The 144,179-nt window shown below is 35.9% G+C and overlaps 1 protein-coding gene and 1 long non-coding RNA gene across 2 annotated transcripts; one reads left to right on the top strand and one right to left on the bottom strand.

The window, feature by feature from the left end:
* Nucleotides 1-17,135: 17,135 nt before the first annotated feature.
* Nucleotides 17,136-82,366, bottom strand: VEGFC (vascular endothelial growth factor C). Its single transcript, XM_085222488.1, has 7 exons — nucleotides 81,706-82,366; nucleotides 34,899-35,112; nucleotides 33,640-33,830; nucleotides 23,520-23,671; nucleotides 19,764-19,873; nucleotides 19,192-19,522; nucleotides 17,136-17,659 (listed from the first exon to the last, which is right to left on the bottom strand). Exons 1-7 carry the CDS (start codon nucleotides 82,141-82,143, stop codon nucleotides 17,545-17,547), a joined length of 1,551 nt encoding a protein of 516 aa, XP_085078614.1. The 5' UTR covers nucleotides 82,144-82,366; the 3' UTR covers nucleotides 17,136-17,544.
* LOC146544447 (uncharacterized) lies at nucleotides 36,136-51,969 on the top strand. The gene is made up of 4 exons (XR_014882925.1): nucleotides 36,136-36,263; nucleotides 37,076-37,186; nucleotides 40,857-45,471; nucleotides 45,954-51,969. It is a non-coding gene; the product is annotated as an uncharacterized LOC146544447 (long non-coding RNA).
* Nucleotides 82,367-144,179: the final 61,813 nt, after the last annotated feature.

Below are 144,179 nucleotides of genomic sequence, written 5' to 3' on the forward strand. Positions count from 1 at the left end.
TGTAACACCTTAGAAATGAAAAACATAAACGGTATGGACAGATTTTCAAATTGTTTTGCCTAGTGTGTACTGTGAGAGTTTTGTGCATTTATTTGATGCCTAGTAATTAAGAAAATTATTTCAGTCCAAGTCACTGAAAAGTATTCTAGTTGTGTATGTATTTCCTGAGAGATTTTGATTATATTAATGGCGATGTACTTAACTCCTTGCTTACACTAACTTTGTGATAAGAGAAAGCAAATTAAAACTAAGCTTGCAATCTCCAGAACACCCAGCAGCCTGCTGTGTAATTTTTTATGTCATGCTTCCATTGTTGTAACTTGATATCCTTCATGAAATTTTTAAAGCAAATGTGATCCTCAAATACATGCATTGAAATTGAAATAGAGTTCAATAGTTAGAAAGCATGAATGCATTACCTGAAATTTGTAAAGATGCTAGTCTAGCTAAATAGATGCTGGAGGAGGTATTTGTTGAGAAAAATACATGTGCATAAAGCTGTAGCGTGGAGCTGGGAGAAATGAAGTACATTTGCTAAAATACTGTATGAGGTTGCTGATCTTTGGAAGCAGGTCGTGTGTTCTTCAAGATGGATTTATGATTTTTTGCTCTTGTTCCACAGAAACAATTTCAAAGAGATTTAAAAGTTGAAATTCCAGTTTTGAAAACTATATATTTTAACATTCTGGAGCCTAAGTATCATTAAAAACGGAAGGCAGCACTCAAACTTGGGTGCACTGAAGTATGATGCTGTCAGTTAAGCCCTGGTGAACAATGGACAGTTGATACAGCTTTCCAAAGACAATACCAGGAAATGCCTTTAAGGGTGCTGTTAAAGAAAAGCCTTTTAAAATAGCCACTAAGTCATTTTTGACTCTGTCTTCAGTTCTGCAACAAGATGACAATATCTCAGGATATGGTGGCGTTGAGGGTGTTTGTAAGCGAATGCTCTATAAAGTAGTTCTGTTGTGCAACCTTAGATAAAAGATGTGAATTAAGAACAACAGTATTTTGCAGGGGAACATGCAGAATTATTTCTTCATGAAATCTTAAAAGAGACGAGGGCAATTATAATTCATTCTCCTATAAGTCATATTAAGAGTAAAGAGAAAATCAAATATTTTCCTTGAGGCTTCATGTATATGGAAGTCAGCTGTGGGGTGAGAAATATGCCTGGACAGAACAAGAGAGGGGTAGTGGGTATCTGCTCCTGTTAACTCCATTTTGCAGTTGGCACAGGGCTGTATAACTTGTGAATAATTTCTCCATATTGCTTTTTACTAACACTGTCTTGATGTCATGGCAGTGTTCTAGTGAATCTGCAAATAAATATGGAGTCCTTCTTTTTGGCCAATTCAATGAGAGTAGTGGGATTTCTGAAGGGGAGGCTAAATAAATTCTTAGAGGGTCTCAGTATTGAAGGTTTGTGGAATGTCTTGTTGTAAGCACAATGCTAGTATAGCTAACTGAACAACATAATTTGTCATATAATAAAGAGAAAAAAAGTAATTGTAGTGGGGGTCAGGTGAGGAGACAATGGTTTTGCTGACTTCTAAGAGACTGGAAGAAGGAGTCTCGGTAGTGAAAACTTTTCATGTGCATTTCAGATGGACACTGGTTATAATTAGAATTAGTGGAAGAGTTGGCATGGGTGTTATCTTGAGTAGTTTTATGGTATGAAAATTGGAGGAGAAGGTATGTCTCTAATGGCATATGCAAGACTTTCAGATTCTGGCCTGTGCAACTTGCTTTCAGGCTTGCTTCCGGATATTCATTTGAAACAATCATTTACATGAAAGCAATGAATATCAAGTACTCATAGTTTGATTATGATGGTAGTTTGGATGCTTAATTTCATTAATTTTTAATTTCATTAAAATTTCATTTTAGACCCTATTAATTACTTGTTGCTTAATCTGAAAAATCTGGTGGTTTCTCCAGAAGGATGCGTGTCTTCCCAATTCCTATCTTCCTCATAAAATAAATTTCAGCTTAAATATAAATTAAATTCTAAGGGTAAGATATTTCCTCAGAGGAGGTCTGTTAAAAGAGTTATGTTAGTGATTTGGTGCTGTAGTTGACTTCAGAAAACTTTCAGTGAAGCAAGTGTTCATTAGCTTATCCGTATAGTTTAGGAGATGTCAGAATACATCATTTTAAAGGTCTGCACTTAGGTAGACAACTTCTAAATACTGAGGGGCTGGAGCAGCAGAAGGACAAAGATCACAGCTTTGGGCACTTTGCCTTGCAGTGAATGGAAAGAAAAACTCAAACTGATTGCTTTGCTTTCATCATGTTTTAAAAAGTTTGTGTAAAACTTTCCTCCGTTATGAAGTGAAGGAGGATTTGTCCCCTTATGATGACCTTCTTAGAGCAGTTAAAATGTAAGAAAATGAGTTTAGCAGATGTCAAAATTAGTGTAACTCAGGGGACTAATAACAACTGTACTGTTGACACATCAAATAACATCCTTGGGATGTGGGACAACACCTAATGTGCGTTTTGTCTGACCTACTACATACATGTGTGGCAGACCTTTGAGTAAGCTAATCAACTTGGAAAGAGGCATTCTGCTTGGGTTTCAAATTATGTATACTACTTAAAAGAGATTAAATGTTTGACTAAGCCTGGGGGATCAAAATATCATCTGAATTTGTGAAGAGCTGTATTTTAGTATTAATATTTCCAGATATTAAAACAAACAATAAAAATACGTGTAGAAAATACGATTTTTTTTTTTTTCCAATGTAGAATTCAGTGCCTTTTGAAGTCAGCATAAATGAATAAATAAATAGATCCTCAAGCATTCCCTGTTAGGGAAGGTCACTAGGCTTATCTGGATGACTGGTGACCTAAGAAAAAAATTCTTCCCTTTGCTGTCTCCTCTCTGCCCAAACCTCCCCTCTGTAAGACAGCATAAAAGAGAGGCATATCTTGTAGGTCAGATGAAGTAGGAAAAGGTTAGAATTGCCAGAAGTTGATCTGAAACAGACTTTGTATGGAAATACAAACAAACAAAAAGATTATTTAGATAAATAAGGAAAAAGTCCATTTGCATTGATCCTAAAACAAGAGCAGTATTTTGGTTTAGTTTTAAATGATGGAGCAAAAAGTCTGCAAAACTTGATATTTAGTCATTATAAACCTGCAATAATAGGAATCACCTTCTTATTGATCAAAACAAAGCTCAGAACGTGAAGTGCTCCAAAATGGATTGTTGGTGGAAAGGGGGTAAGTGCTCTCAAGACTTTTGACATTTCAGATCTGCTAGCAAGCATTAAGAAAATAAATAAGTTTATTTAACATTATTTTAACAAATATTCTCATTTAATAAGGAAGAAGCTGAAAGAGTAAGCTACAATTTAAGTTTATAAATTATATATCTTTCTGAACTAGCTTTTAACCTTTAAGATAATTTCTAATTCTGATCATGCGTATAGTTATTTTCTAATTCCCTTAACTAAATGTTGTTCAAGCTTTTGACATTCTGTGTTCCGTAGTCATTGTGGATTGTGCTTTGTATTAAAATGTTCAACACTTGCTGTGGAGCAGTGGAATGTTTTATGGCTTGTTTTGTGCTGGCATGGAGTACATTATTTCTATGAACTCTATAGGTTCCCTCTGCCTGATCACTTGAATTCTGAGGGTTGGTGACTTAAACCGCATGAAATTTTCCTCCAGGGAACTTCTCTTCCCGTATGCAGGGTGCCACATAAATTCTTGCCTTGTCTCTCATTATAAGATGTATTCTGTGCAAATATATGTAAGGGTGATGCCAGCTGGTCATAAATAAAACCCAGTGCTTCCTGAATGAACTTCTTGCGATAGAAAGGTTCCTGGCGACAGATCTAGGGGCAGTAGGTACAAGCTGGTACGTAGGAATTTGCATGCAAACATAAGGAAAAACTTTGCTATGAGGGTGACGGAGCATTGGAATAGGCTGCCCAGAGAGGCTGTGTATTCTCCTTCTCTGGAGATATTCAAAACCCATCTGGATGGTTTTCCTGTGTAACCTAATGTAGGGTATAGCAGAGGAGGGTTGGACTGATGATCTCCAGTGGTCCCTTCCAACTCATACTATTCTGTGATTATGTGATTATGTGAAAATAATAGTAAATGGTTGTCTGCTTACCTACTGTCGCAACCTGTCTATATGCGTTACTGTTCACAAGGCAGGAAACAGATCTCCAGCCTTCAAAATATAGGATTGTGCAGTTCTACCATTTTTAAAGAAGGAATTAATTATAAGGTCTGGAGAGGGATTAAAGGCTACATTATGAATGCATTATAAACACTGGTTATTAATGGAAGTTAATGCCCTGACTGCAGTGAGAAACTCTTGCTCTTCAGTGACCTTGCAGAAAATCTGCTTTCCAAAGGCACAATTCACCTATTTCAAGTGGCGTTGTGGAAAAAAGCCAAGAGCTTTGAACCACAATTTCTTTTTCACAAGCAACTGAAGACAAATTTTATTAGATTTTTTTTTTTTTTTTTTTTTTTTTCTCTCTCTCTAAAGAGACAGTAGCTACTATTCACAAGACTGCTCAGAGAAATGAGTGTAGGGGCCTGGCCAACAAAATCTTAACTTTTAACTAAGGAGAGGGATGCCTACTGTGTAATTTTTTTTTTTTTAACTTTTTTAATTTGCGTTGCCTGGGGCAATTTGTATTGGACACTGCCAGCTCTGAAAATCAATCACTTGTCTATCATACGAGTACCTATGAAATTACTTGCTCTTAAGTACTAAATAGGAAGTATATGGATTTTAAAATGACCAGAGCACATAACTGTAAATTCAGATGCTTTCTTTGCTCATTTAAAGTGTGTTCAGCTCAGTATAGTTGATTGGCACTTTAGTTTTTCCCACAAAAGTCCTGTGTCATCTTGATAACTAAAAGCCACCACTGGGTAATAATTTAGCCTCTTTCCTTTTTAAAAGGGATCTGTGTTGACACTATAGTCATTATTTTAAAATCTGTTCTAAATCTAATTGCTCTTTGGAATTCAGACCTCCATAATGTGTGTTATTTTTATGTGGATTATTTGAAGAATGGATAACAAATAAAGCCACTGTCAGTGGGATGTGGTAAAATTTTCCTTTAATATGTGGTGGCAGAGAAGGAAACCAGGAAGAGACAAAAGAAAATGGGGAATTTGTGTAGACCGAGAACAAAGTGTAAAGAGAACTTGCAACTCCACTGGTGCTATACTTGGGTAGAAAGTTGTTTGCATAAATCCCATAGTCGCTGTCAAGTTTTCAGTAGAAGAGGTTGGGTTGGTTTCCACTTAAAAAAATAAATAAATAAAATAAAAAGGAAAAAGGAAGAAAAAAAAAAAACACAAAAACAATGCACTGACTATAGTGAAAGCTCTGGGTTGCAGGAATTGCACTATTCAATCTGTTCCAACACTGACGCAATCCTGAGGCAGTTACCTTCTTGCCAATATGAAAGTATAAAGGAGAAGAATGGAAATCAATTCCTGCATGCAACTATCAGTCAACTTCTTCCCTAGTATCAAGTTGTATCTGTTGCCGTGGTAGGTACATTTATGTACTTTATCCATCTCAAGTAATATATCTAGCAAATACGTTGAGTTTTTTAATGTACTGGTGCTCCCTACTGATGGTGATTCATATACGTCCTAGTCTTAAGAGCTCCTCTGTTGCCTACTGACTCTTTATCAAGCCATTTCAGTAAGAGGAAGAGCACTTAACTTATTAAATCTCTCTGCTCTGCTGATTAAGTCAACCTTTTTCTAAATTCTGCAAAAGGCAGTTCTGGAGGCTGCTCTGTGAATGACTGTGGATACAGAAATATGCCCATTATGACATTTCAGGTGTGACTCTGCAGAGCCCTTCATCTGTAGTGCCTCACAGACACATTGACTTTCATGACTTCAGTAGCGTCTTGTGGCATGCTCTTTCTCATTCCTTTTATAGAAGAAATTAGTTCAGGACAGCTCTGGCTAGACAAACAGCAATAACTGATGGGTGGAGCAGGTGTTAGAACTGGTGAGACCCTCCAGGCAGTTTCAACAAGGCTTTGAAAATCCATCCTAAATTACAATGCCTTGAATTCTAGTTTGTATCTATGTGTCTGTGGTAATTGCACAGTAGATGAAAAGATTTTTATTTTTTCTCTTTAAAGTGTAACTCTCCAAAATTATCCCTGATTTTATTAAACATGGTGGAAACATAGCCTAAAGTTTGATGTGCTGTATTCAGGGATGCATTCGGGGGAAAAAAAAGTATCCAGAACTTTAGAAAATAAAATTCCTACTGATATACAGAAAATGTTCTATATTCATACACTCCTTACAGGTTTAGGGAAATTAAATTGCATTCATGTTTGGCATATCAGGTGCATAACCCAAGAGAGTTTAATGTCTTGTTTTACACATCAGCGCTGGGAATCGGGATTTCCCAACAAAACGCGGTCGCGAAAAATGAATTAGCACTGACGCAGAGCTCATGACCTCCTTGGCGCCGAGGGGCTACATTTAGCCAATTTCCTGCAAGGATATAGTTCAAGGAAAGTTTCTCACTGATTCCTAATGTAATTCATATGATCACATTTGCTTCTTTCTTTTTTAACTTCTATAGGAGAGATTTGAAGAAAAAAAAAAAATCCATTTTTAATATCTACATGAATACCGTTCCCTGTCTGAAAATAAGATTTAATTCCATTGCTTTTGTATATGCCCCGTTTGACAGTTAAGTCCAACTTTTTGTTATTTCAGCAGACTTCAAACGTGCAATAAATAAATTTCCACTGGGTTGGCACTTCCTTTTTGCTTCCTGATGTAGGGATTGATTGTTCTTTGCATGTCTCTTGGGATTTTATGATCTTTCTCAGAATGACTGACTTGACCACAAATTCAACCATCATAATTTTCAGAAATGGTTCACACAGAAAATGCATTAGAGGCCATTTTTAGAACAATAGCAACAGCTTCATATTGTATGAGATCAAATGCCTTCTCAGGTGTAGCAGGAGATACGAACAATGATGGAATTGACTCAAAATGTTCTTAGTTCATGAGGTTAGAGTGAGTCATAGGGGAGGTTGTAACTGAAAATTTTTATGGAACAGTGTAATTGGAATAAGAACTTCTTACAAGGAGAGTCCTTATGTATATGCATGAAAATACTAACATTGATTTAGTGTAGTTAGCAGAATGTTAGCAGGTATTACAGAGATGATTACAGAGATATACAGAGAAAGACAGTATTAAATTTGAATGCATCTTAGGTTAAAAAATAGTAAAATTTTATTCTTAAGTCTGAATTAGCTAAAAACCGAACTGAAAAATTAAATATCTCAAAGAGGAATAAGGAGAGAAACCAAAGCATTATAATGGTTAACTGAGAAAGTAAATATATCTGCTGGCATTTTAGATGTTCAAGTATATCATGGTCTTTCTAGGCCTTGCATTTATATCTCCCAGCTCTGACTGATGTATTAGATATACTTGGAGTCTATAATGGAAAGAAATACCTATATTCAGTCACAGAAATCATCTTCTTATATTCTACTAATTAATGAATAGTATTAGTGTATACAGATAGACATGCTTAACTAGTCAGTAATGAAATATTCATTCTTATTTAATAAAACACGATGAATAAAATCAATTATTCTAGATTGTTCAAAATTGTTTCTAATATCTGAGTTTTCATATTTCCTTCTTTCTTGGGTTCTTCTGGCTACAGCTTTGTCTAATTTCTTTGTCATGCAAAATGTTTGGAAAAAAAAGTCAATTTCCAATGGAAAAACTTTGAAGGGAAAATATTTCTAAGTAGTGACCAGTTAAACCAGTTTATCCCTGAATCATATGGTTTGGAAAAGAAATTCAGGGTTATGAAGTCCAAGCATTAACCTGCTCTACCAAGTCCTATCACTAAACCATGCCCCTTAGTGCTGTATCCCCAGGTCTCTTAAATACCTCCAGGGATGAGAGATTTTCTAAACTAAAAAAATGCTTAAGGAAATTCAAATTTCACTTTATGAAGTTATTGCTCATTATCTGTCTCTGTTGGCCTGATAGTTTATCCAATATACTATTTTAAATAAAACTCTATTCCAAATAGAGGGTGAAACTATTTAAAGTATTAAATGCATTAAATGTTTTTAATTGTGAATGGTGTGTAATTATAATTCCTAGACAAGCTATTAAAAATACAACTGGAAATAATTTCAAATGACCCAAAAGTAAGCATCAAATGTGCATTTTATTTTTTTAACGATATTAAAGAAAAAACTGCATTTTTTTTGTGTGTGTGTGTGTCATACACACAATGTTTAACACTGTTTTTTTAGCCTTAATAGGATTATTATTATTGCTTAGTATACAAGTGGTCATTCTACTTGCGGAGAATGCACACTCTACTTTCTTTGCTGTGACTTCTGTTAAAAGGAATAATGAAGTCTAATATCTGTTCAAAGTCAAGTAAGTATAAATTTAATTTATATTGGAATCGGCTAGGGGTGAAATGGTACATATGTGTCTCTTGGGTGCCTTGGATTTTAGGGGAAGCTCTCCTACTCATAGTACGACAAGTGATTGATGCTGGCAGAAGGTGGTGGCATGGGCTGCTTGAGGCAGGGGTTACCCTATGGACTTGATGTATACTGGGACCTGTTGCCTGGAGGCACTCAAAGAGCAGTTGCCCCCTACAGCTTTTACTGTGAAGGCTTTGCCTTCTCTCAGCATTTTGAGAAACATAGTGACCTGCAAGCAGCTTTGGGTATGTGACTCATGCATTAGTGCTGTGTTTGAAAAATTCAGATACGGGTTTCTGCTGCTTAAATGTTTAAGAAAAAAAAAAAGGAGAGAGAGAGGCTGTTGCCACAGTCATTCACTTGGGAATAGGTGGATACCTGACTACTGTGCAGATGTTGTGCTAATGAACTAATGAGCCTAACATCGTATAATTTTCCTACTGGAGAAAAAAACCTCAACGGCTTTGATCCAAAGCAATCATGCTTCCTGTTTTTCATTCACCAATTTTGCTACACTGTGTAAAAAGACATAGCTGGAATTATACATTCACTATAAACAACTGCTGTACAAGTTTATACTTGGGGAATAAATGAGCACAGAAATATTTTTATAGGCTGCTATTTGCTGAGAAGCACTGAAGTAACTTAACTTGCTAATGCATCTGTTCCCTTTATAATCAAGACAGTTCAACCATGATAATTTTATGCCCAATGGAATAGCTTTGGTTGTAACTAAAATGTAACTAGTATTCTAGACTTAAAGTGAAATTAGAAAAAGTAAATTCAGCAGAGCTTTTTTTTTCCCCCATCAATTTGTATGAACTTAGAAAATCATTAAGAGAACTCAGTTTGATCTCTGTACTTCAATAATGGAAGTAGGAGATGATGTAAGTATAGTTGCATGAAGGTTGATATTTTCATATCTGCTTATCAAAGAAGGTAATTAACAGAGATGTTATGTATCAGCTTTGCAATGTAAATATCTAAAATTCTGAATCATTGAGTAAAATTTTGAGACTGTATGGCTCTACTATGAGAGGAAACTAAGCATAGGTCCAATCCAAGCCATTCTATGATTCTTCCAATATCAGCATATTACTAGGGAAGATGTAATCAGATTGTACGACACAGCACTGGCCATGGTGTGAGCAAATAATGATACAGCAAACGACTAAATACCCAAGAGTGGGATTTCAATGGCTATTCAAGGATTGTCTGTGAAATTAAGTGTAGCAGGTAAAAAGACAGAGAAAGTCAAAGAGACATAACCTAATATTTGACATGGAATTACATTTCATAAGTACTACATAATATGTACTTTCTTAGAAAAACTAAACATATATATAGATCTCTTACGGATTATACAGTAGTAGGCAAATAAACATACCTTGGAATTCTTCCATAACATTTACTGGCAGGAGATGGTGAATTAAGGGAAAATGGAGACATTCAATTTTTAAGAATTGCTGTGGTAATGGATAATCTCAAAGATCTAGTTTCTTTGCTCATCCATAAACATATTTTGTCTAATAAAATAAGAAGCAGTTCAAACCAATAGTTTTTCCCCAATTTTCAATTTGTTTTGAAACTCAAATCTCTGATATACGTTGACCTTGCTTACTTATATGTAAACGTGGACACATATATGCATGTATTTGCATTTTGTTTATATATATATATATATATATATACACACGTTTAATTATGCCATACTTTCATCTGTAAACATGGGGAATCTGTTGTAGTGGGGGCTTGAACTTGATGATCTCCAGAGGTTCCTTCCAACCCTGGTAAGTTTGTGACACAATACATTCCTTATCTAAACGTACGCCTTGAGGAATTTACAGGTACTAGCCAAAATAGTAGAAAAATAGTTTAACTGTACACTTTAAAAGTTCCTTTTACTCTATTTGCTTAGTAAGCATGAACAAGAAATACAGGAATTACTTTTTGGAGAGCACTCTTAACTTAAGTATCTGTTTGTTTGACTTGGATGCTGGTACCTAAATTCTGCCTATGAAGTATTTCCCATTAATCTGAGATCTACTTCTGTGTGAATGTTCACTGAATTAATTGATTTAGGCAAAGTAGAGAAGTAGAGGGAAGTTGTGGTGGTTTTGTGGGTTTTTTTTTTGTTTGTTTTTTTTTGTTTTTTTTTTTAAGGTTTTCTGAGTTACTGATTATCACACTCTGGTGGGAAGAGGAAAATATTTTCTTAATGACTATTCTGGGGCTGTAGTGCATTACTTTTCTCACAGTCCTCCCTGCTGTTTTTCAGATGCAGCCATTCCCCCTTCCTCAAAACCGGACCGTGATGTGAATTCTTTTTTGGATGGCGGCAGCTTCCTGCAGTCAGCTGGGATTGAACCAGGAGTTAGGCACTGAAGGTAAACTTTCTGTAAAATTTTGTAGTAAATTAGGGACTTGATGATTGCATGTAGTTCTCCCCTCCTTGAACACTTAGTGCTGCTGGAACAACTTGTAAAGAATAGGAGTGCTTGATGACATTTACCAGGCCTTGCTACTGTGAAGACTGATCACAGTCATGCCATTAAAATGAATAATACCATTTAAATCAGAGGAAAGAATCAGTGATGTCAGCGGCAAGCTGTCTCCTGCAAGCTGTCTCCTGCAGATGTAATGGTTTTGACTTGCTTTTGGCTAAACTCTTCTTGATGATCTTCTCGGAGGTCAGTAGATTTTATTATTTTCTTTTAGATATTTTTTTTCTTTCTATATTATCTCAACACAGCATAGATCTCAAGTTTTTGGGGAGTATGATCTTAAAGTTACCTTATTTGCTCCTGAGCCCTGACTTGTTTCCATGCAGTGTGTATGAGAGGTGACCATCAACTCAATTACAAGGCTAAGTGTAGTTCCAAGCTGCTGTGTTGGGCATCAGTGAGGACTGTATGAGTGCAGCATTAGATTGGAGAAGGCTTACAGCAGAACTATAAGTTGTATTTTGTACAGAGGTATTGTAAATTTATGATGAAAATCTCCTTTTATGTTTTGAGAATAATTTACTAGTGTTTTCTGTCTGTGTTGTTTTTATTTGCAAGCTTGCTTTAGGAAGGTCTCAACTGTGTAATCATTTTTATTATTATTTCCCTCTTAGAGGGCATTTACAGCGTTTGAAGCTTCAATTCATTCACTTTCAGACTTCTTTTTAACACTACTTTCATACATGTATAGCTAAAAGTATCCCTAGACATTCAGACACATTTAATTCCCTTGTTTGGATGATTATCTGAAAGGGGTCTTAATAGTAATATATAGGAAAACAATTATGTTTTCAGTGGGAGATAATTGCCTTTTATATCTTTGGAGGAGAGAGAGTTAACTGTGATAGGTTAATAATAGAACTTCCCTTCTAGCCTTTCTTAGGGGGAGACTGAGATATGGTCCAGAAATCTAAGAGAAGTAATTTAAGTTGAGAAAGGGGGCAAAGGGGAAGAGTTCAATGACCACAATTGCCTGATACAAATGTAAAGAATGGATACAGTTTGCTGAAACTGGGATGAAAGGTCAGTGAACAGTTTTAGACCCCTTACCAGGAAAAATGTCTGAAGCTACCCAATGTGACCTTCATGATGGTGTTTTGCGTAGTAGAATAGAGAATAAATTGTAATATACAATTTCCATACAAGCAGAGATTTCCAGACAAGTTTGCCAACAAATGGCAATGCTCATGTAAAACAGCAAAGTATTGTGGTTGAAGATTTTTTTTTCTGTAATGTGATTTTTTTTTTTTGTGATGCACCGCATTCCTGACCTTAAGGTTTCCTGATTCATAGCTGCTGACTATAGATAAAATGTACATTTTTATAATGATAAGTTATTTAAATGTTAGAAACTATGCTACTATGAATTCGGTGCTTGTTACTGTTCAGATTCCATTACAATATTTGTATGTGAAAATATAGATGAATCCAGATATGCTACTGTTTAGATATTGTATAATGTTTTCATCTATCTAGAGCTATTTAATGACTCTAGAGTAGTCTGGAGTGTTTAGCCTGTATTAAACTGACCTAATTTTCTTAGACCTTTGTTCAGATTTATTACATTAAAAAAAATAATAATTAAATACTTAGTCTACTTCATCACTCGGTCAGAAGGTTGTCTTGTATTTTTTGTTTTCAAGTTTTATCTGAAATTGGAAAGTGAACAGAAGTAATCTATGCAATACATTATCAAATATAATTTTCTCTTTTTTCAATTAAGTAGTAATTCTCTGATGTTATAAATTATGACTGTACTATATTGACTAAATTAGAAAAGTTGAGAATTCTGATTTGTCTGCCTTGAAACTATTTGAGCACAATGTTCTATACCTCCAAATAAGTTCAAATTTTTTTAGTCTGAGTAATAGAATATATTCATTTAATCTGTTTGTGAGCTTACTTATGACTGCATACATTATTCTCACCTCAAGTACAGCGTTCAGTTTTGGGCCCCTCACTACAGGAAAGTCATTGAGGCCCTGGGGCATGTCCAGAGAAGGGTAATGAAACTGTGAAACATTGTTTGGAACACATGTCTTCTGAGGAGCAGCAGAGAGAACTGGGATTGTTCAATCTGCAGAAGAGGAGGCTCGGGGGGAGACATTGCCTTCTACTACTACTACCATCTGAAAGAAGGTTATGGTGTACTGCGGGTCGGTCTTGTCTCATCAGGTAACAGAGATAGAATGAGAAGTAATAACCTCAAGCATCACCAGGGACGTTCAGGTTGGATGTTAGGAAATACTTCTCCAAGAGTAATGTGGTAATGTATTGGAACAGGCTGCCCAGGGAGGTGGTGGATTCACCATTCCTGGAGGTTTTTCAAGAAATGTGTAGATGTTTTATTGAGGGATGTGGTTTAGTGGATAATTTTGGTGGTGTCTGGATGGATGGACTAGACAATCTTAGAGGTCTTTTCCAACCTTAATGATTCTATGAGTCTATTTCTAGCTTTTGGCACAGACGATAGCTATGTATCACACCAGGAAATTACAGAGAATAATGTTAAAATTCATTAAAATTCAAAGGCATCTGGAGTTATCATTGGGATTTGAAGACTGAAAAATGAAAATATTAAAAGCAATACTAATGTTAAGCCTTTCAAAATGATTCAGAAGGCATCCAAGATTTCATACTGGTCCTGTAAACGGATCTAAGAGAATTGATTTAACATCAGCATGTTGAACATGAATTAAACAAACACGGCAGGGCACTAACAATGCTCATGTTGTAAATCGTATGTCCTTCTGTTAATAAAGGTAGAGAGGTGCTGCTTTTTATGGTCTCTATATAATATAATAATTGAAAGAATCAGGAACAGCTGTAAACTCCTGATGCAGTGTAAGCATAAACCTGTTTACTATTAAGCATGAATGACTGCAGTCTTTTTTCTTTTCCCTGTATTTTTTTCGAGATGGTAGATGGTTTTTTACAAAAATGGCAATATAATGTTTTTATTGCAGAGTTAGTGCAAAATAAATTGTATATATGATTATAACACATATTTTTAGGTATTTTTAGGGTACATCTTCTAATGTTTTTATATATTTAATGAATAGGGAATTAAGAACTAAATTGAAGCTGAAAATTTTAAGGAGATTAAAATGAAATACCTCAAGCTGGAAATACTATAAATCTATCAGCTTTTCTATATGTTTGATGTAAGGAAGGAGAGCATGATTACCCAAAAATGCCCTCAATTGCTTTCATGTCTTATTCTGCGTATCTATATATCTTCAAGAATTCCTGGCCAGTCCACTGCTCAAACATAAATCTGATTTGTAACATATTTCAAAAGCTAACTCTTTGCTTTATTCATATCTTAGTTTTTCTTAGTGATTTACACCATTAATGTTCAAAAGTCCTCCAGATTATAAATTTTTTAAAAATGCATTCAAGAAAGTAACTTTCATTTGAGAGAGTAGCTTTAGAATATATACCTTCTTCAATAGAAATCCAAATATTTGCTGAAATAGAATGATTTTTATTAGCTCTTCTGTTTTACTGAATGCATTTCAAATTATTTGAAGTGAGCATTGCTCTGTTCGGTGGTTGGTTATAGGTTTGTTTTGCTTTTTTTTATACAGTATTATAACATTCTGTTTTTATAATCTATATACTTGTTGGAATGCAGTTTTGCTCTGCTGTTGCTTGTGCTCTCCTTTTTAATCTCAAGTATGTATTATCTAACTTGTTCGATACTGGATTACTTGGCTTTTGTTCCTGGTTTCAGATTTGGATTCTTTCTTCTCTTCTGTATTGGACATTAGTAGAAATTAGGAAGCTTACTCCAGGAGTTTCACCTACAGTTTGTTCACTTAAATCTTCATAACAATTGCTTTTGAATTGATTTCTTACAGTATTCTTTCACTTTTAAGCTGCTAAGACATAGAAGTAGATGCCTTATCTTTAGTAACACTGGATGAAGTTTTGGCTATTGGTCTCTTGCTATTAGGCTGTTATTGCCAATTTAGTCACTACTAATTTGCATGACTAACAATCTAACTGAAGGAAGTTGAGTCTGGTTGTACTACCATAAAGTTGTCAGCTGGAATTCAACTTGCATTTGATTGCTGAGGCAATAAGTAATAAAGATATGCCTCAGTATTTGTATGCCTAAACTTCACGCTGTTCAAATAATAAATAGCTGGTCTTTTATTTAAAACAATTTAAAGAGCTGTGTTATGAGTGTGCAATTATCCAGAAAAGTAAACTTAAACATTCTAGGAAATAACTGGAAATATTAGTTACCATCTTATTAAAAAAAAAAAGAGCTGCTGCTTGGAACCAGCACTTGAAAATAATGATGTCTAAATATATCTTAGTAGATCTTCCCACTACTACAAAAATCTTGCTTTGCTTGATTTCTACACACAACAAATTTTGTGTAATTTAACAAATCCCTTCCAATTTCTGAAACATTTTAATTTTAAGTGGACTTTTCTATATGCGTTGCTATTACCATGCAAATTAAAAGTCTTACCTTTTTCCCCAGAGTTATAGATGCTTGATTTTGCACTCACTTTAACGAAGAGAAGTCCTGACAACTTAGGTAGACAAGATGTTGATCCATACTGGACAGGTGGAAGCCCTTTCACGTCCCCAGTGAAGTGTAAAATGTGCTGTTTTCCTTCAAATTATTTTTGTACACACAGATTTTTGACCAGGATATCTGACTGACTCTATGATAGAATAAAACTACATCAAGGCATTTTGAATTATTTTAGTAGTATACAGCCTGTAACACAGAAAGCATGATGGCATTTTAACTTTCATAGTAATAACTTTCAATAGATCATTATTTTATATTTATTTTATATTATCTTTATTATTTCTGGCACCATGCCAACTTGCTCTTATTAGGTTAAAAGAAAAGAAGAGACTGACTTTATTCCTTTTAATACAACTTGCTAAGGGGTTACATTCTATCACGTTTCAGAGTTTAGTACTTAGAATGTTCTGGATCTTTTTTAAGTTTGTCACTCTGCTCTTTATGGCTGCTAGCGTGCATAAAAAATTAGAATCACTTGGTGGAAACACATATCTGGTGCCTATATACAATGTGGTATGATTTTAACACTGGAAGTTATCCCCAGTGGGAGTTAATAAGTATTTTATAGAATATGCGACTTTTAACCAAGCTCCCACTTTCTCCTTCAACTCCTTTACACATTTTTTGAAATTTTTGGTCAGTAATCATGCTGTAAAACTCCCTGAATCATTTCACATCATTTTACTCAGTATTTGTATTTACAGTATCTGGAAAAAGCCTCTCCCAAATCCAGAGAGCACTGAATGGCAGAGAGTGGGGATGGACTTGGGAGAGACCTTAGAGAAATGGGCACCCCTGATGCGTTAAAGTTTCACTCCTGAACACCTACAGAACCCTGAAATTTTAGGCAGCTTTAAGACAGCATGGTTGCAGCCTCAGCAAATCTAAGGAGGAACAAATTATTTGGGGCCTGGCTCACATCTACAGAGCAATGTTCAACACTATTACAGAGAGAGAGACGGAGTCCAAGTTCTTGTAGGCAGATACTCACAACTGGCCTCCTGGAAGGGAAGAGCGATCTGCCCATCACCCAGAATTGGAAATCACGTGAGTACTGGAAAACTGTAGTCTGGGCAGCGTAGTCTCTCTCTTCTCAGTGTATCTTCCTCTCAGAAGGCCAGAACTCATGTGATAATATTTGAGACTGATAGGAGCACAGGACCCAGGAATCGTAGCGCTCCAGCACCAAACGGCTTGCTGCATGATGTCACGATACGGAATGCTGATAAAACCAGGACAAGAAGAAATTAAAGAATGTGCATTTTGGAACACAACTAGTTGCTGCGGACCTTATGGTTGCACAAGGTACATGCAAGATCTGCAATGTTTTCATTAGTTACTAACTGTCCTTGCTTTGCTGATTTTATTCAAAAGGCAGAAGTATCACTGGATTATGAAATATTAACTCTTTGTATTATTGTTGCTATATACAACAGCTCCAAGGAAACATCTGAATTTTTTTTCCTCTTATACAAGTGCTTTCTCTTAACCTCTTTCTTTCCTTTTTTAGGGCTCTGGTAACGTAGCTGAGTTGTAGTTCCCTTCCATAGGCAGATGGATCAAACATTCTCATCATTATATAATACAATTTCCATTTTATTTTAAACATACTTTGCATGATATAAAAATATTGATCACAGTGAGCTTTAACAATTGTTACTGCTATAAACAAATGCTGCACAATGGTTTTAGTGGAAATAAATTATATAGTCATTATCTCTTTAAAAAAATCACAAGAAGTAGAACCTAGGCTGTTTGGTCATTGGCAGAAAATAAGTCCTTACTGAGTTCTTTATAAAACATGAACCCCCGTTATTTTCTACATTGGCTTTCCACATCTTGAGAAAAGCACAATGTGTTTGTCTGTGAAAGCCCCACAGGGTCTCTGGTGAACATTAAATTCCAAGTATTTGCAAAGTTTCTGTTGTTCTTTCATTCTAATGGAAAAAATGTACACCAAAATAGGAAGTAGCTTTCTTCACTAATTCATAAGTGGTCTTTTCCAATATGTGGGTACACAGCGGCACACTTCTTCACTAAAATAAAATCCAGCATCACAGCGTTTCGTTCGGACTGTACATGGCGGTCTGTAACAACTGAAAAAACAAAGAGTGAGCATTAATACACATCTTTCGTATTTTTGCAACCACTTTTAATTGGTCTATTCTTCACAAAATACAATGCTATATTATTGTAGATAAACAGGTTTATTTCAAGAGATTCTCAGGAATATTTTTTAAAGCCTGGTTGTAGCTCCATTCAAACCTTGTTTTTTTCCCTCTAATTTTGAAGATAGAGTAATATTTTTCTGCTTTTAAATCAGCTTACCATACTCTATCCTATCAAGCTTGAGGTGGCAATCTAGACTCGGTTGATAGTTGAGTCTGCCATTTTCCTACCCAGAACTGTTTCTTACCTTCTTTACTAATGCAGTGGGCCTGCATTACCCTGTTTATGGTATGTATGTTTATATCACATCATAACTACGATCTTGAAAATGAGAACATACTTCCTTCAGGTAGCAAACTCCTCCAATTACTTTCTGATTTCACTAGCGCTACATCTGTACTTCATATTACATACATGTGCATTCTGAAGTAAGATCAGAGACTACATGCTTAAGTCAAACTTCAAAGAAAAGAAGCAGAAAAGCCTCTTTTAGATTAAAATAAGTTCAATGACAAAAAGCATTAAAGCACACATACCTAAAAAGGGGGAGAATTTCTCCTTGACTGAAGAATAGAACTTATACAAAGATAGTTATCTGTGGCTGTCCCTGAACTCCTCTTCCTTTTCCTTTTTTATTCTTTTATTCTATTAAAAGGAGAATGTGACCTAAAGTAACCTTACAATAACAATGCTAAGTACTTTCTAGTATATAATGGAGACAAAGTGCAAGTCTGGTTGCTTTTTTTTTTTTGTCCAGACACTGGCAATGAGTCAAATGAGAAAAGTATAAGCTTCAAATTTCAACACAGTTAGTTATACTTGAAACCTGTATTTAAATGGGTGCCTGTTTATGAAAGACAGACGTTATGATCTATTGCTATCTTCAGTTCAAAACCACTACAGTATAATCTAAGGCCATTTCAGAATCCTTTTTTTCCCCCAGGCAATTTTTTTTCAGGCTTGAGGCTAATCTTGTCAGTCCTGCAGGTAAGTTAACATGCTGCATGCTTGGTTTGGATACCAAGTTACCACTTTGCAATATGATAAGAGGTCTGGATTACAGTTATGTTACTACTTGGTGAGTTCAATCAATGAACTATGAAGAAAGCAACAAGGAATGAGGAAGGCTGCAAATACGGTATTTATTAACTACTCACATCTTGCTCAGTGTTTTCAGCTAATAATCCTGGATTATTTCACGAGCGTGGTCTTTGAAACTAAGAGAGTAACATTACTTTGCGCTGCTTCACTCTATGTAAGTAACACACATACACCTGGGATCAGTTTAACAGCTTATTTTTGGGACAATGAAAGATAGGGAAGATAAAGATGGACTTAAGAGAGGCTTAAAATTTATTTATGGCTATAAAAGAATTCAATAAAATAGCTAACAACGCAACCACAAATTTTATACCTTAGATACATTTACATTAAAAGGGCTAAAAAACTGAATTTTTACCTGCACGTCTGGTGATGAAATCTTTTTCCTTTTAAGAAACATTTATTGGGAGATTCTGTACATTCGCAGATGCATTTTGCGGGATTCAGTGGCTGATGTTTGGGACAGGTCTTTTTACATACACATTGGCACTTTTCTTCATCAAATTCTTTGTTGGGCCCACAGGAAGCGGGGAGCAGTTTGTTTTTGCACATGCATTGACATGATGCCCTGTCTAATTCTTTGTGAGGGCCACAGGTTGAGGGCCGCACACCTCCTTTACAGACGCATTGACAGGTTTCTTCATCCAGCTCTTTGTTGGGCCCACAAATATGGAATCCTTCATATGTGTCTGGAAACGCACCAGAGAAGTTGCATAATTATCAGAATTTTGTCCTCCTACTCTTGTTTTTTACGTGAAAAAAATAACATCAAATTCATACATGGAGGTATTTTAGGAACAAATATAAATCAAAACACAAATGCTACAAATAAAAATAATCAACCACTTAAATAAACTCTTATAATTTCTTCTTTACGCAAATCAAAATATGGAGCTACAATTAATCCTCTAAGCAAAACTAGAATCTTACCAGAATCTCCAAGGTGAGAAGAGAAACCAAAATCTTGCTGTGCCAAACATCTGCAAATTTGATTATTCCAGACATGATTTTTTGGACAGGTCCTGTTTGCCACGTGGCACCTATTGAATGACATATACTGCTGGTTTATTGCCATAATAACAAAATAATTGATTTTGGGTGCTGTTTCCATTTGTTTCCCTCCATTACAAAAACCTTTCATAATCTTACTTTCAACTCCTATCACATCAGTAACTGGTCAAGGTTCTCCCCCAGTACAGAAACATTCAACCATTTGCTGAAGATATCAACTCACCTTTCAAGTTTTAGCTCTGGCTTCCAAAAACCACTAAGTGCTTTCTAACCCTTCAGTGTAAACCTTACATATCAATGGATCAGTATAAAGATATTTGTACATGAGATACCACGGAGGTGGTACCAGACAAAATTTTCTATGTTGCTTTTGGCGGTACAAAAGTGTGCTCTTACCTATAAGCATAAGATAAGTGACAGTAATTTCTGAATTAATGTTGTAGACCAAACTCAAATCTTCAAAATGTAATCCAATTATTAACGTCCCTTCTTTACACAAAAATTGTCATTAACTGATTATTCCTTATCAAGCACTCAAATCTCAGACATCTTTCTCGACTCTAAAAATCTAGACTTCAGCAGTCATGAAGTCACTTTAGACATGAGAGAAAATAAACCATTTAACATTTAGTTTTCTGTATGTGCTAGAGTACAGTAAAACATCCTAACAGCAGCTGTTAAAGGATACGACACTCAATAGGTAAGTTCACCACACAAGGAATATGTGATTAAGTATTATCTGATCTTCCTTGCTTATGATTTCTTCATCACTACACTTGCCATTACAACTTCTAATGAGTCATGCCTAACTTCATGCATTCAGGCTGTGTAATCTATTCATTATTTCTGTAGTATTTCTAAAATTCTCATCTGTTAAACCAACACACACATAATCCATATTAGGCACTTTCTCCTTTCCATGAGAGAAGCGCCATTACTCACTCACTGAAAAATGCAGGTGCTAAGACATTCTTCCACGATTATCATTCAAGGATACCACTCCCCTTCACCACATTAAACAGCTCTTTTCCTGTAGTTTAACATCACCCTGCACCACCTCATGCTTTATCAAGCTGGTGTTTCCTGATTTCACTCCACTAATGAGATCATCCTTGCTCCCTTGCTTGGCACACATGTCCTTTTGCCTGTGTCCTGTTTCAGCTTGGAAAATGGCATAGAGAATTTACAGGCCTATTATGGTATTTTGTTTAAAAGCTGAATACACAAATAACTTACACCTGGAGCAGCTTGGTCATACCAAGCATGTTTAAAACTTACTAAAGAAGGCAACCAGAGTGACAGTGTGAGAAAACACTATGCCCATATGAACTACACTTAGGCAACGTTGATATGAAAGCCAAGAAGTTGAACATCAGAACTGGAGATCAACAGCAAAAAGGACGAAATTGCTTGTTTACAAGCTCTTCTCTGGCTGCTACGAAAGAAAGTTACTACAGAATATGGCTGAAACATTAAAAGGACTTATTTTAGGAAAGTTCAAGAGGGCTTAAAAAAAAAAAATCAGACAAAAAACTTTCAAAAAAATTTCAATACTTCTTTTCACATTTTCAACATAAAATAGCATGCTAAGCCATTGCCTGACACACGAGAGAAATTATGTAGCACCTACAATATACATCTAAAATGAACATGAACTCTCTAAGCACCTACTTTACTTACTTACACTACCATGGAAAAAAAGAGAATAGGATCTTTATGACATGTACTAAAGACCAGGCACTGCTCTCCTGCTTCACTTCTAGTCCCTACTCCCTGTACAATCACCAAATTTCTAAAACAAAGCATCTGTTTTCTGAGTTGCAAATCTTGATGAAATTTTACATAAGCAGAGAGGGATACAGCTTAAGAAGCCATTAATCCGGAAGGTATTCTAAAACACTAGTTAGCATGAACTGACATGCCTCAGCTGTACAAATATGTAGAGTAGCTACCCACTTACTTATTAAAAGGAAATAAATAGAATAAAGTAGAACAGGTAAAGACATGGGCCTTAATTCAAATGATCAAGTTGTGCAGAAAACACATTTCATAAAAAAGGTCAACTAGTTATATTCAGTCTTACAAGAAATTTTTCTCTTCTTTCTAACGTGGATCACGACACAGTCCAGACTACTAGATCCTAAGTGTTACAACCCTAAAAACAAAGTTTATATTCTTAGGATTTTCTTTTCAATAATTCATGAGATCGTCACATCTCTGTTAAAAAGAGCACATACAGACCTGCCCCTGTAACATGAGTGGTACACATGAGGCTAAAACCTCCACCTCCATTAAAATACGCAGTGGGATTCTGAAAAGCATTCAGACACCCATCAGCAACACGATCAATTTCTTTTAGTTTAAAAGCTATGACTTCTTTTAAAAAGAACATATTCAAAACAAACAAACAAAAACCATCTTAACTGTTTCGAGATTCTGGAAACGAAAGTAAAAACAGTGCTTAAGAATAAAACCTATACAGACTTTGTTCAATCTAGCATTATAGGACAGTCAGAAGTCTGGCATCTCCATGCTTCTCTTTAACAGGTAGCTGTTTCCTGGCTAGAACAAAGCCTTACCGTGATAATTACAGCTGCTCTAAGCATGGAAGTGCTGAGAAGCTGCCAACAGTCAGCATAATTTGATTTTATTATTGACTCTTAGGTTTGAGTTTTTGTAATCTGTTTATTATCCACTTAATTAAACCACCACTAGATTTATTCCCTAATGCTCTTTAATCCACTATTCATGATCCACATTTTGATGAACCAATTCAACAATCTGAATTCAAACAGAATATAATCCGTGCTTAGCTTGAACACATCAGAGAACATCCCAACTTAAACTGAATGAAAACATGCAAAGAAGACGACCTAGTTTGTTTCTGTGGGTGGTTTAAACTGTTCATTCACCATATTAAAAATGCATATAATTAATTCCAGGTTAGCTTTTATTCATGGGTCTTCTATAAAGACCCATTAGACTGCTATCTACACATCATCTACTTAATATTTATACATCACGAAATCAAACACTCAGTCCTCTAAAAAGATGGAAATGAGTGTTTAAAGTGCTGAAATACTCCCGTCAAAATCACCAAGCCTATGAACTAACTGAACAAATCTATCTGTCAGTTCAGTGGACTACTCATTAACACTTTACTTCCTCTTTCCCCTCTGTTCTGTTTTCATCTCTGGCAGGATTTTTCTTTTAAAAGTGTAGGACTTTTTGGCTGTTTCTGTTTTATTTTAAAAGGAAAATACAGTTTGAGGGAGAAATGTCAAACTCCTTAACTGTAAAAAAAAAAAAAAAAAAAAAAAAAAAAACCTGTTTTTGGATAGTTTTCCTTTATTATTACTATTACAAGTGATTCTTGCTATTTACTTTAAAACTTTAATTTCACTTTAGCTGTTTCCATTGAGAAACCAACTCACTATTTTTCATTTTCTACTGATCTATTCCTAGTTGGCGCACTTTTCAGAAAGGTACTGAGCTAATTACTTCAGTAACAGTCTTTTGTTGTAAAACAATATCAGCTCCTTTGCAAATTGTGTTCTGCTACTACTGATATATACGAGTTTACCCATCCTAAATGTGAAAGCTTCCAGCAATATTTTATATTTAATTACGTAGGCTTTCTTATAATGTGAAAGGAAAGACAAGTCTCATACTTACTGGGTTTGTGTTGCTGGCAAGGAACGTCTTATGATAGAATGAACTTGTCTGTAAACATCCAACTTAGACATGCATCGGCAGGACGTGTGATTGGCAAAACTGACAGTTACAGGTTTGGGGCCATGAGAGAGAGGCACTGTAATCTCAAACAACTACAGAAGGGAAAGCAAAGAGAATAAAAGAACTTGTTTATAATCTAGTAACAGTACAACTGAAGATAATACAGAGATATGTATACAGACAGCCATTGGGAATTTAATCTTTGTTTTTTCTTCTCTAGTATAATTCAGTGAAATATTTAATTAAACTGCTAAATTATTATTACATAAAATAATAAAATTTAATATTTTTAATGTTAACTCCTATTACATGCCTGTTTGCATACTACTGCATTCAAATCAGTTACCAAAGGTATTAAGAAAAATGTCTGAAGAGCTCATTCTTCTAGAGGAAATAACTTCAAATTGGCAGTCTTTTTAATATTCAAAACATAGTACTTGGAATACGCATTGGAAAGTTGGAAAACAAGAATAATTTTTAAAAGGGAAAAACTAAAACATAATACATTGATTGCAAAATTTACAGAGCTTGTTTATAACAGCACTATGTTGGATTTAGATAAACTATTTTTGGATGAAGAAGTGTTGACATACATCATAAAGTATAGTTTTTCTTTCTGGTATTCATATAAATGAAAACTAGATGGTCATCTAATGAAATGTATATTGAATATTTTCCCAGGAAATTAAGAAATAAGTTTTTAAATATTCATGTATGCTAATTTATGCTAATTAATAAAATGCCAACTTTAGTGGGAAATGTAGTTTAACAAGTGAAAAAAGATGACTTCAATGGTATCTTGCTAAAAAAAAAAAAAAGAAAAAACAGAAAAACTTTGAGACTCATTTCAATATTTAATTCAGAACACCTAATTTAAGAAATTGAAGAGATTTCACTTCAAGACTCAAATCTCAATACTCTACTGAAAAGTTAGGACATGCTTTTAGGTCCAAGCCGTGTTTATAATCCATAACTTCTATAGTATGGCAGACAGACTGCCTGCTAAAGTAACTGGGAAAAAAAAAAAAAAAAAAAAAAACAACTATAATTTTAAATGATTCAAAAAGCAAAGCACATCTACAGGATATCTCGAACACAAAATCTTACACAGAATTACACAAGTGAGCCTGCGTGCTGAAAGGCATGCAGGTGCAGCAGCATGGTGTGTACTCATCAAGTACCCGCAAGGTATGAGTGTGCTTGTACAGCTTATATAAAGACCATATTATTGCCATATCTAAATTATACAGCTTAAACCTAAACTTTGTAAAGCGTTGTCTACTATGACAAATATCTATTTAACAAAATGAATTCTGGCAGTACTTAGTAACTGAATTTTTTTAAAAGTTTAAAATTGGGAGTGTCACCATAAAATAACTGAGTTGGTAGAAATATTTGCATTATACTCCGTTACAGAGGATTACAATGCAATTAGTTTTAATGCAGAAACTAGTACATCCATTATATTAATTTAAAATTTTTTTTCCAATAACATCTCAAAATGAAAATTAATCTGTCTTTGGTTCTGTAGAAGGGAAAACCAAACAAAAAAAACAGTTTCCCACATCCTCACTGTGCCAGTAGAGAAAAACAACCCTTCTATGGTGTTACCATTAAAAGAATTCCACTTTTTAGAGAGACATTACAAAGAATATTAACATTTGGATTCCTGCTGCAACTGTAAAATACTGGATCCTTTACTTTTTGGGCTTGTTTAGCTTGGAAAAGACAAGGCTCCAGGGAGACATCACTGTGGCCTTCCAGTACTCAAGTGGGGATTGCAAGCAGGAGAGGGACAGACGTTTTACAGTCTGATAATAATAGAAGGAGGGGGGATGGATTTAATATAAGAGAAGGGAGATTTAGATTAGAAGTTAGGAAGAAATTTTTTACTCAGAAGGTGGTGAGGGCACTGTAACATGCTGTCTGGAGACTCTGTGGATGAATATGCCCGGAGGCATAGTCAAGGCCAGGTTGGATGGGATCCTAGGTAGCCTGATATAGTGGGTGGCAACCCTGTCCATGGCAGGGAGTTCAAACTAGGCGATTTTTGAGATTCCCTCCAACCTAAGCCATTCTATGTTTCTATACTCTTGTGTGTCATAAAAGTTCTTCTAAATTAATCACAAAAAGCATTCTTATCAACATGTTTCATCCAAAAAGAGCAATAGTCGTAACATAGAGCTAACATTTTAATATGAAAATAAATTGATGTACCTATTCATTTCTCTTAAAGATACTCACCTATTTGAGGGCCATTACAGGTTTGGCTATAATGCCCAAGTTTACTAGGAAAATCAGAGAGAAGGGGTAGTTGCTGTTGTACAAGAGATGGAAAGGACCATGTTTATGAAAAAAATAGTTTTCACTTCTGAGTACAGTACACATTTGAGAAAGCAGATGCTGAGGTCTTTGGCTATCTCCGTTTTAAAATCTTGATCTCCAATCAGATGGCAAAAGTCACCTTTCCAAGAATTTCATCTTTTCTCCTTTTCCTTTTTTTTTTTTTTTCCAATTTTTTTTTTCTTTCAAAAAGATGTGTTTTTAGAAGGATATTACAACTGTTAAGTCCTCTTGGCCATCTATGAAACTACAGATGAAGAAGACTTAATATTATATTAAGTCTCTCATAAAAAAAACTGATTCTTCTTCATATGAACTAAAGTGCGGGACAATGAGTGTGCATCTCTCTCTGCCCTCATAACATTATGAATTTGCTACTCCAAAGCAGAAGTAAAAGCCCACTATAGAGATAACTAATAAAAATAGCTGAAAAGAAGCATGATTATTTGCATGAAACAATCTACAGCTATTTGAAATAAAAGGGCATGCTTTGTTTTCCTCTGTTCTTGGAGCATGTTGGTTTGCCATGCTGCAAAATCTAACAGATTCCCGACCACTGGAGTGGGCTGTGTAGGATGCCAGTTACAATCCCTAAGCACTTGCTGGCCTTCAGGAATACGCTAACATAAATTTCACTAAAAATTCTAACACTGCCAGAGTGTGAGCTGAAGATGTGAATTCACGTTTATCATTGTTTCATCTACATTTATCCACCCATTTAAAATGAGAAAGGTATCACTTTAGAGATGAATGTTGCTAACAAGTATTACCATTTATTGGTACACCACAAAAAAATCTCGCTAAGTAACGGAAACGTAAACTTCTTATTCTCATTGATCACTCCCAATTTATTCTACTAAATTTTGTTGAAAGCAGAAAATGTATTATAAACACAGAATAATTCTGCTTAAATAATCTTTGGTATTTTGAAATCACATTCATACTGAAAAATAACCAATGCTCTGGTCTGAGCGGCATCTCTAAATCCAATGAAGCTGTTTAAGTGAAAGTGAATATACATAAGTTGGGTTTGAATCACCATCTCAAGAAATCATTTCAGGTTAGGTAAGGTCTGACCTTCTGTGATGCTTTCTGGTTTTGTCAGCATCTCTAATTTATTTCTTGCTATTCTTCTTCAGAACAGTAATTTCAAAATCTTTTGTCACTACAGGACATATTTGGTAACATCTGACAAACAAATATCAAGATCTAGAAAGAACTTTGAGAAAGGCACTATAATATCTGCGTATGAAGCCAGTTTAGCCTGCCTTCTTTTCTGGCACTATTGCTGGTTGTCTACTGTTCCTTTGGGTACCTCCTCCTGGAGAGCAGTTCTCTGGTGTTTTGATCTGATGCCCCCATTCAGTAAAGGACTGATTTTACCTGTATGCTCAAAGGCCCAAATCTTTCCCTCCTTCTCAGCTTCAAATAAAAAATTGGACTATTTCATGCTACAGGCAATAAGGTGAAAGACATTTCTACCAAGTCTGTTCTTAGGGAGCCATTAATAAAGACAGACATTCAGGATGAAAGACTGCAAAGAGTGAGACTCTATCTCCAAAAGAACAAGAGATCTAATAGTAGTAGGTACTAGGTCAGGTTATTTCAAGGTGGAGAGTTTTTATTGCTCACAGTTTTGAGAAAAATAATAATTATATATATGAAACAGCGAATTAAAGTATATGAAATGATCCTAATAGGCTCAACTTGCCCACACTGTTCTGTACTTGTGTGCTACCAACACTGCAGTAAGGTCAGAAAACAAATGGAAAACAACCACCGCAGTAACACATAGTGATAACTAAAGATTACTGTATTTACAGCTTCTAGAACCAAAAAACTCGATAGCTCATATTGAGAAATCTTGACATTTTAAAACAAAGAAGAATCTTTAAATTTTGACTACAAAAATGAGGTCAGCTGAATTCACTAGTGTTGACTAAAAGGCATTTTAGTATTTTAGTTATCACTTCACACTTAAATTTATAGGAAAGTAAAATGCTTACGTACTATATTAATGCTAATTTCTATTGCCTTTCTGACTTTTATGGATATCATTTTGTACTAATAAAAACAGAATCTAAAGATCACTTTACAAGAGTAATTTTTTGTCCAATTTTTTTCTGAGTACAACAAAAAATGAAGAAGAGGAACAGAAAGAAAATGAAAACCTCTACCATAAATGAGCATACACATCACAAATCTACAGGTAATACTTTGAATATATTTATCCCACCATAAATCTTTCAATCCAGCCAAAACTGAAATGCTCATCTTCAGAAATGAAGAAAGGTTCATTTTTCTTCATATATTTGGATTACAGACTTTAAGATCTATTGTTATAGTCCATAGATATTTTTATAAAGCTCTGGGCATTTAATCGCTTTTTATTTTCCATAGTACTCATTTTTAGCAAAAAAACAAAACAAAAAAAAAAAAAAACAAACAAAAAAAACAATCAAGTAGATATTTCACTATCCAATATATTTCATAAACCCTTCAATGTCAGCAAAAGATATCTATTCATCTTCAACTCATATCTTAACTTTAGAATATGTATAATATTAAAATGCATACTGTTCGCAAGGCACAACACTGAAATACAAACACAATTTGTACTTTAAAAGTCTTGAAAAGTCTGATTTTATTTTTTTGTTGTTGTTGTTCAGAGGAGTTGAGGAGACCTGTAATTTCTCTGCCTCAAACACAGCCTGTAATCAGGTGTATTTTTGGCTTAATTAATACTTAACCTTCATACCACTGCACCAGCCAAAACTGAAAGGCAGCATATCCTACAGACCTCAATGTCAGCTTCTCTTACTGGTATTTTCTGCCTCTTGGTACAAAGAGGTATGCAATTACACAACTTTTCAGACCAACACAGAGGTAAGAGAATAATTAGATCCCTTCTAGAAGCATGAATGCTATTAAAACCCTTTTTTTTTTCCTGAATTCTTTTGTATGTACATTAGTTTTTAAATCCTCAGAGATCTATGCTCTATGCTGTACTTCTTAGGTGAGAAACAGCCAGAGGAGACAAGGCAAAGGTAGCTCTGACTTGTTCCATCCAAGCCATCTTGACCTTTAGCACTCCACAATCTGCAATTACTGTGATGCCAAGTGCAACGGTCACTCTCTTTGCCTGAAGGGTGCTCCTTCAGCTACTCTTCCAAGATCTTCCTGGCTAGAACTGTGTCCCACACATACTGCCATGTGGCTGGCTGCTTCCAGTTCCCACACTGGCGGAATTCATCCTTCACTCATTTACAGAGCTGGAGTTACAGAAATAAGGGTGGGGCAAACTAGAACTCAGAGTGATTTTAACTATAAAAAAATAAATAAATAAATCCAGCAGTGTAGAGGACTCTCCTACTCTTGATCAAAAAACCTATCAGCATTCCAGTCAAAGAAAAATTCACATATAGTAATGCTCACCGATTCTTAGTAAGGCATGTATTTTTGATTCACTGCATTGATAATTCCCTTCAGATTAACAGGAGCTCATGCCATACTTTCCAGAAGAAAAATAGTTCTTGATTTCTATACAAAGTATATTTCATTGCTTCAGTAGCTAAACTGATTTATTCATTGTTATCATCATACGTGCAATTGTATCAGCACACATGAATTTTTCAGTAATTTATGAAATATAAAATAATAAAAACTTTTCATATTAAGATGAAATAGGTTTATCAGTCTAGATTACAGAATTGGAAGGGATCTTAAAGCCCACCCAATCCCAACCCCGCTGCCATGGATAGGGCTGCCACCCACCAGCTCAGGCTGCCCAGGGCCCCATCCATCCTGGCCTTGAACACCTCCAAGGATGGGGCTCTTACAGCTTCTGTGAGTGTCCTGTTCCTGTGCCTCACCACACACACTGAGTAAAAAATGTCCTCCACATCCAACCTAAATTTCCTCTCTTTTAGTTTAAAGCCATTCCCCTTGGTCTATCACTATTAGACCATATAAAAAGTCATTCTCCCTCCTGTTTGTAAGCCCCCTTCAAGTACTGGAAAGCTTCAATGAAGTCTCCAGGCTGAACACCCCCAGCTACCCCAGCCTTTCTCTGTAGGAAAGGTACTACTTTTTTCCCCAGATTTACATTAACTACATTATGTTTTCTGATGGGCTGCAGTTTGGTTTGGCAGATTTCCCTTAAATTGATTGACACAGTTTCCATCACTTGTGATCTTTGCATTTCCTAAAGAATCAGTAAGGCCAGCCAAACATAGCCTGCCTAAGAAAGCGCAATGTGTCTACAGCGATTTTCAAGCTAAGGATACAGGGCTGTTTAATTTAAAAACACTAAACATTACTGTACTGGAAAGAATGAAAATAGGTTATGTGAAAAATCTTGTATGATCATTATATATTTTACTATCTTCTTTGGAAAAAAATACCAACAACTGTATTTCAAACCTTATGTCTGGTATCAGGTTGCTTACCTAAAATCTTATATTTCCAGTATGTTACTGTTCTATTACCCCTTATTCTACCTTCTTGTATTTGAATCAGTTCAGATTTTTTTCAAGAAATTTTAACAGAGAAGATTAGAGATCGATATCAATCTATCTTCCACTATTAATAGTAGTTACTCCATCATGATGATCATTAGTCTAACACAGAAAAATGCATGGGAAAATACATAAATGGTAAAGTTCAAAACAACTGAAAATTCTTGTGTCACATACATCTCCAAGTTGTATAAAAGAACGCAATGTATATTTCAAATATGGCAAACAATTTCAAGCTGCTAGCTTGTTTCCTGTGAGAAAAGCTCCTCTAAATCTCATTTCAAACTCTTTGGAAAGATGTTTTCCCTTGTGGAACTATTACTCTAACCATGAAAAAAGACAATTTAGGACCTTTACATGACATGATCTGTAAGAAGCCAAAAAACTTCCATTCTGCCAGCCAAGAAGAATGTAATGAGATGGCTTTTTGACATCTGCTCATTGCTTCCCTTCACTCCACAAAGAAAGAACTTATAGGTGGGGCATACTAAATGTATAGCTGAGGGACAGGCTGCATTTGCACCAAGTATTCAGCAATTACAAAGATTGGAACTTACTCACTTGCCATGTAAAAAGAGAATGAATATTTGATCAATAAGAATTTAGAAAAACAATCAAAATCCCAAAATGACTCATCCAGCCACCTTCCCCACAGACCTTTATTAGAAAAGCCAAGACATACAACAAACCTGTGCTAACTTGTGCTATTTCAGTGTCACGGATAAAGGAGAAGAAAAAGATCTACATTTTTTGAATTTGACTAGGATGATCCCCAAATGTTGTCATAGATCTTATACCTTAGCAACGTAGGCGATTTAAGAAATTGTTTCAGAACCCAGTCAAGATTGTATAAACTCTCCTTAGCAACTAAAAAATCCATAGATTTTGTTGAAACAATCTGTATTAGAACAAAGCTGAATATTTTTCTATTTTTTCTCCTAAGAAAGCTAAGTAGCTAGAAAGGAGAAACATTAGAACTACCATCAGATCTAAAGAATTGTTGACCTCTCTCTGGACTACCACAGGGTTTCACAAGCCAATCTGGGAACATCTGATCTAGTCCATTTTCCTGCCAATCAACCATTTGCTCTCCATAAAAGTATTTTCTGTAACGAGCTCTATTCTTTATGACTAATTCTGATGAAAGCTGATATTAACTTTATTTAGATTTTAATGTCTGGAACCAATGCTATGGTTTGCCTTCACAGTAAGACCTCCAGCTGAAAAGTTTGCTTCACATTAAATTATTTTTCAGCAGGGTGAACAGTGTGAGGCTTGTCTTCAGGAGTTTACACGCCAAAAATAAGGGTACAAAAAATGATGACTTATGAATAAACAGAAAATGCCTGGCTACTAAGCATTTATTCTCCTTTCATTCAGGAAACAGAAGGAAATAATAGTGAAAATAGGTTTGCAGGGCACTTAAATTCCATAGAAGAGCCTTGAATCCAGTACTTTTTTCTTCCTAATGCTCATCTGACATAGTACCCAGTGTCTGTGGTCATATAACTTTAACAAATTTGAGATGCCAACAGGTGAAGAGATATAGCTATAGCTCTCTTCCTTTATAAGACTACTGGTTTTTTTTTTTGTTTGGTTGTTTTTTTAAATTCCTTCTGTCAAGAACCAGATAAAACTGGAAAACAGAAGATAGAAAACGCAGAGATTATTATTATTTTGCAGAATAGGCAAGAAAACAAAATACTATTGCCTCTTTCTTCTGATAAGTTCTGTAACATTTTCCTTTACAGTGCTTTCAATACTTTAATTACTGCTGTATCATAATGACATCAAGAACTTAAAAAAAGAAACTCAGTACTAGTCTAAACATTTTACTCTAGGCAACAAAATGACTAATGACTTCACTCAAAAGATATGAAAAGAAAGATAAATAGAAAAGGATTATTTACCCAAAAACTTACACTGTACTCCAAGACCAGAAAACCTTTGCTAAATGAAACGACTTTCTCTAACTAGGATCATCCTTTCTTGCCATAAGCTAAACATTATATAAACCAAATAATAATAGAGGGTCATATTTGTTCGTTCTTAATGTGAAAAAATATATTTGCATCTTTCAAGCAACTAGAATTAGGACAGCATTAGGGGAAATAACTCCAGAGCTGAAAGTTATCAGTATTGTAACTTTTCTTGTTCAAGCTATTTGGAGTTGCATTATCCCTGTGCTATGTGGTTCTTCAGCCCTAGCTCACACTTGGGATTTAAAAGTTTTTAAATGCTGAAATAGAGCATTTCAGATTTGGTGAGAAGTGAATACAGGAGATTTATTTAAAATGAATAATATTTTCTTCCCGTAATTTTCTTTTTTTAATCCCCTTTCAAGAAGGTTCAGAGCACGAAGAATTTTCATGATAGGAACAAGACATTTCCAATCTAGTAGTTGTCTATGCAGTTGTATAAATGTTTTATAAATACATACTATGATATTCAGTTTTAAATATCTGGTTTGAAAATGAAACAAGATTTACAATAAATGAGCTTTCTTCCAAAAAAAAAAAAAAATCAGAAGAGGAAAAAACTCTCAACCACCACTACAAAACCTTACTGAATATTGTAACAAGAGCAAAATACCCTCACAAACATTGTGAAGTGATTATTTTTACATGACTTAAGATGACGTCTTTCCTTTAACAGAAGTTCAGGGCATAATCCCCACATTCCTACCTGCTCACTAGCCCTGATCTAGTCCAAGGAAGTTACATGAAAGCAAAACAGAAAGCTACATTACACTAATATCTCATAATATATAGCAAAGTTTGGCTCTAAAAAGGCTCTCTTTGCAACATGAATCCTGTCTGCACATGTCCTAATACACTCTTCACTAACAAAACTGCAGGCTAGTTTTCCAGACATTACATGCCTCACACAGCAGTCAAATAGTAAATGCAAAACAAAAGAAAAAAAAAGAATAAAAAAAGGGCAGAATTAACTTTCATGGATAATCTCATAAATGAGAACTGGACATAATAATTTTTTTTATTTTTAAACAAAGTATATTTGGGGAAAGAGAATGTTAAGTACTTTTTTTTAAGCCAGTAGTATTTCCAGCTCTTTTTCCTAAGTATTCTAGCATTTATTTATTTACATTCTTCATAGTGGCAATAAGAGGGATGTAAATATGCATGATCATAAATGGATTTGCAAGGTGCAAGTGGACTATAGTAAGAATGAGAACTTACTGTCTTGCTGATGTAATTTGTGCTGATATTCATACACTGGAGTCCTTCACTATTGCAGCAACCTCCACATCTGTAGATGGATACACACGGGGGTTTAAAGAAGGTGTTTGTAGTTGCTCCAAACTCTTTCCCCACATCCACACACACTTCACGTGGCATGCACTGAGTTTTTCTCCATTCAGTATCAATACCTGCCAAGTTACAGGGAATTGTGTATGTTATAAAGCAGCTGTTTAAAAACAATACTCTCTTACAGTAAATCAATAGGAGGCTTTTCATGCTTAGAATCAGAATATGTGTTGCAAGAGTCTCATCCTTTGCATGTTGTTCAGCGTTAACTTTGGGCTAATTTCTTCTTCACAGGAATGCACCACGGAGCAGATGCAAAGTCACAGTGATGCTCAGAGGGAACCTAACAAATTTGGGCAGATACACAGAAACCACAGCTGAAGCTGATACTTGTCCTTTCTTTTTTTGCTTCGGCTGAGTTCCACCTTGAATGAACTCTAGGGAAGTATTGTACACCTCTATAAATTAACATGAGTTAAGCTGAAAGGCGAAATTTATGCCCAGATTATCAATGCAAATTTAGGGAAACATTTCATGAAGTTTTATACAGCCTTTGCCAAATATAACCTTATGCTAAATAGCCATGAGAATTGCAGTTATACGATCCCTTTATTCTCTCATGAAGCCAGTTGTTGGTAGGTAATTCACAGAAAATGGGCTCTGCAAAGGTCCATGATTTCCAATATCAAGTCAAAAACGATTGCAATAAATCCTGTGTTCCCTTCTCCTCTCAATTGTGAGCTAATTATATTTATAATCAGGCCATGTGAAATATCAAGGGGCTATAGAAGTATTTATTACAAGTGAATTATTTCATCTCCTTACTGATAACGCGTCAGAGAAGAAAATGTTATCAGCCATGATTTTGCAGGAAGTGAGCTCTTCGCAGAAGGTGAGCAAAATCATTTCACTGAATTGAACTGTTAGTGCTCCCTTTGCTTTTTCCAAAAATCTTCACAGCTTCTACAAATTAGGATCTCTAATATCTAAAGACAAAAATGTTTACTGAGCTGATAAAGCAATCTATACCTTCCTGGGAATGAAGTACCAAAAGTACTTCTGTGGAAAAGTATTGCATTTGAGGGTGGTTTATTCATGATGATTAGCTTTAGCATATCGTTGACATAACTGACACTCCTTTGGATTTTAATTTATTGCATATTATAACCTATTTTATATCTTGCACTTACTTTTCAGGATCTCTGCATTATAATGTGCTGCGGCAAATTTCAATGAATCATCTGATCTCGTGTCAGAGCTGGAGTGTTCCCTGTTGTGTTGCCAACCTCCTTTCCTCAACTGACATTTGAACATTTTCCAGTATTCTGGGTAAAGTACTGTCATGAGTTCATCCACACTGGACACAGATCGCAACTGCTCTTCCAGGTCTTTGCTTGCATGAGCCTGTCAAAGTAACATGCAAGATTAATTACTTTCTCTATTACACAAGGTTTGCTGGAAACTAGCCTGAAAAACAACTCATATATTGTAAAAATAGATTTTGCTCAAAGGGGTCCACATTACAACAACTACTTCAGTCTCTCGATGTCGACACAGCACTCTATCAGAAAATACTGAAGCCTTATCATACCTGTAGTTTAAAACATCTGTGTGAGAAAGGAGCTATGGAATTAAGCCTACAGAAGTACTGTTTTCAGATTAAAAACAAACAAAAAGCAGCATTCTTTTTTCCTGGAAACAAAAGTTTTCCTAATAAAATTTTGAATGCTTAAACTCATGCTATTTAATATTTAACATCAATTTTTCGACAATTTTCCAAAAGTCTCGAAAAATGGAAATGCAGAAATACAAAAAGGATGAAAGCAAAGTTAGGAAAAAAATAGTTCATCTGATTTTGTATCATTTTAAGGATAACCATGGTGAATAATTTCTCATTATACGTACTAATCTTTACATTATTGTGAGTCAAGGACTTTGGTACCTTTGAGATTCTGAATTGCACACTCCTGCACAGTTAAGAGTTTCAGCTGAAATTCGTCAGGACTAAGGACAAGGTACAGTGGCTTTAAACTAAAAGATGGTAGGCTTAGGCTAGACATCAGGAAGAAATTCTTCACATTGAGAGTGGTGAGGCACTGGAACAGATTGCTTAGAGAAGTTGTGGATGCCCCATCCCTAGAGGTGTTGAATGTCAGATGGATGGGGCTTTGAGCAACCTGATCTATCTACTGCAAGATGCCCCTATCCTTAGCAGAGTGGTTGGAACTACATGTTCCTTAAGGTCTCTTCTAACCCAAACCATTCTATGATCATACAAGCGTTATCCTTGTTAATGTTATTTGAAGAGAAATCTAAAAGCCAATGAATTTCACTTTCTTATTTACTCACTTTTACACAGACTCATTGCAATAACATTTTCCTAAAAGACTACAACTCAGATTTACATTCTGATTTTTCATTTACTCCAGATTCCTAGAAGATTCATCTGTGCCCTCAGTTGAAACAATACTTAGCTCCAAGAGTCTGCTGTGATTGCTATGATTCCTTGCTCAGCCTTTCACCCGTGAATTGTTGACTTTCCAAAGAGAAGAGGGGTAAGCAGAAAATGTTAAAGAAATTTTAGTCACCTTCTCAGCCTTTGTGGCCCTTAGATGGCAGTATGAGACATGAAATATAGAGGTACGCTCTATAAAAGTCCAGCTGCTAACTGACCTTATGTATATACTAGAAAACTATTGCTTTGTTGACACAAGAAACACAGTTTAAATAGAATGTACATGCAAGACCAGAAACATGAAACTAGAGAATTTCAAGTTGAAGATTCTTTATCAAAGTTCATTATTAAGAAAATAAAAAATTATCTCAACTCAGTGATTCTACCAGTTTTTCAGTGATTAAACACCCAATTAGCTTTTATAAGCTATCAAATAAATGCACCCAAGTAAAGTAAATAGTTCTGAACTAGCCCATCCAAACCAAAACTGTTCCTTGTCTCACAAACATCAAGAAGAGTAAAAAATGGTTCAGGGTAGCACGCGCTTCCTTTCCAAGTACCAAATCCAGGAGAAATGCCTTGGTAAGACAGACTCAGAGAACTCATTCTCATAAGTACAGACACAAGAGAAAATGCAGATTCCAAACTCATTTTACAGCTGCAAGTGTTGTGGGTTAGAAAAGTAGTTTTCACTTAAGCCTACCCATATGACAGACCACTTCAACCTTAGATATTTTCAGTCAAGCTCTCAGCCTCAGAAATATACATTCAAGACTTCATTCCTTTCCTTGACCTCCCTGGCAAGAGTCATCTCTGATCCAAGACATGCAGTAAGTAGGATCTTGAGCATTGTTTTCAACAAGCTGGCACTCTAGAACATCTCGTATTCTATCACTCCTGCTCTCCTTGCAGGATGCAACATAGGTTCTCAACAAGTGGGTCACAAACCTCCCTGCTGAACAAACAACTACTTCAGCCATTGCCTGCCTGCTATCATCTCCCTCAAGATGTGAAAAGAGAATGGTGAGTAGCCTCATTCCTGCCAGGCTGTTTCCTAAGAGCCCTTGAGTGGAAGTATACTGGTGAAACAATGTAGGAAATAACAAGTGATGGGAATATGTCACACAGGAGGTCACAGCTAGGAGGATCCTTGTATATCCAGTCACAAAGCTGGATGCCAGTCCAATATATAAAGTGTGCAGAGAGGGAGACTGTTTGCTCATCTAGTATCTAATAGCTACATCCAGCAGATGGAGGGCTGATATAGAATAGGAAAGGGAACTGGTACCTAACACCTTCCAATGACTTCCTAAAACCTGTTATCTGTAGACAAAATGTTGGTTGTTTTAGTTATCTGAATTACAGGCCTAGATCAGTAGAAAAATAAGTACTAAAGTTCAAAATGACTTGGTTGAAGCCATTGTATGTTGAAGAGAGATGATATATGATTGAAATAATTTGTGCTTATGAAATCCCTCTCTGGTGAGGAAGTATATATAAATATATATGTATATATATATATAAATATATATGTATATATACACACATATATATATTCCTCAAAAAGAAATATATACACATACATACAGTATGCCAGCTCTATGATCTCTTCTTGGTATATTCACTGTAAGACTACAAAAGGCATGTATTTTTGAATTAAAGCAGATTAGTCTGTGTCAAATTGCTTAGAATATCATAACTGTACACAGCTTGTAGAATGACTTGATTTTTGCACTACAGTCAAAATTTATTGTTGCCATGAACACCAAAGTAAATCTTAAATTCTCGTTGGTTAGAAGAGTGAGTATTACATATAGTAAAAACACTAGATCATTTAGAACTGTTAAAAAGAGTTTATAAGTTTTTAAGAATTGAATGCAACTGCTTTTGTAAACATAACAGTTGTCTGGCAACATTTCCTATTTTGTCCAAATTTTGTCTAATTTCACAAAATTTGCTGACTCTGTCCCTACTTTCTGTCCCAAATTACTTCCTCTTTCTCAAAATGTGAATTGGCTTTTAGTGCAGGACACACTTTAAAAAATTATTTCAAACCTAGAAAGACAATGGAAATCCAGAATTCAACACCTACTTATAATTTATGACAAGATATAGAGAAAGTAACAAGATAAAAAAAAAAGCGCTCCAGAGGAGCTCTTTCTTTTTTTTAGTAACTTCATTTGAGATTACAGTTACTGCCACCAAGCTTGTTATTCCCAAATGTAATCTCATATTAACAACAACAACAAAAAGATATTAAATAATTCTCTGTTGTCTGAAAGTAACATGTCTTTCACAAGTGCAGTTTAATGCTTTTAGAAGTGATCATGCTTTCAAGCCAGATGACAACAGCTCACTGATTTTCACATAAATTAGTTCTAGTACACTCCACATTTAGTCTTGGACCAATTGCTTAGATGTTTCACTGGAAAGACGTTCTGTGTTCTATGTCCAACATTGAGAAGGAAGCTGGAAACCAGTGGCTCCTGAGGTTGGAGTTTTTTCTGTCCTATGATTTTTATTTCTTTTGCTCTTTACAAGTCAGTTGAGAGGTTGTTAGTCTCCATTCCTTTTCCTTCTCCATTCCCCTATCCTTTTTCCATTCCTTGCCAAGTAGAACCACTGAAGTTGTAAGTGCCTATTGCTGTCCCTTACACCTTTCTACTATTTTTATTGTGGTTTTTTTGTTTGTTTGTTTGTTTACATCTGACCGATTTTTTGTCCTGAGAGGTTGCTTAAAAATACCTGAAGCTAGGATTTAGCCAAACTTTTGACTACACAGTCTCTACGTGATGACAGAAAATACTGCATAAAACAACAATTTAAAAATACAGTTCATGGAGAACACAGTAAAGACAAGTCTTGCTTCATTCCACTTCTTCCACATTATTACTAAGGATCAGAGGAAAACGGGAAATACATGTATAAATGTAGTAAAGCTTGCTGATAAGATCTTCCATTATAAATTATTTGAGAACATATTATTCTGAAAAAGCACGCACTTTACAATGTGTGTTTTCACTACATGGAATGTCCAGTTTTCCATAAACTTATAGCTCAGGAAGAGAGAGGAGAAAGTAGGCTCCACATCCATTAACAAAATCACATCTCCAGTAGATTTTCCACGCATTACATTGACTGTCTCTCGCATACCCAGTGTCTGCCTCTATTTACTAATAACAAAGCTCAGAACACTTAATATCTGGCAGAATGCATGACATGTAATTGATGGTGCAATGTGCTATAACGGTACTTTACATATCTGCTCCAATTATAGTTGTCAGCTCATTTTATTTTCAAGGATTTTGTTGACAAACTTTAATAAGAAAATTCTGTCTATAAACTCCTCAACTCTAATATGTATATATTCTATATTTACTGGCTGATTGAAATGCATTAAAAATCAAGCAGTTAAACTAGAATGTTGAAACAAATCTTGCAAACAAATGGAAATATTTCAACAGTACGTATAAACATTTTATTTGCATAATACTTCATTGTTATTTTCATGTGTTTCAGCATTATTTTTACGAGTTCTTATCAGTAAAAAGAGAAAATATCATAATTAGAGAAAATATATTAGCCAGACTTCAAAATTAAAATCTTTTTTTTTTTTTTTTTTTTTTTTTTTTTTTTTTCTCCTCACAACCATCATATAATGCCTTAGGTTGAAGGGAACCTTAAAGTTCATGCAGTTCCAATCCCACTGCTCCGGGCAGATTGCTACCCACTTGATCTGGCTGCTCAGATTCCACCCCACCTGGCCTTGAATATCTCCAGGGATGGGGCATCCACAGCTCCTCTGGGCAGCCTGTTCCAGTGCCTCATCACCCTCTCTGAGTAAAAAGAAAAAATTATTAGCATCTAAACTAAACCCACCCTCTTTCAGAGTAAAGCCATTCCCTTGGTTATATCTCTATCAGATCATGTAAAAATAAAAAAGAAAAAAATTGGTCTCCCTCTACTTGTTAAGCTCTCTTCAAATACTGGATGGCCATGATGAGGTCTCCCCAGAGCCATCCCTTCTCCAAGCTAAACAAGCCCAACTCCATAAACGTTTCTTCATAGCAGAAGTAGTCCAGCCCTCTGATCATTTTTGAGGCCCTCCTCTGGACCCACTTCAACATCTCTACATTCTTCCTGTACTGGGGACCCCAGGCAAGGACACTGTCCTCCAGGTGGGGCCTCACAAGGGCAGAGTAGAGGGGCATACAATCACCTCCCTCTCCCTGCTGGCCACATCTATTTTGACGCAGCCCAGCATAATAACGGCTTCTGGGCCAGAAGAGCACACTGCTGGCTCAAATCCAGCTTTTAACCCTTCAGGACCCCTCATATCTGGGATTGCCTCAGCCCAACTGTAACACCATGCACCTGGCCTTGTTAAACTTCATTAGATTCACATCTGCCCGCAATTTGAGCACATCCGGGTCCCTCTGGATAGCATCCCTACCTTCTACTGTGTCAGCTGTCCCACTCAGCTTAGTGCTATCAGCAAACTTACTGAGTGTACACTCAATCGTGTTTTCTCTATCACTGAAAATGTTGAAGAGCACTGGCCCCAAGATGGACTTCAGGGGACACCATTTGTCACCAGTTTCCATTACTGATAACAACCCTGTGGCTGCAACCATCCAAATTCCTTACCCACCAAACAGTCCAGCTTTCAAATCCATATCTCTCTAATTTACAGATGAGGATGTGGTGTGGGACCCATGACAAAGGTCTTGCACAAGTCCAGGTAGGTGATATCAGTTTCTCTCCCTTTGTTGACTGATGCTGTCGCTCCATCACAGAAGGCCACCAGATTGATCAGTCATGATATGCCTTAATGAAGCTAGCTATCTCAGATAAATGCCTCATCTCACATGTGCCTTAAAATATTTTCCAATAGGATCTGCTCAAGATTTTCCCAGACATGAGGCTCTTTGGCCTGTACTTCCTTGAGTCTTCCTTTCTCCCTTTGAATATGGGAGTGATGTTTCTCTTAAGCCATGCCAGAATAGCCCTGATTTTGAATGACTGTCCATTATTGCAAACTTCAATGTTTCCACCACATAAAGTTACAAAACAATATTTTGCTGAAATAAAATAGTAACACTGTCTATATTAAAAAAAAAAACACAACAGAACAAACGTAGTAAAATCAGTGAAATTAATTTGAACTCAGAGCACTATAAGAACAGCAAAGAGATTAGAATCTATATCTGTTACAAAAGAACTGACTAAACACATTAGACAAGCATAATAAATAAGAATGAAAGTATTAAAAAAACAGTAACTACAAAACAGACAAAATTGTCTGAATTACATTACATTTTAAGTGGCCTTCATTCACTCTGCCATTTTAAATGTCAAGAACAACACGAGGCAAAGAAAAAAAAGAAAATAAAAATGTGCAACGTGTGTGGGAAAGGAGAAATATTTTGTGAAGAGATTTGAAAGATAGAATTATTAAGCTAAAAATTTATTAAGCTAAAGGACAAAAAATGTATTAAGCTATTAAGACAAATTAAGACTATAGAATTTCAATTCTGTCTACAAATCACACATTTTCTTCGGTCCAGAGCATTTTTGTGAGGATAAACTACTGGGGAATCATGCCAATAATCTATTGTTTGATATTACTCTTCTGTTCAGGAGTACAACCACTTAAGTTTTTTGTGTACAAACTTCCCACAAATTGGAAATCCAATTTTTATGTGAATCAGCATTTATTTTATTTAGCTATTCTTAGAAATTGCCTACAAGTAGTCTAAGATACATTTATACAAAGGCATTTATGTGAGGTCCTTCAGTCGACATTTTGCTGTTACGGGGATTCTGAAACACACTTTTTGACTTATGCTTACGCGTCAAGCACTTGCATTCCTGAACAGAACTGAACATTCCCTACTAAAATGCCAATATTCTCATGTAAAGGGAATTATTTATGAAAATGCCCTTTTTTGATCTGAGTCTAATTTCCTCAGGAAGCAGACAGAAACCACCTCTCCCTTTGTAGATCAACTTCCTGCTCTGCTGGATGGTTTCTTTAAAAGCCTCTAAGGTGGCTGATTTTCCCAAGTTTTTGGGAGACTAAGACACTGCTGTAGGCAACATGGTATCTGATACAATTAGAGACGGCAATGCCACAGTGCCATGACAGAAACCCACCAGATCTAGAATTTTATTTTTAACACACAAGCTTGTGCATGCAGAAATTAGTAAGGAAAAGGTGTTAAACACCACTCCTGACTCTGACAGAAAGTAACTTAGAGAAAGATGTTGGAAGCACCATAGCCAGACTCTGAATGTCTATGGCTTTCTTTGATGAGGTTTCAGCCTGTTCTTTCAAATTTGACTTGTTTCTCAGCAGTCTTCAACTTGTGGTCAGCAAAACCCTGTAAGACTGTTTCTAGGAATACAGCAAGTCATAATTACAGAATGAATTACCAAAGTCATGCCTGTTCTCAATAGAGTCAAATCAGTATTCAGGAGCTCGCGTTAGATGAGCACACAAACCAAAGGTCAAAAGTTGGAAATTTGAGGGATAACCATTTGTTCTGCAAGTACAACTGCTTCTAGATTCTTTTACTTTTTGAAAGATTCATACCAAAGTTTCAGTTGGCATTATGAATGAATTGAGAATCCATAAGGATTTGCATTATTGCTGTGGAAAGATTTATATCAGATTAAGTCTTGAAGACACCAGGTAGCACATTCTGTACGAAAAGAGATTTATGTATTCATTTTCTTGGTCTTCCTAAGGTACAGTGAACAATGGTGACAAATGGAGAGGGTCACTGGAACTAGGTGTGTGATAGAAGAAAGGGGAGCACATATGGAAAACATTGTGATGATTACCATGTTAGTAAGTTGACTAACAGACACGCCATTCATCAGAAAGTAGATGGCTAGCAGAAAGAGAATGCTCATGTCCCCTGTAATTTAACCAATGTCATCTATCAGTTTAACTTAAATAGATACAAATGTTCATTTTGAAGAATCAAGATTAAAAAAAAAGTTTTCACTAGTACTAAGGAGGAAAGCAAACCATTAAAATCCAAAGAGAAAACGTAACTCAGAACTAAACTCTGAATAAAAGCTCTGTTCATAAGATCTTACTCTCTTGAAAAAATGGTAAAATGCCAGTTAAGTGATTTTTTTTTTTACTGGTTTGAATATGGCTTTTTTTTCAAATACCCTGCAACCTTTCATTTTCTTTCCAACAGTCAGACTTATCTCATTAAAATCAATACACAAGAATAAACTACCATGACTTTGTAAGAGATTGTTTATTTTCAGTTTTTACTGAACTCTCATTGGCATGATTTTTTTTTTTTTTTTAAATCAACTGCTGTTAGCTTTGTCAGTAAAAGCAAACAAACACAGAAAAGGTTTTTGAAGAAAACTAGTAGCGTTGTAGCACTGCAATTATCTGTCATCACTTCAGCAGATGTTAACACTGGCAGTGGGAATTAAAAGGCCTTGAAACACCAACCAGAGATGGACTAGCTTGAAAGGTAAAGGACAAAACTTTTATTTTAACCTGAGCTGGCCCATTCTGGCCATTCACCACAGGAAGATAGCCAAGACCCAAATACGCTAGTATGAGGTCAGAGTTCTGGCCACATAGCAAAAGCACGTTGGACTTCAAAAAAGGCAGTGGCTATAGATTGTTAGGTAATATTTTCTATTCCACAGATCGTTTTAGCATGCAAAAAGGTTTCACTAGCAGCTGGAATAAGAAATTGCATGTTCTTAAGAATGTTTCTGAGTTATAATGAACACACATGGGACATTCTCACCATGATGACAGTATTCAGTTTTAAATTCAATTCTCCTGTTTGTTCTTGAATTTTTAACAACGTGCTTTTTTATAAGACAGAAGGATTATATGGACACATCACCTCCTATCATCATTGCATAATTTCTCTCACAGCAAAGTAACTTTCCCTTTCACCAAGATTTTAAATCACTATTTAAAGCTCTGCGCAAACATAATTAATCCATGGTCTAAATATTTAGCCACAGGTCACAGAAATTTCTTGAATTAATTATACTTTTAAAGCAGTTCTTAAAATAAATAATTTCACAGGCCATGAAACAAGATCAATTGGATTTCAAAGAAAAAGCTGAACTTTATTCCTAAACAAATGTCTTAATCTAACAGGACATGATTTCTGTGTTGTTAAACAAGCCTTTTACTGTTTACAGATCTGTAAAGAAATATTAATTAGAAGACCACCTACCTTGTCACTTTGCCTATTTCAACAAATATGCCTGTTCTAAACAGAATACGCAACTCAAAACTCAGCAAAAACACTAAAGAATAACGAGCAAGTTATAATACGACAATTCCAATTGCAAAGCCTCTGTTTAAATTATTACAGACAGGCTTCGCACAAATGAATAAAGAAACAAAGATCCTAATACGCCTATTCATTCTATTAAATTTTGAGTTTCTAAGCACATTCTGCTATGATTACGTTACTATCTGATCCTTTTTTTTAGCATGCACACAAGACTTTTTAAAAGTCTATTTAGTAACTCAAAGTAACATGCAAGACTGACAAATCACAAAGCTAACTCTTTGGTAACTAAGTCATAAAATTTTGAGGTTTCATTCATACAAAAAATGCCACAAGCAGCTTTTTTTTTTTCGTTGACAAAGCCTTACTCAAATATTTTATGTAAAGTTTCTTTGCTAAATAAAGGCAAAATAAAGAGGTCAGCTGTATTTCATTAGCCTGCAGTAGGCACAGAATAAAAAGGACTTGCTATCCACTGCACGCTTGTGCCCATTCTGATAATCTGGTTTGAAATTTGTTTCATCCTAAATTCTGTGTGATACATTACTTGGATTAGCATCTGACATCTGTTACAGAGAAATTATACAAAAACAAAATCACTTGTTTAGATACTGACCCTATAACATGTCTGGGTTTTTTTTTATGATTTGATAGTGCAGGAAAAAATAGCCAGATAACAGAGAAAAGCATTATCCAATCTTAATCCCAAAATTCCAAAAGGATTGGAATAGTATAAAAAGAAGAAGATTTATTCTGAAGCTTTTAAGTACAACATTACATTGAAAGCAGTTTAAAAACAGTAGACACAAACAAAACTCTTTAGTTCACACAAGGCCATATTGTTCCATTAAGAGCAAATATTTAAACACATGTAAATATAGCACTTCAACACTTCAATATTTAAAAACAAGGAATAGTTTGGCATGGAAGAGGACCATTTTATTCCTCCTAGCCTGTATCAGATTAATGCTTCACAGACTGCAATCAGCCCAAGTACGCCTCACTACAGAATGGGTAAGTAAGATGGCAACACACACCTTTGCTGTCTCTGATAGGCTAACTTCATTGCAAACTACAGTATAAAAAGACCAATAGCTCTGTGACGCTGTCCCATCCTTCTGTACAAGATGGTGGTAAAATGAAAAACAACAGGAGCTTTTGATTGCAAAAAGAGAAGCAAGTCTTGTGCATCACTGGAAGAGAAAGCTTACTGTACCATGTAAAACCTGACAGGTATTAAGAGATTTGTCAGTAAAGCACGATAGACAGGGAGAGGCAAAAGAATCCTTAAGAAAGGCAAATCCAAGAACTAGTCTGAGAGACATGGTCACAATTCTCTTTCAAGCAACTGAATCAGGACAAAGATATGTTGCCCATTATTTTTGGCTTAAATTATTCTGAATAGTGTATTGTACTGTAATGTTACTTAAAAAAAAAAAAAAAAAAGGCAGAGAACATCAGCACTATTAAAACAAGACTTTAATTTATACTGACAGGACACGGCATAATCCAGTGCTGAACACAGAAGACTTTTCAAAGAAGTCCTGATTATAGAATGAAGCTTTTGCAAAAACTGATCTACAAAGCATGCCGTGAAAAATCCGCCGCATTGCAAGAATATATGTCCTCTTTGATAAAAATTAAAATATGGCACCCTAGAATCCATGACAGTACCATTAGCTGAAATTCACCCTATGATATCTTGCTGAGTTGCCTGCATTCTTATCCAGGCCTAGAAACTAATGAAAAAGGGGACAGATTTATAGGGATTATATATATTAAAAGAAGGCATACAGAGAGCAGAAAAAAAAAAAAGTGAACACTGTTTCTAGTTATTTCATGCCTGTAGAAAGATATAAGGAAGATGTTTAAAGTTAAGATAAGCACATGCTAAATCTCTTACCCTTAAGTTAAAATATTTTTCTCACATTAAGCTTTCAATAATTTCTTAGAAAAAAACACAAAACAACATTATTATATGGACTAAACTGCTTTGGATCACTGCATTTTTTAATCACTTGATCATATAGTCTTGCACTGAAAGACTGGAAGTGCATAAATCCAGATATCAAGGAAAAATGGGGATACTGCTGGGAAAAAGATGAATAATGAAGGATAGTGCATGCATCTCAGGCTCTAATCATCCCAAGATTTTGTTCAGAAGCGAAAGTACTCATTCTGAGGTATAAGATGCACTTGGAAGTACAGGTGTACTTCGACAAGTAGATCAACTACATCTACAAGTAGATGGCCTCTAATTAGTTTTATATTCTAATACAAAAAGAACAAATTAAATTAAAGGGCTCTGAACTTTTTGAGTAAAACAGATCTTATCACACTTCTCAGTTTTCTCAAAATATGTTTCCATTTTTAATTTTTTTTTTTATTTCGAGATTTTAGTAGACGAAAGTGTCAAAGCAGACGACCTAATGCAGAAGATAAATTTCATATTTTCTAGTATGATCAGAAACCCTTAAGGAAGAGCTATTTCAAGCATATGATACCCCTTCCTAAAGTCAATTTGCAGAGATTATTTATAATGATTTGCATATAAAAACCATGATAGAGTTGTGTGTGTACAAAGCTGATGTAGTAGGATTTGACTTTTTTTCCTAACAGTTTATTGTACACACAAGTTTTTGCAGGATCACAGTCACAGAAATTGGAATTTTGGATACATACATGTTGACATCAACAGCCCACTGTAGTTACTGAGATTACTATTTACAAGATGAAATCATTAAAAAATTTGTCTGTGTCTGCACACATTTCTAGCATTTCTTTTATTGAGAACTCCAATTTCCCCAATGCTTTGAGACAGCAGCTCTTTTCGAACAAAGTAGGTTCAGAGAAAGGGAGCACATGTCCAACTAGAGTAACTGGCAGTGAGAATGATGTTCTGGTATGTTGGGTAAAATTTTGTTTCAAATGAAAGTGTTTGATTTTCAATTTTACTTTTTATTATGATAGCAAAAGAAGAAAAAAAAACATAGATGAATGAACTTTAAGAAAGTTTTCTAATGAAATAGTTTAAGAACAACGAGTACAATAATTAATATAGATTTATTAACGTGCATGGCAGATACTGCTATATGCTTTTATTAATTTAATTGGAGATCATTTCTGACATGCAACAATCTTTTTTGCTGTCTTCAGTTTCTGAAAAGGTACTTAACTATCACCATATATTATTAGGGACAAAACTAGAAGAGTATCTATAAAATTCCTGCTTTCTGAGCAGGAAATAAAGAAAGAATGTAGAACTCTGCTTTTCCACAAGACTCAGATTTCACAAATGTGGCCTTCATTCGTGTCTCTGTAATTATTCAAATTTGTCATTTGGATTAATTAGAAACTTAACTGCAGCATTGTTGTATCTTTTGGAGATTTCATTAAAATTGACTATGCCTTTAAAGAAATGTGCCCAGATGCTGTGGGTACAGCTAATCACAGGCACAAAGGCCCAGTCAAGGTCAGGCTGCAAGTTTGTCTCTAATTGCCCAGTTACACATTCCTTGTTCACCCAAATCTTCTACTGACTTCAATGGGATTTTTGTTTAGTGAGGATTACAGGATTTGGCCTCCTAGCTTGTTTAAGTATTGCATCTATACATCACTATGTGTAGCATGTTTCAGATCCTTTGGTCACAATAGCCAGTTTTACTAGCCCTAAATATCATATTGAGATTTTAGAAGTATTTGCCTCTCCAAAAGCCTTGAAACTCAGTTTCTTTCTGTTATACATGACTTTTTTTTCCTATTACACAGTCAACATTATTGGATTATTTTTTTTAAACTACCTATCTGGCGGCTAATGTTTATTTCTTTGCTGCCGTATTTTTTCATTTCAAACATGCTAATTGCTTCGAAAAACTGTTGACAGAACTATCAGTAGTCATCCTGTTTGAACACAAAGAACATTTTTCCTACACACACGTCTTTTTCTAAAAGTCCTGCTTACACTTCAGCTCCTTATTAAAGCAGTCTGCTGATTTTCAGATGAGCTGACCAATGCCCATAGTAGATTTTCTTGACTTCTCTAAACATTTTTGCCTGTCACAGCATGTTTGTATGATTAATTCCCAATTCCAGTTTTTTTTCTTTAGATGTTTACACCAGGTCGCCTGCAGTCCTTCCTTAGTTTACCCCACAACATATGAGCATAAAGCATTTTTCCATCATTAAGCAAACACTACAATCTAGACAAAGTGCATGCTATCATTTTTTAATCAGACCAGCTGTACTACTCAAAGGCAAGGGTGTTTCTGTGTTGTCAGTTCAGGCCTGTTGGTCTCTTCCTCATCCAAACCAAATGCATGAGGAAACCCAGACACAGCTGATGAGAGAGTTCACTCAAGGGCCTACTTCAAATAGCACAAACACAAAATGCCATGAGTTGGGCTCCAGCGCATCCCATCTGCCTTGTCAATCAGAGAGCCCTCCCTGCCATCTCCCAAAGCACACAGTGGAACTTTGCAACATTGCACTGTGCAAACACCTTTCCAGTGATAGACACCTCAAAATGACAAAAAATATTTCTTAAGTATCTCCTAAAGCAACAACAAAAAAGTTAATTACACTTCAGAGATGTTACACAAGGACCAAGAGACTTGTATAAACTGCTAGGCCAAGTGCGTGTGGTCCAAGCAGTATTAAGTTCCAGCATTACTGACAAGAACTGATCCAACCCAAGTAGTCTGGAGACCACTGTTGCTCCCAAATACAGTCCACAAAGATGTCCTAAAAATACCATGCAAGAGAGATACATACAAGGAGACCATTTTATAAACTGTGATTAATTTGTAATGCTTCACAAAATAAGGCCTGGCACAATGACTTCCAAAAAAGTGGGAACAAATCAAAGAATTTAAGAGTAAATGCAAACGATTTACAGCATGTTAACTCCCCATGTAGGCTGAAGCCAAGCAGCTTCAGGTTGCTGTAGCTGTATAATAATGTTATTGATTTATATCAGTTTTCCAGTGTGTTTCTCAGTGTACTTCCCAGATAAATTTCTAGGATATGTTGGATTTTTACACAGTATCCTCCTCCACGAGGCAGCGTCCTAGTGAAAATATATCTACCTCACACTCCCTGACCAGCTATATTTGAAAGCTTTTACTGGATTTGCAGAAAATCATTAATGGTGACAGACTTTACACATCAAAAATTCTGCTACTGCAAGCATTTCAAGCAAAACACCAAAAATAACACAGGCAATGTTTCCCAGATAGAAAGCCAAGTATTTACAGTAGGAAAATATTAGTTACCTGTCTCACACCTCTGAACTACCTCACATCCCAAATCCTACTTCAGGTCCCTACTGCGTATACCAAAGTAATGTTCTCAGAGGTATCTTCTCTTCAGTTGTACCCGTACATTTGATATAAACATAGAGAAAAAAATAATCAACGTTAGCAGACTAAATGGGCTTCATAATGGATTTTCAAGAAGAAATGTAACTCGCTGCTGCTATCCACTTGGACATCGAGCCATTGACCGCAACTCTCTGAGCATGACCATCAACCAATTCCTTATCTAGCAAGTGCTTCATCCATCAAATCCATTTCTCCCTACATTCTTGTGTTTAGAAATGAAACCCTAGTTATTTTTCGTTGTCTAGTGTACATGCATTTCAGTATAATTTTATTTGAACAAGAATTTTTAAGCAGTAGATCAAAGATGAAAAATTGGATGCACGAGAATGAGCAGCATTAACTAGTGACACACTGAATAAAGTATATTCTTTTAGTTATGTTATAGTCACCAGTTAGCTGCAAGCAACAGAAAACCAGGAAAAAAAAAAAAAAAAAAAATCACTGTTCAAGGTTTCCTACTGTCTGATACCACTGAGTGAATGATCAGAATACAATTTAATTGGGTTGACTTGTGCATTAAGTTGCATTATGTTCCAAAACAGAGTAAAAAAGTTGACATTTGCACTTGTACTTTTCATGTTTGAAAAGCTCATACTTGTCAACATATTTTATCAGTTACTTACTTTAAACACAAAAGAGCACTTAACGCCTACTGATACCCCTGAAGAAATTCCAAGCAACAGAACCTTAATAGTTGAACTGAATATCAATACCTGCTATGTTTTTAAAATTGGATTTTTAAAAAAATCATTGAAACTTTTAAATAACAAGATTTGTTGAAGTCTATGACATGAATACATTTCTCCTGATATGCATTTGTTCATAAAATACTGACATTGAGAATACAATGCAGGTTATTAACTTGATGAAGTCATCTGTATTTGAATGACAGATGTTAAAAACAAACTGAGAGTGCTAACATCTAGACAATGTTACTCTGGGAAAGACTTTATCTTGAAAGACAGATTAACTCTACCATTATACTACTTTAAAATTATAATTAGTCAACAAATAAAAAAACAGCACTGGATTGCATTTCATTTTTAAAGAAATGATACAACCCAGATGTGTCTCTCATGTTCTGTCTCTTGTCCTATTTTTGAGTTTGCGTCACGGGACTCCTATTAAAAAAAAAAAAATCTTACTGTCTATGCCTCTCTACTCTTCTCCTGGATACTCAATTTAAAATTTTGTTTCTTTGGGATTTCATCTTCTTTCTTTCAATATTGAGTCAAGAGCAGTGTTTTACCACCTGAATTCATGCCCTTTAGATATTATCAGGGAGACTAGAACACCTATATCCATACTGAAAGTATTAACGTCAGTAGAATACATTTCCTCATCAAGTCCAAAAACAAAAACCAGACTGGAGATCTATAATTCAGTTTAATAGCAATTATTCGAAGTGCTGATCTTTTAATTATTATTATTTTCTATATTTTTGACATCTGCACATTCCCCACTGGAATACGGGGAATTATTTTTTATGGTTTCTGAAAATAGGAATGCATTTATTTCTCTTTGTATGTCCTACCCCCTCGACCATTACCAAATATTAGTTTTCATAGAACAACACTGTTAACACAACATTTAAGTTGTAATAGTGTGGTGTATTTGTATGCAATAAACCTACAGCATACTTCACTAAACAGTTATTTGAGTCTAGCAAAAATGTCTGAACTGAAGAATGTTTGGAAGTAGTTTTTTTTCAAATCCTCGTTTCATTTGTTTTGTTGTTTGATGCCGACCAGCAATGGTTACTGCCTATTCCTCTTAGAATCATAGAATCATCCATGGTGGAAGTCCAAGTCCTTTTCTGCATAACTCCTCCCCAGCCAGCCAGCCCTGACACTATCACTGCAGGGAATTCTTCCTTCTCAGGTTAAAGACATCTGTCTTTACTGAATTTAATTGGATTCCTTTCAGTCCATTTCTCCAGTCTGCCTAAGCCTCCCTGAATGTCAGCTCTCCATAAAAACTGTCAGTTACGCCACCTCCTCCTCTCTAATCTGGTGCCATTATAAGCTTTATGAAAATGCACTCTTCTGTTATTAAGGTTTTGTACCTCTATCGATAAAACTTGGGAAAGGCCCCTGATAAAAGACACTTGCAAATGGCCCTCAGAGTATGAACCTTCAGCTACCCTGTGGAACCCAGTGTTCCAACAAACTTTCTCACCTGTTTTTTCACCCATGGAGACCACAGCATCCTAACTTGAACAGAAGAATACTGCGGGACACAGCATCAAAAAGCCTTGCTGAAGTCAAGGTAGGTGATATCTACTAACCTCAACCACAGAGCAATTAATTTAATTATAGATGGTGATCAGATTAGTCAAGCATGACTTGCCATTAGCAAAACCACAATGCCTCCAAAGCATCCCACCCACTTCTAAAGAAACCAAAGTGTCTCCTCCTGTTTGATTCCTCAGCCATTTCCATCTCTGTGCAAGCAATTATTCCTTGACAGTCTATAAACCAGAAGATTTATGTTTTGCTTCAGAGTTTTTCCTCAGATTTGAGGGTCTGACAATACTTTTCTGTCTGTCATCCAAATTCTGGAATCTTTTCTCCCAACATTTTTTTTCCCCTCTCTCTAATCTGTTTCAATTGCTCACCATTCCAGTAAGAAAACATTAATTTAAGAAAAGTATAGACAAACTGACACAGTAGCACTTTACCTGGCAGATATCGCACCTTCAAATTAGCATTACTACTTTTGGGAATACTGCAATTTGAGCAATAGAGCTCAAACTGAAATGATAAAAAAAAACTATAGAAGTCTATGCACATTAGAGTTTCCAATTAGTATTATATATGCAGGCCATAGAAGCAAAGTCTTCTAGACAAAACACTAAACACAGCCTAAGTCTATTCTCACACAGAAGAACGTCTGTCACACAAAGACTGTCATGGTAAGCTGGAAATAATATAACTGTTCACTCAGTGCAATATATAAATATAGCTATCCTGCACTGGTATACTCCAGCTACCTCTTTTAGAAGTTACCCCAGGTACTTCTACAAATTGCAGAGCTGAGACTGCTCAACTTCATTGTTTTGTATAGGATGATCTCTGGACCAGAACATTAAGTACTCAGAAGTGACCAGAGCTGTTCCTTTAAGCTAAAGTGTTTGTTGAAAAGGTAGGGTAAAACCATGTTACAAGGAGGATGTTCTCAGAGAAGGTGACTGTGTAACTGCATTGTTACACAGAAAAGGAAGCCTTCTTGAACTCTTTGAGAGGCATAAAATGGGTTGCAGCACTCACTCTACCACGTTTCAAAATTAGATATATTTCCCTGTAGCTACAGTGAGGGAATCTCTGAGGGGAGGAACAGTTACACATCTCAATGTGCTGGGGGAAAAAAAATAAAAAAATAATAAAAAAAAAAATCAGTACTAATAGTGACTACTGACTTGAAAAATGTTTGATAGCTTCCAATGATGGGCTACTGCAATAATATTGGGAAAATTACAGATTGCTTATTGCTACTTATAAACAAAATTCAAGTTTCCAATAGCGAAACCAATTTCACCAGACTTAACACTAAGCACATTTTTTTCCAATTCACCCAAGGAGATAATCACCAAGGCTAAAGAAAAGCACTAAAAGCAGTACACATATTTGTAGGACTGAATATAGACTAGCTATTTTAAAAATTTACTTTTGAAACAAAGCTGTTGGGAAACAGAAACAAACATTGACGGATGACTGTTCCATATTTACATACACTTAAGCAAGACCGTCTAATTGCTAATATAATTTTCCCCATTACTAGAAGTGCTTGCAGACCAAGAAATCCAATCAAAATAGAGTTGAAGGCACGATACTGTCTTCACAGCTGTTGTGACTACATCTACAGTGATTTTAGTGAAGTTTGACTACTTACAGCGGCTGAAGATCTGGCCTTCCAATTTAAATTCTGTCTTGACTTTGAGTAATTTTGTTGAGGTCATTAGAACAGGGTTACTCAGGACATAAATTTGTCCCAAGGGCTTTTGTTGCCTAAGCTATATTTATATTACATTAATGTATAAACAGAAAATGCCTAACAAGTTCCAGTAAAGCAGTTCATTTAATTAGTTTGTAACTTGTGCTTATGTCTCTCAAGGGTTACTGAGGGTCAAATTAGAGAAACATATTTTTGAAAAGCACAACTCCTGAAATAATAAAGGTTCAGTTACAATTGTAAGCAGTATCACCTCGGTCTCATGACTTCTAATAGTCTTTTAATGACTAAATGGATTAAAATGAAAGAATAAAGTACATTAAGAGGAAACTAGTAGTTTTCTGAGTTTTCATAAATAGAAAAAACCTCTAGTTAATTTTTGTCTAAAAATCAGAACATGAGAAAGCCACACAACAGAAAATTCAGGCTTTATTCGTATATGCTAATAGGAAAAAAACCCCACACAATTCAGATGTAAACAAAAAGTAAGCATGGTATATCTTGTTCCATCTGTAACCTATCCCAATCTGAAGTTGAAAATTCAGTAAAATTTGCATTATTATATAGCAGAATATGGGCCTAGAAATGCCATCTGAACTGAGCAAGATGTTTTAAGTGAACTGGTGCCACTCGTCACACAGATGAACAGAGCGGCCCTGTCTTGTTTTGCAAGCAGAGGCGTGTTTTTAAAATGAAAAGACAAAAATCCATATAACCTGAATGTCAAGCAATAGTGCAAGACATGCATTATCTACAAGAATGTTAGCATACAGAATTTGTATTAACTAAACACCTGCCAGAGAACTCAAAGTAACCACTAAAAATAAAATTAAAATAAATTATCAAAGGTCTCCATGCACCAGTTGTTCATTTGGATAACTATAAAATCTGATACCAGCTGTTGATAACTCTCATTTATTGAATTTATTAACAAGCAGCAAGAATGTGCTTGTTGCATTACATGACTATGCATACTGAACAAGTGCTTCAATTCAATTCAACTTTACTTGCTTTTATTTTATGTACTCCACAACCTTTCACACAAAGCAAACATATGTGATTTTTTTTTTTTTTTTTTTTTTTTGGAACCTATTACATCACACATTGTATTTATCTACAAAACTATTAGTAGCAGAAAAATTGAAAGAAATAGCATGGAAGTGAAATCTTAAGCTTAAAGAAAACAGATCAATCATGATTTTCACACAGCTACTTGCAGCATGTAGATCACTGGATTTATATGTTACTATGTCAAACATCTGGATTTTTTCACACTAAATAAGTAAATCATTTCTTCAACAGCTGCTGACAAAGCATGAACTTTGAAAGTGGAGATCAAAAGGAGCGAGACAGTAAAATCTGTTTCATTCCAGTTAACAACACAAAGCATGATGCTTTCATACATAGCTAGAATACCAAGTGATGCGGGCAGCCACAATCAGATCAACTTTAATGGAGAATGACAGAAATACATATTTATGAAATACAGGCAAAAATGGAAAAACGCCTTTGACACAGTTCATGAAGCATAGCAATCCCTCGTAATACGCAGGTATTTTTGATGTTGCTTTCTGGTTTCACTGTAATATGATGTTTGTAATTTGTTAGTGGAGATAAAGCCTTAATTTGTAACTGTAAATAAAAGTCCTTTGAAATCAAAAAGGAATTCAACCAAATCACACAGTTCAAACTGAAATAAAAGGAAATATCATTGTTTCTGATTAATAGGGGAAGAACAGCTGGCACTTGTTATGTCTATGTACTACATCAATCACCAACAACACAAACCATGATAAGTCTACCTTCTGTCCCTATAAATATAAAGCTGCTTTTCTTAGACCAGATTGTTAGCTTATGTAAAGGAGTAACACTCTAAATCCATCTCTATTTCTTCTAATCAATTGAAATGATTTAGGAGGCAGAAAATTTACCTATTTTATTTTACAAAATTTACAGATTTTTTTTTTCCCACCACAGTGATTGCATTCTGAACAGAATAATCTTAAAAAAACTGGCAAAAAGGACGATTAATAAGGCTGACTGATTTTGGTTAACATTTCAATTACAATAGATGCCACTTGTGCATATCTACAGAAGCCTGTGCTGTTTATAAACTGACTATTGTAACTGAATAATGACAAGAATGCAAATACAGGTGGTGGTGCTCAGGATGTTACAGTAAGATAGGAATCACAGAATCATAGAACGGCCTGGGTTGAAAAGGACCACAATGATTATCTAGTTTCGACCCCTCTGCCACAGGCAGGGTCACCGAGCACTAGATCAGGCTGCTCAGAGCCACATCCAGCCTCGCCTTGAATGCATCCAGACATGGGGCATCCACAACGTCCTTGAGCACCTGTTCCAGTGGGAAGAACATATATTCTCAAGATCTGATGAAAAAAATACACAAACTGTTTCCCAGTATAATTTTTACATCTACTGAGGAAAGAATGAAACAGAAGAGATTTTCCAGCAAGTTTCTGTTATGTACTTGCAACATCTTTCTGACAGAGAGAAAACTTGTTTTGAAATTTGAGTCAAACTATATGGGAAAACTTAGTCCAAAAAGTGAAAGAGGAAGTCCAGCATTTGATTGAAAAGTCCATTAACCTTCAAAAGAAAGCTGATTATCTACTTGATGGAGAGAAGTTTATTGTCAGATAAACCAGAAGACACATTTTTCAGTCTCTTTTCTGAACAAAAGAAAGTCAATTGCAATCATGCAATTGCAGCTGACATGATTAACACAAAGACCTTCATTTGGAATTGGAAAAGCACTAAGTGTTCTCCAATGCGCTAATCCAGATGCTTTAAAAATCAAACGCCTTTCTGTAGTTTTCCCTAAGATACATTCAAATCTGGCAGAAACAACAACAGAGCTCCTTTTGCAACAGGGAAGTGATTCACACTGATTACAGACTCAGCAATAGGAATCAGATCACTAAGGATAAAATCTCAGCATGGTAATAAGCAGCAGTCCAAGATTTTTATGTGGGAAGGAGCCACGTTTCCTCCTTGCAACCAATAACTCCAACTTGTGGCTCCTGATACTCTTCTCCCAGTACTGTACCATTTCAGCATGCAAAAACAGTGACCACATTCAGATAACTTTTGCTGCTAGACTTACTGCAGATACTCCGTAAGTGCCCATTTCCTTAGAGTAATGAAAGTTTGCAGCTAAAAACTGATAGTTGCACACAAAACACTTGTATATGTGGCTGTGTTTTTCTGTTTATTTTCTTAACAATCCTACCCCTACACATGATTTTGTGAGGTGCCAAGGCTATAGGAATCCACTAAAAGAGACTGATAAAGAAACAAGCCCTTTCTCCAACGTGTTACACTGGTTAAGGAGTACAAGAAACAGAAGCAGGTGCAGAAGCACTTCCCCCTACAATTATTCTTGTGAAAAAATCAGTATCATTTTTTCTGCCAGCTCAGATGCCTAACCCTTGTTATCGTGGGAAGCTTGTGACCTCAGTGTGAATTACAGGCTTCACTTATTATATATTATTTTGACTTTGATAAGACTTTTTCCTTGATATTCTAAAATGCAAGAAATACAATCTAGAGGAAGTTACCGCAAAGATGGAAGCAAAACTGTTGTAAAACTGTATCCTATATCAATGGTTTACTGTCAAATTGAGCACGACCGTGCTCACGGTGCTGTGCTACTTAACATCTTTATAGATTTGAATGGTGAAAGACGGAGATACTTACAAACTATGCAGTCAGCTCCTTTGTGATAGGCTGTATAAATTTTGGGGGAGAGGATCAGAACTCAAAAAGAATGCGGCAGAGGAGAGAAATAGAGAAAGCCAAAGATGATGAGATTTCATCCACTCTTCAAAATTTTTTAAACTCAGCCCTTCAAGAAGGAATACTCAAATGTACAATACATTTGTACAAGTTGAAGAAGTTGTAGCAGCTCTCTGAAAAAGCAACCTATTAAGCCCAAGCTGAACACAGTTTAACATTTACAAGGAACGAGGAACTAGCACTGTCTAGAAAAGAGAAACATGAGGGGGAAATAAAGAGCAAATTGCTGAGAAAAAGAATTAAGCGGTTGGAGATGTTTACCTTTGCCAGTGTACAACAAGTACAATGTACAACAATGTACAAATAAGTAGTAGTGAACCTAGATTAACTGTACTAAACATTCTCACTGGATGTTAGGAAAAAAAGAATTGCATCTAATAATTTCCTTTTCTAGAGGTCTGTACAGATGAGGATATAAACAAGGTTTTTTATTTGTCTTATAACTGCCTCCCTTTTACTGCCTCATATGAAGCCAGTCTCTTGCTTTACTGCCAGTCTTGGGGTAAACTGATTAAATCAGAGTAAGCAATCAAGAAAAAATTCTCTAACTGAAATATACCAACATATCTTAGTAAAATTGCTACAAGCTAACATTCCAAGTATATATAACAAAAAAAGAATGTATTAATCCACAACTACTTTCACGGGCCTCAGCCAGATTCAGTGGACCAAATCCTGCCTCAAAATTGGTGTAGACAGCTTTATATGGGCAGCTACAAGATACTTAATCCTAACAGTAGAGTTTAACTCCATAAAAAAGTTCTTAGGTGTGTGAATACATATATACAATATGTACACTAGAAGAAAAGTGGAACTGCTTACAGAATACACATGGAATAACCCAATAGACTGATTTTTCAATAGATGTGTTAGTCAAAACCAGCCAAAAAAATCTCTTTCTGAAAGTATATGAAGCCCTTCTAAACTATTATTTTGCATTACAGCTAAAAAAAATGACCTAACAACTGTCATTTAAGCATCTGTTCCAAAATCAAGACTCTTTGTCTAACAGACTGCCACGCGGTACTTTAAGAGGCTGAGGGTAAGGAGAGGAAATAAAAGGTAAACAGATCTTCTTATGACTAATGAAACAATTTTAAATGCTTGTTTTAGAAGTAGTATCACTCTCACAGGGAATGTAAATACAATTTAAAACGTAAGCGTTCTATTTATTTTTGATGCCCACAGAATTTATGATGCCTCTCAGACTAAAAAATCCTCTCCAACCATGTAACACAACATACAGAGGTATATATAAAAGTGAATAGGAGAACAAGCAGAAACATATTTGGGGTTAAATAAATCACAAGGGAGTCACGGCTGTGAAATGTAATCTTTCAGCCAGCAACATATGCTTCTATCATTGTCTGGCTACTATTTCCATTCATGAATTCAAACATAAGCCACCCATTTCTGTGCTGGGTCTATTCAAAAACTGGATTTGTGGCTTGCCACAAAACGACCCGTTATTCCAAACTGCACTACACAGACACAGTGTGGAACAAACACACATATACCCGCTTGATTTACTGACTCATAACAAGAATCTGAAGTTCTTTAGAAGAAAAAGTAAAATTTAGTTTTAAAATGTTACATTCACAACAGACAGAAGTGTGGTGAAGTGGTGTATATAGAGCTGGTGCACGTAATATTGAGGATTTCTGAATATTCTATATTTCTGAAGTCAAAGTTTTGCATTTAGATAGAAGATTCCTTACTAAGCAGTTTTAACTGGAATAAAAGTTATGACATCGCTTTTTAAAATCACATTGCCCTTTTATTTCATAAAACGCTTTGTGATAATGCAGTAGCTTTACACTGAAATAGTGAAAAATAAGGAATTTTGTTAGCTTAATGAAATACTGAGTAAACTGCAATGTAAAGTAACACAATATAATCAAAAGTAATAAAAAGTAGTATCTTACTATCAAGTAGCGTAGGGAACAGCAAAACAGAGATCAAATCCCCCTTCTCTTAAAAACAAAACCAAGAAACTCCCATGGGATGCTAAACAGAGCAGAAGTTTTCAACACACTTGCACAAGTAAAGCTTCTAATTAAGACACAAGCTTTCAACGAAAAAGAGATTGCTACACATATAAGCAATCTTGGTCTAAACCTCACTGCAGTCAACAGCAAAATTTCTTCCAGTTCCGGCGGAAGATGAAGTAAACATAGAAAGGTTGTCTGAGTCCACACTTCAGAAATAGTAAGAACAATGGTAAGTACTGACTTCATAACTTCAAAAACCTTCAGCATGTGGGTTACACAGAAAACACTCAAGTGGAAGACGTAAGCAGAGGGAAGAACATTAAGGGCAGTACCTAAACTCATTCAGCTCCACTGCCACATGCAATCATTCATTCATACAGGCTAGCTCACACTTACTCATCTCCTCCAGGGAGTTTACAGGAGCACTTAGAATAGCCTTTGCCATAGACCTTCTTTGTTTAAATAAGCCCATAATGTAGTGATAATTGGTCAAGTTTATGTATGTGCCCACTATTTATCTTTTCTGCACATCATCACAGCGAGTAAAAAACCTGAGCAAAAACAAATGAACCATGAGTGACATGAGATAGATAAGGATTTTTAAAAAATGAACAATTTGAACACAACGGCTTTATTTCACTTTCCAAATAATGTTTTAAAGTACTTGAATATTTAACTACAATACCGGTTTAAATCATAACACCAGAAGCAACTCAAATCGCATTTCAAGAATTGAAAAGTGAGTCAAAGAAGGAAACAATGCATTGAAATAAGGTACATTTTTAGAGTTATGATTTTCTTAGCAGCAGAAGCATTCTGAAGTTCTAAAGCCGGTAACAGTATTAATTAAGCATCAAAACACAGTCACTGTAGCATTATGGCTTTAATCTGGAGAACCACTACAATCAAATTAGCCTTTTTGATTTGTATGACAACCTGAACTTACAGTGGTTACCCCTTTGTAATAATTATGTAACACAAACCTGCAACATTTGTTTTTTGGAAGGAATTCTTCTCTATAATAAGAATCAGTATCACCACTGTTCTAAAATAACTTCTCAAATGTTTTGCTATTTTAAACCAATTTTAGAAAGAATAAACAAAAAAAATAATACTACCCAACTTTTATTATAATTCATTTTAAAGTCCTTGCATAAAAATGGAAGAACAACATAAAACTCTTAACCACATACTTCTGAATGCTCTCTGAAACAGTTCCACATTAAAAATTAGCTAGCATTAGTATTCAAGTAAACAAAAACTTGAAGCTCCAAAGACCAATTTCACTTGCTGCAAGTAGAAATTTACAACAGTAAAAATCTTTTAAGATTCACCAAGATTGCATTTACATATTCAAACTCTTCTCCTTTCATGATGCATACTGCAATAGCTACCAATTAGGTAATTTCCTATCTATTCATTGATAAAAACATAACTTGGTAAGGTTTGAGTAAGCCAGAAGGAAAGATTTGACAGTAAGAAAACAAATCTGAGTCAACTAAAACGTGTGATCCATATCACCTGTTCGGACATTGCTTGGCATGCACACTCATTTTTAAACTCCTCCATGATATTATTGGTTTGATTTTGGAGTAGCTGAGCAACAACAAATATCATGTCAAACATCTGGCAAAATATATTAACTAAAGTTAGCTTCAAAAAACCCTAAGGTTAAAGAAAAGACTGTATTAGATGTTGTATGATAAAGCTACATGGCTCTTGTGAATTTCAGCACACCAGATCTCAGGATGTCACCTACATTGCTCCATTTGAATGTGATAAAATATTTGAAGATGTGATAGAACAAACCACAGAGAAAATCAGAATAAACAAACACATTCAGTGCAATGAGAGGGGCGAGAGCAACAGCTTGGCTGCCTTCATTCATAAAGCTGTGAGGCTTACATCTCCCTTATGCAGAGTCTGTTTTGCCTGTGACAGCAATTGAGAAGTGATGCTCCTGCCCTTATCTCAACTCACAAGACCTTCTTTACTGTATTCTCCCCCCTTGTTCTTTTGAGGAGGGGGAGTGGGAGATCAGCATGGAGGAGATGAAACGGCTACAGCAGGAATTGTCTGACTTGGTCTCGCCTTCATATATGATACTTCAGCTGCACTTATGGGATGGGAAGGGGACTGACTGGCTACAAGGAGCACTTTCTTGAGCAGAAGTGTTTCACAGTAAGTGCTACCAGTTTTCCAAGCAGAGCCTCTTAGTAAGGGAATAAAAGGAATATCAAAAATGGTCATAGCAGAACATCCATGTCACTGCTATTCTGGCCTGCAATTTCAAAGCAGCATAAAAATATATTAAAAAAAAAAAAAAAAAAAAACAACAACTAAAAAAGAACATTAAAAAACATAAAAATATATAAAATCAATTTATTTGAATAGTTTAACTAAAAAATGGGGATCCAGTATATTCCAAGACTGGCCATTAGCAGCTTATTAGTGTTTTTCCCCATTCTTATTACTGACCAGATCCTTCATCTTTTACTCAAAAATATAAACAAGAGTAAAGTCCTCAGATTTGTACTCGTAGGGGTATTCTGAACAGATTATGTTCCTTTCTACACATGGATCTGCATGTACATCTGTGGATTATGACATCATGGGGATCAAGTTATACTTTCATGTTACTGCAGACTACTGGCTTAACACAATTATTTGAGATATATCCCTAACAAAACATTAGCCGAAAGAATCTTATAAGCTTTATTTTAGTTTATACCTATTAAACTCTTCAACAAATTAGAACAATTCATCTATTTTGATACATAAATTGTATCCCAGCTTGTTTGGCATGCTTTGTTTAAGAAAAGTATTGTGTTCATACTGAATTATTAAACAAATTATCTTTGTTGCCTACAAATGCTGTGTGAAAGAATAATTTATGTTTCTTTTTCTTTAATAAAATTGCCAAATTTTGTTTTCATCTTCCAACACAACCTTTACTGTTTTACTTAACAACTTCTGGATGCAAGCACAATTCAAGCTTTCCCATATACTCCTATTAAAAAACATAGTAATGACAAAAAGCTCTCAAAAATGTAATACTTCTTCCAAAACCAGTAAAGTCAGTTGGACTGAGGTGCCCAAATTACTGACTGGATTTGTCCCTGTAGAATAACTCCTTCAGCATGTAGCTAGAGCATACTCCCTGCTGGCCCCTTTTTCAAATACTTGAAGATATGAATATGAGCAACGTGGGGCTGCATTAATTGCTCTTCCTTTCAGATTGCTTATGTAAAGATCACAGTTCTCTCTTTGCTTGACTAGAAGTGGGCATGTCACAGTGATGGCTGCTCTATTTTACTTATATATGATAGGCAAACTTTCACTCACACAAAAGAAACATCTTTACATCTTAGCTTGTAAGAGGACATGTAAGGACAGGTAAGAGGCAGCACACAATCTCCAGTTTTGTGATGAAACATATATCCACGTGATGAAATATATATCCCTTCCAATGGAGATGTACACCTGCACGTTACTCATTGATGAGTGTCTCAGGAGAAAGGCATGCTTGGTTACATCATGCAAATAAAAGAAACTTCTGTTATCTGTTGATTTGACAGGAAATAATTACATTTTGGCCATGTACGATTATATCTCAAATAATTATCACATTGTCTCACATCATGCAAAAATTGAATCATCCCATCTTAAAATGCAAAGAAGTCTCAAGAAGGCATAAAAACAAGAACTGCCAGTGATGCCAAACTTTTTCTGAGAGCTGCAAAATGCCAAATAGGAAAAATACAATTATATACGCTATCTCTCACAAAACAAGAACTGACTGAAATCTAAAGAAACAGCCAAACAGCACGTTGAAAACAAAGAAAAGTGAGTTCCTCCTCCCTGACAAGACAAATCCATTGTGCAACCAAAGCTCACTGCCCTAGAGTGCTGCAGAAGCCAGGGATTTGGAAAACCTTGGGGGATGATTGTATAACTGGGTAACAAATGTGACTGGCTGGAGTCTCTCTGCTTCAGGCCTAAACTGCTGCCTGATGGAGGGAGGGGGGGAAAAAAAAAAAAAAAAAAAAAGAGCATCTCTCTAAACACACACAGTCCTTCAAGTTCCCAGTATTTACAATCAAGTTAAACGAAAAACTAATCCAGATTTACTTGCAGTTTGGCATGTCTTGATATATGTGTCTGTGTACAAGGAAGTTACGCTGCTTGAAGAGTCAGGTGCCACAGAAATAGATCACCTGCTCCATACTCTTTTGTGCTATGGCCATTTCCATTCATACATCACAGCATGCAGAATCTAGCATCCTGTAAACTTATATGATTTACCTGAGAGCACATAGATTTCAAAAAATCAGAAGAGATGCTAAAGTCAGCATTTCCCATGTCAGTTTATTTCATCATTTAGTCACTCCTCATAGCTCAACAAACAAACAAATAAAGCTACTGTTACTGACTCCAGGTTTTAATTTTCTGTTATACGTTTTGTCGTATTATATTTTCTCTTTTCTAAAGACATCTATATGTTTTTATCAGTCACCTTTTGATCTGTTTTTCTTTAAGACTCTCACTAGAAGTTATTTTCCTTTTTCCCCTTTTATTGTTATGCTTATCTCTCTCTCATCCCAATTTGTCAGTGTAGGTTCATTTGCAGACATCCATGTAAATAGAGGAGGGTACTTCCCTGCTGCTGCTTACTGCTTCCCTTTCTACATTAGGTTCTTATGACACTTTGCCAGATGCAACAGTCTAAAGAAGGATCACACAGAGATATACTTCCTGGGGCTCTTAAATCTTTCTTCTAGCATTACTTATCAAAACATAGTCATCTATGTACCAAGTATACTCAACTCTTCAGCACATGAAGGCAAAACCCATCCAATCTATATCATAGTTTTGTTTGAAGTTCCTATTTTGCTTTGTCTGACACATATGGTTTTGGGTGTTTTTTTTCTTTGTTGTTTTGTTTTCCCCACATTTGGGACTGCCAGTAGTTTACTATAACAGGATGAAAATAAAACAATCTCCTTAAACTAATACTCCATTCACCTTGGTCTTACACTAGAAATGGAATGGAAACTGTTTGTATAAGATATAGCAGATAAATAACATCGGAAGTACTTTTGCAACAGATGTTTGCTTTTCGCTCCCCCTATCTTTATAGGTTGACATTTTATAGGCCACGTAAAATGCTATTACCATTTATTACCAACTCCAAACTACCACGGTACAGCAGTTGAACTATTAAGATAAAGTTCTCAAGCTTTCAAGACGTTTTATCAACTAATACTTGGTTTTTGCAAATGTTAATTACCAGCCATAACCAGGAGGCCTGACAGGGCCAGTATGATCAAGCTGAAGAATTAGAGCACTCCATTTGATTAAAGTACAGGTTTTAGTTGATTCACTTCAACTTCCTCTCTAACAAAGTTGAACAGCCTCTCATCATTAAAGTAACAACAATAACAAATAAATAAATAAATAAATCACACCATAAGTGGGAAATACAGGAAGTTGTATTCTGTGTCTCTCACTGGTCATATTTTCTATGGAACAACCTCTTGGAGTTCTAGGGTGGAGAACTGCATTTCAAGTACAAATCAACTATTTACTTATTTCCTTATTTGTGGCCTACTAAAAACATCTTTTTCTCTGATTTAAAGCAGAGAGACACATTCAGTTACACTTCAGTTTGGAGAAAATACGAGAAACAAACAAGGTCACTGTGAATCACTTTTGACTCAGATGAATTCACAGAAATGAGTTATTGTGACAATGTTGACAAGTCTCATTTCTCCATTCAGAAAGAAAATATTAGTTAAGGAAAAACAAAGATGGGGTCAGATGAGTAGGAATAGGAGTGGAAGAGAAAACATCTATAGCAGTAGAATGCAGGCAATTGGTTTGCTGTCACTTCCACCACAAAGATCTCTGAGTGTATTTAAGGGTACATGTATGAAACACCACAATTAATTGTGAATTATGAAAATCTATAATAATTCATTGATTTCCATCAGCACACATGAGGGAATAAAGACCGAGAACTATTTGAAGGTATCAGAATAATAAAAGATTATTAACTCGATCGTGTCTGTCTCGTGTATACGTTTATTATCTTTTATACATCAAAGTAGTAAGACAATATTTAAGTGAGAGGATCAGAAGTTAGCTCAACTCAGTCTACTAGCCATTCACACTAGATAGAGTAGACAGTGTGATTTGAGTGCAAGTCAAGCAACTAATAATCTGAAAAGATTCTCTGCATGAAAAAAACAGTTTTGGCCTGAAGATACGTCTGCTCTAAGTGCAAACTGTTCTCCTGATAATGCACATTTGCTGTGTTCCACTGCAGTAGATTTCAGTAACACATTAACATAAGAGTATACAGACTAAAACTTGACACTTATAAAATACTGATGAAAAAGGAAGTAAATATCCTCTAGTCTTAAAATGTATGTAGGTATGATATTCTTATAAATACTGTAACAATTATGAACTCCTAAAAAACTTGTCCATCTGCTATTAGCCTCTCCCTCCACATTTACCAGAGTTAACAAGAAAGTTTCAGGCATTGTATAAAAATTGGCAGCTAGTTTTAACAATAGGCATATATTTAAAAACAAAACAAAACTTTAAATTATTTTTCCCTATGATTCTTCTAATTTTAACTGCCCAACTGGAAACCAAACTATAAAATTAGAAGAGACTTTCCCATGAGAAAAAGATAGAGTCACTTTACTTCAGCTATAGCAGAATTGTTAGCTGACAGTTTTAAGAACACATCAGATACATTGAAAACAATACATATTTAAAAGGGGTTGTGTGTATATATATATGCATTCACACATTTATGCGTATATACGGATACACACACTTAGTGTGTATGTGCACGTTTATGTGTATCTATACATATAGGGTGGGAAAGGCATCATTATATTCTACAGCTAGGTCTAAATTAAGCAACAGCATCCGGATACTGAACAATACATTAAAATAAAAGTACATGACCTCAGAAAATTCCATGCTAAAATTATCTCTCCCCTGAAATATCACCATGATACTGGTACTGAACAGGAATAAAGACCACAGTTGGTGTTTGGTATCAGATGTATTGATCTCAGGCAAGGTTTATTTTTTTAAATATATTTTAGATTCTCAGAACAGAATATCATATATTGTATTCCTATTAACCTTACTGCTGGGGCTGTGGTAATAAGTACATGGATTTTTCCCCTTCTCCTACCTCCTCCCGTTCTGCTGCTGCTTTTCTTTACCCCTGTCATCCTCTCCTTCAGCCACTTATTATTAATAACTCAGCATCAACCAACATAATTTAAATAGCAAGCAAAAGATCAGCACAGCAACTAACCTGGAGAAGATAGAATGCAGTTGAAAGGACTTGCTCTGATTACGTGAGATACAGGCACTCACATGCATACGACTATTTAAGGCCCCCTCAATCAGTAAGCCCAATTCAAAGCAATAACTTCTGAAACTTGAAAATTAGAAGAAAAAATGGATTTGAAGGTGAAGTAGTGTCCTGTATTCCTCAATACGTGCCTCTTTCTGCCTTCTTATTATGAAGGAGTGCAGACAGCACAAATCAGTCACCTAACTTCAATGCAGATAAAGCGTGATAAATCCAGCCAGTGACTCCAAGCTCCTTCCAGGATTACTGCCTTATTCAAGATCTTTTGTACTCTAATGCTATTTCTTTTGTTTCATAGCAGATTGCAAAGTGGGAAAAAAAGAAAAAGGAAAAAAAAAAAGGCCCTTGCAGCAGAGCTAGCTGTACTGCCATGATTGGAAGTTATTGTTCAACAAATGTCCTGGATTAGCCATGAGCAATGCCCTGCTCTACCTGCTTTCAGCTGCTTGTCCCTGCACTCCAAGCCCTTGTGCCCTGTGTGCACACATGAAGCAAAGAGGTAAAGCAGGTTGTAAAAGTGGCCCAACATACCTACACTGGCTCTCCAGAAAGAACAAACAAGTAGGTGGGCAACTGGAATGCTTCTTCAGCTAGCAGCACCAAATAACAGCTTAAGCTGTTTAACTTCACCTGGAAAGCATCCCATTTTTCCACATAAGACATTACTTCTAGTTGTTTATTCAAAGATTTTGACAGACTTTAACATGAAGTTTAATCTTTTTCCACTGGGAACTGTCCTAAAATCTGGTTTCATTTGCATCAAAACCACACACCCTGTTTACTGTATATCTGTAGCACCTTAAACTGACAGGGAAGTATGACCAGGAGTGGTAGGAAAGGGAAAGAAACAGGTGTCCTTTGTGGGGGAGGGGGAAAACACAAAAGTTCTTAACACATGGGCTTCCATCTTCTACTTTCCAAAGAAGCTGCCCCATCCCTGGAGGTTCTCAAGGCCAAGGTGGATGGGGCCCTGGTCAACCTGAGCTAGTTGCTGGTTGGCAACTGTGCCCATAGCAGGGAGGTTGTAACTGGAAGATCTTTAAGGCCCCCTTCCAATGGAAGTCATTCTATGATCTGTCCACCAGCTGGATCAGTTTTATTATGGATTCACAGCTCCCAAATATGCAGCAGCAAGGAACACAGAAGCAGGTAGGTCAGTGTTAACGCCTCCTGACCCTAAGCCCCGTTCTGCCAGGCAATACCAGGCAGAGCATGGAAGATAGAAGACAGAACCATGTGGGACAATGGAGGGCAGCAGAGACAGCATCAGGGCAAGGGCAGAGCTCCTAACACTCCTGCTCGACACAATGCCCATGCCCACTGCAGATGTGGATGATGTAACTGTAAGCATTTTTGGTAGTCTTTTAACGTTGCTGGAAATTACGTACCTCCAAAGTGTATTAATACAACCAAAAAAATTAATAACAAAAAGAAAAATATAGAATTTTAATTCTAGCATTTTGTAATTTCTGAATGCTTGATTTTATTGGAATAGCAAACCAGTATCCATTTTCATATACTACATTATTTGCAGTTTCCATCAGTACTACTATTACTTACTAGTAGGTACTACTTGGCTGTAGAGTGGCACATTATTTAGATGGAATCACAGGAAAACAGGGATTGTAGATCTTCACTGTAGTAAGAAAAAGGCTTTCAGACACTGAACTCACATCACTGACAGACAAGTTCCAAAGCAGAAGGTAAGCAATACTTGCTTATATGCCCTTCCTTAGTTTAATACAGATCACATTCATTTCAGTTATAGTACTTCCACAGGATGCATTTGAGTAACTGCTTCCACTCAACATTAACACAAATAACAACTGACCAGGGGACTGCTGTACAAACCATCAGCATAACTTTAGCTGTTCAGGAGCTGCATTAATACCGTTACAGTAATTAACGGTATTACAAACAGCTTACAAATGCTTACAAATGCTATTAACCAGATCTCTCTCTCACTACACAGAACACACCCTCAGCACTAACTAATCAAAAAAAAAAAAAAAAAAAAAAAAGCTGAGTTGGACCTTAAGAGTTGATCCTGTACCACCTTCTGCAACAGGCACAACTGGCTAGTTAAATTCACAGCGTGATCTGATATCACCAGTTCTTCACTGGAATATCACTGAATTTTATATGCATATAAGTATAAAATATAAAGTCAATAGTAGATAACATGACACTAATTACTTCTCTGTAAAGTTTTTCCCTCATCTTTTATTCCATATATTATAATTCCTTGTATACAAAAATTTAACAAATTCAACAGGTAATTTTTCTGCTGACTAAAAAATTATTTTTCTCAGAAAAGCAAAATTTCAACAACAACAACAACAAAAAAGGATATCAGAACAAAATAAATAAAACATAAATTGTCTTTCCCCAGGTAAAGCTCTGCCACAATTTGGAATAAGAATTTGCCCCAGAATGGATGGTAGAAATTTCTCTGTTAAAATCAAAACTGAGTAAAGCCAGTTAGGCTGTGGGATTGGTTTGTTTGTTTTTCTTTCAATCTCTTCAAAGAATTCGAAATCAATATTCCAGTCCCAGGTAAAGCAATGTCATTTCTGAGTATCAAGACACTGATTGCAAAATAATTCTGATTTTATATATGGACATTAGCAAATAACTAGTAAGCAGTGGATAACAGTAGCTTTGCATGAAATTCAGTCACCATAATGATTACTAAAAACAGTGCTTATTAATTCCGCCTTTCTTTTAAGATCGCTACTCAGCTATCAATGCAAATTTCACGATAACAAAAATTAATTCCATGGCTTAGCCGAAGTTTGCCTTTGCTTTAAATCTCTCAACACTGCACTTCAACCCATAAAACGATAAAGTATTTGACTGTATGACAAAAACAGTAATGGATTTTGAGGAATTCATTGCACACATTATCCATGGAGGAGAAAAAAGAATAAAATCAAGGCTATTATTCTGAAACAAAAAGTAAATTCTACTTGTTAATTTCTAAAATAACTTTTGTGTCAGCGTAACACGCAGGATTCCAAGGAACAAAAGAGCAGAGAACATTAACTGCAGAAATTGTTATTTCAAATACTGCAAGTCATTAAAATAAGAAATGCTCCTGACAGAGTCATAAAATAACTCAGAATCTACTAACCATTTGTGGTGTCTTCAATATGGATCTAGACACATCCACAGACAAACGGACAGTAAAGGCAAGGTGCACAAAGGCATCCTCTAATACCCTGAGTCGGACAACTGGGGATGTTCAGAGGGCATGACATGCAACTAAGTCCAGACATTCTCCCTAATTACCACACTGCTGAAACTGTCAGAGGCAAAACACTTGTCTAGACAGACTTAAGTCTGCCCCCATAGTGCATTTCACGTATTTTTAGGCTTTAGGCTAGGCTTGGCATGCATCTAAAAATTTGCAAGTGTGAGTAGTTTCGTGATAAATTTGCTTAGTCAGATGCACCAAGTTAGCACACATAACCAAGCTTTCACAAATCTTGCCTGACAGTAACCTCTTATTGTTAACAGGTGTAAACAGCCTGTGCAAGATTGTTGGCATATATCCGATTACTCTGAGAATAATACATCTCATTTCTTTATTAAAAACAAACAAACAAACAAACAAAAAAAAACAGCAGAAAAGAAAGTACTTAGAGACATTAAACATACAGACCATGGTTTATAACTCTTGAGATAGCTAGTCCCACTAACTCTCACTATGCATATGTGGCAGGCAGAAAAACACTTTCAGAGCATAATAAATGCATAGATTAAATAATCATGCATCATCTTGAAGCAGGCCTCTAAAAACAGCTTTTATGAGAACTCTGAGGAAGTAAATAACTATGAAATGCCTTCCTCACCCAACTCTCCAATATAAATACGGCAGTTCTTTTAAAGAGGCACTTTAATCACGCTTGTGTTGGAAATGCTACAAAATACTCTCCAATCAAGAGACTTGTGAAGTAAGTGGAATTGATCCGAATGTGATGTCCCGCATCCGGAAAACTGTTAGCACTCCTGACTCTCCCTTGTCCTTGTTACACAATCTTAAAGAGAACCTAGAAAGCTATGAAGTCAGATGACCAAAGGTGAGGAACGGCTTCATTACCGGAAACAGGTTATATATAAGAGAAGGATTGTGTATATACCTCAAAAAGAGCAACTGAGAAGCTAACTCAATAAAATCAAAATTAGTATGAACAGAATTGTTCTCTGCATTGGCCAGAATAAGGATGAAGGAAGATTCATACATAACTAACAGGCATCAAGCCTGTAAATAAAAGGAACAGTTTTTTCAGTTTTGTTATTGCTTATTTTAAAATTATAGGCAAATAGAACACCTACATAAAGCTTAGTAGAAAAAGCTTTCTTAATAGAAAAAGCTGTTGATGTTAAAAGCTTCTGTGGACTCAATAAGCCCCTTGACAACATACAGGAGAAAAGTCAACTGAAACGTTTTAAAACAAAAGCATCCCCTCCAACATCACTGAAGACAAGGAAGCCTACAAGCTGCCCTGCTGCCAACAGCCTGTAAGCATGTAGTGACACTTTCCACTTCTTACGCTCAGAAGGAGGTTCTTACGCTCAGAAGGAGGTTGTCAAGTAGGTCCTGTAATTTGGCAGGGCCTTGGATGGTAAGGGCGTAAATAAAAAGGAAAGAAAAAGTCCAGCCAAAAATCCCAACTAAGAGGTACTGGAAGAGCCAGAAGAGTGGCTGTAGCCAGGTGCATGTTGCCATGGTTGCTCTCTCACTAAAAACATGATGAACCCAGGACCATGCAAACATATCTCTCCCTCTCTCACGCACTCACACACACGCACGCACAAGAAAGAATGCAAGGGGGATATGAACCTGCTAAGCTATTGCCATGGAATGGTTTGGGAACAAATCAGATAGGTGCTGTGCAACAAGCAACCCGCAGGGGAAGCAAGAATGAAACCTTTGGGGATCAGAACTCACTGAGTCTGTCTTCCTGCAAGAAGAGAGATGCCTTTGGCTAAATGATACCCTCCACCTGGAACAAACTGGGGGACAAACTGCTGGAAGAGGTGGAAGAGGTCTCCAACAACAACATGGCTCTCCACATCATCCTGTCACATCAGTGGGCATCACTGTACACATATAGTAGTGGATGTGCAGTGACGTTGCTCACATTGAATACTGCTGAAAAGGCCTGAAGGTCTAATCAGGCATTTTGTCTGACTGGGTGCAGCCACCGTTCTAGTCTTATGTTACTTCAATACTCAGAATAAATACCACAAGCTGGCTATTCTTGGAGTAAAGCATCTACTTAAAAGTTCAAGAGAAAAACGCAGATCATCCATCTGTCATAAGCGATGAGGATTTGAAAATTTCATTAATTTCCTGAAACTGCTATGCTAAAATATTCAAAGAGTTTCATTACTACAAAGAGCTTTTTTATGCTGTTAATCCAGATTAACCACGACTGTTCAGTTTAGAGTTTGCCTAACTCTTTAGCTCTGCCTCATGAAATAAAGCAGCTATTTCTCCTCTCCTTTGAAGAATGTGGTCCTAGCCTCTGAAAATCCTTCCCCTGTTCCCCAGCTTACTTCCTGCCTCAAGATCCCAGTTCAGTGTGCTTTTACTGCCTCATCAGTATCTCCACAGCTATTTAGAGAAAGAAGTTCTCAGAACTCCTTTTCTTGCTCATCCTAGCCAACCAGAAACGTGTCCAAATGGAAAGACAATCATTGTCCATCGTTATCTTCCTTCCTGGAAAAAGCATATCTTCTCTGAACCTACTGTGATTCAATAGTAAAGGCCTGCTGATTATTAGCAAGATTGTATCACTTCTTCCAAATCACAGAATGTTCCAACATTAAAGATATAGAAGATTAAAAAAAATAATAATAATAGAATAAAAATCAATTCCTTACTACAAAGAAACATTGAAATGTTAACAAGAGTGCCTTGACATACATGAATAAAATGAAACATGAAGTAAATGGTCACGTTTGTACCACAGCAGCACTCTGTCTGTTATGCAAGATCTGCTGGGAGTGGGTGGGGTGAAGAGGAAGTCGCAGGGCTCCGCTTTCATTTGGAAACATCTGTCCCTAGGCAAAGGACAAACGTCATTAAGGCACTACCTCAATTTCATTGCTTAGTTTCCTTAGTTAATTAACCATCAACCTAACCCTAAGTAGGAATTCCATGAAGTGATACATACAGTCTCTATGAACAGTCTTGGCTCTATTACATTGAAAGGCAATGCAAGTTTCTATCAAGTGTATCTGCTGCCAGAAACAAATATACAGAACACACAACCAGAATGATGGATGTTACATAATTTGCCTTTTCTGTGTTATTTCTAACAAGAAATAGTTGGAATTATGCTGTCTGAAAAACAGAGAAACTGGAAACTTGCAGATTTCTACTCTTAATATTACACCAGATAACAAACTATCATTTTAGAGATACAAAATACAAATGCTTTGACTTCCAGTGAGTCCTACTTGCACGGTATCCCCCTTGTCACCAAATTGCAGAAGCTATTATACTGTCACAGTTCTTAATACCTAGCAGATGTCTATCAAGAAGAACGACAAGTCAAGGTTTTTCTTGGAGTCTCTGAGGGGCTCCAAATGCAAGATTTGCCAAGAAATACTGATTTATTTATTTTTTTTAATACATACCAAATGATATCCAAGCATTGAAAGCTATGTTGTTAAAGCATGCTCCCCTTTAAAGCTTGGTTTGGTTTAGGCTTTCCTTAGGTTTTAAGCCATTGTGAGATTTTTCTTACTCCATGTTTCTATAATACATACACAGCACAAAGCAAGACCACCTACACATGCCAGTTCCTGCAGCTCCACCATTGTTAGAGAACTTTTAAATACAAATAAGCGTAAATTTAAATTCACAGACCCAACTCTCGGTGCTTATGGCTCCTTGGGCATAAGAACAGTTTTGTAGTGTTGTCCACTTGGGCTTGCTTTGAGTTCCAGGAGGGGTCATAAAAGGAAGCTCCTGCAAGCTGTCTTCAGCTGCTTCATCAGCAGGAATCCTGCAAAAACAGGACTCCAAGCAGGGAGCAGAAACACAGATCTCAGCATCTGCTGACAGCACATCTCATACAGCCACCATCAGCTTTTCCCCACATGGCTGTGTATATGGATACTTTGAGATAATGAAGCCACCTATGCGGAAAGAAGGAAATGGCTCTTACTTAATTATGTAATTAGAATATTACAGCTCTGGCAAATCAACTTTTTATCTGCAACTGATACCTGAACCTCTACAATTCCTTTGTTTCTCTACTGTAAACATTTTTGCAGCAAACTACAGAGGTTACTACCAGCTGTATCTCTCCTGGCCAGTTAGAAAAACAAAACAATACACCCATGGGGAGAAAAAAAAAAAAAAAAGAAAAAAAAAATCACAAAATGAGTAGACAGCAGCTAACAATGCACAAAGTTCCACTTGGCCAGTTTTCCTTTAAGCTATAAATATTGGGATGCAACAAGCACACGCTGGGCAGTTGTGGTAACCCACTACAAATGAAAGAAGGTCTCCTGAATTCTTCAACTTTATTTAACTGCAGAACAGCTAGACACTAATTTTGCTCCTTCTGAATGATTTCTAGCAGGACGTCTACTGTTTCTGACTATCTTTTCAAGTGCTGGAAATTTTCTTGCACATGCATGCAGAGTGCTACAGATCTCATTTGGAAAAGAACTGAGAAAGTTATGAAGCACTACAGCTATTAAAAGAAGTAATCACTCTGTGAACTGAGCACAATTCTTGAATAAAGAAAGCTAAAAAAAAAAAAGAAACCATTTTACAGTGTAAAGCACTTTACTCTGGATGACACAATTTCAAGAATCAGACGTTGTCTATGCGTGTATTTCACTACACAGACATAAGCAGGCAGGATAACAGAGGCTGCCACACCTATGAATCAAACACAAACACCCTGTGCCCTGCTCCCCAGTATAGCCTTCTGGTGTCTTCTAAGGCCTCTCCAAGTTCTTTGCCAATATTTTCCCTCATCCAGAACAAAAAGCCTTACTCTCCTCTATGAGGAACAAGATGCAAAAAAACCTCCAATGGGATTCAGGGTGACAGCAGTATCAGATAACTCAGATTACTTTCAGAATCAGTCATTTTTCCTTGAATTCATCCCAAACAATGTATGCACAATTACATATATTGCTGATATTGCATCAGTACCTTTTTCCAGGAAGAAAATATATTATGTAGATGACAAAAAGAGAAGTCATACATACTTGGGGAGAATTACAGTCTAGTTGAAATCTATCAACTACTATTATTTTTTTTTTTTCCCAGTTGCCATTAAATGTTTTTCCTGTGCTTTTTGTCTTCCTTTTTAATGAACTTCATTCCTCTTGGTTACTTTGCTTACTGGAGCATCGTACCAAAACACTCACGCCATTGGCAACTGCAGTCTCCACATACTTGTCAGGAGTTACAGCCACATTAGACACATTAAGAAATTTCAAAATAAAAGGACAAATGACTAAGAAGCTAGAGAGACTGACATCACCATTATTACAATACAAAACTAGAACAGCAAATGACTTGTGGTTTAGCTATTTCCCAACTGAAGTCTGAAGAGCAACAAAAGAGGGGAAAAAAATACCACAATGTATTACTATGAGGGCTGATCTGAAAGTAATGCCCTTTCATGATACTGACCCACTATGTCAGAGGTGGATGTTTTTGGTATGGCAGTAGAAGATGAGCCTTCCCACCAATATCCCATTACTTGTTGTTACCATGACGCAGATGGCAGCAGAGGGGCAGTCTGACAGAATGCAATCTGACACAGAACCACGTAAGAAACAAAACTGTGGAACTGAATTCCTCCACGCAGATAAAAAATGGCACCCGTTGACATTCACCGAATCTTGCTGAATGTTTACGGAGACCAAACAGTACATGAGAGCACAGTTTGGTAGTGGGTAGTGCATTTTAGCAGTGGTGACAGTGATGTGAAAGATAAGCCACATTCTGGACGGCCATGCATAGCTGGCATACTACAAAATGAAGAGCATCCTGATCAGCTGGTCCACACAGGATGGAGGATTATGACCGGGGAACTGTGTAAGGAGCTGAATATCAGCTTCAGTGCATTGGAAACAATGGTGGCAATGTTGAGATATTGCAAAATTTCCACCAGGTGGGCCCCATGAATACTCACACAGGAACAAAAAGAACAGCGTATGCAAATTTGTCAGGATCTGCTGAACAAATACAGGATTGAAGGTGACAGTTTCCTGGATTGCACCATTACCAGTGACAAAATCTTGTGTTAAGACTATGGAGCTGGTGTCAAAACAACAGTCTATGAAGTGACAACACATTAATTTCCCATCAAAGAAAAAGTACAAGATGCAGCCTTCAGTGGATAAAGTGATGTGCACTGCCTTTTGAGATGGAAGAGGGGTGGTCCTTCTGTATTCCCTGAAACCCAGACAACCTACCAGCTCTGACTGCTACACCATGTTGCTGACTAAGCTGAAAGCTGGGAACTTTTAGAGTCAGGCCAGAGAAAAAGACAGCCTTTCTCTTGAAATTGTCAAATAGTGGGTCACCTCCACTGGTGCCCTTTTTTGCAAGAGTAGCACACGGGCTCGAGTTCCTCCCTTGTGAAAATGTATAGTTAACTGTGGTGACCATGTTACAAAAGAGCATTTTAATATGAGTTTGCTCTATCAAATAGTGCTCAATCTGTTGTAGTTTACATGGAAATAAATAGGAGGCACTACTTTCAGAATGATCTATGTATCATGGCACCAGAAAACCTGTTGGTGACATTAACACAAGACTTTTCATATTAGGAAAACAAGCTGACGAATTCCTACATAATAAGAATTCAACAAACAACATGCTGGGATCTCTCTAAGCTATCAATGTTTTAAGTTAAAAGTCTGCTGCAATTTATATATCTGCATAAAAGACAGTTATTGCTGTATATATATGCATGAAGGGGAATTTGGTACTATATATCGCCTAGATTAAAAAAAAAAAAAAAAAATCAGGGTGGAAATCATTACTTCCCAGCTTCCTCAACAGCAAATAACAGGTACTGAACGCTTATAATAATGAAATCGATTAGAACTATCCTAGTCAAACAAAATTCAAGACCTTAAATTCTTACACAACTTTGAAAGAGCCTGCATCTTTCAAATAACAACCTTACTTGGCATTTCTTATAATTCATTCTACAAACAGCTGTAGCACATTTTTTATATTAAACAAGGATATTAAAGTTGATACCAGTCTGACTTCATATGGATTTCCTTTGTTCCGAGCATTTTGTTTTAATGAATCACTAACCACATTCCAAAAAGCAGCAGCTGAGCATGAGGTTCTAGACAGACTACCTATTCTAGATGTAGATTATCTATGGGAGATGACTGTTACCTCCACTTTAGCTACAACAGCAAAACCAGCTAGTCTGGGTTTATTTTTTCTAAAATAAGTGAGTACACACACCCTGAAATAACATGTAAAAGCTTAACACACACTGAACCTAAATGAGCTTAAGAATAATATTTTTGAAGGGATGTTTCTGTAATCCTCCAAATACTACAGTTACTTAAAATAATACCCGAAGCTTTTTAGAGCCTCCAAAAATGCACTTATTTGTCAGCAGCAATCTTGTGAAAACCCTCACAGACACATAAGGGTGCTTTCTCAAGATACCCAGGAATGTACATACTTACACCAAAAACTAGAAAAAGTGCCACAAACTCTTAGAACTTAGCATTGCACTCTTCTCACGCAGAAGGATAGGCAAAGGCTTAACAATTTCACTTGCAGAAGCTTTTCTCAGTCTTCACAGTAAGTTCGATTATATTACTCAATTTCACCTAGCTAATTTTGATACAAACCATGTCTCTAAAAAACACAGCATCTTTTCACAAACATCTAAAAAGAGAGTGGCCACTTTTCTAAAAAGGAAAGTTGCAGGAGATAAAAGGGAAAAAAGATAACGTTCTCCCTGCCTCCTCGTTTTAGCACTACTTGGTCACCAGGCATGAGGTTTATGAAAAGTAGCAGTGCTCCAGCAGAGTGTAAAACTTGCCTTCATCTCTTAGCACATGTAGTATTGAGGCACATGCTCCATAAACTCAGAGGTGACCTTAGTACGGTAGGCTTGAGATTATACCGCCAGGAAGGAAAGAAGGGAAGAAATCTGAGAAACTATCAGACTGCTTCTCTTTCCACTCCCACACTAACAGCATTTGAACTCTATTAGCCATCAACTAGCAGCATTTCATGATTTGGTCAGGTTTACCATAAAATGATGGTGATAAAGTTATGTCTCAGCTGAGACAGCATCCAAGATAGATAGAGCTCACTAAGATAAATAGATCATATAAGCCCACCTATTTTCATTGCAGAAAAGCAAATTACAAAGGCTGTTCTAGATTGCCATCTGCAGAGAGAGGCCCAATCATAACTTTCAGGGATGAACCTTAGAACATTCATATGTTCATATTTCCATTTGCTATTCTCATTCTAATGCAAAACTAGGAATTCCTCTGTATTTACAAACTCACATGGAACAGCTGATCAATATCGCCTTTGTCTGGTCACATAATCCCAAAGGTTTGAGTGCAAAGCAAAAGAAGGTGTGACTGCAGCCCTCCTAGATATGTTACTATCTTCTTTCCCACTATTGTTACCGCATTACTGTTACCACTATTGTTACCATAATAACCTATTCCTGCTATTGTTACCATAATCCTATTAATTCAATCTAGGTACATGCCAATGTCAAGCTTCCATTTCAATAATTTAAGTTCATACCCAGAACGCCCATGTAGCCCCTCCAGCTCCTTTTGAAGCTTTCAACAAACAATAATGTATTATTATTGAGAACATATTGACTTCCTGGGTAGATAGTGAGTACTCATTGCATGTTCCCAGTTCCTAAAGCTTGAGCACAAGGCACTGAGGACATGTCCAGGTGCCAGGCAGTGGTGCTGGCTGTGCAGGCTTCTGTGTGCTGGAGGAAATCCCACATGTGCAGGAAATCCAAGAGAAATTATTTATGGTCATGATGCGTTCCTATCCCACTGCTCAGACAGATCATCTCAGAAGTATTAATCTGAGCCCTGTCATCTCATCAAATAATGAACTTTACCCTTTGGCTGGAGACGAAAAAAGAAGGTAGGGGGAAGGGTGGGGAAGGTAGTATTGTACACGCTTATCACTGCCCAGTTGCAGCACAGCATGCCCCTGCAAGAGCTATAAATAATAAGTTCTTCACATCTATCTGTAACACTTCCAGGGTGCACATCTCCAGGACAACATTAACATATAACACTTAGCCAGCTGCATAAAAACACAGTACTCTATTTTCTGCCTAGATGTTTCTGCCTCTTATGTTGGAGTATCCTTAGCATCAACCATACTCTACAAAAACATTCCTACAGCTGAACTTCTTAAAATAGGAGTAAAGAGGAATAAAGATGTTTTGCCAAGAGTTGGCCCAAGATGCTGTATGACCTGGACTTATGTACTAACATGCAATCACAGGCATGGGTTGATGGTTGGATTGGATGATCTTACTGGTCTTTCCAACCTAGGTGATTCTGTGATTCTATGCAGCACTGTGGATGGAAAGTAAGAACAGGAACCACAGCAGCCACAAACATGAGTGATCATACATTTTTCATTCAAGTTCAGAAAGTTCAAGCTAAGTGACTTTTTACTGAAAATATAATCACATTTTCCTTGAAACAATTACTTACAGTTTACTTATTTAATCTATCTAATCACTTCAGACAGCCATCCCATGTTCTCTTATTGCAGGAACAAATATGCATAATACTCACTCCCTCAAACAGTTCCAGCAAAGGCAACAAACCTACAGCTGAAGACTTCCAATGCGACAAAGCCTTCTGGGATGCAGTCTCTCATTCTTCACTGCTCTCCATTAGTCAGGCATAAAAACATTTTCCTGTTAATGCGATGGCTCAACATGCACACTGTCATACTCCCTGCCCTGTCTCTTGACCTTTCCTTCTTCAACTTGCTCACAGCTCCCTTCTTTCCAGGGACCACTTGGAAAGAAGTGGCACTTCTACATGGTGCCCTACAGTAGTAGCAGCTCCAAAAGGCTCTGGGCTTCCTTCAAGAAACACAATGACTATCTACAGTGCACGCATAGATTCCCACACAGCATCACTTAGGAGAATTTCTCCACAATCAGCTGTTCTGCCTCCGCCCTGTAAATACACACCATGGCCAGTTTTCATGCCTTCCACCTTTATAGCACAAGCTCTTCTGGGGATTGGCAACTCAAACACGGGCTTCACTCACGAAATAACTGGCTTATTATAGTCACAGACTGTAGAGTGTTGAAGCATTTTTTATTTTTATTTTTTTTTTACCTTTTTGTAAGTTTTGCCTTTCTTATAAATAATTTGAGTGATAAGAGGAGCCGCTGGCTTGATTTTGTGTTCCTATTTTTAAACACTTCACTTTGAAGAGTGCTGGATAAACATTTAAGCAATATGATCACTGATAGCATGCTAACATTTAGAACATTACAATGTAAGCATTCAACTGTAATTAAAACATTTGGAGAGAGACTCAGTAACCTTTTCCAATGCACAACAGTACTTGAAATGCACAAGTCCTGAGAGCAATGTATGGTCTGTAGCAGTCTGGATACCAGAAACACACGTACAGCTAACATACGCTATCACAACTTCCCACGTAGCTTCAGTACAATCTCCCTTATTTCAGTTCAGTAAAACAAATAGCACCGGTACATTCAACCAGACAAAAAATAGTGCTGCTAACCTAGAAGAAAGCAACCAGAATATCAGCTTAGCTTTTAATCCACACACTCCACCTCCCAAGCGAATAATGAATGAGCTGGGCCATGATCGCCCTCAGAAAGCATGTCGAAAGTCTCCAAAACAATAAGCCGAGGGTAAGGGCTGCTATGGAGCTCCGACATCAAAGGTGTACCTAACAATGTCACATGCTTATGCTCCTCATGCTGGGCATCGTTTTTATGCATCAGATGTAGCAGGAACAGCAAAACCACAGCACTTGCTGAAAGGTACTCCAGTGCTAAGATACAAAACTTTCTATGCAAATAGAAGTTAGCACAGATTTGTGGGCATCTGTGGCTGCAAAATGAGGACTTGAGCAGAACTTTAACCGTGTGCTCGGACCGAAATTTCAGCCCAAGGTGTCACGTTACACCTCCAGTAACTGTCACGCAGCAGTATGTCATCCAAAGTGTCAGTAACTCCGAGAGACTTTCAACAAACGGCAGGGCTGGGCTTCTGTTGTCACCGTCCCCCCCATGCCCCTCGCTACTTCATTCTCCGGCCCTTTTTTCGGATCCTCACACCTCGCAGCACCCCGGGCCCAGCTCTGCCCTACGTAGGCAGCGCCGGGCACGGCTGGGGGCCGGCACGGCTGCACCCCAGGCAATGGGGCAGCAGCGGAGCTGCCGGTCAGGTGCTCCGCATTTCTTGGGAAACCTGGGGATTCTCTCCTTTTTTTTTTTTTTTTTTTTTTTCCTCCTTTCTTCTTCTCCCCCCACCCAGCAATCCTGTAACCCGAGATTCTTTTCATTTTGTTTTTTCCCCTTAAATAAATCCCCACTCTTAAGGTCTCCTCTCCCAACTCTACTTCCCCAGCAGCATTTCCAAGGCGGAGCGGAGCCGAACGCCCGGAGCAGCTTACCTTGGGCTCCCCGACACCGGGCTCCTCCTCGTAATAGCCGTGACCGGACTCGTAGGCGGCGGCGACGGGTGGCTGCCGGGGTCCCAGGAGCACGGCTCCAGCAGCGAGGCAGCAGCCCAGGGAGAGCATCTCCAGCAAGTGCATTGTGCGGAGATGGCAGGGCGGAGCGGGGCCGCGGGGCAGCCGCAGGAATGCGGGCACAATTCCGAGGTTCCTTCTTTTCCTTTTCTCTCCCCCCTCTTCTTTCGCTGTCCTCACCCCCCTCCCTCCCCTCGCAATATCCAAGGCAGTAAAATCCGCGGGATGGAGAAGATGCGGCGGCGGCAGCAGCTCCCAGACGCCTGCAGGGGAGCTCCCAGCTTTCCCAGCCTCTTTGCAAATTCTCACCGAAGTTATCCGGACTTTGCCAGGTAAAAAACCCACCAGGAAACCGGACATCCGAGGCTGCGCTCGCTTGGGAGCGGTGGAAAGCGCAGACAGGAGGAGGAGGAGGGAAGCGGGACACAGCGGCCGCTCGCAGCCGGCGCCCTCCCGCGGGGCCCGCCCGGCCCGGCGGCTGCGCGGCGCGGAGCGGAGCGCTCGGCCGGGGGCTGCGCGGCGCCTGGGGCTGCGCGGCGGCGGGCGCGGGGGCCGCGCATGGCGAAAGCGCCCTCTGCCTGCGGCTCCGAGCGGCGGGAGGGGCCACCCTTCCTCCTCCTCCTCCTCCTCTCGCTCCTGCTGCTGCCGCCTGCCGCCGGCTGTTCAGAGCGAGACGCCGGCGGTCAAGCGGAGCCCGGCTCGTCCAGGCCCAAGCGAAAAAGCGGGGCCGGGACCTCGAGGGGAAAATCAAAGATCTCAGAGGGCTGCAGTCAATCAGCTAGGAAATCGGCTGTGAAACGGCCGGATGAAGTTGGTTAAAATGCTATCTGAAGTCCCTTTGGAATCATGCAAGATTTCTTTAACCCTAATAAGCTCCTTGTTGAGCAGAGGTGGCCCCTGAGATAGCAGAGCAGTGGAATATTTTGTCAGATTAAGACATAGTACCCCAAAAAGCACCCTCCTTCTGACCACTGACAGCTTGGAGTTGGCCACGAGCAGAAGCTCCATCCCGTTCAGAGCCCAAAATAAACAGCACAGATGCTGTGCTCCACTGAGACTGCGATTGAAAGTAACGCTTACGAGAAAAAAAAAAAAAAAAAAAAAAAAGTTAAACCACAACAAATTGCACATTGCTAATGAAGTAACACAGAGCAGCCCGCACAAGGCTCAGCTATGCAAACGGAAGCATTCCTTGTACTAGCAGTGATGTGACAGCGTTAGTGAAACACATAAGCGTTTGAAAAGCTTTTGAAATCGTTCTGCATCGCCTTTAAACATTGTTTAGTACCATGGCTGTATGGGAACGCGCTGTGTGGGCAGAGCCCTGGCTGTTCGGGCTGGCTGCTGGCAGCCTGCTCACATTACACTGCTCCTGCTCCTCCGAGTCCCGTTCTGTGATCGCTCAGGAGCAGCGCCCCAGGGGTTACACAACCAGAGGTCCCTAGCAGGCATGTAGGCGCCTTCTGTGCTGTCTGTGCTACTCCTTATCACTTTCAAGATGGCACTTCATCTTCCTGCTACGCATAGCGATTATTCCGACACGAGGAAGAAGTGACCATTTCATTTGCAATGGGAATGCTTAAAGCTGCTTTCATGGTTACTCCAAAGTTATTGAAGCACTGACAATTTTTTAAACACCTTCACAACATAGCAAAGCAATGAAAAGAAGACCGGGTTAGAAATTAAGCAGAACAGCTATGATGGTATAAAATAGCATAAATACATTATGAAGCCTATTGTTCCTCAATGGACCCTTGCAGTGCTGCAGATCAAAGCACAGGATTAAAGCCAAAGAGCATGCTGCTGGATGCTAAGCCCCTTTACACAGAAATGCAGCATTGCTGGCTTGAGTTCAAGCATTACAGATTGGTGTAGAAAATGACAGAATCATGCAGTTTTATTTCAGAGACAGTCTGTCATTCAAGGAGCATCTCTTTGACAATAAATCCCAAAACAAAGCTGTTCATGCTGTACTTTCACAGCATCAGTTGGCTTCACTGTCTACTTTCCACCTTACTAACACTCTCTCCCTTTTTCTCTTGATTCATGGAAATCCTAAATAGCATTAAATAGTTCTACATGAGAGAGCATTTCCACCAGTTACACTGTAAATCAACTTTAAAGTGTCATGACCAGACACTTGTAATCAGGCATCACAGTGCCTCAAGTCACAGCCTAAGCATAAGGGTTTTAAAATAAGAAATAAGAAACATCATAGATTTCAACCATCTTCTGTTTACAAATGACTATTCCACTGCTTTTAAAGATTTCCATCAATTCAGACTGTATTTCTTTCAGTCCCATTAAAGATGGGAAAATTTAAAGGTTTTCTGGTTTAGAAATCTTTTCCCCTCCCCTTCCCCCCCATCATCACCTTGTGATTAATATTTTTCCTCTTGTCTTCAAATTAAGCAGAAGCTACCATATTATGGAGATTTAATAAATTTCACTTATATGAATATATCCATTCAAGGCTTACAGGACAATTTGTAGATATCAAGTTCTAAGCAGCACTTCATACTCCTGGCAGTGAATTGACCCTATAAACATCAATGACTAAAGAGATGTCCCTAATGGTGTAGAAGTACAATTCCAGGCTTTGAATGGTTATGTTTTAACAGCAATAATAGCTACTATTGGAAAAGAAAGGAAGTTTTTGATGTCAGATGTAAAATTTCTTCAGATGAATTCTCCTGTCTTGTTTTAAAGTTGCATTAAAGCATGCACGTACTTCACTCTGAAGATGAAGCTAACATAAAGTCCATCTGTGAAGCATGTTCCTCTAGAGTGCCGAGACATACACGATATATTCAGTGGATATATGCCAATAGCTGCTTTCTTTCTATCTCCACTTCATAGCAATGTAAGAGGTGAGAGAAGAACCACTAGAAGAAACATGAGCTGAGCACCGGGAACAGGAAAGCGTCAACAGCAGCAATAAAAATCAGTAGCATGCTGTTGTAATTTGGTTTATTTGTGTACTGTGGAGTCTTCTTATTTAAGATGTCTCAGGACTGAAAAATAATCTGTTAAACGTTTTCCTTTCAGGATGTCATTTAAATATTTGTGTTTGATTCAAATCAATCTCTCTTGCACTCTCCTCTTAAACAGACAGAGTCCAAGAGTTAAAATGGCAGACATCTTGGTTTGCTTTTGTTTCAGTGCACATATCTTTATGGTGAGTGTCAGTGGAATATATTTTTAATATAAATATAAAATATAGTTTTTTCCCAAAATGCAGCATTTCAAAAGACTCAGGAATTGCAATTCTATAGCCATTCCAAGGAATTAAGTACTGTTGTACACTTAGTCCTAATCTCCCTTATAGCACTGACTCTCCCTTTCGTCCTCCAATACTTAAAAGCATGGAAGGAAAAATTGTTTATTGATCAATATCTCAAATATCAAAGTCCAATGTAAAAATACTGCTAAAAGCCTGATATATATATATAGAAGAAAGAATTTCAGGTTCAGTATCAAACTACCAGAACAGCTGATCACTAATGAACTTTTTGCCAATTGAACCTTTAAATCCTGTGTTTTTTTCTTATCAGTTTTGTATAACCAGCCTATAGAAGAGAACACTTGGCTACTGAGAAAGGCAATGCAGTGGATTCCATTCTGTAGTGCACTTCTCTCCTCAAATCTTCTTCTTTGTATAAAACATATATAGGATTGACCAGAAATGTTTAGAAGTTCTACAGTTTCAACAATCATCTTCAAAATAGCTTTCCTCATTCCTAACCAGCAGATGGAAAGACAACTTGGTTTTGTGCAAGCATTCTTATATGAACCTAGAAAAAAATTTAAAAGAGAAGGGGCCTGAAGATCACAAAAAAAAAAAAAAACCTGAGATCTTTTCCTTGACTTTGATCAAGCATTCTTACCATATACCATAAACCATAGGAAACTGTTCTTTACAAAACTTCCAGCTAGGAACTCTTCAATGTAGCTTTATCCTAAAAATACTGACAAGATGAATAGCTTTAAAATCAATGAGAGATGTCACATCTGCAAAGCCATTTTCTGTGGCAGTTGGCCAAGTGTTTTTGGGTTTCTGGATTTTATTATTTCCAGAACTTTTTTTTATTATTTGGAAATTTCTCTCTTCCTTTTTATATATGTGTTCATCTCTCTTGAAAAATTAACTGACGAAACAGGAATCCTTCATCTTCAACCCTTTGACACTGGTTGATATCCAGGATTACAGGATTATTGGGATTTCTTTGTCCTCAGGGATTCTCTTTCTGAACATGTAAAATTAATACGATTGGCATTTCACATTAGAATTCCTTTATGCTACTGGATAACTGCAATAGCATAAAACCCTGGCAAATTTTGTCATAGGAAGAGGCTGATATGATGCAAAAAAAAAAAAAAAAAAAAGGGCAGCGCAAGGCAGTATCTTAAGGGAAGTGCTTGAATTCCCTAAACCAAATTATGTATCTTTAAAGTTGGAAAAAAATTGGAATAGAGAGAGCTCTCACACAGATTTTAATGTAAGACAGCTGAATGAAATGTTCCTCTTTACTATATTTTATCTTCTATTGTGTGAGTCCTTATACACATGAAAAGGCATGCAGAGAATATTAGCTTCCTGTAAACTAGTTAATCTCTCCATGTAGTGATGTTGTTCCAAGTTAGAATCTCTGGCTGTAGCAGTAAAATGACCAATTGTAACCTCTTCACTGATAGCTTTGCATAAACTAATTTGTGTATAATTGAAGTAATGCCACTATATAAACAGATTTAGGGTCAACAAAATGTATTAGCACTTAACAGCACGGCTGCTACACATCTACAAATCTAATCAGATCAGGATAAAAAAAATGTGTACTGAGTAAATGAATAAATAAAATAAAATGGTAGAAGTAGAGGAGTAAAATGTTGCAACCCCAATTCAATGTTGGAAGAGTATGAGGGAAGCGGGCAGCAGAAACAGTCTTGCATGCTCTCCCTAAACAACATTTCCAACTGCAACTGCAGGAGACAAAACTAGATAGTGTAGACAGTTTGTCTGAGCTAACAGGGCATGGCATTTCTTATATTTTGAGGGAAACTGAATCAATTCTTCATTGATTGAGGTCCAAACCACAAAGTGAATTTGTTCTTGTCTTTCCATCACATGTTCAGACCACGTCATAACAAAAACACTTATTTTTACACATCAGTATTGCAGCAGTAGTTAGTCCAACAGATAGGGTTGAAAGCAAGTACACAGAAAATCCCACCTATAAAATACTTGTTATCATCTACAATGAATTGAATAAGGAGTGCTATTGTCATTACAGTTGAAACCAGATTTTATCATTCAATCTTAAGAAGAAATACATGCACCATTTTTTTATGAGGAAGTCACAAATAGTTGGAACTGACACCATCTGCAAATTGGTTTCTATGGAGGTTTTCTTCTCTGCTAAAACAATTGCTTAATAAAAAATGTAACACGTTTCTTTCAAAAAGCTGTGCTTTGTGCTGAATAAAGAGTGTTATTGTTACTAGCAAACCTAACGACGTATTCTGGGCACAAAATCAGAAGGATAAAGAGCTGCCATCTGTGAGAATTCAAAATTCAATTGCCAAGCATTTAATTTTCCAAAATCCACTAAAATAAATGAAGAAATAAGTACACCAAACATGCAATGACAAAGAATTGTAGACCAAAGGTGTATTGAGATGTGCACTGCATCAGAGGCCACAAGCAATTCCTTCCTTCACTGTCTAGCCAGGAAATTTCTTTCCTCTGACACAGAGGAAGCTGTGCTAACTTCCCCCCTTATCCTTAATGAATTTATTTAGTGAGGGATATAGAAACCAATTCTTAACATTTTCTTCCTTTCAGCATGACCTACTCGTATCTTTCCCTTAGCCAGTCTCCTATTGACATTGAGTACTTCAGGCTAGATTAGGCAGCTGATGCATGCAACGTGGACCCACCTCACCCTGAGAAAAGAAGCTTTCAGTACAGCATATCCCTCATCCTTCTGCTTGCTTATCTCTTTGTACTTGAATTTAAGCAGCTATTACTGATCTAAAAAGCAGGTAGCATGCTGGGCCTAATCTATTTCAAAAATTCCTATCCCATCACAATCCTACAGTTACACTCCGCAGGGAGACTTCAACTAATCCATCCCAGGGTAAAACACTTGGGTGCAAAGGGTAGAGCAACAGATCACTTTCAGTAGCAGGTTCCAGCTGTGGAAATCAAACTAATCTTCTCTATTTATAATGAATATAAGCCCAGATGTATTCAAAAATAAAACAACCCCAGCTCCTTAGACACTGTGCAGTGATGGCATCTTCCCAGGGCAACCAGGCAACTCAGATAGAGGAGGTAAAAAGAAAAGGTACATTCACTAACAAAGCAAAAAACAAAGATGAACCTACCCCTTTATACAAAATATCTGGACAAGAACACAAACTACTACGTTAACTATTTATTTTAATTTTGCGTGGTCAGAAATAGCTAGTTTTTTCATTATTAGTTTGGAAGCCAGCTTTTCCTACCTAACAATATCACCAGCAGGTTAGTCATAGCTGTATTCTCGTTCATTTGTATAATTTAGCAAGCTGCAAATAGCTACAACACCTAAGCAGGACAGAGAAAAGTCCTATTCACACATCCACACATTTCCTGTTCCCTCCGGACAGTACTGCTGAAGCACTGCATGGACAGGGGATGCAGTGCTGGTGGGTTCTGGGCTGCTTCAGCTGTAGGGTTATGAATGAGGTGAGGCTGTCGGGGAGCGTGGGCCCTTCCTATGTGCTGCTGCTGGCTACTATGGAGGCAGCTGATAGAGAAAAGATCTGGGCTACGTTATAGTTTTAAACGTGTTTTTATGCTGACGAGGGGTTGCACAGTGGGCCATACCACACACCTCTTGCTCTTAGGTTTCTCCTAGTAAATCTCTGATGTCTTGTAATTAAAGTAGGTATTTTCTGGCAGATCTTTAGATACTTATTATTCTAGATGGTAACATAATATAGATGTTGAAATAGATTGAAGGCACACTTGTTCCCACAGATCTGAAAAGAGTGCTGTTCACCTGATAGCGTGATACTCACAGTGTAGCCCACAGTTTTCACACTAAAATCTTCAAAAGCAGACAGTGTGAATTAGGAGCAATTCATAATTGTAATTATATCCTTTTGAATTGTAATAGGCTTCTTTCAAATAATGTACAATTTTTAAAACTGATTTTTCCTTTTCTTGCTTTTATCCAAGTCCTGTCTATCAGAAAAAAGATAAAATTCTCTTGCTCAAATGGGAAAGAGATGTATTCATATAGTTATATTAACAGCAAGTCTGTTCATATTCTTGGAAGGTCTTGAAAAATTTATTTGATCTTTGAAAACACAGAGGAAAAGTGTGCCTTCCCCTAATCCCAGTCAGAACAAGACGTTACGGTGCAACAGCTTAGGGTGGTTTACTGTAGGTGGCAGTTGTTGGGTTGGTTTGTTTTGTCATATTTATCATGTGAAATATTGCTTAGTTTAACTGTGTAGTTGATGCCTCATTAAGTAATAATTCTGAGTGACAACAGGAAAGAAAAGATTTCTCAAGTTTGTTCTATTCTCAGACTAGTTCAGTAAAAGTTATGACGTAGCTCACAGAGTTTTCAAAAGCTTAATCTAAGTATACAGTATTGAAGTTTATAATTACGACTCATTTCAATCAGCTTCACATTTGCACAGCAATGGGAGTAATTATGACACTACTCATTCTTTCAGGTTGGCTTGAACACTTGACCTTATAAGCAAACTCTTTCCTCAACCACTACCTCACAGAAGAGCTAAATGATTTGGTTTTGATGAAACAAATGTCAAGTAGACATTTCACATTAAACTGCTTTCTTTCACTAAAAAATAGTTTAAAAAGTAAAAATTGCAGACTATTTTTTACATATCTGCAAGGATTAAAACAAAAGTTTGGCTTGCTTGAGCTTTTCTTCAGTTCAGCAGTTGTACAATACAAAGAAATACCAAAATTCATGCAAATGACAGGATGCCTTCAGGGCACTATTGCCTTATTCCATATTCCTCTTACACCATGCCAGCATTCACTAACTCATGTGGGTCCAAAGAACATAAAATCCAAAAGGAGAATTACAACTGTTCTCAGCAGTAGTCATGTGCGGGCACATATTCAACATAACTAACCATACCAGGTTATATACCATATATATACAATAACGCACAGGGAGCAGGATTCCACCTCCCTGCTGTCATCTCAGAAATAAGGTTCTAGACTACAGCCAAATATTTGGTGCCCCACTGCGTCTCATGAAGAACCATGGGCCCTTGCTAAAGGGGAACTCTTTCTCCCTTTCTTTGACACTAGTCTTAGGACATGCAATAGAATACATTAGTTAGTGATAACAGGTGTTTGCATGTAATTTAGAATACATATCTAACTTTGAGATATCTGACGTTAAAGAAAAGCCTCACACTGAAAATCTGTATCCTGTCCTTGAGAGCCTCCATGATATAAGGAGATGTCCAAGAAGTACAGGAGGAAAGGTGAGCAAGAACGTAAATCACATGGATTTAATTATGAAATCAATCTCTAAATTGGTAATTCAACTACCAGAAAGCAGCAGAATTAATTTGATCAAATAGGAATGTTTCTCATCTGAGTTCATGCTTTCATTTTAGATTTATTTCTTGTTCCTCCCCCCTCCCTTTTTTTTTTTTAAGCTAAGCCCCTGCCACACAAAGAATGAAAGGTATGATAGATCTCAAACCTTTAGAAAAGTTTGAAAGAAAGTTCTTACTGCAAACAGCACGTCTACTTGTAGATGAAATAAATTCAATTTATCTATGCTGTTTCTTGTGCAATAAATACAAACTACTCTACCGAATTAACAGCAGAACAGAAAGAGAGCCAACTGAGATACAACTTCCATGTGAGAGATTCATTCATTATAGGCTACCTTTTGGTAATTTTGTTACAAAATTATGAACAGACAATAATTTTGCTGAAGACATTTTGTTCTCCTGAATTTAGCTGGTCTGACGCACAATAAAATTCTACTTTCCCTTTACATTTTACCATGTATGCGGTCGCAATCATTACATAATTAAGTAATAAGAAATACATAACCTGCTTTTTACATCCACTACAGAGGTTTATTTATGTTAATGTTTATTAGAAGAAGGAAGAGATTACTGTTACTTATCTTTTTTTTGCTATATGCAAGAGAATTATTCTAGGAGGTCATGGACATTATGGCATTCATTATGAATTCTTCAAAGAAGCAAAAAGCTGTGTGAAGTAACATATCCATAATCACAGAGATATGAGTCCACCTAATCTTTCTGTATGACTGACTAGAAAGCTATTGCAGTGTCACATACTATTAGTGAGGCCCTTAGCTTCTCAATGCACACAGCAGTTCTTGCATGCAAAATGACTCCAGAGAGCTAGGAGACAATAAAAGGGCAGCAGGGCCTGTGGCCTCTGGTCTCCAATTCAGTAAAATGAAGAAAAAGTGATTTCACCAGGAGCTGTCAGCTCTGAAACATCTCAGTTCAATGAGATATCACTAAAGATCAAATGGAAAAGGCTAATCTCGTTTTCTAGACACTTAAATCTCATTTTCCCAGGCAGATTTACCCCTGGCTTGTCCAAATACATCTTAAACAGAATATCTTATTCTAAAGCGTTTTCTGTGGTTTTTCATTGTTGCTGTTGTTGTTTGTTTTTTTGTTGTTGTTTGTTTGTTGTTTTGGGCATTTGGTTTGGTTTTAATACAAGAGGCACAATAGCACTGAATACACCAGCGTTCCAGTTATTGTTTTCAAACATTACAGAGATGTCCACAAAGAATCTATGGAAAGTGAGAAATGGCACTGATACTGCAAATGTATACTTGTATTTAATGACATTATTTGCTTGCGCTTGCATGTCAGAATTTTTAAGCTTGTTATTCTTACATAGTTATCCTGTAACACCAGCAAACAACACAAGCCTTTATTATATCTGTTAAGGCCTACAAGTTTTCAGCTTATGTTTAACACTGGCATAAATAGTTTTACTGCTTTTTGGAAAATATTTTGGACATGAAAGACATCATGCTGTTTAGTCATACATATGCAACCAGAATACATAGTACCAAATAAATGAAACATGTACTCCTATGTTTCAGTAACTGACAGTTATTGAAATGTTCAAGATGGGTTACTTAAAGGGCAGGAGAGAAAAAAAGGAAAGAAAATATCTTGCACAGTATAAGTTCATAACATAACTGATAAATGTGAACTTAAACATATATTTCCCCCTTAACGTCTGATACTTAGCTAGAAAAGTGCTTTTTTTCCCCCCGCTTGAAAAATTTTCAAGTATTATTGCTATTAAAATTTAATTTACCTAATAATTAGTAATAACAAATATCAGCTTTCTATTACACTCACTGAGATAATATCATTCCTAGCATTTTCTTTTTAGGCAGAAAACTACATAAAGAAACCTATGGATTTTCAAATGCCTTGGACTTGGCAGAGCAAAACTGACAGCACCAAAAATCAATTTTTAGCAAATACAACCCCTGATTTTCCATCAAGTTCAGTCCTGCATTGAAATGAAGGAAAGCGTTCTTTTTCCATCTTCATGTGCTCAGAAGCAACTCTGCTTTTTTCATTCTATAGGAATGAAAATGTGATTTAAGGACAAGACTAGGCCTACCATAAGTTTATTCTATCATTTCAACAGTACTTTCTTTCTTGGTTTAAAAAAAAAATTCTTTTTTCTATTCAAAATAAATAGTAAGAAAAGAATCTAGGCAGGTAATGCCATTCTGACAAACAGCTCGCTTAAAAAATATTACTTTTTTCACTGTGATAATGAACAGATGCATGCATTCATAGAAAGCGAGGACAGCATTAAACTTGTTGATTTCCTCCAGCAAAACAGGACCCTCATCATCAGCCCTGACCCTATTGTGACTGAGGGAGCAGGGAAAGCAATGTCATACACAGCTCTGGGCCTCTGGAAATATTTATACTTTGTCACTGAAGAGAAAAGCAATGAAACTCCTCCTCCCCCAAATAAATGTGTAGCTTAGTGCTCTGTTTTATCTTGCAACACTAAAGAAGAGGGACTAGTGATAAACAGGTATATAATATGTGAAAGTGCTTCTAAAGCCATGAGTTTTGTTCCAGACACCCAGAACTTACTACGTTATGAATTTTTTTTTTTCTTTTCGAAGAGGAATTATTACATTTCTTTAAACTTCATATCATCACAGATGTATAAAGGTGATTCAGCAACATTTCCAAAGCCATTAACTTCATCATAAGCAAGAAAATTGCAGCAGCCTCTGCAAAAGCTTAAGCATTACAGTTACAGACGATACAGATGACTACCAGGAACCTGCAGCAAGCTACCTCAGAACTGGAACTTAAATCAACACCACATATTACCAAGTTTCTTTTCTGTGGTATCACATAAAGTGCAATTTTTATCTGAAATGCAAGCTTTTATGTAATCTAGTCCTGTTTTCCAACCTCACGCAAAAATCACCTCTTACTTCTATCAGAAGGTAAGCATTCTTACATGACAAAGACACTAAGAGAGAAAGATGAGATTTATTTTCAGGCATAATGGACAGTCCACAAATGTAAGGTTTATGAGTTTTTAAGACATTGTTCAATGTTACAACAAAGTGCACTATATCATTTAAATGAAATATATTTGATCAGAAAAAAATATCAAGTGCATGATACGGTCAAGAAGATGTAATCCCACAACTGAGAAATATTTTATGTCAGTTCTTAAACTCTCTGAAATGAATTTGTGTTTGCTACACATATGTAACAGACACTAGTAGGATTGTTTTTCATTTAAAGGTAATATAAAATATATTGTTATTCAACAGAATAATAATGAATTATGTAAGCTGTTCGTGAAGAATTCAGTAAGGATCTCAGAGAATTTAAGCACTTTTTTAAAAACACAAAAGCACATTTGATGCAATATATTTGTCCTTGAGAAACTAGCTGAGCAAATCAACACAAAACTGTCTCCATAGCTAATAGCGCCTTTGGAATTTAAATGAGAAATACTTAGGCATCCTTGTATCACTCATACCACTCAACAGTCACTCAGATCTTATCCCTACCTTTACTAGCCTAACTTAATTATTACCAGCATACACAATATCTTGCAGTACTCCCTGTCCACCACTTATCCCCATTCCCCAAATAAAACAATGCCACAACTGTTTGAACCAAAAATGACTGAGAAGGAAAAAACACTTAACTCTTTTTAAGAAAGCTGTGACCTCAAAGTAACATTTCATTTTCAGAAAAGCTTTTTCCAGAGGTAAATTCTGACATGAGTACACCAAGCGTTTTTACTATTTTACATTTTCCAGTTGGGCACCTCCAAATATCTCTGAAAGAAATACAATTTGTACACAGCAAAAAAAAAATAGAACTAATTAGAGGGAGAAATTCTGTCCAGCCTGCTGTCTTTACTCTTACAGTGATCAATGGCCCCTAAGTTCCTTTGGAAAGATGAAGACAAACATGTATCTATAATTCTCTGTAATACTTCTCTAGACAGAAGCAAGATCCAGCTCAAAGACACTTTGAACAGAACTGAAGAATTGTATATTACTTTAAAAAAAAAAGTTTCTTTTTTTTTGTTCCAGGAATTTTAACCGCCTCTCTTCGAGATCATGTAAATTTTCTTTTATCTGTAACACTGTGCAGCAGCTTAATGAGATGTAAACTATCTTCTGTTGTTTGTTCTGGACACCAGTAGTTTCATTTCATGCCTCTCATTCATATGGTGGAAGGGGCATCAAAATCAAGCCTCATTCACTTTCTCCTTTATAAACTGAATTTATAAAACTCTTCTATATACCCAGCTGGCTTAGAGTTCTGAGAGTCCCCAGACAGGAACCCTGTAGATCTCCAAAATTTAGAGACGAATCACTATACTTCAAATGCAGTGAAAGGTACTCATCACTTCATGCATATTATACAAACACAGGTGCAAAACCAACAAAAAGACCCATGTTAAGGCCAAAGAACATCAACCACAAAGTGGAATTAATATTCATAAGCACTTGAAAAATCTCCATTAAAACATATCTAAGAAAATTAAACTTCAAATTAAGCAAATTTGACTTGCATAGTATTTTGTCTAAATCACAGATGATTGTCTGTACATTACATGCTGCCTCTCTTCATATGTCCTGCATTAATCTTGAACAACTCCAAATGTTCTGTATAACACAACAGGGGACTGAACAGCTTCTCTGCAATCTCTTTCACTGCAGGATTCTTTGGAGGAAATGGTACCTTTCATGTTCCTGTTCCCAGAGAAAAGTTTCTCTTTAGTGAACACTAAACAATGTCTCTTTTTCAAGGGTCACTGGTGAAGAGAGAGCCCACGACTGTGAAAGACATTATACTCAACTATTGGTGGCACAGAGTAGGAACTAATTTTACATGAGAGCACAGACTCCCTGTGATAATTATTCAGCAATTCTTCTAGTCTCTGTCATTCTCTGTGAAAACTAATGTGCAGCAACCAAAACCTTTGCAGAACTCAAGATCACATTCAACTACCTACAGTTGGACAAGGAAATTTTACCTAGATATGGAGTCAAAACTTGATAGCTTGCAGAGATTTGAGAAAAATTCAAGTGATTCTTTGGTGGTTTTTTTTGTTTTGTTTTGTTTTTCACCCCTCCCCCCCCCCCCCACTGTGGACATTTGGAAGTAGAATAAAGATGAAAAATTACAGACCTTCAATTGAAGTGTGTGATCTTGAAATGCTTTGTAGAAAACGATAAAAAGTAATAAATTCTCTTTAAAACTATAACTTTAAAAAGAAATTATACATGCTGATACTGTCTATGTTTCAAGGAGAAGCAACAAATACTGAATTTAATTGATTTAGCATACATGAGAATGTTCATTTAGTCTTCTATTATTATTTTTAGGGTTGAATCTTGTTTCAGGAAGGTACATTTCCATATGCTGTTGACACCACTAGAATTTTAAACAGTGATTCCTGTTCACTGAAGTACTTTGCTGAAGAAGGTGATAAAACACTTATTGTTTATTACAACACACAAGAATTAATTTACTGTGAGAACACAGAAAACACTGTGAGAACTGTTTACTTGGGGAATACCAAAGAGTTTGGTTGTTTCTACTTTTCCTTGTGCATTTTTAAAGACCTACAGCAGGAACTGATGAATACAAACCAAATTAGGCTAAGGTTACCTGAACACGACAGGCTAACACGTGCAACTTATCCTACAAGTGATAGGAAAATATCTACTTATTTTCTAAGATCAGATGATAATTATTTTATGAATTTTAGATCTAAGTATGCTTTTAAAGAGTGAAAATTGCCTGTATTGTTTTGTAGCTGTATTGCTGATTACTTATCATGCTCAGCCTGCTTTAATTCTATATGTCACTAGAAGGTTAGAGATGCTGTACTTTATTTTCTGGAATTTAAACTAATTTTCTACCAATCTTTTAAGAAGTAGATAATGGGAAAAAAAAGCAACCAACAAAAAATAAATATTTCCTATATTGCAAAACTTGCCCTTCCTAAGAGGTAATTTTAATATTGTCAGTATAGCACTCTCCTAGTACAACTCATTTTTCCTGAAATCTTTATTTCTTAAGCAGCTCACATTCATAAGTAAAATAGGACATATTAATTTAGAATCTATTGATAAGAAACATATTCAAAACTGCATTATAAGACGTGGAGCAGTTATCAAAACACTTGCTGGTTAATTCAGAACAGGAGCTACTGTTGCCATCTCTTTTTTCCCCAGGCTACCCCACTAGACTAAAAGTCTTTTGCTAAGTAATGGCAATAACTTACAGTAACTGCCTGCAAGACCCAGGGCAAGAACTTTCATTTGCACTAGCATATTCATCTTCTTACAAGGCTGAAAGTAACATACTAATCAGAATATACATGGAAGCTTCGCCTGACCAGCAACTGACAGAGACATCTGTCAAATTCGTTCAACTGGCAGTCATTTCTGGAAAACTGTATTCATAGACATCAATATGCATTTGTAAGATAAATTATTCCGTTAGATTTGTGGTAAGAAGTTGCTTGTGACTGTCAACTCTCCAAAGATTTGTAGTTTTTGGAATGAATTTATTGTACCATAAGAGATCACTTGTCTTGGAGTTGTTAAAGAGAAGAAAAAAAAAAAAAATCAAATGACCATGTAAGATGTAGGATACATCTTCAGTCTTGCTGCAAGCCCAGTCTTGCCCTCACTTCAGGCACCTGGCTTTGGTAAGCTCAAAATAAACAAAAAAAAGCCACAAAGCAATGGAAGTTCAGGAATAAGAATAGTTAATCTGGCATAATATACCACTAACAGCCTGAAAACCAAGGTAAGTACTACAGAGCATAAGGCATTTACTTTTAACTGAAGAGCATGGTGCTCACCAACACCATTACTACAGGTCTTCCAGTCAGGTAAGGGCACTCTTGAAGACAGATTCTAGGTTACAAGACACAAAATAACTTCTTATATGAAGTTGTTGTGCTAGTCTGATCAGATTCAGATCTGGGAGCACAGGATTTTCACCCACCTCCCAGGGAAAGCTTCCTAAGAAAATAAAATATTAGTGCTATCTGTATTTTTAATCAGCTTGCCTTGCACTCATAGCTGAGAAAATAACTTGCAAGAAGGGCTTGAAAGGCATATTGTTCTCCTTTCAAAATTATAAGTATGAACACGCTAAATTTAATAGCACTCTTTTTTGCAGAGTATTTTCACATTAAGGGCTATAAAACAGTAAAAACACACTATTAAGCCCACAGTGCTTCAACTTGTGAGTAATATGGACTCAGTTAGGTATGCTTTTAATTATGTTTATCTTACAAGCTGTGTAAGCTTCAGATAAGAGCTCTAGCTATATTAATTACCACCAAACTGCCAGTTATAGCTTCCTGTGCTCGTTACATTTTTGCTACTCCTTTTCTGCAGCTCGTTGTGGAACATACATGCAAACATAGATAAAATGACAGAAAAGTATCTGTAATGGCTTGAATTACCAAATTAATTTGCCCAGGAGTAGCAAAAAAACAGTAGGCAATAAGCCCCATTTCTGGCGTGCCTTACTTCTGATTATTTTTTGTTGTACCTTTGAGGCTCTACCTAACAAGAAAACTTCTGAAGATAATATTAGAATTGAACTTTATGAAAAAGAATAAAAAAAGAACAGTCAAGAGATCCTATCATCTTTTTGCAATCATATAACTTAAGCTACCAGTATTTCTGAACACACAATGCTATAAATTATGCAAAGTTTCCTCTAACATTTCTTCTTGATTACTTGGAGGATCAGAAAAAAAAAAGTTACCTTCTGCAACATTAGTTTTACGTTTCCTCCTTTGCTTAAACACAGAAACAATTTTCTCACTTTTTAATATGAAAGATTTCAAGTGACTTTAAAAAAAATACAGAACTGTCTTCAGCTTTAAAGAGGAAGATTTTATGTCTGCTTTCATTTATATCTTTCCAGTTGGACTCGTATGGTACTTGCTATTGTAGCATAAAAACAAGACAACCTCTTTGGTGATACAGAGACTTTTCTAGTCCTCCCCCTTTCATTGTAAGATCTGAAAAAGATACATGATTCATTGCAGAACACATGTGAATTCCCCAAGAACTAGACTGGAAGGAGAGTTTACTAATAGTTACAGCAGTTTAAAAGGAAAGGAGAGAGCACGGAGAGTGTTTAATATCTCTGAGTAACAGTCATGGTAAAGGTCCAGAATCTTTTAAGCTTCAGCTTGAACTGTACATAAGATAGCAACAATATCTGTGATGTCGGCTGAAATTCATGAAGCCTATTTCATTCACTGTAACATTTAAACAGTAATCAACAGCTGCCACAGTTTTCAGACTGAAAATTCGAGTAATAGGGTTCTTCAGAAATTCATCTCACAGTGAAATCCCCAGGCTGAGATTATTGTATATTGTATTGCATTCCACCCATACTTTTTCAGCTGTGCTGTTACAGAGGAACACAGGTGTCAGACATGGTTGCTGATGAGCTTTTGATAATTAAATGGATTTGCTAGAAGGTTGTACATATGGGGTTTTCTTGCTTGTTTGTTCTTTCTTGTTGTTGTTTCTGCAGAAAAGACTCAAATACTGTGAGAAAGGGAGTAACTAGAGTATCTAGGTTGCTGAGTTCTGCCTTCATGATGCGTAAGCTCATGAACCAAACTGACAAGGGAGACTATTTTTTGTCCTAAATCCAGGCCTCAGAGGACTAACCGCTCTGTGTTGAGCTGCTAAGAATCAAAATTTATAACATGCAGGAGAGGGTATATGGATAACCATACCAGGGAACATTGGGAACTCTCTTTACATTGCATGACAAATATGTAGAAAACAAAGAGAAAATGATTTTAGCTCTTCTAGATGCATAAGTCTTTCCCTGCTTTTGAATAAAATGACTTCTTCCCCACATATGAACTGCAAGCTAGTATTTATTAAGAAAAACGTTAGAGCATATGAAAAAGTGGATACATAGATAATGATCATTTTTCTCTTACGCATCTGAAGACAATAAGGAAGAAGCAGTGCACAAAGACTAGGGGTGAAGGCTGAAGGTTTGTGCTCGAGAGAGGAGGGAGTGCAGAGGAAGGAGATACTTAGTCCTGATAAAAGTTAAGAAACATTGTTAGTTTATATTCAGAATAGAATCTGACTAGACAGTGTGTTCTCTTTTCTGGATCAGAATAGGAAATTACAGTACAGATAAAGCCCAGGACTAGCAAAATACTTTTCAGTAACTCTAAAAGAGCAGAAGCATCATGCTTCACCCTATAAGTGAAAAAAAAAAAAAAGCTTTTATTTACTGAATAGTCACCTGGCTTGCATACAATTTGAACAGAACAAAAGAGAGCACTACACGCATAGGTGAAGTCATCTGCAATAACTCTATGTGCAATAGCAAAGGATTGAAATACTCCAGTCACTATCTAGCAGGACTTCACAGAACAAGACATTTCAGAAATTTTAAAGTATTCATAAAAGGGAAGTCCTAACATATCATGCTGGAGGTCCTCTTTTTGCTCATGAAGAAGATAATGAACAGGGGTCTGTTTTTCCTAATTATTTGACAACATAGATGAAAAAGAAAGTGCAATGTGAAACACTTCATTTCTTTGAAAGGAGAGATCATTTATGGTTTGGAGGCAAGGTAGGATGGCTAGAAAGTTGCAGTATCAGTGCAAGAAGTGGTAAATGGAGTACAAATACATTTTAAGAGCTTGAGAGAACAACTGATGGACTACAAAGTCCTCTTCATAACCTTCCAGTTTTCAGTTTCCCTATTCTAAGACTGAAATTAGGAGAAATATTTTCAAATTACTATCATATGCTGTACATAAATCATTAGTAGATTTAAAAGTAAATCATCAACGGTAACAGCATTAGGGAGCAATCAGGAGAAACAACAAAGTACAGTAAGTAGTATTAGCTCATGAGTTACCCAAGCTTCAGTTTACTGGATAGAATCTCTAAGATATAAAAAAAGGTTTTTGTAGGCATCTGCTGCCTAACTCAAGCAATAAATCATTCTGATCTTTAAGTGTCTTTGATACATGAAAGAGTTATCAGGACATTTAATTTAGGTTATATATTCTAGAATCCTGTATAGGAAATCTTTATATTTTCTACAAAGTCTAGATAAAAACAGTTCCAAAATACAGCCTTTTCAGGAGACAGCAGATTAAACACTGAGCCAAAAACTAGTTACCTAGGGACTAGTAAGTATGGCTTGTTTATAGTACAGATGAACAGAGTATATTTCCAAGCAGCACCCACTCATTCTTTCATATATCATATGTGTAGTACATCAAAAGGATTAAATGTTCAGTGATCTTGGTGTAGTGAGCCAAAGTCAGTAGCAGGCTAGTAGAACTACTCCCAAGAGGCACAAGTGTTTATTTGTTACATGAGCCTAAGAACTAGGGTCACTTTTAGAATCTTGAAATGACAAATAGCTTTACAATTATGGATATCTACATGACCAACAAGCTGTTCAGCTTTCTGTGAAACTAAACAGTATATTAAAAGCGAACATTCTGACCTGAAAAACGTCCATCCCTTTAAGAGAAATTAATAGTTGAATCTAATCTGCAAAGGACTGGGAGACATGTATAAAGGAGATAAAACGTGGTCAACTGTAACAATTAAAGTTGTGTCAATCAGTAAACACAGGCATGCCACATCCGTCCTAGAAATACAATTAAACTAGTTATCTTAAGTGACTTCGTCTTTACATTTTCCATGTAAGACTACAGTTGCACCTATTGCTAAAGCACGTTGCAATATGCCAATAAGCTGCTCTTAGAAAAGCACATTACATTCTAATCTGCAGCATTCAAAGAAATAAAAACACACGTGAATTGTCTAAGGAGGAAGAAAATCAGAAGAAGATCTGGTCCATAAAAAAATTAGTCAAATAGTTTTATTGACTATACTCAAAAGCAGCTAAATAAATACACAACTGGAGCAATATGGATACTTGATTACTGCAGGATGGCAATTGAACAAGTCTGGACTTCTGGAATTGATGTGAGGTCGCAGGAGTAAACTCTTCCTTAAATCACAATTTATCAGGACTGTACATCATGCAAGTGATGTCACAGTTGTACATGGACAAAGATCAGAACTGTGTAAGAGAAGCTCTTAAGGTAACATCATGAAGGGCTTTTCCTTACAAACTAAGTCTGTATTGTTAACTGTTGCACAAGGGCTTTTAACTCCATAATAACCCACCATTTACTAGTTTCACAGCATTAACTGCTGTGGTGTTCCTCCCCCCCTCTCAGGACCCTGTTCAGTAGGTATTAAATTAATCCACAAATTGGATTCCTCTGTAGATTTTCTTGAGCCTCCTCAGAGCTATTTTATCTACTATGGATCTATGAGAGATACGTATTATATATTATTTTTTTTAAACAGGGCCCTTAGAATAGTAATACACTAACAACAACAAAGAAATATGAGAACACAGAACCTAAAGCAAGAAACATTTAGGTATATATAGAAATCTCATTGTCAAGAATCTTGTGAGACCACCATGCAATGGTCAGCATAAATTAAATAAAAATAGTTAAAATGTTGTTCAAATCACACTCAAGACTGGACAGGAATCCACACTAGAAATCCTTGTTTGTGTTCAGATTTTTAGCATATTTTTGGATTATTTTCCCTTGCTGCTTGATCCAACAGCTGCAGTGATAAATTCCAGATCTTTTGGCAAAATCCTTCCTTGAATCTGCGAGAGACGTGAATTTAACCAAGCCTAGTTTTTTTTTTTTTTTTATATTGAGTAACGTGTAATTTACTCACATATAATGAATTAAGATGAGCTGAGATTTTATGGATTACAAGAAAAACAGTAAGGCATACCTAAAATTGCACCAGTTATTAAAACTGCAAATACAAATATTTCCTCTGAAAAGACAACTTTGGCTCCTGCCTGAGATAGCAACCCAATTATCAATTAGCAACAAATTATTAGGCAAGCGTATTACTAATTTCCGAGAGCTTTATTGTGAATGTGTTTTTCATTCACATTTTGGGAGGCCAAACAGCCCCCTGCAAGACACTATTTGCAATGGAATTTTTAAAACAATTAGCGTTGGGAGAATGTTCACGTCAAGCTGCAGGGGCACAGCACAGGCACATTCAAAAGGTTTTAAAGTGGCCAAGCTATATGTACACAAAAAGGCTAAACACTGCTTGTCTCTGGGTCACAGACTATCAAGACCTTTGACCCTCGAGCTATAGATCTCTTACGCAGGCAAATTACTTACACTGCAATACTTCATAAACAACAGAAACCCCAAGTGTCCCACCAGGCAGTACAAATAGAGTGGGGTTACATTTGCGATAGATTTGATTTGGATGGAAATGAGCCACCCCAGGAAGTCTACTTAAGCCTTTTAAATAAGGTCTGAGCAATGTCATCATGATTTAGTTTTAGAATTGTAAATGTAGTGGTAAATTTTTGGTTTTAGTAACTTCAATGTTGACAGTTTTACTTTTGATTCAAATTTATTTATTTTTAATTAGCAAAGTTACACAGGAGAGGAAAAGGAAACCATCAGCTCTCAGTCTCTAACTTAGTAGAGTGATTTTTGTTTGAGCTGAATTCCAGGGGAGTATAAAGCAGTAAAGTACTACGTGGCCATTAAATAATACAGCCTTATACAAAACTGGAAATAAATGCAAATTAGAATAGCAGCTCTTGTAAGTATGTTCCAAATCATATTGCCACTGTGTTCTGATTCATCTTATGAATCCAGTAGGTAACTTGCATATTAGGGGGACAAGAGAAAGCTTCCACTGTCACCAATAGAAAGGAATAGTTATTTTAATTATTTCCTTTTCCTTCATGTAATACCTAACTTTGCCATACTTCTTTCTGCTGTTTTCACATTTAGTACATATTTTAGGCTCTTAGAAATCTAAAAGTAAAGAAGCATTAAAGTATACTGCAGCCTACTGAGCGCATCAACAGATGCAGAGTTGTAGTCATTTACCCCAAATGCAAGAGTCACAACGTTAATTCTTCCCCATCAGGAAGAGTATCAGTTACTGAGTTTAGACTATACTTTGAACTCTTTTGCTATTCATGCATCCTGAAACAGGGGCATTTTTAAAGATTTATTGAGCTGAAAACAGTAAGACTAGTGAGTAGGGAAGTCGCTAGGGGAGTGGAAGACAAATTGTGTATTTTTTCAAGGTTTAGGTAATAGTGACAATGGTTACTCTTTGGGTAGGTAATACAAAGTCAGATCCTTGGGTTTTTACTCATTGTTACTTTCTTTTCAAAATATCAGTGCTAAACTTTGGATAAGTATGTCCTATTTTAGTATTATAATAACATTAACAGATGTTTAGGAAACATATGCATTGAAGACTGGCTTTTTCATGTCCTAAACTTGAGAATAAATGTTTTTCCCCCCTCTATGCTCTGTGTTAAAAATCAAGTCACCTATAGCAGAAAAAGAGCTTCTCCAAGAGACAGGCAATGGAATTTAGTAACAATATGGTAAATCTTACTTACAAAAGGTCTCCTAAATCTAAATTATCAGAAAAAACATTAGGTAATTTTAGGTTAATTTCAATATAGAAGTTTGGTTACTATTCAGCTACCTAATTAATCTTAAAATACTGTTCTATAGTTTTATTGCTATCTTCCCTTAGGAAATGGGGAAGTTAAAGGAAACAGACAGTCAATCAACTAGTGACTATATGTTCTTTCCATATTTCTAACTAGAAACAGAGAAAGACTTCTTTAAGTTTTGGCATCGACAGAGTTTTGTTTTTCTTATAAAATAACCTTGCATTTAACTCCAGGCTTTTTGGTAGCTGAACATCACCATTCCCTCTGAAATTACATGAAACCTTTTCATCTCTAAGATTTTATGGCCACTACTTAAAAATTAAGCAGTATATGCAAGCATGTCCTTACCTGTATGGAAATTAATAACTGTACAAATGGTATTATATTTTTTTAAAACCAAAAAAAGGAATACTGTCGAAAGTATAAGGTATCAATTTGAAAAAGAAAACACATGATCTTAATAGGAGCCTAAGACAGAAAAATACAAAGCTTGAACAATATTTTAAGCTTTGTAGAGTTCTGATCTTTTCTGAGCATTAACTTGACTTTGTGATGTTCAGAACAAGTTCTCACTGACTCTGAAACAGATTATTCCAATATAAATATAACATTTCTTAGCATTTAAAGTCTAGAAGAGGAAGTACTTCCCACCACCCCAAATTAAGCTCTTTTTGTTTCACTGACCTATGTGGAAATATAGATTAAATCAAAACTGTTCAGCAAAAAGAGAGTTAAGAGGAGGAGAACATTGCTAGGCAAACTTTGATGAGAAGTGACAGGTGTGATGAGTTAGCACTCAGACTAACTACACCTGTGAGAAAATCTGTAAGAAGTCTGAGGTTAATCAATATAACCATATTACCTGAAATAACTGTAATAAACATTTTCATAGATAAAATGAACAAAGTTTAATTAAAAATGAATAAAGACTTAAAGCCTTAACCTTTTAAAATACCTGCTTTTAAAAATAACATGCCAAAGTAAAAATCACAAGGATTGTAAAAGCAACACCAAAAAAAATATAATCAAAAGAGTATTTCAAAGTCATAACAAAAGGAAAAAGTTAATCAAGAATTCTTTTAAATTAAATCATAAGGAAATTAAATGCCAACAGTTTTTGACCGCAAGCCATATTTTAGCTGCTCTAATTTCTAGTCTTGAGTGCCTAAATAGGAATACCACACAAAACATTTTAGAAAAAAAAGAAATTCTTCCTAGGGGTTCCAGTCTTCATATATATATTATATATATATTTTTTTTTTCCTGCTTAGTGATCTTTAGCCACAATTTTATTTACACATAGGCATCCTACACTGTATGGGAGTCAATTTAAAAAGAAAAAAAATAAGCACTAAACTTCACAAACGTAGGAATTGCATTTCAATTTTCTTCATCTCTTCCACTGTACTATCTTGTCAGTAATCAAAAATAATTACCTGCCTAAGCATAGTGGTATTTGTTAATAAGATTCAAACCCGCCATTTCAGGAGATGTGAGAAAGAAAAGCAAAACAAGACAACAAAGCACTAGTATGTTCTGTGTATCCTTTACCTATGTATTTCCTTTAGCTGATCAATATGAAGGACCAAAAAAAAAGTAGTGAAAAAAATTGATTACAAACTAGCACATTTTACACATTCATTTCAGAGCTCCTGAAATATCTGTTTCTCATTCTATTTACTGCCTAAACCCAGAAATTCACTCACCAGTTAAGAAGGTATTGAAAGGTAAAAGTTGCTTTGCAAGGCTCCAGATAGCTCCTTATATATACTGTTTTCCATTTGTAAAATAAACCATAATTCTACAAAAAAAATCACTATTATTTAGTTGTGCAGTGTTCAACATAAGAAAATACGAAGACAGTCACTGATGTGAAGTGCTTTCAAAAAGATCTGCCTTGCTGAAACATGACTATACAGAGCAAAGTAATAAGCTCAACTGACTTCAGTGGTGCAGCAAAGAAAAAAAAAAAAAAAAGAAGGGCAATTTGTAAAGCGGTATATTTGTCTTAACATCAATTTTGCTTGCCAGCTTTCAGGACATACTTAATACTTTCACTCCTATTAACCTAGTTTCACATTACAGAAACATTATCCCTTCAGACATGCTTCATTATGTTTCCTTTTTCATATAAGCACACCTACTGTTCATCAGGTTATTTTTTCCTCCATTCTACTTTATGTACTTCCCCCTCTTTAGGAAGCAAACAAAGTACTTTGATAAGAACACAGAGGTTCATTAAACTCTCACAGATCTTCAGACATAAAATTTTCACCTATAATAAAATAAAATCAGGTCCTAAGTACTCAAACACACATACACTCCCTTAACAACCCACAGACTAATTCCTTTTAAACTGTTCTACACTCCTTTTCAACACACAATAAAAGTTTTGACATCAGAAGTAGTATCATCAAAATCCATTTAGCACGTAGTTAATGTTACTCTCATAGCGAGTTCTAAAACAGATAAAATAAAATTTGCTCTTTGTGCATTGACTACAACAGGCTTTTTTTTCAAAGTGGAATCTGTATTTTCTTGTGTCATTTTCACTGAGAAATGACCCAGATATCCACCACTTCTGGCACCATAGGATACTGAAAACATTAGTTCATGTTAACTTTGATCTCCCTCTTTTCTCAACACTAGAATGAAATAAGAGTACTAATACAGACATAATATTTAAGGTAAAACACACTAAGATTTAGAAGCACTTCTTCACCTTACTCACAATCTTCTGTAGTCATAGCTTTAAAATAACACAAAAACAAAATTATAACTAAATATACTGACAGAAAACTCTGTTAAAGTAGGCTTTCCTTCCAGCCCCAGAAGCACAAATCAACTTGTCCCACTACTCTGCCAGAGAAAAAACATCAGCTTTTCTCCAGGAAAAAAACAGCCCTGCAATTTAACTTTAAATGAATATTCATTAACTCTTACACAGATTTAGACAGTAAGAAATGAAAATATTCTGCTACTTACCTATTTAAACTTCTGTAGAAGAAATTGTTCTGTTAGTCAAAACAGAAACAAAAATATGAGAGCCACCTGAAGACCTCATAACACTGCCTGTGGATGGAAACACACTGGCTGTTCTGCAGCTGGGCAGAAGTATTCCATCAGTACCCAGGAATTAGAAATGCCAACACCTGAATCTTTCTCTCCCAGCTGCTCAGAATTAGCTATGATTGACCGGTACAGGAGATCAGATTGGGGTGGCTGGTTCTTTGAATCCTACTGGGGTAAAATAAAGCTAACGATCATTGAAAACTGACTAGTAGGGATCACTATACATATCTTCTTCAGGAGAATAAAGGTGCTGTCCTTACAGATATTGAGGAGTGGAAAGACTTTTTATGTTGTTAAGTGAAACCAGAGAATTTTCTAGTGGAAATAACTGTAAAAACAGTGAGGGAAAGGAGGATAAAGGTATTACCCTCTACCTTTGACATGGTTTACACCTTTTGTATGATTTGTTTGTTTGTTTGTTTGTTTCACAATAAATCCTGAAATGCTTATATTGCTTATTTCAAGCACCTGAGGTATATTACAGCTCTGATATGGGCCCATTAGACAAACAAGGAAAGAAAATCAGGTAGAATATTTACATATGTATAGAGACAGTCATTTTCACCAGAGGTGCCTCATAAACTGGTGTGAGAGTCAAAGAGGCCAGCCCATTTGTTTATTGAGACCATGTGGCATCATGTTTCAGCCACATGATTAAACACCTCACGTGAATGTTTCTGTGGTTTCTCTGGGGGCTTTATTTTTCATATTGCAGAGGCAGTTTTGTAAGGCAAAAAAAAAAAACAAACAAAAAAAAAAAACAACCAAATATGTATTATCTTATTTACGATTTTCATATCCTCTGCACCTGAATAAAGCATTTACTTTGCTGAGCTGAACTAATTTTCAGTTGTCAATTTCATTCTTAGTAGCAATTTGTTTAGCAGCACTGCAATTGCTGCACTTAGTAAAATCACAGTCTGTATATTGTGTGCTTCTCAAGCTACGTGTTAGAGCCTCTCCTGAATGCGTTTCATACCACAATAATGGCAACTATACCTCTCATCCAAAATTGCTGTGCTGAGTTTTACTCCAGAAGTCATTTAAGCATGTATGTAAGTTTATCTAGTTTCTGGCTTTATTTGCTTTACTGGGTATGTTCTCAAGCTTAGAATTGCACTCATACCTAGGAGCTTTGCTGGCCTGGATTCAGCTATTGCTGAACACAGCTGTCCTACAATGACACTTCAGTGTTCCCTTTCAGGCATGCTTTCACATGTTTGACTGTCAGCTTCTTAAGATGAAATAAAACCAAAGTATTTTGCAATGTTTCTATACTGCATTATGCATTATTCTCCCACTTCCAGTTACATGCTGTTGAATAATGGACAGTTAGCTCAAGGCATATGATGAAATTTGCCATGTATGTGGTAAATCAAAGCATTTCTGCATTTCTTTTCACTAATTAAAGCATCTTACAAGGAAGAAGGAAACCACAATGACAAGAACTTAGTTGGTTTTTTTCACTGTTTTAAGATTTTTTAACATTAGAAATGCCTTGAAAGTGAAAAAAGTAAACCTAATATAGAATGTAGACGCAAGTAAGGACAAGGGACACTCCTTGATTGCAGACGAGCTCCATTTGTGAAAGTCTTGAATTCATATGTAGGAAGTAATTGCTCAAGGTTACTGATCACCCATGGCTTCTTACACTTGCATTATTGTACATGTTTACATACTATATCAGACTGATAGTACAGACTTATGTAAGTCAGTCAGACGGTCATAATGCCAGTTTGTCAGACTGACTTAAGTGTAGACATTCAGATAGACATTTTTTAAGAAAAAATTACAACTTCCATGCCCATTAACCAGAAATAAATTATTCTATCTAATAGTTAAATGGGGAAGAAGAAGATGATCCCAAAAGGAGAAATTGTAGCAGTATTTTCTAATAGCAGGTCTTTCTTTCTTCCAAGAATATGTAGTTACTATGATTTCAACTTCTCTTCATCTCACACACCACAGGAGGTTTAGTAAGCATGTTTAGACTGATATTTCTCTGATTAGAAAAATAATGCAAGCAAATGTGCAATTTAAAAACAGAAGAAGTCATTTGATCATCTAGTTAAATCATTTAAGGAGGTACTTAAGCTCTGTATTTCATCAGTCTTGTAGTAAGCCTCGTAGCTCCTGTTTAAAGTAAGCATATCATTCAGAAGCCATTGAAATTTGCCAATGCCTGTGATTCTGTGAAATTTAATTTGAAAATGTCAGAAGATAAAGGATATATTTTTTCATGTTTTTTCTCATTCAAATTATTAACCGGTTACCATGATACACTCAAAATGAAAAGCATGGTTGTAACTGACTAACTTGCAGTCATTGTTTTTATACTTTCCTTAATTTTATAACCTTTTCAACTTTTTTTTCTCCTTATAAATAGTTACAAGCTGAAATCTCTTCACTTTCTGATATATTTGATAAATCTTACCTTCCATATTTGCCATATTCACCTTCTTTCTTTTGACAGTAAAGAAGTTCCAAAAGGTGTTTCCTGCTGGAAACAAAAACAACAAGAAATAGTTCTCTCAGAAATTCACAGAAAAAGATTCTAGTGGCAAAAAGACAAAATGACTTCTTACGTTTATCTTATGCACCTGTGGAGCTTTCACAAAGGGATTGTCAAATTCAGTTCAAATCATATGTTATAGCTTTTACCCAAAGAGAAAAAGAGAATGGAGAAAATTCAATTTGCCAGTGATCTCTGACATATTATTTATGGTGAGTTTCCTTTAGAGACACTTGAATCTGAAGGTATGCAGATGTGGTAAGTGTACATGTGCACTTATAAAGATGCTGCGTTCTTTACTGTCTTAAAGTTTTATGAAGATTTATGTATTTAAATATCCAATTATAGGCATCAGTCAACTGTCCAAAATAAATCAGAATGATACCCATAAATGAGGTCTGCTCTACCTTCACCTCTCATATACAAATCACGGATGGCAATGCTTTTTAATTACATCGCCATATGTCTTGAAGTGTGACTAAGTCAAGAAAAGAGAGACGGATGCATCAAACATCCAAGCAACTGGAGCCAGCTGTTTACACACGTGAGAAACCTGAGCAAGCTGACCAAGATTTATACCAGGAAACAACAATTCTAGGGACCAAACACTTTTTCAGAACTTTAATTATCATTGCCTATTTGTTGCTATAATGGGCATAGGAGATTACGTTGGCTGATGAGCTTAAATGTGTTAATCTGGAAAGTAATCAGTCAAGTCATTATATGTAACTGTACCAATATTCTTAGAGATCTGTGGAAATGTGGGAAGTATTTAACTATAAAAATTCAGCAATGTACTTCAAATTATTTCCATTTTTAAAGGCTCTGTGATTTCTTTCAACCATGGTTTTCAGATATCTTTGTATGGCAAATATCTCAAGATATCAGTTTGAGTACCAAATAAATCAATTTCTCTATGGAAATTTACTGTTAAAATATTTTTTTCTCTATCTGTATTCTTTGTATGTTAGCATGATAGCAATAGCACAGACCTTTCAGTGATTTAAATAACACAGCATTCTGTATGCAGCAGGAGTCTATCAGATACATTGGAAACATGACTAGAAAAGACAAACTGCAAAAACTGTGATTGTTTAGGATGAAAAAAAGAAAAGCAATACTCAGAGACAGTTCTCACTAAGTAAATACTTCTGTATTTTCTACATATTCCCTAAAAGTTTCAGCTTTTTATTCTTCTATTGTTCCATGCAGAGAGTTTTCTTCAATACTAGTTCCCTCTTGCACCATACATAGTGAATCACTCCAAAAAAAGTCTTATGTCTACCATTTCTAGGTACTTACAAATTGATATAATGTGACATGAGGTCCTACATAATGACTTACAAGAAGTTCATACTAGAACTTTCATAAATAATAGCTTTAAAGAATGCTACACTTCAAAACAAGTGTGAACAGCAGATATGGATCACTTATAAGTGCAAGGTAATTAGAATAACGCAGTGCACTTCTACCTACATTATAGGTGATATAAGATCATTAACCTTTCAGGAGAAAAAAAAAGAAAGATTGGCAAAAAGATCACTGTGAAAACTGCTACTTAGTGAACACCAGCCATAAAACCAAACTATTAACATGGTATATTCTTAGCATACATTGTTTTATGTTCTCTGAGATAGACAAATGTCATGCACCCACACATGACAAAAAACTCTGGATTGAACTAACCACATAACCGTAAGCATTTCTCATGCAGTGTGTATAGGAAGACTGCTTTTCATTCCGTTCCAATACGCCAACCACAACAAATAGCTGTTATTTGCAACATATTGAACAGTATTCATACTTTTTCTTGTATAGTAATTGTGTAAAAGAAGATCTGTTGCTAGATTGACACAGAATGACTGTCTGGCATTAGAATCAATAAAATTGAACAACACATAATCAGCCATAACCCAGGAGACTGATGAGAATGACTAGGATCACGAAGAATTATTTGTACTGGAAATGACAAAAATAGAACATGACAGACTGCAGAAGAAATGATAGAAAAACCCATGGCATGACAGATCTTTTTTCTTCACAGTCTCTATATGAAATACAATTTTAACATGCTATGGAGCTGTAAAGTACTTAAACATTCAAGTTAATAAAAGGGAGTAATGTCTTTAAAAGATAGAGAAATAATAAACAGAAATATAAGTAATTTATGACTTCAGGTTTCAATCAGTGAAAAACACATTTGGAAAAGCTGATGAGAAAAGAGTTTTGTTATTGCATATTAACACTGCATTTTTATTAGGAGTACTTGCTCTTGTTAAAGTGATCCCCTGTGCTTATTTTAATGTGCCTTGGGCACTGCTTGAACTTTCCAAATGCATTCAAAAGTTTTATAATATTACGTGCATAATTAACTAAGCATACTTATAACAATATTATTAAGAATTATGGACTCAGGGGCTAAATATATTTTTTAATATTGCCAAAAATGCAGGCAACATTAATCATCATCCCTTCTTTTATTTTTCCTATGGAAGTAGAAAAAAAGAAAAAAAGAAAAAAAGAAAAAAAAAAAAAAAAAAAAGCCTGCTGAGGACTCAAGAGCCATCCGGGCAAGTACTCGTCTTGTTCTCTTCTCAAGAGAAAATCTTATCTTATTGTGAAGATTGATATTTACTAGAAGCCCTGCATGTATGTATCATAAAATCAATTTTAATCATATGATTTAAAGGACATAAGTTTTTTGTTGTGATGAGCCTAGAATGAGTCTTTGCCTAGAAATCCTAATTCAGGGATTGAGGTGGACATTTTCCTTCATTCTATTGCCAATTACAATTCTATTTATCCTAGACTACTTTCTGATTTTGTCACTGAAGTTGCAGAATAACTTTGATATTAAAAAAGCATTTTGACATGGGAAGACACTCCTTGGGCTATTTCATCAAGGACATCAGCCCATATAACAATCCTTTCTTCCTAGACAGTGCTTTGGCTGTCAAAGGTAAAAGACCAAAAAGTGCTATGGGGATTTTTCTGAATCTCTTTTGTTGACATTCAGTGAATTTGAGAAAATAACAATGGAATTTGTAACAATATGTCCCATGCTGATGTCTCTAGAGTAGGTTTTAGAGCTGCAAATTAGTGGTTTGGCTTAGGAAATACCACAGCCAGTTTGCCTCCAGCATCTCATTCTTGCTATTTTCACCTTTCCCTGAAACCACATTGATGCACTTATTTAGAGTTAGTCAGGTTGTAATCTGGATCATAGAAAAAGATCACAGAAAACAATAATGACAACAAAAAGACTTTAAAAAGGAGGGGGGGAAATGGTAATTTACTGTATGTATATTTAAAATGACTCTACTCTCACTTTGAAGAAAAAATAAAAATAAAATAAACATTGGAAGCAGGCAAATTTCCTGTAATGAATAGATCTTTAGATCCAGCCTTTAGAGCTGGAATTGTAATGATGCAACATTTTTCTCCTCCAAGTTTCTGATAGACAGTATAAGAGGGATTATTCAGTATTTATGTCAGGAAGTATTCAGATTCATATAACACATAGGTATTTCTACAAACTACAGATTTTATTTTATTTTTTTTTTTTTCACACAGACAAGCAGAAATCAGGTAGAAGCACAGCTCAGAATTTGCTATTGTATGACTCATGAAGCCAGAAAAGTCAGTAGCAGGAAAACCAGTAGTAGCCAAGCATGCTGAGCTACAGTTCTCCTCAGCATGAAGGTCCTTACAAGAGAGGATGAAGAGGAAGCATGTTTGTTTGTTGTTCATTTGTTTGGTTTTTAATTTTTATTCTTCAACTTTTTCACAGGTCTCAGTAGTGCTGTAGATTTAGTTTTAGTCCTCCATGGTACAGTTATGTTTATTAATAAAGACTTGACTAACTGAGGAGCTTGACTGCTTTCTTATGGGACTGTGTAGCTTAGAAGGTCACGGGTGTTTTGTGCTTCGCTAAATCTTAAACCGCTAACGTCAGTGAGGATGAAGGGAATATCTGCAGCTGGTATGCCTTCCTTGTATACATTTTCAGACAGGATCCCCCTATACATTCCATAAATTCTTTCAAAATTGGTTCCCATTAAACAAACCAGCATGTGCTTAGGGATTTCAGTAGCCAGCTAAAAGCAATTTTCTTCCAATCAAGTCAGTTTTAAAAGGGTATGTGTTTCCACTATTATAACCATGCTGTTATGCTTTGGAAGACAAAGCCTTAGTTCTACTCTCCCCATCCCTCCCTCCTCTTCTTGAGTATACCCCCTGCTCTGGAATGTCAGACGTTTTATTCATGTCGCCTTTCATTCCAGAGTTTTCAAAGTCATGCCATATTGGTGGGAACAGTGAAACCAGGCAGCATATCATAACTTTCACTTAACAACCAGTACTCAAAGGAGATGAAGATGCAGACTGCACTGTTGTGTTTCTTGGGAGGAAGAGTGTTGGGAAACAAAGCCCTTCTCTCCTCTTGTTGTATTTGTAAAATATAAGAGCATTACTTAGAATAATTAACACAATAAAAACAACTATTACTTTATCTGTTAAGTATCTAGTTGATTTTTATTTTGTAATATATACAAGGCACATGCTAGATGATCTCCAGAGATCCTTCCAAGCCCTACAATTCTGTGATTCTCTGATGAGATAAAATATATAAAATATAAAATAGGAAATGTAAGCTGCTCCTCCAACAAAGGTTCTAATTTATTGTCCTCCGCTTATATATCCACCGAACACAAATAAACTTGACAAAAACTACCTCAGTTTTCTTATAATAACTATTTAACAAAGCCTACAACTTTCTCTAGAGATGTTTTTTAGAACCTCTTTCTGACAACGCAGTGCGAATTGTAAGTGGTAGGTCAGCCTCTGTGAGGTTCAGGAAACAAACAGGATACAGAAAAGTATCTTTCAGGACAGGAGCTGAAGCGCAGGGATCACATTGTTGCTTTTTAATCTCTTGGAAGAGAAGTGATACTCACTGTGCATAAACACTGTATTAGGTAAAAGAGTAACAATGTATAACCTTTAGGTAAAAAATGGCAATTCTGCAGCATATCCACATCAATGTTAAAGTAACTCTTTTAACTTAATGCATTTGGATGGTCGGGCTTTTTTTTCCATTGGAAGACTCAGTAAAGACTCTAGGAACTGGGAAACTGAATTATTACAGTCACAGAGTAAGAAAGGAAATCCAGAAAGATAGAGCTTTTTTTTTTCTTTTTTCTTTTTTTTTTTTTCTTTTTTTTTCTTTTCCTGATGACCTGGTTCTTATTTTCCACAGACTTGTGATTCGAATGAGAGCCAGAAGAGTCCCTGAACATGTATCTGATTTGGACTGCAATGCATGCCATCGTGCATCCCAGTAGGAATATATCAACACTGCCATGGAGATTGAGAGAAGGAGGGTTGAAAAGAGGATTTGAAGTAACAATGTTTATTTGTATTCCTGATCATAGTAGCCTGAATACTCCTCCTCTCATATTTAGTAGCTCTAATGATACCTCTCTCTAAAATTAATGTGGTTCACTCCAAGCACCTGGTGCCAATGCACTATTTGAGAATCTGAAGATAGAGTGTAACGCATTTACAAACTAAGCTTTGTTGCCCTTTAAATGGCTGTTAAGCAGACTCAAAAGAGCAGAGATCTTTCACGCATGTGTGCTTTGCTTGAGGTTAAATTTCAGTTTAAAAAGGAACTTACTTTTATTTCAGATCAAATGTACATGTGCATGTTACATTATAATTCAAAAATCTATACCTCATTCCAATTGGACATATGGTATCAAGGAAGACTTCCATTTTTACTCCAGATTCATTGTTACAGCACAATTTCAGCAAGATTTTTTTTTAAACCACCATTTTTTACATCTTTGAGGCTGATTAATTTTATTTATCAGGTTATTTTTATTCTGTATTAAAAAGAAAAAAAAAAGTTAGCTAAGCATTTTCAGTGACAGGACCTCAGCAAAAGACATGTATTATCAAGTATGACTAACACACATACATGTTCCAGCTTATTTTAGGAAAAAGGTCTCCCTTTCCATTCCACATATTTCCTACATAACTCCTCACAGAACTGTTGAAACCGGTGTAGTTATGAAATCATAACATTTAGCTGCTCTTTCTACCACAAAGTTTCAATTGGCAAAGGATTTTTTACATCCTGTTCTAAACCACTTTGCTGCAATTAAGCTCGAGAGCCACTGGGGCCCTCTGAGGATAAAAGTAGCTATTCAAGGGCAAGGTCATTAGGAAAACTTGGCATTTTCAAGTTGGCTGTTATGTCTTCTGTTATGAAAGGTATCTTTAAGAACCTGTTTCAAGAACTATGACATCTGAAGTGTAGCAGAGGGGTGTTACTGTTCAGTTACTATTGAGTTTACAATACAACATAATCTTCATTCCAGACATGAGAGCAATGTGATAAGAAACAAGGAATTTTGATTTTTTTTTTTTTTCTTAACTTGCACTTGTATATTTATAAATTAATTCATCTGGGAACTTTAATAGGTCATGATTTTCTTCTTTAAAAAATTGGCTTAGTACACAAGTAGCAATTACTGACAGGGACATAATTGGCCTAGTAGTTGCTACCAGATGGTGACACCTCATCTATTTCTCAGAAGGAACTGTAGAAATATGTTTCTCAAAAGAGATTAGGAGAACAATATTCATGAAACTTCCTCAGTTATCAAGCTCTTCTAAGCCTCACAGACAGTTACTAGTTTAAGGGTTGTCCTTATCTGCCTTTGCCCTCATCTTCCTCTTCTCAAAACATACAAGTGAACACTTAAAGGAACTTTTTTTTTCCCTTGCAAACTAGATAAAGATCTTTACCTAAACTTCTCTAAAGAACAGCAATAGAAGAATAAAACTGGCTGGTATAACCTTATGAACAGATTAAAAAAAAAAAAAAGCATTAAAAACCTGCTGGAGGATATTATTCCAAAATACTTGTAATTTTTTGAAGATTTTATGAATTGATACGAACAAACTGATTATTCTTTGACTCTCAAAATCCAGAGTCAAATCTTACTTTCACATGTTCTTGGATCCCTGCCAAACCAAGGGAACTCCTTGCCAGAATAACTGCTGATTCTACTTTTGCTGCTGCTTTTGCATGAGGATAAAGTTTATCTTACCAAGTAATCTAACAGTTGAGTGAATACACATACTCCAATGTTCTCAATCCCTAATGTATTTTATATTAAGATCTGAACTGCACAAAGTGCCTAATTTTATTATTAACTTCTGCTAGTAAATATACATCTACATAAGGACTCATGACCGATCAGTAGAAAGCTGCATTACAGAATCATAGAATTGCTCAGGTTGAAAAAGATCTTAAAGATCATTGAGTCCAACTGCAACCTAACCATACTACCCCAATTCTAACAACCCTCTATAAATCATGTCCCTGAGCACCACATTTAAATGCTTTCTAAACACATCCAGGGATGGTGACTCAACCACCTCCCTGGGGAGCCTATTCCAGTGCTTAACAACCCTTTCTGTGACATATTTTTTCTGATAGAATCACAGAATGGACAGGGCTGGAAGGGACCTCGAGGATCATGAATCTCCAACCCCCCTGCCACATGCAGGGCCACCAACTTCCCCATTTAATACTAGATCAGGCCGCCCAGGGCCCCATCCAATCTGGCATTGAACACCTGTAGGGACGGGGCATCCACAACCTCTCTGGGCAGCCTGTTCCAGTACCTCACCACTCTCTCTGTAAAGAACTTCCCCCTGACATCCAACCTAAATCTTCCCTCCCTCAATTAAAACCATTTAAAACCATTTCCCCTCGTCCTGTCACCTGTCACCAGTGAGAAGAGATCAACCCCGCTCTCGCTGTAAGCGCCTTTCAGATACTGGAAGAGAGCAATAATGTCTCCCTTCAGCCTCCTCTTTCCGATACTAAACAGCCCCAGTTCCTTCAGTCTCTCTTTGTAGTGCATATTCCCCAAGCTCTTCACAAGCCTCGTTGTCCTTCTTTGGACCTGCTCCAGCACCTCAATGTCCTTTCTGTATTGAAGTGCCCAAAACTGAACATAGTACTTGAGGTGATGCCTCACCAGTGCCTATTAAACTAACATAAGAAAAAATATTTCTATTTTGTAACAAGATTGGATTTGAGTGTGTGATTTTTCTTGGGAATGGATAAGAATACTAAAAACAAAACAAAATAAAGCTTACTGCTCAAGCTCTGTGGTTCTCTTTATACTTAGAACTTTGATTCAAACAGAACTGACTCTTTTGGATTGTATCATTCAGATATGTTTGATATGGTCATCCTCCGGTGGTAGGGAATGAAAGGAATCATGATGGACACAGAGTATTTGTTCTTGATTTAGTTATGATAATCAAAATCAGATCCATCCGCAAGAACATTGTTTCTGATAATTAAAATGCAATTTCATCCATCCTTTGCATGATTGTGAGATGCACGATATAATGGTTTGGTTGACAAAACAAAAATCGGACATAGTCTCTTTATTGAAGATCTTGTTATAGATAGCTCGAAAATATAGACCCTTCTTTACCAGGGAAAGTTTTTACTGAAAACAAACATTTACAAAACAAACAAACAAACAAAAGAAAACAAAACAACAAAAAAACCCACAAACCAAACAACAGAAACAAAACACAACAAAAAATACTCGCAAAAAAAAATCAAAACAGGCTAAACAAACAAACAAAATAACTGTAACAACCTTATAAGCAAATACTAATAACAGTAACTTATATGAAACGTAACTGTTACTCTAAATGGCTATAAGGAGGATGTTCCCTCTTACTGTTAAGAGTTTGTATCTGTAGGACTCAGAAGGGAGGAAAAAGAAAAAGAGAACTAATATGAAAGATAAGGATGGGGAAGAAATTTATCATAGGAACAGCCTTCAGCAGGGCCCTAAGGAAAATGTGGAACGTGTCAAAAAGGGGTGGAAGAAGGGAAACGGATTGACTAAATGAGGATAATGGAAATATTATAGTCAACTAGAATAGAGATACTTGGATGAAACTTCAACAGACCTTGTGGACTATGTGCTCAAAAAAAGAAGTAAATCAAGACGTGAGTGCTGAATGTGGATATTAATTCAAACTGTTGCTGCCTCAGTGAATGGATTACAAAGAAGTGGAAATGGAAGAGACTAGATGACTACTGACTAGCAATTGCACATAGTAAATGCACAGATACAGCTTGAATACCTGCATTATTATTTTAAAATGATCCTGACAAATATCCCCACTGAAGTGTCTTAAGCTCTTTGAAAATGTGTGCTGATGGTACATTTACCACTATACCATTCACAATGTAACCATACAGAACTCTGGATGAACTGACTTCAAGTACATTGACTATACAGGTCTACCAGCAGCGATAGTATTAATTTTTATGCACCATGTTGATATTTGACACCAGCACTGTCCTATTTCAGAGATCTTCCTTCCTTGGCTCATCAGCTTTTGCACTGATATTGTGTGTGAAGATGTACCAAACGATTGCTAACACCCCAAACTAAACACAGATGAAGAACACATGGTAAATTTGGCTGAAGTTTATCATTTTTGATGCTTGAGAAAGGCACAGTTTTTCTGGTGCAATATTATCAGCCTTAAGGATTGAATTACAAAGTTGTATTAATTTCCCTACTTCATTAAGAAGGTTTTATCTCATAATACATAATGAGCAGTTCATGTTTGGAATCTAAATATGTCACAAATCATGTGAAAAAAAATGAACAAATACAATTATAATACAGCTAAGTTCTCTGTGACTTCCTCTTAGTTATCATGAATACAGTTGTATCTTTAAGATTCCAGTCAGCTGTGTCCAGCTGTTTTGTCAGGACACATCAGTAGCAAATTCATTCCATCAGCATGAAAATGTCTATCTGTTTTCTATCATTTTTAAAAGAGATTTGTATGTGAAAGTAGGTACAAAATTAGTATACTCTAAAAGAAACTTTTTTTATAAGAAACAGTCATAAAAGAGTGCTACACATAAAACCATTTAAAGCAAAGCAACCCTTTGTTGTGCTATTAGACTCCTGCAGAAGAATGAGTTTCCTTTTTCTGATTTCTCCTCTGCATTCACACAGGCATCTCCCTGAAAGTATTTTTGGCTAGATAAAAGAGTTTTACAACTCTGGGGAAAATAACCTTACTATTGCTCTTAACTATCCCCTTGATACTTTCATAAAAATGTTAGACCAAACAGAATCTCTCCAGGAAATTCCTAAATTCTAACCTTTCAGGGTCAGAGAATGCAGCAGACAGTTTGTTGTCTTGAACACTGACCTCAGTGCAGTCCTATTCCAAACAAACTTTTAGATGCTATCTGTGTATTATCTCAGGGGAATTCAGTGCTAGCCCTTAGAGATCAACAGTAGCACTTTTTTGCATCACTTTCCTCTCCTTGTACAAAGAATGAGGAAATGACTCTCAAATCCAGTGGTTTATATATATATTGTAATTATTGATTCCCTTAGAACAATTCTTAATTACGCAAAATTTCGGTATTTCTGAAGATTTCTTTGAAGATAAAAATCCACAACACTTCAGCCTTTGTGATGTGAATGATTCTAAAGACAGTTTTTGTACTTAATTAGGATATTATAGAGCTAAAAGAGGTTTCCTGGGTTACCAAGAACACTACACAATGTAATACAGAAGCTATTGCACAATTTCTTCCATGCAGAAATAAAATTGCTTCTTAAAAGCAGATTAAAAAGATTCCACACCTGACAATATGTGAGCTATTATGTAGTAGAATTTACCTCAGAATTCTTAGATGAAACGCAAATTAAGAACACATTGCAGAAATCACTAGTTTTTGTTCTTTTATGGAAATAGGCTTCTATGGAAAAATACATTGTCTGACAATTTTGGACATTTCAAATTCCATCCCTCAAAACCTACATATTGCTTATTAAATAAAATTACATAAATGAAAGTTTTGTTTTCTATTTAATTGCTTTATAAACAAACAAAAAAAATTGAAAAAGCTGTCTATAAAAAGTAAATTATTCAATGAATTTGTCTAACATATTAGAGCTGTTGAAATATTAGCAAATATTTGAATAAAATTATGTATGATAATCTTCATAAAGCTCTGTAACACAAATGTGTCCTCTTTGGTATAATTGAGTATTGAGCCAATAAATAGAGTCATTTTGGAGAGACTCCTGTGGATTACTGGGGCTTCTCAGGGCAGGACACATTCCAAACTTTGATCAATCTCTTCTAGAAGACTTAATGACATTTTTTGCTCTTTTACCCACAAGTTTCTCCCAGAAGACAAAAACTTGAAGATCTCCTTACTGCCCCAGCTGTAAAAGCACATCTGTCAGTTTAAATTAGATCGACAGCTTCCTATAGTCAAGGGGCAGACTAACGTCATTAACCTTCAAGCTTTACAAGAAAAATTTGGTGTTCAATTTTCAAATGCAATATATAACAACTGCTTGTAAAGATGATAAATGCCATGAAGAGTCACCAAAAAACATAATGTTATTTTTCAGGGACTTTAGATGAAAAGGGTTTTTTAGATTTTTATAGTACATTTAATTCTATAGGTACAAAATATAAAAAGTAAGCATATAAAAAAAACTAGTAGACTTTTAAGGATAAATAAGGTCTTTATCATTTACCACAGTCTTACATACCATGGAATAGTAGGAACCAGCATTCACCTGAACAAGAGAAAATCTCTTGAATATGTAAGCCTGGCATTGTTTTCTTAGTAGTAGAAAACACATCTTTGTGGCATTCCTACCTTCATAGCCAGATGGAAGGAACACGGGAATAAAAATGACCTTTCCCCCTCCTCCACATAATAAGCTTTATGCTTGCAACATCCCCTGAATGTGGTAGGAGCAGCCTGAATTATCTGTACAGCAAGAAAACTAGTAATGTATAGAATTCCTATCAATAGTTGCCAACATTTTTTCAGTACATACATTTAAGACAATTTCAATGCTATTATTGATCACAATGTTTTTCTGTCAGATTAGTCTGCTGCTCCCAGCAGTAAAGCTGTGCTCTCCTGGAGATTATTAGTTGTCAGCATAAAGCAAATGAACATTTGTTTGACAATAGTTGTTGAGAGAGAAAAAAATACAGCAATCTAAACACTGCATAATTCTAAAGACAGCATGAACTGTGACTAAATATTTTGCAAGCCTTTTAAGAAATATTAAAAAATACACAATATTTGCAGAAAAAAAGTTTTATTTGAACAGTCGCCAACTGATGAAGCTCTTTTCATTTTATCCTAAGACTGCTACCAGAAAAATGTTCATTCTCTTTCTCCTCACTGATGAACATACCATACTTTTTGTACCATAAACGTAAGAGATCCTAAACAAAATTACAAAGCATTGCCACTAGAGCATAAAAAGAGTTTGTACACAGCAAGAATGATGAATTGTCTCTTATTTTCTATTCCAAATCCGGTTTCCACCTGTACTTCCCACCGTATTCTGTATGGGTACTTGAGATTGAGAAATGTAAGTCCATGACAAAACCCCTGTTATCTTGCATTGTGTACTGCTGTAGCCTCTGTGCTAACTTTTTCCATAATCGAACTAATGAAGAATGGTCAGCTTAGTGGAAATGGGGAAAGAAACAATTCCAAAAACAACAGTACTAAGTTATAGCTAAATCTTATTATCTTGTCGCCCTTAGCAGAAGACCTTTACCACAAGGCTGCATGGTCTGCTTATTTTTGTGACATTTCTCTGATTTAATAACACCATTGTTTTTCAGAAACAGAACAGCTTAAATAGGAAGGATTGAAACTGTAGTTTTCTTTTCGTGACCTATAGGCCTGTCATCTGGACTCAAGAAACAAAAAACATAGTTTCAGTTTTCCCATGCATTGAATCTGGATGAGTCTTATCTCAGGAGTGTGCTTTAACCGGTAAAATTCTGTGTAAAAGCAAAAGTGAGAGGACATCATTATCGCCTATTGCAGACAGGTTTTGAAAGAAAGGATACAGGCAGCTATCTGAAGAGAAGGATTTAGCTGCTGAAGCTTGAATGGGAGAAGGCACATCTCTGCAATGCTGAGAAAAGCGCCTAAGAAAAGGACAACAGTTTGATTTAAACCACATTCCTCTTTTCAGGTTTATATTAGGCCACGAGAAACTAGCTCTCTGCTCCAAGTGTTGTTATTTCCTCTGCACAACATAGGAATTGTGGTGGGGGAATGAAGTGAGACTCAAGTACAGAGCTGCTCAGAACTGTATCACCAAGCTCGTTTGTTATTTTTAATCTGGCCTTAAGTTCCTTTCTAAATATTGCACAGGAAAACTAGTGGAACCAGAGGCTTGAATGTGTATCTGCCAAGTTACAGCTTTCTGCCATAACCACAAGGCCAACATTCCTAACAAGGAACTACAACAGACATGAGTCACTGTGGTTGTGGTTCTGCAAAGTAATGTTTTACCTTCTAATTTAATAATTGTCACATTAACTTATGTTAATTTGTACTTATGAACACTGGTTTTTACTTGGCTTATGAATTTTTTCTCATATTGTTTATTTCAGAGTAGCTGCTGGAGAAGTTCTATTTCAAAAGAAAAATATTTCCTATAAATTGTATACAGTACATCTGGAAATAAACAAAGCAGTTTCTCACATTTTTATGTTAACGCTTAAACTTCATCAGTATGCTACCTCACAAATATTGCCACTATTACATAAAGCACATACCAGCAAGTAGCTTTGAATTAAAATAATATTTTTAAATCTTTATAATCCAAACATTGAGCACATGCAAAAAATGTGTCTACATGCAGTGTCTTCTAAAGGTTGCATCTCACTATTTAGGCAAGAAGGTATGACCAGAAATTAATAAATGTTTTGTTGCTCATTTATTGTTGTGTACAGCTATGCTCTATAATTTGTCATTTTTCTTCCTGCTTCAAAGATGACCAGTTTTCCAAATCCAGAGCACACAGAATTTTCATAGGTGTTCATCTGTTAGTGCTACATAAATACAACTAAAATAACCCATAAAAGTAAGAAAACAGCTGAATTTTTGATCAGCTGAATGTTTGGACAGCTCAGATGACCACTAAAAGTCGGTTTTCTATGTCAGTACACAGTGGTAGTTGAAATAATAGAAGTCTAAGAGGCATTGTCTTAAAATCTACTGTGATAACTGTTGGGAATTTATTTTTTTTTTTTTTACTTTAAAAGACAGCTGACCACTAGGCACTTTTAACAAAATAGAAGCATGGCTGGTTTTAGACCACAGTAAAAATATATTCTGAGTAATTGTGTTGTCCAGTAAGCAAACACCACTAACTCTCTTGATAACCAAAACAAGAATTTTTATCTTTCTTTTCTACATTATCAGTAATCTTTAATGGAATGTCTTTACAGCTGCGTAGTCTACAAGAAGTGCTGGAGAAGACTGTCTTTTTGCCCTCTTTGTACCTGATTGCTTTAGAACCATTACCAACGAATGATACTAAAAACTGTGATACGTCAAAGGATATTCTGGGACATCTTAAAATCAATTTACAGATTACCCTCAAATCTCTAATCATTTCTTCTAGCAAAAAGAAAAAGCCCTGGCAAATGTGTTTAGCAGAATTATAGAAATCCATCCAAACATTTGCTTCAGGCTATGAGTACGAGCTTATTTTTCAAGGAGGAAGTCCTAAAGACTGTTTAAAGAGAAATATTTTCTCTAAAGTTAGAACCCACCTCCGTTACTTATTTTCATTTTAGAAATATTTTGCAAGCCCACATCGAGTAAGTCTGTGATGCATGCAGATAATGCAATCTGTAGAGTTATATATACTTTCTATAATTAGAATGTTACTATCCTGAGTAATAAGCCCCTCAATTGCTGCTTTGAAACACAAGCTAGAAGACTGTTAATGACATCTGCATAGAGTAAAAGCCAAAACATTTCCATAATACATAAACAGGCTTCTTGAAGTTGTTCTCTACATTCAGCATCCTTTCCTTTTCTTACTATTCCTCAATGTTTGTGTCATTTGACTGTGAAATTGCTTATTTTTATATTAAACTCTTAAGTTTTATTTAGGTAGTGCTGTGCTTCTACATTATACTAGAAGTGAAAAACAAGAAGACTCCTGCTTATTCAGTCCTAAAACGTTCCAGAATACCACAAAGACCAACACAGCTCAAAAATGACTAACAAGTTTAAACCCCATACATTCCAAGAGCTCTCAAATGCACTCTTTTCTCTAGCAGGGATAAAAATAAGCAATAGAGGTTGTAGTCCATTATGTTATACTTTATATTCAATATATTCTGCAGTTATGCTGAAAGCGAAACAAAAAAAGTAACCAGTAGCATGATCCAAGATGAATTCAGGCTTTGCCAAAAATAATGTACATATTTCAGAATATTTTTGCCTCTACACCAAACATGAGAAAAAAAACAAAACCTGTACCGAGCTATTGTTTGTTGAATTAGTTGTTTCTTACCCAACTACAGACTTATTTCCTTTAAATGTAAGTTACATGTATTTTCATGTAATGATATGATAAGTCACATAGAATAAAAAATATCAGATTATGAGTTAATACCAGTAAGTATTATGTAACGTCCTAGACTGTTTCTTTCTGATTGCTTTCCATAAAGAATAGGAAATTATTTGTTTGCTCTACAAGTTTATCCCTGCAGAGCTTCTATAAAAATCATAGCACTCAAGGAAAGCCTTTTGCATTCAAGCAAATCTGCATGTATCTATGTAGCAGGAATACTGAAAATCAGTGATTAATTAAGACATTTTATGTTAATCATGGATACTGCATATCCAATGAATCATAGATCATATACGGTATATACTGTGATACATGATAAATATGGCATATAATATATAGTATGTAGTATATACAGTATACAGAATACATTAGTAGTATGTATAGATATAATAAAGGTTAGTCCAAACCTATCAAAATGAATAGTTCCTAAATTAAGTTTTATTCAAGGTTTTATTTAAATAAACAAATCATGAATGGTGCATAGGGTTTCACAGAGTAAATAAATGAAAGAAAATGAATATTTCTTCATCAGAAATATACCTTGTTAACTGGCATGGGCTCCAACCAATCAATAAAAGAATAAACCACAACTGAAAACAACAATTTTCGATCTGCATGTATCTTATATTAATCAAAATCCAAGAAATATTTTGGACAGGCTGTAGCTCCCCTGTGATGACCAAGCATAGAGACCAAAAACCGTATGAACTACTAGCCAATAGCAAAGGCATGAAATCAAACACGGGTAACCTTACACTCAATAAACATTAATTAGAAATATATATGTGAGCGTGTATATATATATATATATATACACGTATATATATAATTTTTCAGAAATTTGAGAGGAAATTATCTGTGAGGAAACAGCTAGAACGCAAACACAGTGAGAACCAGCTACATTTTTATGAGGAGTGGCTGAGGGAACTGGGAGAGTTCAGTCTGGAGAAGAGGCCCAGGATAGACCTTTATCTCTCAACACAATTACTTGAAGGGAGGCTATCGTGAGGTGGGTGTTAGCCTCTTCTCCCAGCTAACAGTGGTATGACTAGAGGCAATGAACTCAACTTGCACCAGAGAAGGCGGAAACTTCTAGGAAAAACTTTTCTGTGAGAGTGGCCAGACACTGGAATGGGCTGCTCTGGGAGGTGGTGGAATCATTTCTGGAGGTATTCAAGAAACACATACATGTGGCACTAAGAAACATGGATTAGTGGGCAGTACTGGAGGTTGGTGGACAATTGGACTAGATAATCTTAGAGATCTTTTCCAACTTTAATGATTCTATGATTGTATGATGTAGGACATATTTAATTATTTACTTATTGGAAGCATTATTTTGTATTTCAATTGAAGCTTACTTGAAGAAACCATGAGAAATGTGAGAGGATGAAATCCCACTGACTCAGTATGACCTCTGCTGGCCAGAGTTCTGTGTCAGCAGAAAAGAAATTTGCAGCTCAAATGTAACCTCCTGAAGATTTATTAGACAGATCATCTATTAGCTTTGAAAAACAGTCAATTAATGTCCTACATATTTGTAACCAATTTCAGATTTCATCCACAGATGTCTGACACTGGGTTCAGAGAAAATTTAAGTGCAATAGAAAGCAAATTTTATTGTGAAAAAGTCTTTGCATTTGATACAGAAAATGTTCAACAAGTAAATGTAGCAGTGTATATTTGCAATACACTAAGAATCAGCTCTTCATCACTGTAGGGACTGTATCAAGTTATGATCACTCTCAATAAAGTCTCATATAGATCTACTACATTTTCAGTAATCTGTTAATAAAAATATCACTTTCACTTATTTAATGCACCCTTTCTGTTATCTAAGTTTACATCCTCTGCTTTTGGTGTACTTCTGTTGCAGAAAATAAACAATTTTAGAGCTGTAATAACCATCTCACAAGGCATTTTAGAGGTGAAAGAAATTGTTATAAGTGTTATAAATATTTTATTATTAGCAAATTTCCAGGCAAAACAATTGTTCATGTGCCTCCTTTGTTGCCCCTCAGTATCTAATATTCAGTTGGTAAGGTCCTGACAAAAGCTAGAATATATATAACAATGTTACTGTATGTAACATTGAAAATTGCTTCAACATCTACAGTCTCTAACCCAACAGCCCAGATGCATGAAATCTTTGGGATTGTCAGTTCTTTGACGCTTTCCGACATTTAAGAATAATGGGGTATTTTGACAGAAAGAGATGCAATACTTGTACTTTTGTGGATCTCATCCTAGCCCTGTGTGTTACTGATGCACTTAGTGCGTACTGTTAATACTTCAAGCTACATGTAAGTTCAAACAAGTTGTGTTTGGCAGCAGAATATAACTTGGATTCCAGCAACTTCAAGACAAAACCAATCACTGACCAGCCACAGTTGTGACTAATCAGTACCACAGTTTTAAATACTAATATTTAATTTTTTTTGTTGTTGTTGTAGCTCATTGCTTTGTTCACTTGACAGAAGTCAATTAATAAATAAAAATAATGAGAAATGCAGACAAATTACAAATAATGTATTCAATCAGTGAGAATATTCAACAGTTACTATATGGAAAGGAAAATTTGAGTGTACTGGTGACCAGCAATTGTGCAGCTGCCTGCAGGGTTACATTTTTGTGGTAGAGCTGTAAAGAATGCAAGCGATAATCTTTCTTGTACAATAATCTTGGAACATAGTGAAATTAATCTCATGCTCATGGTATCCAACAACTCAGACCTTTTGAGTCATTAATAAGACTTTCTGTAGTTGCTGCTAAAATTATCTTAGTCATGGTTTTCAACTCATTATCTCAAAGAAACTCCTGCATGAACTTGATTGCTGATATAAATAGTAGCACTTGAAAAGTAAATAAAATTTTGTAACTTTTCTTTTCAAATACATACATACTTTTACTCTTTGACCTAAGAAAAAGCAACCACTTTTTGCCAAGAGGTGGTGACCTGCTCTACTTGAAAAACTGGGAATGCATTTGGATGCATTTGAATACCACTGCATTCCACATCCACAGGAGAGCAGTCTGTCCGTGTGGTGTTTTGTCATGTCACAGCATTAGATAAGCAAACACGAGCTGGTTGGCTCAGCTGCTTAGAAAACCTCTCTTTGTCTCAACACTATTTTTATCAAACATGATCATGATATAAGATGAGCACCCTAAATCAGCAAACTATTAGAGCAGTGGCCTGTCTTCAGCACACTGCAATATAAATTAATGAAATGTGAGAATTTTACATGTTCAGAATGATTTCCTACCAAATACGAAGTGAAACATTTAATACAATTATTCAAGAACTCATACAACATTTTAGAATGAGAAACCAAAATATTCTATGTTGGTTCAAGGATTAGGGTGATCTTCAACAGTTGTTTGGTTTCCCTAGGAATGGCCAATTGAGACATCATTAATATATTTCAGTATTTACAAATATGATCAGTTTGTTTGTAATTCAAGCCTTGCACTGATACTGCATGCTCTCTTGTTCCTAGGAACGTGAGACAGAATTTTGTCTGCACTTCCTGAATGTTTTTCTGTAAGAGAAACATCGTTTACTGGTAGGATCTTAGCCTTTAATGGAAATACAACTCCATTAGCAACATCGTTATACACAGCTCTGTAAAAACAGGCCAACATGAATAGAAGTGACTGTAAAATCTCAGAGAGGTACATTTTTTCTTGTACTTTTTAATACATGTAGTGATAAGGCTGTTATACAAATCAGTTGTGCTTTTCTTATGTCCTTCCTACGAGGCCATTACACTTTTATAAATAACAAAACTGAGCATAGAGGAAGGTGCTTTAGTATTTCTTCAGTTTCATTTTTGAGATTATTTGTAATACAGATTCTATCTGAACTGCTGCTCTTATTCATCAGTACAACGTTTCATGACAGTTTCAAGATATTTGAACTCATTCTAATAACAGCAGCCCTGACTTTTTTTTAAAAAAACATGTATCTGAACTTCATGTTCCTGCTTAAAAACAGAAGTAATGTGAATAAATATCTTCCTATTCTGTGGGGACTGTGATTTCTGATAAAAGAAAAACAGGCACTAAGAACAGTGAATGCTCCACATGTAAAAACGGAAAAGTCAGCTAAACCAATGTAGTGATGGAAAACAGAGTGGCCTTTGACAAATATGTAAGTATAAATTTCTTCATCATGTGAAAAGGAAATATTCTGGAGTTGTGGAAAGATCTGTAAGATCTAGCACTAAAATCTGTTTCAGCTCAATGCACATCAGGAATGCAGTAAATTGTAAAAAGAGATGGAGGAATGAAGGGGAAAAAAAAAAATCTAAATTTATTTCCAAAAGATATGCACTAATTTTACTTAAACCTTGCCATAGTTGTCAGACCGATAGTGCCCAAAAATATTGTAATATTTTACCAAGGCCCCAAAAGCAGTATATAGGAGCATTTAACTTAAAATAGCATGGAATTTTTATCTTTTAATGTAAAAACTTCCCATAATTTGCACAGAAGAATATCCAAATCCTCAGAATTACTTAGGTACCCAAATCTTATCTAAGCACATAATTCCTTCCTTGACAATATACTTAGCTATATCTCTGCATCTTACTGAGGAGATAAGCTTCAAAAATTTTCTGTGTCATTTTTCCATTGTTAAAAAATAAATCCTATGTGAAATATTCTTCTGATATGCAAAGTTGAAGGAAGGTTTCATTCTTCTAGCACTAAACAACTACCTTTTTCTTAAGAGCATTCAGAAAACATTCCATAAAGATCGTTCCAAAATGATAATCACTTATAATCATAGAATCATCATAGAATCAGTGAATCGTTTATTTTGGGACGTACCACAGAGATCATCTAGTTCCAATCCCCTTCAGTGGGCAGAACTGCTCCATACTAGCTCAGGCTGCCTGGGGCCCTGTCCAACCTGACCTTGAGCACCTCCAAGGACGGGTCATTCACAGCTTCTGTGGGCAGCCCGTGCTAGTGCATCACTCCCTACTGGGAAAAGAATCTCCTCATAACATCTAAACCAAATCTCTCATCTTTTAGGTTAAAACCATTTCACCTTGCCTTATCATTGTGTAAAAAGTCAGCCTCTCTCCTGCTCATAAGCACTTTTTTAATTTCAAGTACCGGAAAGCAGCAATGAGATCTCCTCGGAGCCTTCTCTTCTGCAGTCTAAACCAGCTCAACTCTCTCAAACTTTCTTCATAGAAGTGTTGCTCTAGCCAACCACAGTCATCTTCATAGCCCTAATCTGAACCCACTCCAACTGCTCTGCAATCTTTCTGTACTAGGGACCCCACACTTGAATGCAGTACTCCAGATAGAGCCTCACAAGGGCAGAGCAGAGGGGAACAATCACATCCCTCTTTCTGCTGGCCATATCTGTTGGCCTCCAAGGCTGCAGGAGCACACTGCTGGCTCATTTCAAGCAATAAAAGTTAAGCCCTTACAATAACCAAACTAGTTTATGGATTTTTTTCATCATTTGAGGAGAGAGATCATGGAAAGATAACTACCCTCATATGCTTTGTTTGGCACCAAGTGAAACCTGGAAATTGTTATAGGGAGCTGTATGTCATTACAGGCACTTTTTCTTGTAGACAGCAACTCAAAAGAATGCTTCAATTCATACTTTTCAGAACATACCTGATAATTGATTCTGTGTCTATGTAAAGCTGATTTAAAGAATGTCCTGATATAATCTAATGTGAATTTGTATCAGATGCACAACTATTTTACAGTTTAAGGGACCATGTATTTTTTTACTAAAGATATTGCTATGAAGTAAGCACATTCTCCTTTTTTGTATTGGGAGACTGCTTTTTGATAAATGTTGCATAACTAACACAGATGTTTAATATCTTCAGCAAATTGATGACATGCAATTTCTTGGTCCTCTCAATTTCATTACAGTCTGTGCTTTTTAGATAATGATTGGATATCATTCCTATAAGAATTTTTAAATTTAGCTTGATAGGAAGAAAACAATTTATCTGACTGAGAAAGGCTTCTGGACTACCAAGATTTAAAATACAGACTGATATTGGGTGATATACAAAACTTTCAGTTTTTCTATCTACATAAGTACTCTATTCATTTTTCTTGTTGTTTATGAGTGGGTGGCCAAAATTTCAACAACTTAGAAAAAAATAAAATACAGCTATGTAGGTCAAACTCGACACTCAATCCAAATTTTACTACATGAAGTCACAGATAAAAAGGGGGAAAGCAGAATCTAAATAATTACTTGCAGATAGGGAAGTTCCTGAAAATAATTCCCTTAAATTTCACAGTTAGAAATATGACCTTTTCCTATTATAAAAAAGAATCAGTATTTCTTATAAACATTAACCGGCTTGGTATAACATCAGCCATGATAGTTATGTCTTTTCTTCTGCACCTCAACATAAATATTCTGTGGGAGGAGTCCCAAATGATGTTTGTTTCTGCCTCAAATCCAAATGTGTTAAGTATTTCATTGATTCTTTCTCAATGTATCTCTCTTTCTGGGCTCTCCAACAAATAAAAATTTCTTGAAGAAAGTCAAGCATCTCCTATTATTTCAGGGCATATACTTGATGATGAATAGATCAAATAGAATGTTTCATAGGGTACAATTACAAATATCTCAGAATTTATTTTTAATCCTGTAATGCAAGTTTTAACTTAGCAATATGATACACAGCCAGCTAAGCCAACTGAGTTATTTTGTTAATATTAGTAGATAAACTCTGAGACTTTGAATCTAGACAAAATTTATCAAAATTATTATGTTCCTGAAAGAGAAATGGGCATTCTTGAGACCATGACTATTGGTGTGCCAAATCCATGATCTTAAGATAGTTATATGATGAATATCCATATAATTAGCCACAGGCCTGTTTGGAAATCTCAATCTGTATTAAAAAAAAAAAAAAAAAAAAACGATTTAATCTCTATCTTATGGTATTTACAAAGGGTTATTCAATTCATACTTGAAATGACATGTAAACATATATAAAATAAAACATGTCTGAAAGTAAGGCTTCCAAAACAAATTTGCAAAATAGATTTCATACGCAGAAAAGTGCCTTGGCCAAATGTTGTCATTATTGAAGACTAACGTATTTTTTAATCATTTGTTCTTGAAAAACCAACCTCTATAGGCAGGGTATTTTTCACATACACTGAAAACTATTGCATTCTTTAATTACTTCTAGTATCTCTTATTTGTTTTCCCTCGAAACATTTTAATGACTGAATGCATTGGATTTGGCAATTACTCAGAAACCAGAAATAATCAACAAGTTTATTTAGAAAATTTAACAGCTTGTCTCCTTATGAGTGATGAAAAAAATTGATATGGCAAAATGATCTGAACAATCTGCTTTTCCTAGACAAAAACTAGATGCTTTCCACCTAAGAAAACCCTCTGGGAAGTAGGATTTTCTTTAAGTGAAAATTAGAGTAATTCTGTCAGCTCAAGGTATCTGTTAAAATAGGAGTGCATACACAATCAATTTTAGCCTTTTTTAGCACAATATGTGATCTACTGTTTAGGCAGAACTTTAAAAACTTGCATAAAAACTTAATTTACACTGACAAGTTGCAAGAAAGACTTTTCATGTATAGTGGAGACTGTGTACCCATATTTTTTGACAAAGTATTTCCTTACAGGTCAAACTTCAGAGTTAGTATTCTATAAGAAGAAAAGCAGATCCTTTCTAATAGTGCACGCTTACAATGAGTGCTTCAATTTAGAACTGATAAATTGAACTGATAAATCTTGAACATTCTGCTAATACTACTTCATTATTTATGTAAATAATGTGTGACAGAAAATACGTTAAAACAGTGAGAAAAATCTTAGTACTACTATGGTAGATTTTATACAGCTCATAACTGTCTCGTGTCACAAAGTTGATAGTATAAGACAAAATACTAATTTCCCTACATTTTGAATCTTCCATGACATATCTATCAGAAAATTTAGTTACAAGGAATAATTTACTATGTGGCAGGCATTCCAGAATGACAGTGGTGCACTAGTCAGCAGACTAGCATTCTTTAACATGATAAAATATGTAAGCTTATTTCTGCACTTAACTCACCCATGAAAATTATCAGTAAAACCATACTTGTTTTTTCATTGACAAAAATAGGTACATAATAACCTCCAGGTTAGATTTTATATCTTATGAGAATTTTAGCATAATGCAATTAATTTGTAATGGTGCCATCGTTGTTTCTAAGACAACCTTCTTTTATTTTAATAAGTGAGCAGTAATACTTATTACTTCTTGCAATAATAGTCATAATTGTTTTAATTCACTTATCAGGAATTTCCTATTTAAATACTTCTGTAGAAAATAAAAATGAAAGCATATTTTTTGGAAGAATTTTAAGAGTTTTAAAAGAGTTTTAAGAATAGTCCAAAGAGACTTGACAGTCTTGAATGTGAAATAATGGATGTGAGTAAATATAAAATATACCTCTCTAAACTGAAGCCAAATATTTTCTTCATCCAGCAGCCCAGTCAAGTCATTTTTTAATTTATGTTGGTACCAGATATAGAATAAGAGTCTAATTCTAGATTTGGAATCCATCACTGGAAATTCTAAAGCTTAGAGTATATTGGAGATGTTCCTGAGATGTTTTGAAAGCTGATTTTAGAAGCCCTAGTGACATTGCTTCTGGAAGTTCATGCCAAGCATCCAGTGGGAAGCTGGCATTTGCTTTTTTCTCCCAAGGTTGTATGAATTTCTGGTTGTTTATATTGTTGTTATCTCAGGAAATGGGCTAGAGTATCCTTCTGTACATATGCCCTAATTTGTATTAATAGAAACTACAATAATAAGGTATCACAACATATCTGTGCTAATTAAAATCATTATACCAGATTTAGTTCTCCTCCGTGGGCAAAATATGATGAGCATCTGTTCTGTATGATAATACACAAACTCCAAAATATAGACCTATTACTTAGAAATATACATCTATATGTGTTATTACAGTAATCTATATATACTTTGAGTTTAAAATATGTAGAACATGTGTGCACGTAATAGAATTTAATGGCCAATATACTGCTAATATTCACCTACTTAAGCATCTTTGTGTTGTACTTACAGAAAACTGGTAAAGATAAGGAAAGGGCAACCTGAGTCTTCAGATAGTACAGTCTTTAACTTGCATATCTTATATGCACACATACACACACATACATACTTATATGCACATATATAAACATGTTTTCTTTTCAACTACCTTTATTTGCTCCGTAACTATGGAGGTTTTCTTGGATGCATGTTGCTGCAAGTTCTCCAGTTTTCAGAGGAGTGTACAAAAGTGGAGCTTTTGGATAGTAGTTTTCTAAAATGAAGTGAAGCCATTCTATAGCAAAAGAACATAGCCAGATGTGATTTTTAGACAATTGATTAAAAGATGCAATGCAGAGGGATTATCTTTATATTAACTGTTAGGCAGAGTTAGGCTGATCAAAAACTGAAATGCTTTACAGGACCAGTGAGATGGTGGGGGGAAGAGTGTGAAACAAGGAAGACGTACTCCCAACTAACTGCACAGAAATCCAAATCTAAGTGTGAAATACAGTATTAACAGACTATGTATTTCATAACAGCATCTCATTTAGAAAAACAGCAGGCTTCTAGATAGAAACCCTCACTTTTCATAGAGACAAAAAAAAACCCAACCTCACTTCTGAGCAGGGTGTCCCAAAAATTATGTGGTAGGCAGAATAAATTAACCAAGACTTCTACTGACCTGGCTTGAATATCTTAAGGATGGAATTTCTGTCACTTCTCTCAAAGTCTACTTTATCATAATAATGATGTCAACTTTTAGCAAAGTCACAAAGCCTATACCATTAGTGGAATAGATTTGGTTTCCAGAATTAAAAAAGCAATTCTTCAAAGTTTTTATTTAATCACTGGATAATTTATTTAAACATATAATAATCATTTTTGTGTTTCATACATTTCATCATGTGATGGAGAAGCTGGATTAGAAAAAAAGTATTTACTCTTCAGAAGATATTTTAATTTTACATTTATAAGATGTTTAGTTTAATTTTTTGTTGTTGCTGTTTTCTAACAAAATTTTATATAGAAAAGACCAGGAATAATCCAAACAAAGCATTTGATCTTGGAACATTTCTCATAGAACAATCTATATTACCAGTGGAGGAAATGAACAAATTATGATTAGATCTGGAACTTGTATCTTTTTAAATTTTGGTTTCTTTTTATCGTTTTCATTTTCTTTACTTTAAAAGACCTAATTCTTTAGGGCTTGCAGTTTAAATTTCACAAATAAAACTTGTTGTGCAAGTACTTGGCATGTTTCAAAGATTTTTTTTTATCTGATTTCCTGCTTTCAATTTCAAACAAATTTCTGCAATATGTAGCCTTTGGCAGCATTTTACAGTAGCCAATTTGCTTCTGCAAATACTAATTGAGAGAATTTGTGGATAAAAAACACAGTAAACAGCTGTTAATCTAATGTAAAGTTTTGGTCTAAAATTCTCTGCATGGAGAATTTGACATCTACATATTTATTTTTAGGTATTTTGTTTAATTTACTGTTTTTCTCTTGTGTAAAAGGCAAATCTAAAACTTAGGAAACATCAGACAACAACAGTGTGGGAGTGTTACCATTATTGTGATAATCAATTATATGGTAAATGGAAAATAATCAATTTATAGAAAATAGAGCTGAACTCTAGGAAAGGAAAGTAATTCCTTTACCAAAGGTACCTGAAACTGGAACAGAGCAAGCCAGATTAGCCACTCTCCTCATTGTTTGTGCATGAGCAATAAAAAATGGTCAGAATATGAGATTATCATTATCCCCAGCAAGTATCACTGAATCATTATTATAACATTAAAATATTATGTTAGGGTTCTCTGAAATAATGTAATATTTGAAACGTGTTGGAAGAATACTTGCATCCTACACACTAAGAAATTACAAGTTGTGCTGAAATCATATCAATATTGATGTACAAAACAAGTATTTATGTCTTTAAAAAGGAAAATAAAACCAAAGACAAAAAAAAAGGAAAATATTTTTTACAATTTAACCATTTCTTTAAAAGGTAAATGTAGCAACATGTGGCACTTTACAATATTCTTACTTCTTCATACAACACAAATGAGTGTTTTTGTATTCTTTTTTAGAGGATGGCATTTCCCTTTCACTTCTTGGAACACATGCAGGAGCAAATGATTTTAACTAGTTAGTGCTGTCTTAAACATTCCTCTACTTAGCATGTCTAAGTATCTAAATATTTAGTGATTTTAAACAAGACAAATCCTTTCCTATAGTCTAGGCTGTTTCCATACTCCTTCCAAAGCATCAGTTGTTTCTAAAATAAGATATTTTCAAAGACAACTAAATAATTTCCTGTCACATCCATATCTGACTCTTACCAGTACACCAGTACGGAATTCAGTTATCAGCTGGGAAATGCAGACATACTAAACCTCAGTCAGTACTAGGAGATATTATGCACATTATTAGGATGGAACAATAGCAGAAATGGCATGAATGACAGTGGTAGAAATATGAAGCACATAAATTATTTACTCAGAATTATATTCTTTATTAATTTTTTGCTTTCTGTCTGGGTCGTGCATGCAAAGCCAAACTTTTTTAATAGTTCAGCCAACGTTACAGGATCTTGCCCTACAGAGTTAGGAGCTTTTCTAATTCTTTTCTGAACAGAAAAACATTTCACACCACTTTATTTCCAGTGATTACTGGTAAACTCCAAAACTAGGGACTACAGCAATCTCTATGAACTGTTCTAAGAAGCTATTTTAGAAGTATTTTGTTTTATTTTGCTTTTTTCTTCCTCAAGGAAGGAGGGTGGATTAAACAAGAAAATAATCAGATAGAAAGAAACTCATATATGGAGTAAACCATATAGCTGGACTTTTGGTGGATTCTATGTTATGCACCTGGCAAATGCTGGTATTAGATGCTACCAACTTGTATGAGTATTTTTTTTTTCTTTTCAGTTCATGATAACATTTGAAATTCTTGATTAGAACAGTTCCAGAATGTGCTTAATGAAATTATTCTTCAATATTTAAGGCAATATTATCACATTGGAGACTAAAGCTGGCAGCACTATAGATGGATTGCATAGCTATTTATTAGAAGTCTAAGACCAAAATGTTTATTTATGGATGAAGGCTCCAGTGTGGAATACACTGGACAGAGAAGTAATAAGATTTTACTTAAAAAAAAAAAAAGGTTCCCACTCAAAAACAGAGGGAAGTTGAAATGTAGAATGGGTGAGTAGGAGGGAGTGGCATATGTAGTGAGATGTAAAAAGCACTGAGATAATTAAAGGAAAAATGGACATGTAATTTATTAAAGTTGACATTATTCACAACTGGAGTCTATAAATGATTAGTTATTTTGATATTGAGATTCTAGTCAAGTTGTGACTGTCCTTATAGACAAGGGTAAGACAAGAATGGTAAAGACTCAGATAGCTTCCATTCTATTTTAAACAATATAATTTGAAAGCAATACATTGTTTTTGAAAACACAGACATTATCTTCTCAATCTTTTCTATCAGAAGAGATGTCCATCAAAATATGCTGCAGGTAATTATAATTTCAATTCCTGACTGTGTACAAGGAACTAATGACTCTGAATCTAATTTCTTTGTTCATCTTGCATGCTTGATCACATTCCCAATCCCCCATTCCTACTCCCACCTTTGATGGAAGATATCTGATTTTCAAAATAACAAACCAAACAATATTTCTATATTAAACTATTGTACAGTTGTCCACTGATTTTGATGCAGATATTGTCACCTAGTGAAATCAATAGCTGTGGCATTTCACAGTAGTAAATGCATTAAGAAGGATCATCAAAACTATCTGAATAGGTAGTCTCTTAAATTGGCCTAGAGGTGGGATGCAATCCCAAACCTATACACTTTTTTTCTGGGAGCAAGATAATAAATTCCAGCTTTCCTGATTTGTATTTGTAAGGGCACAGGGAGAATCCAAGACAGAAGGAATAAGCAGAAACATACAGCTCTTGTGGAAGAAATAGCCCAGTGGCTTAAAGGTCAGTTTAAAACACTCAGGATGTAGGTCCAAACCCATATCTTACCTGTCATGACCACAGGAATATCACCTGAAGTCACTTATTCTGCAGAAATTCTTATTGTCAAATTTACTTATGCATTGGTCTCAGAATGTAGTTAAAATTACAAATGATGAAAAATTGGAGCAATTTTATTTTAATCTATCTTCATATTTGTGGTCCCAGCATACCTATGAAATTGATTAAACTGAGAAAAAAGGTGCTTAGACTGCAAGTCTTCCTTTGGGACTGAGCTTCAGGTAAGACGTCAACTAATGGTGGTCTGGAATCTAAACTTATGCCAATGAACTCAAAGTCATAGGCAGAAACTAAAATACATATAGAATGAACCTGCCTCTGGAGAGAGGTGGCAGCTAAAGATATCAGTGTTGCCTAAATGGGCAGCTAAGTGCCTAAAGTGGTCTACATTATCACTAAAGTACATTTGAGAAAACCAGATCAGTAAAAACCCAGCTATACATCTATCTCCAGGTATCTTCTAACTGAACCATTAATTCATGGCAGTTTTATTTTGGTCACATTTTGACTTTATCTGTTCTCTTCTCAGGCACAGTATTTGTTCTAGTAAACTCTGATAAAAAAGAGGTCAGCTGTGTTGTTTATATAACTTCTATTTCTGTCTTATTCATGTTCCAACACTGCCATTACACTTTCCAATAATTGAGCGCAGGATTAGGAATTCTTGGTTTCTGGTATTTCTCTTGAGCTTTTTGACAGTGAGAAAAAATCAAGCAGAGGAGGTCAACAGTTTGCAATTTTTTATCATTTAACAATAATAGCACTGCAGTTCCTTCTAGGCATCCCTCACCAAACAAGTCAGGAAATGTAAAAGAGATATATATGTACATATATGTACTTTAGTAACCTTTGGAAAATCACCTGAAAAATAACAGGATGAACTTGTGCTTACTCATTACAGCTACCAAGCTGTTTATCCCAAATTGTGCTTCACAGAATCACAGAATGGCCAGGGTTGGAAGTGACCTCAGGGATCATGAATCTCCAACCCCCCTGCCACACGCAGGGCCACCAACCTCCCCATTTAATACTAGAACAGGCTGCCCAGGGCCCCATCCAATCTGGCATTGAACACCTCCAGGGACGGGGCATCCACAGCCTCTCTGGGCAGCCTGTTCCAGCACCTCACCGCTCTATCTGTAAAGAACTTCCCCCTGACATCCAACCTGAATCTCCCCTCCCTCAACTTAAAACCATTTCCCCTTGTCCTGCTGTTATCTACTCTTTCAAAGAGTTGACTCTCCTCCTGTTTGTAGGCTCCCTTTAGGTACTGAAAGGCTGCAATGAGGTAACCCCACAGCCTTTTCTCCAGGCTGAACAAGCCCAGCTCCCTCAGTCTGACTTCGTAGGGGAGGTGATTGTACTTATTTACAGAATAAATTTTTAGAATATTTATAAAATTTATAGAATAAATTTGGCTTGTGTGGTCTGATTTACTTTGCAAGTGCACTGGAAGGATATAATTGATTTTAAACTTCTGAGGTATCTGTGAAACTTAATTGAAGTGAAACATTGAAACTGGAAGGGCATAAAAACATAGATTTCTTAATTTTTGTGTACACAAATATCATCCAAAACTCTATCAAGAAGATAAAAACATCTCAATGTGATGTGTGCTAACACTATGACCTAGTATGAACATCATGAAAAAATACAAAATGTTGCTTTTCAAGAATGAAGGGAAGGGGTTGGCAAGATTGATATTGGCTGAAATTTGTAAAATGGAACCTTACTTCATTTGTTCTTCATGTCTGAAGCTTTTATTCACCCGTGGTTTTGTTTCAAGCTGTATAGGAAACAATTTTACAAAAAAAAATTCTCTCAAAACCACCTGAGATTTCATTAAAGGACCAAGAGAGAAAGAAAGACTAATCTGGCAATTCAGTTGATTTGCTGAGCAGAATGCACTGGTCATGCTATTCTTAAATTTCTCTTGTGCCTACTTTAAGTTTTGCATTTCTTATTGCATATGTTTCTCATCCCCATATTTCCTTCCTGTCACAATGGAAAAAAGATTGCCATGACAACAGTTTATTTTTTGATATATTTTATATGGAACTGTTCACATGTATACTACTTTTCTAACTTCCCATTGGCAAACATGAGTGATCTGTTCTTTAACAGTGCCAAACATTATCTATAATTATTTCTAGATTATTATTTCGTTGTTGGAATTAAGAGATACACTAAGGAAGAAATTAAACAATATCCTTGACAAGAATGCCAGAAAAAGATATATCCTTTCTGATTATTATTTATAGTCATATTGTGCCTGGAATTCACTGAATTCACGGACTGAATTGTGCTTTCACAGTAAGACCTAACTGCCTAATCACTAAAAGTTCTGATTGATTTTTGTCCTTTACGATTTTTTACATCTTATGAAAAAAAAATTGCAGATATCGGCCAAAATAAAAGAATAAGCAAGCAGGTTCAAGGCCAAACTGAACATTTCTATTTAGTATTGAAAGTCTGTAATAAGATAATTAAGTGAACTGAAAATTATGGTAGAACATAGGTGCTCATACTATGCTAATTGAATGTTAGTGCACATATTAAAAAAGAATAGAAACTTCCTGGACAATCATTCACCAAGGAAATGACTAAAAAGTTTGAAATGCTAAAGAACAATCAAGAAATAGGTGGTGCTCTACAGATAGGACTTCTAGAAGATCTAGGGGAAATTAAGGGTATCTCTGTTAAACCCTGTAGAGGAACTGCTAGGTCTCAATCTGAACTGATGATTAAGCACATAGTAAAGGGGCATGGCTGGTTCAGGAAGCACAGGTGCAAACAATTTAACTGTGCTTCCTATGTGTCCAGAGTCACCCTAATCCCCTCCCCATCCCTGCAATCACGAAGAACTTGTCAGAAGCAGTTTTGTTCTAGTTGCTATTCTAATCCCTTTGGTGGCTGCAGATGCAATAATGCAACAGTCAGCACAAATAGTAGCTGACTTAGGAGAAACAATGCTTAAGATCTGGCCAAAATCTATGCTTTGTAGAATCTAGAGAAATTAACCCTTGCAAACCAATCTAAAGGGCTTCACAGTCAGGGCCAGTGAGAGTATCTATGGAATAACCTAATAAAGAGTGGTCCTATATAACAAAACTGATAAATAATCAAATTACATTTTAGTAAATTTATGGCAACAATTTAATAACAATCAACATTTTAAGCCCTTACCAATGAGAAAGGAGGGTATAAGAAGAATGGAAAGACTCAACCATGGAATTCAGGTAACTTTCTAGAGCCCAACATGCCAAAGCGACCATCTCAGGCAGCTCAGTTGGCTACTGATAGGTCTTCTGTGGAACAGAATCTAGGCCTAGCTACATTAATGGCATGAAGGGAGGGCCAAAGTCCTCTGAGAGCCAGAACCTCCTTGGGGGACAAGAGGCCATATGTGGAACTTAAAATATGGTCCATGAAAATTATACTGTGAGTCATGGCTCTGGTTGACAACAGAGCCAAAATATCCATATTTTAGTGCAATCCACTGTGGGTTTCATTGGGTCCACCTTAGATAAGGACACAACCCCCTACAGAGATGGCAGGTCAACTGCATAGGTCTCTTCCCTCAGTCTGAAGGGGCCATGTACGCCTTGACCCACATCAATACAGCAAGCGGACTAATGCAGGCCTATCCAATACCACAGGGAAATCAATCCTATATCATCAAAGCACTCACCAAACTGATGGTGATGTATGGTACTCCTCAGGTCATTGAGACCAATCAAGGAACACATTTTATGGGCGCAACAGTACAGAAGTGAGCTGAAGAAAACAACATTGAAGGCAGTTTCATCTGCCCTGTAACCTGATAGGAACAGGTGTTACAGAGACTGCATGAGATCATGAGAGACTTAAACGAAAGACCCAGAAACAGCCAACCCAGTGCCCTGCATCTATTACAAACCACTTGGGTTTCCTCGCTTAGGATTCAAATTAAAGGAAATGATGCATTTTTAAAACCCCAAGTTGGGACAGTAAATAACCTTTTGCTCCCTGCCCATGAAAACCTAGAGTCAGTGACCACAAGGTAAAGTGGCCTTGGGAAGTGCAAGTGGGACCAAAGTGCTGCAGTCTACTTGGACCATGGGGGATGCTATTAGAAGAAGGGAGAGTGGTAACCCCACAAGTAATTGATATATGGCCCTAAGAGACTAATACAAATCTCAATTTTTATTCCGAAGGAGATACTAGTTACATCACTTCGGCAAGTCCCCTTTAGTATCTGATACAGATATCAGGCCTGGAGATGCCCCTTGTCTAAGCAGAAATTTTGACCCAGGTCAGCAACTTTTCATGTTTTGAAATTACGATCTTTATAGAAAAGGGATAGCAATAAATTGGAAAAACAGACATTTAATCTAGAATTATTTTTAGTAAAAATATATTTTTTATCATCATGGCGTTTTGATGGAAAACACAATATTGAAATTATTTCCTAAAGTTTCTTTTCTCCATGGTAACCTAGAATTGTTGAAAAACAGAGCCTTTACTTTGTTAAAAATAAATGCATGCAAACCAAATTGCAAAGTATTTTATGTACAATATACTATTGTACTCAGTGATAAAAGATGTAATTTAATTTCTTCTTTTTCATTCTCCTTTATGTACTAAGATATTCTAGAGAAAAATTACTTCACTAGAGAAAGCCACAATGAATCAAAATGGAAATTATCTTGCTAGAGAGCCCTCATTTAGAGAAGAAAAAGACAAATACATTTTTCCATCAAATACTAAACAGCCATGACATGAGAAATATTTGTCTTAGTTACTACATCCAGAAGGTTGAATTTTTGATTTCATTAATGTAAATAACAGAAATCTTGTTTTCCAGCAAGCTGTAATTAACAATTCTATGATTTTGTTGACATGTAGATGATAAAGGAAAAGCAGTAATATCATTTACATAATTGTAAATATTTCTTCCTGGAGATCTATATGGTGCAGTCACAACTTAAATGTAGCTGACACTAGTACTTGGGTGAGTGATATGCAGGGAAGTTCTAACAGGATAAAATCAACTTTTTGTAGCTAAGTCTAAAACTTCCTGTCAATATTTAGTAGTATTTTGACATCTGTGTAGTAACAATAGCCAAACATTTTTCTAGATCTACGATTAGTTAAGAAATCATGGATTTCTAACAAACAGAGTAATAGGAACAATCCTCATTTACATACTGAAGGAAAAAGAGGTGGAAAGTATTATATCGCCTAACTACTTTGATTATTACTGATAAATATTTGCAATGTGCCTGACATGCTCAAATATTTAAGGTGTAGAATGAACGCAAACTGAAAATTCAGTGGAATGTATAGATGCTTAAAGAGAATTTGTCATTAAGTCAGAAAGCAGAAAAGCTGCTTGATATTCCTGTCTCATCTACCAAGAGTTATGAATAGCAAATAGGTGTCCTTAGAAGTTCATCAAGCTTCTAATTTGTTGTTAGTAGAAATATCCTGCCATGTTCAAAAGGTGTTTGGAAATCTGTTAAATCATTTAAATGTATATTTAGAATCAAAATTAAATGTATTCTTAGCGTCTAAGGATCATCTTTTGTGTATTCCATAAACTGAGTAACATAGGAAAGTTGTACGTAAGTAATATGGTGATGAACCTTATAGTCACATTACTGTGTTACTTTGGGCCAATGAACAAGTAATTATTCACAGCATGTGACAAAGAATGACAACAGAAAGAAGACATTCCCAAGCAGCAGCAAGACCAGCTTTTGTAGCTTTTGCCATACAAGAGCCTAGTATTTTAACAGCTTTATTTTAGTCTTATAGAGAATTAGGAAGTATGCCTACTTTTCTGCAGATTTGGCTAGAAATTGTAGTCTGGATTTAAGAAACATTTTTCCAATGAAAATGTTCCTCCAAAAGGTTTTATTTTTGCCAAAATAACTTCTTCTTAAGGGAAAAATATGAACAAGTTCCCAAACAATTTTGTAGATGATTCATGGCAATAAGCTGCACG

This window comes from Meleagris gallopavo, chromosome 4, assembly GCF_905368555.1.
Source record: "Meleagris gallopavo chromosome 4, MGAL_WU_HG_1.1, whole genome shotgun sequence".
NCBI classification, from domain to species: Eukaryota; Metazoa; Chordata; class Aves; order Galliformes; family Phasianidae; genus Meleagris; species Meleagris gallopavo.

Coding starts and splice junctions, on each gene's coding strand:
- VEGFC (XM_085222488.1), bottom strand. CDS start 82,143: ATGTCCGGTTTCCTGGTGGGTTTTTTACCTGGCAAAGTCCGGATAACT. Junction 33,831..34,898: donor TAATGCAGAGATCCTGAAAA/GTAAGTGCAAGA, acceptor GTAACTTGGCAG/GTATTGATACTGAATGGAGA. Junction 23,672..33,639: donor CAAATTACATCAGCAAGACA/GTAAGTTCTCAT, acceptor TCCCTTCTGTAG/TTGTTTGAGATTACAGTGCC.